Here is a 144,179-nt window from a genome sequence, read left to right on the forward strand (position 1 = left end):
TAAACTATCCTTGCATGCCTTAGTTGACTTGTTTAGTACTTGTTCTACATCCTACTTGCTAAATTACTCTCATACTTTAGTTGAACTTGTTGCCTCCTTTATTTGTTACATATTATCTCTTCATTGTTAATTATCATTATTTGAAGTTATTGTTGATTTCTATTATTTAAGACTCATTGTTGAAAATTATCTCTTTTATTGTGAGTTAGTATTATCTAATATCGTGGTTATACATTATTTCTCTCATTGTTGAAGTTATTTGGAGTTGAAGTTATGAAAGTCGTTAATATGTTGAGGCGATGTTGGCTATTGTTGAAACATCTATCTTATTGAGCATTTTTCATCCATTGTTGTTGTTGATATTCTTGTATACGTTGTGGTGGATCCATGGGCTATTGTTGTGAAAATATTTATATTATTGTTGTTGGTAAGTTTTTGTATATAGGCACTTGTGGTGCGAATAGTTATTGTGATATGATGCGCATGCGGCGGTATAAGGCTTGGGTTGATGTGCATGCGGCGGTATAAGATGAGACTTATGTGTGTGTCTCTTGTATGAGAACTACGTGAAGCCACGCGACATCATAAGGTGGGCTAAAGTGTGTGTAGCTATTTTGGAAAAACTGTTTTCCAAAACCTATTTTCAAATATAAGGCTCACGCGGCGGTATAAGGAAAGATTATGATTGAAATTGAGAAAAGTGGATACGATACAGTACTTCGGTGGTGATTCTTGATTATACGAGGCGGTACCTCAATTTTGATTTCACTATACACGAGGCGGTACCTTGTTGTGATTCTTGCTATTCGTTTCATGTTGCAAGGTGTTTTTGGTGGAAAATATATCTTGTTATGTCGTTCCTTATTTGTTCTAGAAGTTGTTGTCCGTACATGAACATTGTGGCACTTTAGTTGTTTCTTTTGTGTTATTTCTATTGTTGGTTTCTGGTACTAGCTCTTGCTATTATCTTTCCGTATTAGTTATTTTTTCACTTTTTATTTCACATCCATATTAAAATTTCATACTGTCTATTTTATATCCTAGTAGGTGTCTTGACTTGGACTCGTCACTACTCAACTGAGGTTAGACTCGACACTTACTGGGTACCGTTGTGATGTACTCATACTACAATTCTGCACATCTTTTTGTGCAGATCAAAGTACATTTGCTTGTGCCGGTCGTTAGAGGATTGTTGTAGCTGCTGTTTTGGAGACCTCAAGGTGTATCTGTTCCACGTCCGCAAGCCTCGGAGTCACCTTCCCTATTTTACTTCCTGTTGTATTTTCTTTCGGACAGTGATGTAGTAGTACTCTAGTTGTATTCTGTAGATCTTATGACTCGGTTCCACCGGTTTTGGGGTGTGTATTATGAGATTCTATTTTCGGAAGGTTTTATCTATTATTCAGTTATTTTTAATTACTTATTAATTTATATCTGTTCAGTTATCATTATTTGTTAGGCTTAGGAGTTGGAACTGTGACTGTCAAGACAACTAACAAATAAAGAGCTCATTAAAAGGCCTATAGTTCACATTAATGTTATTACAAAAGAATTCAGAAAATTCCCAAGTGTTTAAACATCCAGCTTAAGCTAGCCAATGCAAGAGATACACTATGAGCCAAACAAAGCAAAGTTTGAATGGTTCTTGTATTGAAATTTAAATCTTGAATGAAAACCCGTCAACCCATCATTACCAACTCCAAAACACCTCCTTTCCTACAAGTTATTCTTCTTTGATCAGCTTGCTGCTAATTTTTATGTACCCCTTCCATCTGAAAAATCTCAACTATAAACTGCTGAAGCAATCCATTCATAGCTACAAAACTCACTATCTGAGATTCTAACCAAGTTTTATCCACTTGCTGGAAGGTTGTCAGAAGATGGTACTATAACAATAAATTTTGTATTTTGGAAAATCAAAGACAAAAGGAAGTGTAGCAAATTATTGCATTTTATTGCCAAGTATCAATAAGTGCTACGATCTCTAGAATTTTTCTGAGTTCGATGAAAGTGTCATTTGATTCTTCTGTTCAACTGGTGAATTAAGGTTTATCCTATGTTTAATGAATTTGAAATCGAGGGACTAAAACATAACCCTCTAACTAATAAGTGGGAAATAATCATCTGAAGCCCAACTAGATAAACTAACCCAATAAAATTGATTTTTTACTTAAATATCCATATATATTTGAGTTGAAAATTTAATTTTTTGAATTTAGGATTTAAACCCAAATTCTATATGGATTAATTCAATAATAAATTTCTATAGGTACATCCATTGAATGTCATGACAACTGAGTAATTTACTTAGAAGCAAAGGTGAATTGCCAGTTGAATGAGTTCCTAGACAAAGCTCACAAAGATACTGATCTAGTTAAAGTCCTTGTGCCACCTATAAGAATTAGGCAAACTGAATTACCAAATAAACCAACGATGCCAATTGAAGCTACCATATTTGAATGTGGTGGCTTAGCTTTAGCAGTGCAGATGGTCCATACATTAGGTGATGGATTTTCCAGTTGCGTGTTCACCGAAAAATGGGCTAAGGTTAGTAGAATGGAGAAGGAAAATGCTAGAATCTTATAATTCCGTTCTGATTTGGCTGATGTATTCTCACCTAAGAATAACATTTTTTTAGATGATTAAGAAAGGTAGGCCTAGAAGATATGAGATGAAAATAGCTACTAGGATTTTCATGTTTGATGAATCTGCAATATCTAAGTTAAAGGAGAATAACTCCAAAATTAATAGGGATGCAAAATATGTTATCCTTTTCATCATGTATTGAATTACAAAATACATTTGCCCTTTTCATAATTGCGTGATCATCTTATCTAAAGCCCGTTAAAAAATATATAAGTAAAAAGACCTTTTCTTTTGGGTGACGATGAAATTTGAACATAGGACCTCTGCCTACTCTAGATCATGCTGAATTGTATGACAATCACGTCTAAAAGTTTAAGTTACTCACGGTAGTACACTTTTAATTACTTCATTATTGTCACGACCCTAGTTTTCCATCTTAGGATGTCGTTATGGCACTTATTTTCTAAGACTAGGTAAGCCTAACATATATTAAATAATCGCTGATACAACATAACTGAGCTAGCGTCAATCATACAATCTCACAATCGGCAGTACAAGTCATAAGCTTTTCAAAAAGTCACTAGAAATAACAATACATCAATGTCCCAGAATAATAGGAAATAATGGCAATAAAATACAACCGAAGGTGACTTCGGAGCCTGCGAACGTCAAGCAGGTATACCTTGAAGTCTCCAGCCGCGCAGACATAAGTCCCAAACCAACTCGAAAAATTTACAATCAATAGTGAATATAATAGAAGCACGAATAGCACCAAGAAATAAACGAGTAATAAAGAAACAGATGATAACTCAGTCTATATAATCGTTCCTAATGCACAATTTACAACAAAAATTATCCGAGGTACCACTCCTCGCAATCTCAAATCATAAGTCACAACTTTCAAATCTAACACATAAGGCACCTCGTGCCCACATTATTTCAAATTACTTTCGCACGGCAAAACCCACGTGCCACCATGTACACTGTATCCATGTCAAATGCTAATTAAAATGTTCAAGATATTTATTAATATACAATAAGGCATAATAACAACCCTGAATAAAGTAGGGAATCAAATAAGAAAATAAGTTTATTTTAAAAATTATTTGGGTGAAGAAAATAATATTTTCAAATAAAAAAAAGCATCGAATAAGTTATTGAATTAAATATAGAATTTGTTAAATTAAAACATAATAACAATTTTTTAAGTAAAGTAAAAACATGAAATAGGATAAGAAATTTAAGTTGAGAAATCAGTTAAAGTGAATGTCACGATCCCAAAACCAACCGTCGTGATGGCGCGTATCGTGGAACTAGGCAAGCCAACTACTCAACCAGATCACCAAGTAAAAACTTTGAAAATAAAATGGAAGTAGTTAATATTTAAGAAACCATTTAAAACCGAAATAAAACCACAACGTGATACAAATCTCTCCCAAAAGTCGGGGTGTCACCGAGTACATGAGCATCTATACAAGGATACAGTCTACTACAATGTCTGAGGAAATAAGAACTGAAATACAGATAAAGAAAATGAATGAGAGTCAAGGCCTGCGAATGCCATGCAACTACCTCGATAGTCTCCAAGATCCCGACTCCTCACTCAGCAGCCGCCGTAACCAGAAGTACCTGGATTTGCACATGAGGTACAAAGTGTAGCGTGAGTACAACCAACTCAGTAAGTAACAAGCCCAAACTATAGGCTGAAAGTAGTGACGAACTCAATCGGTACAGTTCAATACAGAAAATAAGAGTGCAGAAATGTAGACATGCTTTCAAGTTCGATAGATATCTTAAAACAGTAAAATAGATCAAATCTGAATGATATCAAAAATATAACTCCTCTACTTCTATCATGCAAATGCACATATTGTATGTGATGTACCATACTGACAGCCTCACTCTCAAATGCTCAATCACTCGGTACTGTATATGGCCCAAACGGCCCAAGAAAGATCCATCCCCGAATATATACACATCGATGACCATCAGTCACCCAGTACCGAGTAGGGAAAATCCAGCCCGTGGAGAAGATCTATATCCAGGTATATATAGTTCTTCGGACAAGATCCATGTCCATGGAAAATCCATCACTCAATAATGTCAACCGTGTTCACTAGGGGTGTGTGCAGACTCTGAAGGGACTCCTTCAACCCAAGCACTATAATAAATCAATATATCACCGCTGCGGCATGCAGCCCGATCCCATAACTATCACTCATAATCAGGCTCTCGGCCTCACTCAGTCATCAATCTCTCCAGTCTCACTCACGGGCTCACAATGCCATGAAAACTAGCCTGACACAATGATATGATGTATCAATAAATAACAACTGAGACTGAGATATGATATGAAATAAATGAATATGATTGAGAATGAAATATCATTGAAAACAATAAGATAACAACAAGAAACGACTACTATGGGTCCCAACAGTACCGGCATAAAGCCTAAACATGATATCTAGCATGATCGACAGCTCAATTACTTTATCACATGCTAAAAAACACGGATATCAACAAGATAGAACCATTATACAGTGCCATGGAGTCAACCAGGTCACAATTCTCATGGTGCACGCCCACACGCCCGTCACTTGGCAAGTGTGTCACCTCAATACCAACCACATAACACATAATACGGGGTTTCGAACCCTCATGACCAAGTTTGAAAGTGTTACTTACCTCAATCCGGGCTAAACTTTACTCCAAAATGCCCTTGCCCCTCAAATCGGTCTTCAAACGTCCCGAATCTAGCCACAACCAGTATAATACAATCAATATAGGCTAAAGGAATCAATTCCACAAAAAAAATACAAAATTATAGCAAAAATGGCTCAACCCCCCCCCCCCCCCCCCGGATCACGTCTCAAAATCCGACAAAAGTCACAAAACCTAAATTCTCGTTCACTCACGAGTCTAACCATACCAAATTCATCAAAATCCGACACCAAATGGCCATTAAATTCCCTAAAATTAATTCTCCAAATCTCTAGCCTCAAACTCCCAAATTTCTCCTCAAAAACTCACCAATTAGGTATAAAATCAGTGGAGAAACATAATTATTGAAGAAAAATAAACACAAGGAGCTTACCTCAAGAATATCCATGAAAATCCTCTCAAAACCTCCAAAATCCGAGCTCAAAAATGTTAGAAATGGCCAAAATTCTCGAAACCTCGCTTAAATGGGTTCTGCCCAGGCATTTCCGCACCTGCGGAGCCTGGGCTCGCACCTGCACGACTCGCTTTTGTGGAGGAAATTCTGCTTCTGCGGCAATCAGTTACCCCCATTTGCCTCCGCTTCTGTGACACATCACCCGCATCTGCGAACACCGCAGGTGCGTAAAAGCCATTGCACCTACGCTATTCTCCGCATCTATGCCCAAGGTTCGCTTATGAGCAAACCGCTTCTGCGCGCACATGTCCGTATCTACAGCCTCTGCCCAAAACATCCCTGGCCGCTTCTGCGGCCCCTTTTCTCGCTTCTGCGAGCTCACATCTGCGGTCCCTAATCTGCAGGTGCGATTACACCAGCAGTCCTCAAACTTCAGCACTTCTTCAACTTCAAACTTTGATCCGTTAACCGCCCGAAATCAACCCGAGGCCCCCGGGACCTCAACCAAACATACCAACAAGCCTTATAACCCAAAATGAACTTAGTCGAATCTTCGAATCACCTCAAACAACATCAAAAATACGAATTACACACAGATTCAAGCCTAATGAACTTCGAAATTCCCAAATTCTACAAATGACGCCAAAACCTATCAAATCACGTCCAATTGACCTCAAATTTTGCACACATGTCACAAATGAACCCCCAAACCTACTGAAACTTCCAGAAATCCAATCCGACCCGATATTAAAAAGTCCACTCCCGGTCAAACTTTCCTAAATTTTAATTTTGGCCAATTCAAGCCTAATTCTACTCCCGACCTCCAAATCACAATCCAGACACGCTCCTAAGTCCCCAGAATCACCCAATGGAGCTAACGGAACCATCAAAATTCCAATCCGAGGTCGCTTATACATAAGTCGACATCCGGTTGACTTTTTCAATTTAAGCTTTCAATTAAGAGACTATGTGTCTCAATTCACTCTGAATTCTCTCCGGACCCAAACCAACTAACCTGATAAGTCATAAAGCAATAGTGATGTACATAAATGAGAAGAAAATGAGGAATGGGGCTACAACTCTCGAAACTATTTGTCGGGTCGTTACAGTGAAATATGACAACTTTTAAGAATAGTAAAGTACCAAATGAAACGATGAGTTTTAACTTAAGAGTCACATAAGGTAAGCATGTTAATAATTGTTTTATTCAAAACCGTTAAGTTACCAACAACTCAGCAGGGTATGAGATAATGACTTTATGCAGTAAATTCATCTTGAAAATCAATTCACCAAGTAATCATGGAAGCACATATTGACACATTGAAGTAATACAACAATTCACATAGGATGTATGACTCACATAAAATATAACAACAACAGCAAGTACAACACACACAATCCATTGTGGCACTTAACCCGATCCCACAGTATCATCATTTATCAATATCATAATCCTCCCTTATTCCACCAAAGTATTAATAAGCAATATCAAGTATCACATCTATAAACCATTACGGCGCGCAACCCGATCCCACCGTATCATCATTTATCAATATCACAATCCTCCCTTAATTCATCCGTTGCGGCGTGCAACCCGATCTCACCGTATCATCATTTATCAATATCATAATCCTTCCTTATTCCACCTGTTACGGGGCGCAACCCGATCCACCTAATCATCATTTATCAATTTCATAATCCTCCCTTATTCCACCCGTTGCGGTGTGCAACCCAATCCACAAACAATTTCAATTAACAATTACAATAACTCAATTTACAAAAATCTCTATAATCAAAGGGTATGAGTGCACGGCAATAAAAGAACCATGCAATAATCAAGAAATGCAACAAATATTACAAGAAAAATAGCACGACAAGTAAAACACGTGACAACTAAGATGTGCAAGTAAAACAGTTCAGAAAAGTAGCAAATAAGTGCAGAGTCATGGAAGGGACTCAACAATTAAGAGGTAGTAAGATAGTAAGGAAGGCAATAACTTCAACTAAAGCATATGAGGGCAAAATAACAAGTAAGAGGTAGAACAAGTGCTAAATTGGGTCGTGACTCTGAATTACCAAATAGACCAACGATGCCAATTGAAGCTACCATGTTTGAATGTGGTGGCTTAGCTTTAGCAGTGCAGATTGTCCATACATTAGGTGATGGATTTTCCGGCTACGTGTTCACCGAGGAATGGGCTAAGGTTAGTAGAGCGGAGAAGGAAAATGCTAGAATCTTACAATTCTGTTCTGATTTAGCTGATGTATTCTCACCTAAGGATAACATTTTTTAGATGATTAAGAAAGGTAGGCCTAGAGGATATGAGATGAAAATTGCTATTAGGATTTTCATATTTGATGAATCTGCAATATCTAAGTTAAAGGAGAATGTGAACAACTCTTTGAGGTGTGAGCACCTAATTTTTGACTATATTTAAATTTTTACCACCTTCTACTATGTAAATATTTTTAGAAATTTAATATATATTTTTTTAGCTTTGTTATATTTTTTTTATATAGGGTAAGAATTAAAAATAATTTAAAAGGTCAAATTATTACTATTAGTATTATTTTTATTTTTTATCTTTATTTTAAAATAAAATAAATTAAAAAAACCAAAAAAATTAAATATTTTTTTTGATTTTCGGATGGGAATAAAATAATAAAAAAATTAAAAGTATGGAATAAAAAATTAAAAGTAAAAGTAGGTGAAAATTATTTTTTTTAAAAAGTAAAAGAAAGTGAAAAATTAAAAAAATAAAAGTAAAAGAATGTGAAAATTTAAAAAAAATAAAAATTAAAAGAAAGATGAAATTAAAAAATAAAAGTAAAGGTATCTGAATTTTGTTTTAAAAAAGGTAAAAGAAAGTAGAAATTTAAAAAAAAGAAAAGTAAAATAAGTGAAAAATAAAAAACAAGTAAAGTAAAAAAAGCGGGAAATTAAAAAATAAAAGTAAATGAAAGTGGGAAATTATTTTTTTTAAAAGAAGAAAAATGGGAAGTGGAAATTCTTTTTAATTAAAAAATAATAAAATAATAAATCTGAAAAAATTCAGAATTTTTTTCCTATAAATAGAAGAGAAATGTGAGGAGAAAAGAGAAGAAGGAAGGAAAAAATAGAGGAGAGAATTGAAAAAAAAATAAAATTCTTCTTCTGTTCTAAGTGAATTTATACTTATTTCATTATTGCTTTCAAAAATTCAAGCGATTCATCACCCTGTTTAAGATCCAAAAATACCTCAAATTCAAGCCTAAAAATACCTTGTGAAGCTTCATTGATAGTCACCTCTCTCACGCCAAAAACCAGCAGCCTCACGAGATACAGTCGAGTTTCAGTCCGGGCTCAAATTTTAGAAGGTTCGTCGCTAGATTTTCTGCTCATCTGCCGATTTGCTCGGCTCAAAATTTTTTTTGCATAAATCAAGTTTTGAAGGAAATTTTTTGCTTAAAGGTTCATTGCTTATCCTCCCTTTGTTAATTATTCTATTGTTTTGTGTGATGTTCTTATAGAGGTTCATGTGATAATTTTTTGTGTTATTTTATTTATACACATGATCATGTTGTAGTTTCTTTTTACATGTTTCAAGCGATTTGTCAACATATTATTTGAATAGGATTTCATCTTAATGAGATTTGCTATTTAAAATTAAGAATGAAGATCTTGCCATATTAATGGGCCATACGTTGGAGTTCAAGTAAGTGAACCAGAAATGAGTTACCACATTTAATAGGAAATAAAGAATTAGACATGGGTTGGATTGAGTATAAATCTGTCAGGCCCAATAATTTTATCACTATACCAATAATTATCTCATTCTTCCATAATGGATAAATATCTCCTAATTTCAAAGATAGAGTAGTAAGTTGTAAATATTTCTAAGTGTGGATAACTTTTCAATACTTTAAATAACTGATATATTTTCTGACTTCCAAATAATTTCCTATCCATAAACTCTTGGTCTTACAATAATTTCAAATTAGTTTAGGAAAATAATACAAGTGCGCGTTCACATACCTTTACCAATCAACTTCGAATAATAATAAATATGTTATTGATTGTGTACACGTACACGTGACATGATTCTTGACGCCAAACAAAAATGAGTACATGTAGGCGTGACTTATTTCAAGATAATTTTTATAAATCTAATCAAGCAATAAAAGCGGACATAGGTAAAACATGAGAACCAATAAAACACAGGTTATCCAAAAATAATATAAGCCAAATATAGTCAATAAAGTGACCGTGCTAGAACCACGGGACTCGAGGAATGCCTTACACCTTCTCCCCGGTCAACAGAATTCCTTATCCGGACTTTGTTTTCACAGACCAATAATAATAGAGTCAAACCTTCCTTTGACTAAGGATTCAAATAAATGATGACTTGGAATACCCAAAAAATCAATTCCAAGTAGCGACTCTGTAAATAAAATAATCCCTACTTAAATTTGTCACTTTAATTGAAAAAACTTTTTAACCCACAACAATCCATAATACATATATCTTTTGGGGCAAAAAGAGGTGTGACATCTCTGATGACTATGCTGGGGACAAGAACCCAGAACCTCTGGTTCAGGATTCAGAATTCGAGCTTGTAATATGATCTATACTTGGCTTTCTTGATTGTTGATATTACTGTGTTTGTGGGCCTAATGTGCTAACTGCCGATAATTTACCGCTTTGATATTATTTGAACTATATAAACTGCCTTCTTACACCTCCTTTCTGAGTCTTCTGAATTTATGGGGCACACGTGCGCGTGGCCCACTTTTCTGTTAGAGGTCATACCAAATAGAACGAGGCTGGATCAGTAACTAGGCCGGGTAGACTTTCGTGCTCTCGGTACATTTTCCCTACCTCGACTTGAGTTTTCCGCTTGGGTAAGCCAGGTCTAAAACACTCCGCCCAGGATTTTAAACCTACAATAACATATCCTCATGCCGGATCCCTAGTAGGAACGTTTGTTTGCATCATGTGCATTTGACTTTGGGGACTCAACACAGGGGTTGGGTCCGTCTAGGACAGATGTACCTGAAAATTACAAGACTATCCTGATGCATCTTATGTGCTACATGTACATTATGTTTGATTCAGTTTGTTCATGTTGACCGGCTTCTAAAAAATAAAAATAATAATTGAGAGAAAACCAGAAGGAAGAAAAAAGGAGAAAAAATTTACCCGTTTTTTTTAAAGAAAAATTTCGGTATTTGAAAATTCAAAAACCTTGTCAAAAGTTTACCCCAAAATGATTATTACAAAATAAGAATGAAATTTTCCACAAAAAAAAAAGAGAGAGAGAGAGAGAGAAGGTGTCATCCCATTCCTGAAATATTTACGAACTATGCGGGTCTGATTCTCACCGGATGTGAGATACGTAGGCAACCTTCATAGGGTTCGGTCCTAATATTGCAAAAATAACCAAAAGAAAGAAATGTGTCTAGTGTTTTCTTTTGTTTTGTCCAAATAAGCCGACCCAACTTCGGTTAATCCCGAGCCGTTTCTGTCAGAATAGCCTTAGAACATCTTCAAAATTGTCAAAGGGTTGTACTGGTAAGAACGGACGTGTATGTCAATTGGCATCACTTTTACCATAATGTCCTTCCCTTGGTCCTAAAGTTTTCCTTAGAAGTATGAAGGGACATAGTTGCAAAAATAGCCACCCTCTCTTTGACTTTTTTTATATTATTATTATTATTTTTAAATTAGGTTATTTACAAAAGATTATTTTACAAAAAGAGTGCATTGGTTTTGTCTTTTGAACTAGTGTCAACCCTTACCTTAACCACCCACAGGTACAAAATGAGCATTGTTCAGAATGCACATTTGAAGGTTGTAGACGAAGCTCCACTTCAGCTTCAGATGTAGTGGTATGACTTGCAGAAAGATGGTCAGAAATGGGTCACCAAGCACCTAGGAGCCCTCACAGATATTATGAAAGTTAAACCACAGAACGATTTGAGTGAGGGACTAGTGACTTTTTGGGACCTCGTTCACAATGTCTTTCGCTTCTCCGATTTTGAGCTTACTCCCACTTTAGAAGAGATAACTGGATATTCTGAGTTAGGCAGGGATTTGAAAAACCAGAAGCTCATATTCCCGAGGGCTCTCTCTGTACACCGATTCATCGATCTTCTGAACATCAGTAAGCAAATCAGAAAGACCAAAGTAGTCGAAGGGTGTTGTTCTTTCTACTTCCCGTACTCCAAGTTTGGGCAGTCAAATAGGTTTGAAATACATGAAAAGGGCCTTAACAATAAGCAGAACAAGGACACATGGCAGATTCATCGTCGCTTCACCTTCATGGTGGCATTTCTGGGAATTATGGTCTTCCCAAATGAGGAGCTAACGATTGATATCTGCATAGCCAGAGTTGTACAAGTCCTCACTACCAAAGAACATCACACTCTTTCCCCGATCATTCTACCAGAAATTTATCGGGCGTTGACTTTGTGTATGTTTGGGGAAAAATTCTTCAAAGGGTGCAATATTTTTTTGCAAATGTGGTTGATTGAGCATCTCTGACATCACCCCAAGTTCATGAGCTATGGTCCGATCACGGACAATTTTATTGAGAGCTACAAAGAAAGAGTAAAAGATTACAACTCTCCAGAAGGGGTGGAAGCCTGGATATCCCACCTAAGATCTTTAAACGCAAGTCAAATTTAGTGGACTTTATGATGGCTCCCGGTAAGAGAGGTGATACACATATCGGCCTTAAGAAGTTATTTGTTGCTGTTGGGTTTGAGAAGTGTCCAGCCGTATGTGCCATAGAGAATTCTTAAACAACTAGGAAGGTACCAAATAGTGCCTGAGGATGAAGATTTGAGTGTGCAAGTAATTGAGCTATACCCCGAAGCCCCACTCCCCGAGGTTTTAATCCAGCAAATTTGGAATGGTTGTCGCTACTTGAAAGATGATACCCAGGTACCAGATACTGTGAAAGGTGAGGTAGATCCGGGTTATTCTAGGTGGTTTGAAAAGAGGTCATGCGTAAATGATGAACCAGATCCCGAGCCCGAAAGGCCCGCAAAAAGGCCGCATGTTCAAGCCTTTAATGATAAGATCCACGAACGGTTAGCTTGGGGTGAAAATGAAAAGGGATACCAAGCAACTATCCATACTTTGGAAGAAAAGCTGAGGAACCTCCATTTTGATAAAGACTTGCAAGCACAAGAATCTGAAGGGGAAAAGAAGAGTCTGATTCGCAAAATTGAAGCCATTCGTGTCCAACTTCAACAGATGAATAAAGCCTCCAAGGTACCGGTCAGAAGTTGGAAAGACCAAAAAATCATTGCCAATTTGATGGGAAAGGTGCAAGATTATGATGCCATCTTGGCAATAATTGAAAAGGCATTGGACAAAGCCAAGGAAAAAATTATACAGTTAAATGATGAGGCCAAATCTAGAAAGGAACGCCAAGCAACAGAATTTGAGGAAGAGAGGGCTCAGTTCAAAAGAGAGAGGGTCCATTGGGTACGTTTGGAAGCTAAATTTCAGGAAGAATTGAAAGAAATGATAAGGTACAATAGAGATTGCCAACATGCAAATTTTGATAGGGAGAGGGCTCAGGTGACACTCGAGCAGGCTAGACTTCGGGCTCAGTTGGAGTCAGCTTTAGATCGTGAGGGACATATAAGAGAGGTAGCCACTACTCGCCAGCAGCAGTTACAAGATCGAGACCAGAACTTTCAGTACTTCAGAGAGCAAGTCCATGATTTGGCTGTTTATACCGCTCAAAGCTATGTGAATTGCTAAGGGATGAATTATGAGAAGTTTTTGGATCATGCACCTACCTTTTCCCGTCATCTTACAGCAGAGTTAGAGAGGATGTACCATACATTAAGAGGGGTTAGCCAGGGCAAGCGCCACCATGAGCAGATGTTCCAGTTGTTGAAAACAAAGATTGTGGAGTTTGAAACATCGTCGTAGTTGTTAAGACTTTTCAAACCTAAAAATATTTTAGTTTGAGTCATCGTTGAGTTATTTTTAATCATTGTATTTTATTCTTGTTAGAGTCTGTTAATTCATTTTTGATGTAATTTCCTTTCTATCATTGTATTTGGAATTGATTTGAAAATAAATAAAAAATGAAAAAATCAAGACTATTACTATTTTTCCTGAACTACGTAATGATCTGATTCATGTGACAACATGATACGTAGGCAACCCCCAAAAGGTTCGATCAAAATATTTTTTAACGATTCTAAGGGATAAAAATGAGGCGCGAGTAACAAGAAAAAAAATGGAGAGAAGAAAATAAGAGCGTCAATAAAAAACACCTGGTAAGCCGGAATGAAACATGAAGCCTTCTAAAAACATGTTAGAAATGGTGATGATGTTAGGAGCATGGCATATTACGTATGATTCATATCAATAAAATTTCTAATCCTAACACATTTGTTGCCTCTTATAAAGTAAGCTTAAGGTGGTTGGTTTGTGGTGAAACTGGCAACACATCATTACTCCACTAGATCAAAGGGAGCAGTAGTAAAGGATAACAGTGATGAAATCGAGTTGGTCAGTAACAATCCCCAGGGTCAGTCAGTTGAGCAAGAGTCAGAGGAAATAAGAAAATTGAGACAACAACTGTCTGATATATATCAAGCTTGGGTTTCCGGTCAGCCTCCACCCTAGGGTCCCTCAGAGGGAACTTCCATCGTACCCTGTCTACTCAACCACCGCTCCATGCAGTGAGCGATCACATTCTACCACCAGGGTATATGCCAAACTACAGCCTCCAAGCTTCCCCTGGTACCTCTAATGTGTGATCTCCAGTCGCACCGGTCAGGAACACTCCTCTCGTCGTGTCTGGCGCACCGGTATATGCAATCCCGCCACCACCTCCTGTTACGAGGCCAAACAACAAGCCACCATCTCATGCTTATGATGGCCAATACTACTCTCCAAATATGACTTTCAAGGTCTCGGCTCCACACAATCTGACTCCTCAATACGAGTCACCAGTGGAAAATGAAAAGCCTGCCAAGTCGGTTGAGCCGGATGAAATGGCCAGGAAAATAAAAAGTCTTGAATAGAACATAAAGAACATACAAGGACTAGATGGTCACAAAAGTGTTTCGTTCATTGATTTATGCATGTTCCCTCACATCCATTTGCCACCAGGGTTCAAGAACCCAAAATTCGAGAAGTATGATGGACATGGCGACCCTATCGCCCACTTGAAAAGATACTGCAACCAGCTGAGGGGTGCAGGTGGAAAAGAAGAATTGTTGATGGCTTATTTTGGGGAAAGTCTTGTGGGGGTAGCCTCCGAATGGTTCATTGACCAAGATATCTCTCACTGGCATGTCTGGGATGACATGGCCCGAGCCTTCATCAAACAATTCCAATACAACATTGATATTGCACCGGATCGCAATTCCCTGTCCAATATGAAGAAAAAGCCGACTAAAAGCTTTAGGGAATATGCCATAAAGTGGAGGGAGCAAGTTGCTAGGGTTAAGCCACCCATGGATAACTACGAGTTGATCACTATTTTTCTGGAGGCTCAAGAGCCTGATTACTTTCAGAACATGATGTCTGCGATGGGTAGACCATTTGCAGAAGCAATTGAGATAGGGGAGATGGTCAAAAATGGCCTCAAGAGTGGCAGAATTGTAAGTCAAGCTGCTCTCAAAGCCACCACCCAAGCTATCCAAAATGGGTCGGGAAGTTTGGCAAATAGAAAGAAGAGAGATAAAGGGTCCATGATGACTTCAGGATCTAGGGAAGTTCAAAGAGGGGCATCGCACCCTTATGTGCAAGTTCAGCATGGGCAATCCAGCTACCCTCAACATTACTACCCCCCGCCAATTCCTCAGTACTCTGTGGGCCCGCCACAGTATACAGTGTTTAATGCTCAATCCTATGCTCGGCCTCCCAATCAACAGGTACGAGCACCAGCTCCAAAATTCCCCCGACCTCAGCAGCAAAATTTTCGGGCACCCTATAATACTCGTCCTAGGCAGGATTATGGTCGAGAGCTGAGGCTGGTGGAAAAATTTACTCTATTGGCTGAATCATACTCTAGTCTGTTCCAAAAATTAAAACAGATGGGCGTGATTGGACCCATCGCTCCCCACCATATACATCCCGATTCACATGGATTTCAAGTAAATGCTAGATGTGAATATCATTTAGGTGCTCCGGGGCATAGCACTGATGACTGTTGGACCCTGAAAAGAGCCATAGAAAGACTCATTGCTGAAAAATTGATTGTAGTCACGAATGCGAGGACCCTCCTAATGTGACCAATAACCCGTTGCCAATACACAATGATGTTCATTTTGTGGGAATGATTGGCCGAGATCAAGAATACAAGCCAATTGGTCAAGCAGAAATGACAACGGGAACGATTCAAGAGAGAACCAAAATGGAAGTAAGTCCAAGACAAGATGTGTCGTTGATTGTGAAAGGCTAGAAAAGGCAACTTTATTTGTTCCCAATGTCTCAAGGTTGGAAGTTCGCTCTAATGTTCCAAGTCCAAGGTTGTATGTCCTTGGAGGCCACCTCATCATAAGGCAGAATCAGGGTGGTACGAGCGGTATAACAGAGCCGATCATAATCAAGCCTGCCATACAACCCCGTGTGACAAACACGAAAACCATTCCCTGGAACTGCAACAAAATTGTGATGACAAAAGCAAGGAAATCATAGAAGAAATGGGGGAAACTGGAGGTTTGACTCGATCCGGGAGGTGTTACTCTCCAGAAGAATTGAGAAAGGCCAAGCAAATCAGAGAAGGCCAAATGCCAATAAATAAACCAGTCACTGAAGAAGAGGCGGAAGAGTTTTTGAAAAAGATAAAAGTTCAGGATTACTCAATCATTGACCAGTTGAGAAAGACTCCTGCTCAAATCTCTCTGTTATCTCTGCTCATACACTCAGAAGAGCATGCCCGTGTACTAATCAAGATCCTGAACGAGGCACATGTCTTAGAGAAGACCACCGTAAATCAGTTAGAGAAGGTGGCCAATAGAGTTTTCGAGGTGAACAGAATCTCCTTTACTGATGATGAACTTCCAGAGGAGGGAGCCGGGCACAATAGGGCTTTGCACCTGATTGTCAAATATGAGGGGCATTATGTAAAGCGGGTCATGATTGATGGAGGCTCGAGTGTAGATGTATGCCATCTCTCTACCTTGCAAAGCATGAAGATCAATACAAATAGAATCCGACCCAGCAATATTCGCATCCGGGCTTTTGATGGCTCAACGAGATATACCATTGGGGAGATCAACCTCACCATGATGATTGGGCCGGTCGATTTTGAAATTGTCTTCTAAGTAGTGGACATGGAAACTTCTTATAACTTTCTTCTTGGAAGGCCATGGATCCATACGGCTCGAGCTCTGACATCCACCTTGTATCAGATGCTCAAGTTCAAACATGGTAGGCAAGAGATTATTGTTCACGGAGAAGACGAATTATCTATTTATAAAGATTCATTAATTATGTGTATTAAGGCCAAGGAAGGATGCGAGTCCATTGTCTATCAGGCTTTCGAAGTGGTTGTTGTGGACCACGTTGAGGAAGGAAAGCCCATTCTGCATCCTCGTCTTTCTGCCACATCTGTAATGGTGGCTGCACTTATGCTGAGACAAGGTTATGAGCCAGGAAAAGGCTTGGGAGCATCATTGCAAGGAATTTCGGAACCCATCTCTCCCTTTAGCAACAAGGGTACTTTTGGCTTAGGTTTCAGGCCAACACAAGCAGATGAAGATAAAGCTAAGCACCGCAAAAAGCATGGTTGGGTCTTGCAGTAGCCCATCCCTTATATTTTGTACACTTTTGTTAAGCCACGGCTCCAAGAGGGACAAAATTCCTCGGCACAGGCAAACATTGATGAAATTTGCCATGACCTCATTCTGAAGTGAATATGATCTAGGCTGGTGAAGGCACTAGTTGTGCCGATGTGCAACTAATTGGCCCAGACACCATGCTCAGTAACTGGGAAGCAACTCCTCTCCCCATAAGGAAAGAGTCTTGGTAGTTTGCTTTTGCAGCTTCTTTTTATAATTTGGGTTACTTTCAGGGTTGTAATCCAAACATATCAGTATGATTATTCTGTTTTGATGTTAACCCTTCTATCCTTTCAAATTCAATGAAATGTAGTTCAATTTCGTATTGTGTCTTTTCCTTTTCCTAAATCTTGTCATTTTGTTTCCATTTCAATTTTGTTAATGCCGGCTATAATAACATGACATGCATGCGGAATTCACGCCCAGATCTTAAAAAGCTGTCTAATTTTGAAATAATACATCAAGAGGTCAAATATGATGAAAATGAGGTTGTTGAGAAAATAAAAAGAGAGTTGGAACAATTTGAAAACAAGCCTAGGCCCAACCTCATTGAAACTGAGCCAGTTAATATCGGAGGTCATGAAGAAGTCAGAGAAACAAAGATAAGCATTCACGCTGAACAAGAAACTAGAGATGCCTTGATTCAAATTTTATTTGAATACAAAGATGTGTTTGTTTGGTCTTATGATGATATACCGGGTTTAAGTGCCGATTTAGTGGTTCATAAGCTTCCCACGTATCCTGATTTTCCACCAGTCTAACAGAAGCAGCAAAAATTTAAAACGGACATGAGTGATAAAATCAAAGAGGAAATAATGAAGCAACTGAGCGCCAATGTAGTTAGAGCCGTACGATACACCACCTGGGTGGCAAATTTTGTGCCTATGCCAAAGAAGGATGGAAAAACCAGAGTCTGTGTTGACTACAGGGACCTGAACAAAGCAAGTCCAAAGGATAATTTTTCCTTACCAAACATCCACATACTTGTAGATAACTGTGCTAAGCATGAGATACAATCGTTTGTGGATTTCTATGCCAGATACCACCATATTCTAATGGATGAGGATGATGTAAAAAAGTCCGCTTTCACCACTCCATGGGGTACCTATTGTTACAGGATTATGCCATTCGGTTTAAAGAATGTGTGGGCAACATACATGAGGGCCATGACCACCATTTTTCAGGACATGATGCACAAATAGATTGAAGTATATGTTGATGATGTCATCATAAAATCAAATACACAGGCTGATCACGTGCACGATTTGAAAATGTTTTTCGAGCGGCTTCGAAGGTATGACCTTAAGCTCAATCCATCCAAGTGTGCATTTGGGGTGCCATCTGGGAAACTCCTCGGTTTTATAGTCAGCCAGAGAGGCATTGAATTGGATCCATCTAAGATAAAGTCCATTCGAGATTTGCCACCCCCGAAGAACTAAACTGAAGTCATGAGTTTGCTCGGGAGATTATACTACATCAGTAGGTTCATTGCTCAGCTCACAAATACATGTGAGCCCATCTTTAAGTTGCTGAAAAGAGATGCTTCTATCAAGCGGACGGACGATTTCCAAAAAGCTTTTGACAGGATCAAAGATTATCTGTCAAAACCCTTGTACTGGTCCCACCAGAACCTGGTAGGCCTTTGTTTTTATATCTATCGGTGATGGATAATTCCTTTGGATACGTTCTGGGGCAACATGATGCAACAGGTAAAAAGGAACATGCAATCTATTATTTGAGCAAGAAGTTCACCAATTATGAGGTTAAGTATACCCTTTTAGAAAGAACATGTTATGCTTTGACTTGGGTCGCTCGGAAGCTGAGGCATTATCTCCTGGCCTACACTACTTACCTCATATCCAGAATGGATCCTTTAAAGTACATCTTTCAAAAGCCAATGCCCACTGGAAGGCTCACAAAATGGTAGATTTTGCTCACAGAGTTCGACATCATCTATGTCACTCGCACCGCAATGAAAGCACATGCTTTGGCAGATCATTTGGTAGAGAATCCAGTTGATGATGATTATAAGCCATTAAGCACATACTTCCCAGATGAAGAGGTTAACTCAATAAAGGAAGTAGTTTCAGATGACATCCATATATGGAAAATGTATTTTAATGGGGCTGTCAATATCAAAGGAGTTGGGATCGGGGCAATCCTTATCTCACCTATTAGACAACATTACCCTGCAACGACCCGACTTTGTTTCTTCTGTACCAATAATACAGTGGAATATGAGGCTTGTATAATGGGTCTAAAAACGGCCCTTGATCTAAATGTGCATGAACTATTGGTTATGGGAGATTCCGACTTGCTTATCAGGCAAGCCAAAGGTGAATGGGATACTCGAGACATCAAGCTTATTCCATACAGACAATGTGTACAAGACCTGAGCAAGAGATTCAAATCCATCGAATTCAGGTACATTCCAAGGTTTCACAATGAGCTAACCGACGCCTTGGCTACCTTAGCCTCGATGCTCCCTTATCCAGGCAATACCCATATTGATCCACTGCAAATCCAAATTCAGAATCAACACGGCTACTGCAATACTATTGAGACAGAACCAGATGGTGAACTTTGATACCATGACATAAAATGATTCCTGAAAATAAGGGAATACCCAGAGCATGCCAAGGAAGATCAAAAAAGAACTATAAGGCGGCTCATCGGCGGTTTCTTCCTGAATGGGAAACTTTTGTACAAAAGGACCCCAGATTTGAAGTTATTGAGATGCATAGATGCCACAGAAGCTGAGCGAATCATGAGTGAAGTGCATTCGGGGGTATGCGGACCTCACATGAATGGATATGTTTTGGCGAAGAAGATTCTGCGGGCAGGGTATTATTGGCTTACTATGGAGCGAGATTGCTTTAGTTTCGTTCGCAAGTGTCACCAATGCCAGATTCATGGTGACTTGATTCACTCGCCTCCTTCGGAGTTGCATCCCATGTCCTCTCCTTTGCCTTTCGTTGCTTGGGGAATGGATGTTATTGGGCAAATCGAGCCAAAGGCTTCGAATGGGCATAGATTCATTCTGGTCGCCATTGATTACTTCACCAAGTGGGTGGAGGCAGTTACTTTCAAGGCAGTCACCAAGAAAGCAGTGGTAGATTTTGTTCATTCCAACATCATCTGTCGCTTTGGTATCCCAGAGACCATTATCACTGACAATGCAGCCAATCTAAATAGTCATCTGATGAAGGAGGTATGCGAGCAATTTAAAATTGTGCATCGCCATTCTACACCCTACCGGCCTAAATCTAATGGAGCCGTTGAAGCAGCTAACAAGAATATCAAGAAGATCCTTAGGAAGATGATCCAAGGGTCTAGGAAATGGCATGAAAAGTTGCCTTTTGCTCTTTTGGGATACTGCACGACTGCTCGCACATCTGTCGGTGCAACTCCTTATTTGTTGGTTTATGGAACTGAAGTTGTAATACCGGCTGAAGTTGAAATTCCCTCTCTCCGAATTATTGTGGAATCAGAGATTGAAGACATCGAGTGGGGTCAAGACCATATTAGAATAACTAATGATGATTGATAAAAAATGACTAGCAGCAGTGTGTTTTGGCCAGTTATACCAGCAAAGAATAATACGCGCTTATACTAAGAAAGTGCGCCCGAGGCACTTTGAGGTAGGCCAGCTCATTTTAAAATGCATCCTTTCGCACCAGGTAGAAGCTAAAGGAAAGTTCGCCCCAAACTGGCAAGAACCCTACATCATCAAGAAAGTGTTACCAAAAGGGGCTTTGCACTTGGTAGATGAAGAAGAACTGGTACCAGACATGATAATTAACGCAGATTCAGTCAAAAGATATTATGTTTGATACATACCCACTGAAGAACTTCCATGCATCGATTTTCTCAGATCGAGATAATGAAAGCTATCTTTGTTCACTATAGTGTCACCCTTTTATTAAACCTTTTAAGCCATATTTGTCTTCTTGGGTTTCCCTCCTTTTAGAACCCGTGTACTTGTAAAAAAATAATTAAAAAAAATCTTCTGAGTCATTGAACTACGTTCGACTTAATTCTGAAAGGATACGTAGGCAGCCTCTCTCTGGGGTTCAGTCACACCAAAATAATAATCCACATTCTCCCAAAAGTTAAAACTGGGGCAGATGTTACAATGGTTCGGCGATGGTTTCGCCTGAAAGGTCCCAAAGTTGTAATTCAATCCAAATTCTTTTTACCCAAATCCTTTTCAAGTCCTTCCTATAAATCAATGAGAATGTTCAAGAATTGGAGGATACAATCATTTGGATCTGATGCAACCAAAATGAGAGAAATAAAATGAGAGAGTCTTATTGGTGAAAACCCTCACGGGCACCATAGGGCGATGACGAGCAGAGAAAATGAAAATGAGAGAGTCTTGTAGTGAAAACTCACAAAGAGCACTATAAGGCGATGGTGAAAAAATAAATGAGAGAGGCCAGTTAGCGAAAACCCACAAAGGGCGCTACTAGCCGAATGAGGGTCTTTGATACTACGATATGAGCACAGCTAAGACAGTTTCAAGATGAACATTTGCAACAGATTTTTGAGAATTACACAGCTCAGACGGATCAAGCGTCTAGTCCAAAATGCATGTCATGATTCATTGAAGTCGGCACATACCTCCAGATAAGTCTCCCTATTCCCCTCCCCCAAAAGGGGCACCTTTTGTTTAGACACAATTCCTTTTTTTTCTTTCTCACTTTCAATTGCTTTTCTATTTTAACCCATAATTTTTCTTTGATTCAATTTTCGGTCTAATCTTGCGTCAAAAGCAAAGAAAAGAAATGGTTGCGAAATTGACTACAGTTTCCCTGTAATACCAAGCATAATTTGGGGCATATACGGTATTGATGAAGGCACGAATCTATCTGTGATCTCTTTTGATAAGACGAACAAAGCGTCTCAAAGAAAATGAAAAGGTCGCCTAAGCAAGACTTGCTTCGTGGGGAAAGTTGATAAGCACTATAGACACGAACTGGTACTAGTTGCAAGACAACTAAGTTCTATTTTAAAGGAAATTTGCCTTGCCTTAGGGACAAGGGTTAGTGGTACTATGGACATCCGTATATGAAACAGTCGGGGGCAACATCGGAGAGCCAAAGTCTCCAGGAAGCTATACAGAGTATCCAAGCATCTCAGTACCATACTGGAAGAATCAGTTCTTCTACAACAGTGACCGTGACTTCAAGATACTTAGGGTATCAAGGCCGCAAACCAACCACCACTTTGAAAACTCACAGTTTTTCTTTATTTAAAGCAGGAACAAAGCAATGCAGAATGACGATTCTCAAAGGACGAATATCACCAAAGGTAAGTCCCTCAAAATCTGCATTTTATTTTATTTTTCAGCATGCATCACTATTGTCTATACCTCTCATTTTCATAGCTTAACCCAGGTAGAACCTTTTCGCCTAGGGGGATCCAGCTCATAGTTCCGGGTAAAAGTACTCTTCGTTCAGGTTGTTTTATGTAGCTTAACCCAGGTAGAACCTTTTCGCCTAGAAGGATCCAGCTCATAGTTCCGGGTAGAAGTACTCTTCGCTCAGGTTGTTTTATGTAGCTTAACCCAGGCAGAACCTTTTCGTCTAGGGAAATCCAGCTCATAGTTTCGGGTAGAAGTACTTTTTGCCCAGGCTTGTTTTTCGTAGCTTAACCCAGGTAGAACCTTTTCGCCTAGGGGGATCCAGCTCATATTTCCAGGTAGAAGTACCCTTCCCCCAGGCTTGTGTTTCTTAGCTTAACCCAGGTAGAACCTTTTTGCCTAAGGGGATCCTGCTCATAGTTTCGAGTAGAAGTACTCTTCGCTCAGGTTTTTTTACGTAGCTTAACCCAGGTAGAACCTTTTCGCCTAGGGTGATCCAACTCATAGTTCCGGGTAGAAGTACTCTTCGCTCATGCTTGTTTTTCTTAGCTTAACCCAGTTAGAACCTTTTTGCCTAGGGGGATCCTGCTCATAGTTTCGGGTAGAAGTACTCTTTGCTCAGGTTGTTTTACATAGCTTAACCCAGGTAGAAACTTTTCGCCTAGGGTGATCCAGCTCATAGTTCCGGATAGAAGTACTCTTCGCTCAGGTTGTTTTACGTAGCTATCTTTTCGCCTAGGGGGATCCAGCTCATAGTTCCGGGTAGAAGTACTCTTTGACCATGCTTGTTTTTCTTAGGTTAACCCAGGTAGAACCGTTTCGCCTAGGGGGATCCAGCTCATAGTTTCGGGTAGAAGTACTCTTCGCTCAGGTTGTTTTACGTAGCTTAACCCAGGTAGAACCTTTTCGCCTAGGGTGATCCAGCTCATAGTTCCGGGTAGAAGTACTATTCGCTCAGACTTGTTTTTCTTAGCTTAACCCAGGTAGAACCTTTTTGCCTAGGGGGATCCTGCTCATAGTTCCGGGTAAAAATACTCTTCACTCAGGTTGTTTTATGTAGCTTAACCCAGGTAGAACCTTTTTGCCTAGGGTGATTCAGCTCATAGTTCCGGGTAGAAGTACTCTTCGCTCAGGTTGTTTTACGTAGCTTAACCCAGGTAGAATCTTTTTGCCTAGGGGGATCCAACTCATAGTTCTGGGTAGAAGTACTCTTCGCCCAGGCTTGTTTTTCTTAGCTTAACCTAGGTAGAACTTTTTTGCCTAGGGGGATCCAGCTCATAGTTTCCGAGTAGAAGTACTCTTCGCCCAGGGTATTTTTCGTAGCTTAACCCAGGTAGAACCTTTTCGCCTAGGGGGATCCAGATCATAGTTTTCAGGTAGAAGTACTCTTCGCTCAGGATGTTTACGTAGCTTAACCCAGGTAGAACCTTTTCGCCTAGGGGGATCCAGCTCATAGTTTCGGGTAGAAGTACTCTCCGCTCAGGTTGTTTTACGTAGCTTAATCCAGGTAGAAACTTTTCGCCTAGTGAGATCCAGCTCATATTCCGGGTAGAAGTAATTTTCTCCCATGCTCTCTTTTCGCAATTTAACCCAGGTAGAATCTTTTCGCCCAGGGGATTCATTTTCATTTCAGTAATATAGGGCACCAACCCCTGGTTACATTTCTTTTCCGTAACACAGGGTGACATTCCCAGTTACATTTCCTTTTAGTAATACAGGGTACAACCCCTGATTACATTCTTTTTCCGTAATACAGGGTGCCATCCCCTTGTTACATTTACTTACCAGTATCAGGGTACACCAATCCCTAGTCGCTTTTCCAATATAGGGTCTCTACTCCTTAGTTTCTTTCATTTTAGACATAGGGTCTCCATTCCCTAGTCTTTATTATTTTTTGGGTACACCATTCCCGACCTTTTATTATTTTCAATAAAGAACTAGTTTAGAATTTTATTACAATAACTCAAGAAATTTTTCTAGTGCAAACTGGGGCAGAAAATATTTGTTCGTTTTTTTGTTTTGGTGTCTGAGTAGGTTTTACCTCGAGGCACAAGGTTCAAGATGGCCAAAAGAAGAAGTCTCAATTCAGAATAAAAGAAAAGAAAAAATAGGTGAATCCAAAATACAAAAGCAGTTGAAAAGATATGGAATGCTCAAGACATGACTGAAGCCACGAGCATTGGAGTCACATTTTGATTAGAAGAAGCTATAGAACAATGAACTAGCACCTACAGCTAGTGAGTATCAAGGTTTAGATCAGAGTCTGCATGAAGGACTAGTCAAGACTCAAGATCAAGTTTCAGAAGACTCATAGATAGGAATCTTATAATAGTAGGATCGTGGACCGGAGCCTCAACGGAACCTCACTCGACTCCTTAACTCATCATTCCACCATTCTCCTTGAACTACACGTGACCTGATTCCCCTATAACCCGGGATATGTAGGCAGTCTAAAACCAGGACTCGGTTACACCCTATCTTTTATTTCTTTTCCTTTTGAATAATGGTTTGGTCAAATATTAGTCACATGGCTCACCTAGTCTTTGCCTGAAAACTCTTCATGCTTCCAAGCAAAGAGGGGCAGCTGTGAGCGCCTAATTTTTAACTTTATTTGAATTTTTACCACCTTCTACTATGTAAATATTTTTAGAAATTTAATATATATTTTTTTAGCTTTGTTATATTTTTTTAATATAGGGTAAGAATTAAAAATAATTTAAAAGGTCAAATTATTATTATTAGTATTATTTTTATTTTTATCTTTATTTAAAAATAAAATAAATTATAAAAAAACCGAAAAAAATAATTTTTTTTTTTTTTAATTTTTGGATGGGGATAAAATAATAGAAAAATTAAATGTATGGAATAAAATATTAAAAGTAAAAGTAGAGGAAAATTGTTTTTAAAAAAAAAAGTAAAAGAAATTGAAAATTTAAAAAAATGAAAAATAAAAGAGAGATGAAATTAAAAAATAAAAGTAAAGGTAGCTGAAATTTTTTAAAAATAAAGTAAAAGAAAGTAAAAATTCAAAAAAAGAAAAGTAAAATAAGTGGAAAATAAAGAAAAGTAAAGTAAAAAAAGTGGGAAATTAAAAAATAAAAGTAAAGGAAAGTGAAAAATTATTTTTTTTAAAAAAAATAAGAAAAATGGGAAGTGGGAATTCTTTTTAATTAAAAAATAATAAAATAATAAAATAATAAAATAATAAAAAAATAAATCTGAAAAAATTCTGAATTTTTTTTCCTATAAATAGAAGAGAAATGTGAGGAGAAAAGAGAATAAGAAAGGAAAAAATAAATGAGAGAATTGAAAAAAAATTCTTCTTCTGCGCTAAGTGAATTTATACTCGTTTCATTATTTCTTTCGAAAATTCAAGCAATTCATCACCCTGTTTAAGACCCAAAAATGCCTCAAATTCAAGCCTAAAAATACCTTGTGAAGCTTCATTGATAGTCACCTCTCTCGCGCCAAAAATCAGCAGCCTCACGAGGTATAGTCGAGTTTCGGTCCGGGCTCGAATTTTAGAAGCTTCGTCGCTAGATAATCTGCTCATTTGCCGATTTGCCCTTGGTTTGGTGTATTTGCTCGGCTCAGAATTATTTTTGCATTAATCAAGTTCTAAAGTAAATTTTTTGCTTAAAGGTTCATTGCTTATCCTAAATTTTTTGCTTAAAGGTTCATTGCTTATCCTAAATTTTTTGCTTAAAGGTTCATTGCTTATCCTCCCTTTGTTAATTATTTCATTATTTTGTGTATTGTTCTTATAGAGGTTCATGTGAAAAATTTTTGTATTATTTTATTTATACACATTATCATGTTGTAGTTTCTTTTTACATGTTTCAAGCGATTTGTCAACATATTATTTGAATAGGATTTCATCTTAATGAGATTTGCTATTTAGAATTAAGAATGAAGATCTTTGCCATATTAATGGGCCATGCGTTGGAGTTCAAGTAAGTGAACCAGAAATGAGTTACCACATTTAATAGGAAAGAAAGAATTAGACATGGGTTGGATTGAGTATAAATCTGTCAGGCCCAATAATTTTATCACTAGACTAATAATTAGCTCATTCTTCCATAATGGATATATAAATATCTCCTAATTTCAAAGATAGAGTAGTAAGTTATAAATATTTCTAAGTGTGGATGACTTTTCAATATTTTAAATAACTAATATATTTTCCGACTTCCAAATAATTTATTATCCATAAACTCTTGCTCTTACAATAATTTCAAATTAGTTTAGGAAAATAATACAAGTGCGCGTTCACATGACTTTACCAATCAACTTCAAATAATAATAAATGTGTTATTGATTGTGTACACGTACACGAGACATGATTCTTGACGCCAAATAAAAATGAGTACACGTACGCATGACTTATTTCAAGATAATTTTTATAAAAAGCGGACATAGGTAAAACATGAGAACCAATAAAACATAGGTTATCCAAAAATAATATAAGCCAAATATAGTCAATAAAGCGACCATGCTAGAATCACGGGACTTGGGGAATGCCTTACACCTTCTCCCCGGTCAACAAAATTCCTTACACGGACTTTATTTTTGCAGACCAATAATAATAGAGTCAAACCTTCCTTTGACTAGGGATTCAAATAACTTGTGACTTGGAATACCCAAAAAATCAATTACAAGTGGCAACTCTATAAATAAAATAATCCCTACTCAAATTTGTCACTTTAATTGAAAAAATTCTTTAACCCACAACAACGCGTAACACATATCTTTTGGGGCAAAAAGATATGTGACATGAGTTATTCGTCAAGAGTTGAAGTTGTGACTGCACTCATTTGGATATGCCTTATGCGAGTAGTGCGGCTAAGGCAGGGTCACACAATAGGCCGTCCATGATACAATTTGCCATTAATTTTCGTGGAAGAGCAGCTCCAAAACTAATAGGTATGCAAAATATGTCATCCTTTTCATTATGTATTGAAATGCAAAATATGTTTACCCTCTTCATAATTGTGTGATCATCTTGTCTTAAGTCCGTTAATAAGGGTGCACGTAAAAAGATCTTTTTCTTTTGGGTGACGATGAAATTTCAACATGGGACCATTGCCTACTCTAGATCATACATAATTGTATGACAATAACGTTTACAAGTTTTAGTTACTCAGGAGAGTGCACCTTTAATTACATCATTATATTATTTCCTATCACTGTCAAGTACTCCTTATTCTAAAATGATTACCAAACCGCTACCTGCACAAACCCAAAAAGTACATTAAATTTACATTGTAAAAGGTTTATCCTTTAACTATGGCTAATTATTATTGCGATTTTTACCATAACTTTTCCCTTAATCATGAAAAATTAACATGATTTGATGCTTGCACAAGGTCCAGTTACATTTTCTTTGCAAGGAGTCAATAACAATTAATCTAATCTTTCTACCCCTGACCCTACGTAAACACGGAATGCTTCGTGCATCGGGCTGCCCTTTTTATTTCTTCCCTAAGAACATTTGTGATGACTACCAAATTAAACTGTGTAATAATAAACCACATAGTGATTAGGAAGCACAACCTAACATCTACATATTTTGCATAATTTTATAATTCATGTCTTTGCTTTGTTCATGCAGGGGAAGATCAGAACTTTTTAGGGAACTTCTACCTCAACATTCCTATCAAATGTATACCTTCTCATACCAACCAAGATTTGGAATTACATGAGATTGTGATCTTAATTAGGGATGCAAAGAACAAAATTCTATCTGATCTTGCAAACGCTTCAAACCAAGATGATGTAAACTAAAAGTCCACCAAACTGTTTAGAGAACCTAGTTCTCTATCAGTTCTCATAGAACACATACAACAGTAAGTAAATAACACAATAATATTTTATGTGAAAAGCTCCCAACTCACGGGATTAAAAAGTACGACCTACACTCGTAGGATTTCAACTTCACTAACCGAGCAACTTTAGATTACAACTTATTGTAACCTAGGAATTAAACTTTTAATCCCTCACCTACTTGCAATAACTATTTTGCAAGCCTCTTTGTAATAACTCTATTACAAAGCTAACCACTTTGACTAACTCTAGACAAACACAAACACAAACACAAACACAAGGTTTATGGTTTACAAAGATATCCCACGAGATAATTCAAATTAAGTTGAGTAGGAGTTACAAGTGAATAATATTAACAAAGATACAACAATACTAGGGACACACGATGTACTCAATGCTAGGATCCGGTCATTCGTTATGTTGCTGCTTTGTTCTTCAATGCCTCAGAGTAAATGAAGGCGGCTGCACACTCGAGAGTATAATATCTTCTAGGGTTTGCAAGTGTGTGCAATCCCTTGCCTCATGTTGGTAATATATACGTGAGGTCACAGAGATGATATAAGCAAGTGTCTGGTACACAGCATGCTTCAACAGTGACTGTTGCACTGTTGCGCCTGCAGTACAACATCTTTAACAGTTGTACAGAGTTGACTTGTACTGTGACCGGAGGAACTGATATCTATATATTTCCTCTACCGTTTTCTTAATTGATTTCATTGGAACTTGTGCCAGACATTTGACTTGTTGTCCTGAGTACGGAGAGGCTTTGTATCAGGTTCCCTATCTAGTTTTCATATGAAGTTTGTTAAATCATCAAAATAAAAAGGCACATAACTTATCAATTTCACCCTTTTTGATGATGACAAAATTAGAATTAAAATTCCTCCTGAGGACCAAATCTCTATATTGTTTCCCATGCATAATAGCCATATTCCCCCTGAGAACCTACTTTTCCCTTTCAATTTTCTTCCCCTTTTGGCATCATAAAAAGAATTTTTCAAGTAAACGTAAAAAGAAGTCCAGCAAAGTTAAGTTATGCTACTTGTATATACACAACATAGCTAAGAACATGACACAAGAGTATAACATGCATAGAAAAAGAACTAAGATGTTCATTAATTTTAAAGAGAAGAAAAACAAGTAGTAGTACTATTATTACAAACTACCCATAAAATAAACAGCTAAAGTATCACAGTCATAGGGACAAGATATCAAAACAGGATACTGGAGAATAGAACAGGGACTGACAAACTGGACACTGACAAGGGGATAATTTAGGGGGCATTGGAAGAGGGAGGGAAGGACGAAGGGGCAAGAGCCTTGAGGAGACCATCCACTCGAACATTAGCAGTCCTCTGCTCATTAATCAACTGCTTTTTCAGGTTATCAACATGTTTCCTTATCTCTGCATTCTCAGCCGTCAAGCGAGCAACTTCTGTACTGTAACACCCCGAAAAATTTTGAAGTACTTAAGCGCTATTAAAAATGTTGATATGCGCTAATTATATTATTTTATATATAGACAAGGACTATTATATGAATAATATCAATTAATCATGATAATATATGTATGATGTGCATTAAGAATGGTTTATAGTCTAAGAAGAGCCCCAAGGCTAAATCAAGTTAAAAAATTTATGATGGGATAAAGTTTCAAGTGAGTTCGCACACGATTCTACTTCAAACGTATGTTGCTACTAAACTATAACTACATAGGAGATGATATATATATATCAAATTAAAGCTCTTTGAGTCTAGTTTCCAAATCTTCAAACCGTTTGTCATTTTGGCACACCTACTAGAAGTTATGGCTAAATTACCAAAGGCTGGAAAATGCGATTCTGTGACCAATTATGCGATCGCAGAACCATTATGCGATCGCAGAAGTGGTTATGCCACCACAAAATGGTCGAAGAATGGACCAGTACACATCAATTTTTGGCACCGATTTTGCGGCGCATTTTGCGACCCGCATAGCCATTCTGCGGTCCATTATATGACTTGCAGACCTGCTTTCGGAGGGTTAATTTTTTTATTTTTATAACCCGACCCCATTTTGATAAATAGGCTTTGGGATTTATTTTGGGGCAATTATCTGAGGTTTTTAGAGAGAAGTGAGAGTGTTCTAGAGAGAGGAAGTAGATGAAGTATTTTGTTCATCAAGATCTTGTCCAAATTTTGAAATCCAATATGAAAATCTCACAAGTTCTTCATCTAAGAGGTAAGGTTCCATACTCTAGTTTTTAAATTTCAAATTTGGGTAGAAGATGGTTGATTATGAGTATGATTCTTGGGTATGAGAGTATTATTTATACATGTATGTACTGATAAGGTTTGTGGAAAGATTGTTGAGCTCAAATAAGTAAAGATTGGGTTGTAGAATGAAGGAAATCTTATAGAAGAACCTTGTATTCAAATTTGCACACCTAGTGTTTGATAAAATACTCAAATGAGCTTAAACCATGAATATCTTCCTAATTTGTGTTCAATTTTGTTATGTCTAAAAATAGATTGGAATTGCTACAATTTCCGGAACGTTGTAGTAATTTAAGGAAAGCTCAAAGCAAGGTATGTTGGCTAAACTTCTTTACTAGAATTGAATTCCATGATATTCTTGTAAGTCCCGAGTTATCCTTTATAAATTAACTATTCCGAATAAGTTTTGTGTTGAAAGGTATATATTCAAAATGTATTCCGGATGATCTTATCATATGATATTATCCTTCGGGAATGTGTTCAAAGCATGAGTTGGATATAAAAATGTTATGACTCCAAGTAGTATTTCAACGGAAGGCTATTATGCCAAATTGTGTAAGAAGTCTCGATGTGCCTAAGACTCTTAATTGCTTATAGGTGCACTAAAAGTCGTGATTATAGATTCTTTGTTGTCGATAATCTGTAAAGATGCTTGAAAGTGAAAGTAGTAGGTTGGTGTTTATGATGATGAGCCTTGAAAGTAATGAAGTGAAAGTATGGAATATGAGATACGGCCACCGTGCTCTGAATGAAGAATAATATGTATGGCAAAAAGGAGCCAATAAAATAATGATGTTGTAAGCAGTTGAAAGTACTAATGAAGTGATAGTATGAACATGAAATGTGGTCGTTTGCCTAAATAAGAATTACGAGGTGTTGTATGTCCCAATGGTTTCGACTATAGTTGTATGCTTCTAAAATAATGTATGTAAATGACTTCGATATTAAGTCCTCAAGAATCATGAACTTAGCTAATGACCTCAAGATGTCAAGTGAGTGAATAACGAGATGAAAGGGAGATGTCCTATGCTAAAATGATGATGAACCTTAAGAAAAGAAATTGGGCTCATGTGCCATTGAAATTGACTTATTGATTCACCATGCATGTGCTAATGTAATGAGCTATGTTTCTCCATGATAAGCATGAACATGAAGTGTTCCAATGATCCGAGAACTTACGACCTTAATGTAATGTTAAACATGTCGTGTTGAGTTTATATATGGTTATGTGCATAATGATGTGTATGAACCCTATGGATGGGCTATGAAATGCACAGGTGTATAATATGTGAATCATGTGAACCGTCTATGAAACGCACAGGTGTATTATGTAAGTAAACACTGTGAACGGTCTATAAAATGCACAGGTGTATTGTGTAAGTAAACACTGTGAACGGTCTATGAAACACATATGTGTGTTGTGTAAGTAAATACTGTGAACGGTCTATGAAACACACAGGTGCATTATATGGTATATGTGAATCCTATGAATGGTCTATGAATCACATAAGTGTTTAATATGATATGTGAACACTAAGGACGGTCTATGAAATGTATAGGTGTAAGATAAGAGAGGGATATGGACGGTCTAGTGAGACGCATTGTAAACGCAGACATTACGTGCCATTTTCATTGGCCTTGTTTGTACATGTCATTTCAATTATTTTATATTATATATTTCACGCATAGTTTATATGGCTCAGTTAATCCTAAACGAAGTTTAAAATAATGTAAGCATAACGAGACTTGAAATGTGAATCTATGGGATATTTCGTAGTTCTTGATGTACTTCATATGACTCTTATTTGAATTACCATGATATGCATATGTTGTTCTGTTTGCCTTACATGCGAGTATTATTCCACATGTACTCACGTCCCTTTTACCGGGGGCGCTGCATCGTTTAAATAGATATAGGTATACTTCTACAGGATGATATGGATCTTTGGTAGAGATCTTCTGCGCATCAGATTATGGTGAGCCCGCTACAATTTCAGTGGGCATTCGAGTCTAGTTGATTTTATGTACTTAGGTATCTATTGTCATAGAAGCTCAATGTACATTGTGGGTCATGTACTTAAGTTTTGAGTTTCGTTATGTATTTATGTTCACAGATATTTATGAAGCTATGTACCCATCATGAGAGAAAAAGAAAAGAAAAAAACATATGGGTCATTGAACCAAATGTATTCAATATAAAAGTCATGATCTAATTATGTTTTGATAAATCACGCATGAGTTATGATGAGAGGTTGATGTAACGTAGGCTTGCTCGGCTGGGTTCACTCGGTTGAGCGCCGGTTGCGTTCCTCGACTTCGAGACTTGACATGCACCCTGAGCACTGTTAGAACCAAGTTTCGCGCTGGCTTGACTGAGCTTTCCCTCAAGAATGGCATTCTGGGCCTTTAGCCTCCTTATCTCCTCGTTAGCAGTACTCTAAGCATCAATGAACAGCTAAACTGTAAAACTGGTGCCAACTCCCCCTTTCCTATCAATACACTCGCATTCCTCTAAGGTACTCATGGAGAACATTTGCTTCCGAGTTCCCACGGCTGCTCTCCCCAAGGGGACTTTAAAATGTTCAAAAACATTGTGAGCAAGAACCCATATGGCAACACATGGCTCCAATCCTTGAAGTATACCACCTTCTTCATGTGTTCAATCAGGATCCCGGGCAGATTGATAGCAGTGTATCCGTCCAATGCCTCTAAATGAACCAGGTCCTCTATCGATGTAATGGATCGTCTTTCAGCTCGAGGTAGCTGCACCTTGTTCATCTCAAACATGAGTTGGTTCCCCTATTAAAAATGTTGTTTTTTGTTTTCGTTTTATTGATAGAAGAGATGTAATATTTATAAATGCCGATAAAAACCTACATTTAAATTGAACCAAATAAACTCGAAATGAATTGAAAGGCAATCGACCCATCAGATTGAATCAAACAAAGCATAATGTCAATGCACAAAGCATAATGTAATCTCAAAATTCTGAATCCACCTATCATCCATATGGTACATGTCATTTTCAAATTCTGAATCCGCCTATATTTTTAATGTTAGTGCACAAAGCATAAGCTCATAGATTTATAGTAGTTTTCTGTAATCTCAAAATTTATACAGTAAATTTTATTTTAGAAGGATTAAAGAAGCAATTTCCAATGAAAGACAGAAAATCAAATAATTCGACACTTGTATTTCGAACTCTGTCATTCTTTTTAAACATCAGACTAACAAAAGTTCAGAATGTAAACAAAAAAGAAAAAAATTGAAAAGCACATGACAGTCAATTTTTGGCAGCAACTAGAACTTCATACTTCCCTCGGAGTTTGAAGTGCGGACTGTCTAACAAAACAGACATGTTATACTTCACTGGGAGTTGGAAGTGTGACTGCAAGTCAACTAACAAACAAAGAGCATATTAAAAGGCCTCTACATAGTAAATATATTGCAAAAGAATTCAGAAAATTTCCAAGTATTTAATTTCCAGCTTAAGCTAGTCAAATCAAGAGATACACTATGATCCAAACCAAGCAAAGTTTGAATGGTTCTTGTATTAAAATTGAAATCTTGAATGAAAAACTCATTAAACCATCATTACCAACTCCAAAACACCTCCATTCCTATAAGCTATCCTTCTTTGATCAGCGTGCTCCTAATTTTGTTGTACCCCTTCTTTACTTCTACCCTCCTGTTCCAACTAAAAAATTCGAGCTACAAAGTGCTAAAGCAGTTCATGCACAACTACAAAATTCAATATCTGAGATTCTAACAAAGTTTAATCCACTTGTTGGACGGTTGTCAGAAGATGGTAATCTATATCTATATATAATATAAAAGAGGGAAATTGAGAGTTGATGTGGCATGTTTCATAGGTAAGAATCTCTATTTATCTATTTTCTCAAAATTTTGGACTTTTTCCTTATTTTAAATACAAATTCCTTATTTATCTTCTCTAATTATTATTACTTTATTCCTTTTCTTGCCGTACTAATTTATTCTTTTTCCTTAAACCGTTTACAACTTGATTGGTAACGTTTAGTCATTCTTCAACTTCTCGCACCTCTTTGAATTCCAGACTATTTGCACCTCTTTGTATTCCTTCTTTCGAATATATTCTTCTTCCTCTTCAATATCTTCTAGAACCAGAACATGGGAATTCCATTGTGGAGAAACTCCAAGTTCCTGAGTATTTATGAAAACGTATATTAATTGTTCATAGAAAAAATAACTATAGTCATATGGTGTTTTACACCCATGAGCGTTGCTACAATCACATCTCAACCATATTGGAATTTGGAACTCCAAGTAGAAGCGACTTGCAATATAATGTTACATTATTTAGTGGAAACCTTTAAAAACTCTACTTGCACGATAGAGCAAAGTGCTTGGAGCTTTGTGGTTTACGGTGAGAATAATAATTTTTTTATAATTTTTCATTTATCTATCTTAAAAGTCTCTTTTTTCTCTCTTCCTTCGGTATAACTTCGATCTTTAGTCCTTGAATTCTGATTGCTTCTATGTTTCGGACATTACATGTTGAAGTTGCTTGTAACTCCTACACCTCACTAACATATCTTCACCAAATGAAATATGTTTCTCTCTAGAATTTACCACATGCAAGATATCTACTTTTTTTATAATTCGGGTATATTTAGACGGCTAAAATTACTTCATGTTCATTGTTTATTTGCCCCTTTTGATTTTTTGTTCTTTGATTTCTTCTGTTTTCAATTTTAAGCAACTTTCTTTTTTAATTATTTGAGTTATAAGCTTGGTTACTGGAGATTGATTAATTATCGTAGGGATGTTGAGTAGGAAATTGTCTCATCCTATAGAAAAACACAAATCCATTATCATATCTGGGAAGCCTAGCTAGCATCAAAAGGTGGAAACAAATGTACATAATAGGTCCTTCCTAAAATTGAGAGCATGTATATATGTGAATTTGAGGGAATAGGAGAAGATAGAGGAGGTGAATTTATGGTAGGGATTTTGATATACCGCCTATCGTGTGATTTCGGTTACTAATTCTAGAATTAATAAGCCTTTATTTCTTTTGTCTAGATTAATAAACCTTTATCAGTCCATGATAGTCATAATGATTATAATCAAATTGTAGCTGATGCAGAGTTATTATTTTCAGTTATTTTTGAAATTAATTAGGTGAAAAGTTGATTAATTGCATTTGAAGACTTTTCGAAAATTAATAATTAGATAAATGAAGAAATGAAGGGAAAGGTCAAAAAAAGGAGAAAAAAGATAATTGAGTTTCTTGGCCAAAAACACATGCCACGTCAGCATTTCCCAGTTTATATATATATATATATATATATATATATATATATATATATATATATATATATATATATATATATATATAGATCTGTGTTTTAAAAGGCGTTTTTGGGGCGAGGCGTACCAAAAACGCCCCGGGGCGATGGTGTGGGGCGAAAGTCTCAAGGGGCGTACGCCCCGCAATTTAGGGCGTACGCCCGGGCGTTCGGGGCGCGTTTTTTTAGTAAGGAGTAAGCCCCAGAAACTTTTTCAAATTAAAACAAAATTTGATGAATTAGTCCTTCATATAATACCCAAATTCTCAAAAGTCGGTTTGGTAATTACTCAAAAGGTTTAAAAAGGAACTCAAAAGTATTAAATTTAAAAGTAAAGACTTTTTTTATTGATTTAAGCCTTAATTCATGGTTTTCCCAAATTTTTATCTTATCCGCTAGTCTGCTAATGTCTCCCAAAAGTAACGAATGTTTAATTTTTTTTACAAATACAAAGATAACTATATTCTTCTTCATAGCAGCAAATTCAAGGTTCAAATTGCAGGTTAATCATCCTTTTTGTTCCTCCATATAGAAAACTTTATTCTTTTAGACTCAAATTACTTGTGCTTGTAAGTAACGTATAATAGATTATTTTGATTAGTTTTTTGTGGGGATAGAGCACACATATATATAGTTTTCTTCAATTTTTATGCAATTTTACCTGTTTATAAATATTAACTGTCATTATATTATTTTATAAAATATTAAAAATTAAATATCTATGGGGCTTACGCCCCGCTGAGGCATATGTAAAATGCCCTGTCTTACGCACACGCCTTTTAAAACACTGATATAGATATAGATATAGATATAGATATAGATATAGATATAGATATACTAGAAGGTTTGGTTTCGGTTCTTGAAAATTTATGTCAACACTATTAATTGGTCTTGAGGGAAAATTCAAACTGTTGTTTTGTCTTTTTTATGGGTTTGAGATTTAGTCCCAATGAAAAAGAGTGAAATTTGTTCAAATAGTCTTTAATCCGGATAAACTCATACTTAATTTATATGTAGTGACCTCAGCATTTTAAAAGGGTAGTTTGATTACGAGTTTATATATTATACTATATAGTTTTGATGACAAAAAAAACTGAGTTGAATATTAGCACCAATAATTACTCAAATATAGGGAGAGCTTCAAACATAAAATCATGTTATAAATCTGCTGAAATGCTTTGATTTCTTTAGAGAAAGACACTCTTACATAAACTAAATATTTTATATAGTTCATTATGTTCTATTTTTACTATCTTGTTGTATTCAGTAGAAGTTTGATTTGTTAGAAATGATTTGCAAATCTCTATTTGTACACAATTTCTTTTAATGGGTTTCGTAGACTTAATTTGTGATGAATGATCATAGATTGGTTGAAAATTGGGCTTGATATATAACAAGAATAAAAATTTTAGATGACATTTATATTTGGCTGTGAGGAATATTGTGGAACTAGAAAAGCTTCTCACTTGTTGGACTATTACATTGGTAATGAAAAGTTTAAATTCATTTATATAAAATTATAAGTGTACAGCCAATAATATTATTTTTATCTTATTTGTATAGTAATTGGCAGTTGTAAGATGAAATTTACGTAATTTTGGTTTTAATTTTGCCTTTTCATCGCACAATACTCCTTAAATCATTCTTAATTAGGTAAAATTCAAATAAACTGCATTCTAATTCCTTTGGTAGAAGCAAATTAAATGCTTTAGATGTCTAATTCCTTTCATTTTACTTATTTATGATAACAAAGTCTTCTGTATTTTTGGTTCCAGTATGTCTATAGTTTTTATATTTGTAAGATAAAATATTTTTATAATCGCGCAAAGCGCGGACAAAATCACTAGTATAACAATAAATTTTGTGTTTTGAAAAATCAAAAGACAAAAGAAAGTGTAACAAATTGTAGCATTTCATTGCCAAATATCAATAAGTGCTATTATCTCTAGAATTATACAAAGTTCGACGAAAGTATCATTTCATTCGTCTGTTCAACTATTGAATTAAGGTTGATCTTGAGTTTGATGACCCTCTAACTAATTAATAAGAGAGAAATAATCGTATGAAGTTCAACTAGATGAACTAGCCTAATAAAATTGGACTTTTACTTAAATATTCATATATATTTGAGCTGAAAATTTAATTTTCTGAATTTAGGATTTAAACCCAATTCTATATGGACTAATTCAGTCATTTTTAAATGTCTACAGGTACTTCCATAGAATGTCATGACCAAGGAGTAATTTACTTAGCCTAGACAAAGCCCACAAAGATACTGATCTTGTTAAAGTATTTGTGACACCAATAAGAATCAGGCTAGCTGAATGTAATACCTTATATTTTATTAATAATGGTATATAAGTCTTTAACTAAAGTTTTAAAAAAATAATAATAGGAGAATGGGCTAAAGCCCATTAGAAGAAGAAGCGTAAAAAGGGGAAAAGGGACGTACGTAAAGGTACTTAGGCCTCTATGTTAGAACACACAAATTCACATTCTAAACAAAGAAGAAGAAGAAGAAGAAGAAGAAGAAGAAGAAGAAGAAGAAGAAGAAGAAGAAGAAGAAGAAGAAGAAGAAGAAGAAGAAGAAGAAGAAGAAGAAGAAGAAGAAGAAGAAGAAGAAGAAGAAGAAGAAGAAGAAGAAGAAGAAGAAGAAGAAGAAGAATAAGAAGAAGAAGAGGAATCTGAGAAGGAACATGACAAGTTTGTCATCTTTGGTAGGAGATATCTCATATGGGCTCTTTTCTTCTGGTAATTCTTTTTATCTCAGTTCATAAATTTAAAGGGTTTTTACAAGGTATAAGAAATTTAATACCAATAAGAGTTATTCTGGGCAAATTATGTAATTAAAAGTTGGTCAATGTTACTGTAGGATAAATTCACTTGGAAAAAAAGAAGGAATATTATGGACAGTAATGTTATTTCAGTTTCAATTTATGCACACGATTAAGGAAATTGAACAGTACAAAGAATAAAACATATAAATACCTTTTTATTTAAAAGATTTTGGACTAATTTAAATTACTCATAGCTGTCACGACCCCAAATTCCCTCCGTAGAATGTCGTGATGGCACCTAATGTCTAAGACTAGGTAAGCCTATCAATGCGGAATAATAATAAATATCTGAAATAAATAAACTATAATTCAAACAATTTCAACTCCCAAAATCCGGTAAAAATAAGTCACAAGCTTCTAAGAATTTATTCTCTATAATATATTAGAGTCTAAAGCAAATAAGGAAGACAACATAGTAAGATAGAAGGGGACTCCGGAGTCTGCGGACGCTGGAAGATATACTTCGAATTCTCCTCGTACAGCTAGTTTACTGATGCGTGGTCTGATAAGATGTACCTGGATCTGCACAAAAAGATGTGCAGAAGCGTAGTATGAGTACACCATAACGATACCCAATAAGTGCCAAGCCTAACCTCGGTAGAGTAGTGACGAGGTCATGTGAGGCCCTACTGGAATATAATAATGGAATAGTAAAATGTTTAACAATATAGTAAAATAAAATGACACTAGAAATGAATCAAATAGTATGTCACATTTAATGACACCAAATAATTGTAAATAATATCTCGTGGAATCAAAACAGAACTTCCTTCAACTTTATGAAAATCACAACAATTAATCGAAGGCAACTATGGCCATAAATCAATATTAACAAGGGCACTACCGAGTTACCGTCTCGTAGTCCCAAATTCTAAATAATTTCACAATATCTCATTTTCTTATATCACCGCGGGAGCCTTCACGATTTATTTGAAGAAAATATTTTTCCCGAAATAGCATCCCGCGTTTTAGCCACCCTTATCACACCGCATGACTTCTAGTAGCCCCTCCTACTAGCCACGCGTATCAAGCCACCCTTAACTCACCGCATGCATTTCAACACTCATACCTTATACCACCGCATGCGTATCAATATCACAATATATCACAATTTACACATCAAGTGCCCAATATTTAAATTTTTCCACAAAAAAAATCAACAACAATATTTTTTCAATAATAAAGAGCTCACGGCTCATGCCAGAATAATCCAAAAACAAATTCTTACGAAAATATTCAAGAATAAATAATTCAGGAAAAATAATATTTCAAATTTTTAATACGTTGCTTCAATATCAAATTTAAAAATATCAAATACTTCATATTAATAATATTTAATTTAAAAAAAATCAACCTTAAAATAATGCACAGTATAAAAAAAACCAAGTTTCAATTAAACAGGTAAAATAATTAGCAGAAAAAGGCAAACAAATTTAAAATATATATATATCACAGATCAATGATGAAGAATATAACAAGATAAAATAATTTAATAAATGCGCAACAATGATCTACACAATTTAAAATTATAATCTTTCACATTTAGCCCGTGTACACACTCGTCACCTCGTGTACATGACTTTCAACATATTTTAATAATCACATAAATATCAATTCTAGGGAAAATTTCCCCCACACAAGGTTAGACAAGTCACTTACCTCGACTTGCTCCAATTTAACCAAGTATTATGGTTTTTTCTCAAATTTTCCGACTCCGATCGACTCATATCTAGTCATAATTAATTCGATACAGTCAACAAAAAATTATAGTAATCAATTTCATAAGAAAATATTACATTTTCATTAAAATTCGAAATTAGCTCAAAATTTGCTCGTGGGGCCCACATCTCGGAATCCGGTGAAACTTACAAAATCCGACAACCCATTCAATTACGAGTCCACCCATACCAATTTTACCAAAATTCGATAACAACTCGACCTCCAAATCTTAAATTTTTATTTTTGAAAGATTTTGCAAAAATCTTGATTTTTCTTCCATAAATTTACGGATTCATGATGTAAATGAGTATGGAATCATGAAATATAATCAATATAGGATAAAGAACACTTACCCCAATGTTTTCCTGTGAAAATAGTCCAAAAATCGCCCAAGAACCGTGCTCCAAAAATCCAAAACGAAATGAATGAAATGACCATTTTTGGTCCTTAAGTTTCTGGCAATCCGTCACTAAATGTCCATTTTCCATCACTAAAAGTCCATTTTTCGTCACTAAAAGTCCACCAGAAATTACTCTATCAGCCTTCCTTCAATTGATCATAACTTTATGTACAAATGTCCAAATGATAAATGGTTTAAATCTTTGGAAACTAGAATCAACCGACTACAACTTTCATGTTTTGCAACTTTTCTGATTCCTTATGAATTGCAAGATATAAGCTTCCAAAGTCGGCTCTATGCATCAGAATTTCTGGCGAAACTGCTCTACCAGCTTTCATTCAATCCATCATAACTTTCTGTACAAATGTCCAAATAATGAATGGTTTAACTTTCTGGATACTAGAAACAAACGACTATAACTTTCATGTTTTGATAATTTTCCGATTCCTTATGAATTACGAGATATAAGCTTCCAAACTTGGCTCCTCTGCAAGTTTCTAGCAACCTTCTTTGTCCGAAATCCATTCCGTTTACCTTCCGAATTCCACCCGAAACCTTCGGGACCTTAACCAATTATTCCAACATGTCCCAAAATACAATATGAACTTAGTCGAGGCTTCAAATCACATCAAACAATATCAAAACGACTAATCGCACCTCAAATCAAAATCGATGAACTTTGAACTTTCAATTTCTACAAACAACACCGGAACCTATCAAATCCAGTCCAATTGACCTCAAATTTTGCACGCAAGTCATAAATAACATAACGGAGCTATGAAAATTTTCAGAATCGGATTTCGATCCCAATATCAAAAAGCCAACCCCTCGGTCAAACTTCCCAAAAATTCAACTTCCGTCATTTCAAGCCTAATTCCACTACGGACTTCCAAATAAAATTCTGATCACGCTCCTAAGTCCAAAATTACCATACGGAGCTGTTGGAATCATCAAAATTCTATTCTGGGGTCATTTGCACAAAATTCGACATCCGGTCACTATTTGAACTTAGACTTTTAATTTTTAATCAAAATTCCATATCTTGGGCTAGGGACCTCGGAATTTGGTTCCGGGCATACGCCCAAGTCCCAATTCACGATACGGACCTACCGGAACTATCAAAATACTAATTCGAGTCCGTTTGCTCAAAATATTGACCAAAGTCAACCTAGTTGAGTTTTAAACCTCTAATTCACATTTTAATCCATTTTTCACTTGAAAACTTTTCGGAAAATTTTTACGGACTGCACACGCAAGTCTAGTAATGGTAAATAGTGCTTAGATCACATAATTAATCATTAAATTTAAAGATGATATTTTGGGTCATCACATTCTCCACCTCTAAAACAAACGTTCGTCCTCGAACGGAGTTAGAAAAAGTATCTAAGCTGGTGAATAAGTGTGGATAACAGCTGCGTAAATCATGCTCGACCTCCCAAGTTGCCTCCTCGACCGGATGACCCCTCCACTGAACCTTTACGGAAGCAATGTTCTTTGACCTCAGCTTTCGAACTTGCCTATCTAAAATAGCCACAGGTTCCTCAACATAAGATAGATCCTTGTCCAACTGAAGTCTAACACATAAGACGGATCGCCGTGATATTTCCAAAGCATAGAAACATGGAATACCGGATGAACCACAAAAAGACTAGGTGGTAGTGCAAGTCTGTAAGCCACCTCTCCAACTCTCTCAAGAATCTCAAAAGGCTCAATATACCTAGGGCTCAACTTTCTCTTCTTCCCGAACCTCATCACACCCTTCATAGGCGAAACCCGGAGCAATACCCGCTAACCAACCATGAATGCAACATTACGAACCTTCCGATCCACATAACTTTTCTGTCTAGATTGGGCTTTACGAAGTCGATCCTGAATCAACTTAACCTTTTCCAGGGCATCCTGAACCAAGTCTGTACCCAAAAGTCTAGCCTCGCCTGGTTCGAACCAACCCACTGGAGACCGGCCCCGCCTACCATACAAGGCCTCATACGGAGCCATTTGAATGCTTGACTGGTAACTGTTGTTGTAAGTAAACTCCGCAAGTGGTAAGAACTGATCCCAAGCACCCCCAAAATCTATCACACACGCACGAAGCATATCCTCTAGTATCTGAATAGTGCGTTCGCACTGCCCGTCCGTCTGAGGGTGAAATGTTGTACTCAACTCCACACGAGTACCCAACTCACGATGTACTGCCCTCCAAAACCGTGAGGTAAACTGTGTATCTCGGTCAGAGATGATAGATGTTGGTACACTGTGAAGTCTGACAATCTCGTGAATATATACCTGAGCTAGCTGCTCTGAAGAGTAAGTAGTAATCACAGGAATGAAATGAGCTGACTTGGTCAATCTATCCACAATCACCCAAACTGCATCGAACTTCCTACGAGTCCGTGGGAGCCCAACAATGAAATCCATAGTGATCCGCTCCCATTTCCATTGTGGAATTTCTAACTTCTGAAGCAATCCACCTGGTCGTTGATACTCATATTTCACCTGGTGACAATTTAGGCACCGAGCTACATATTCCACTATATCTTTCTTCATCCGCCTCCACCAATAGTGTTGTCTCAAGTCTTGATACATCTTTGCAGCACCCGGATGAATGGAGTACCGTGAACTGTGAGCCTCCTAAAAAATCAAGTCGCGCAAACCATCTACATTTGGCCCACATAGCCTGCCCTACATCCGTAATACATCTTTATCTCCAATAGTGATTTCCTTGGCATCGCCATACTGAATTGTGTCCTTAAGGACAAGTAGATGGGGGTCATCATACTGCGTTCCCTGATACGGTCGTAAAGAGAAGACTATGAAACCACTCAAGCCAAAACTCGTCTCGTCTCGGAAACATCCAATCTGACAAACTGGTTGGCCAAGGCCTAAACATCCAAGGTCAAAGGCCTCTCTGCTACTGGTAAATATGCTAAGCTGCCCACACTCTCCGCCTTACGACTCAAGGCATTGGCTACTACATTGGCCTTCCCAAGATTATAGAGAATGGTGATATCATAATCCTTAAGCAACTCCAACCGTCTCCGCTGCCGCAAATTAAGATCCTTCTGTTTAAACATATGTTGTAGACTTTGGTGATCGGTGTAGACCTCGCAATGGACACCATACAAATAATGCCCCCAGATCTTTAAGGCATGAACAATAGCTGCTAACTCAAGGTTGTGTACAATATAATTCTTCTCATGTACATTTAACTGTCTGGACGCGTAGGCAATCACCCTACTGTCTTGCATCAACACTGCGCCGAGGTCAATATGCGACGCATCACAATACGCAATATAAGACCCTGGACATGTAGGTAATACCAACATTGGGGCTGTAGTCAAAGCTGTCTTGAGCTTTTGGAAGTTCTCCTTACATTCTTCGGTCCATCTGAACAGAGCACCCTTCTAGGCCAATCTGGTCTTCATAGTTGTTCATAATCAATTACATAATCGTCAATTAACTTCATGTTAACAAAAATCTCATTTCAAACTTTCACAATACTGATAACGAGACACGAGGCATGAAGACCTCAAAATTATTTACCCAAAATAATGAGTCATATTTAATGTCACCTGGGCGGGAACCTATCTTGTAAGTTAAAACTCAATAATTACAACACAAATTTGGCAAGTATGCACAGAGGATTTCATATAAGTATTTTCAAATAAGCCTAACAGGCATGAATCCCTATTAGTACTATAGTACAAATTAAAATTCACAAGGGAGAACTTAAACACAAGAATTTTCCTCACAAGGATCTCGTCCTTATATAACTTCCATCGCAGCTCGTAGCCCGGTTTAAATATATCAGTTTATATTAAATGCGAGGATCTCATCCTCAATTCTGAATCACAAGTAATATGCACATCGTGCCAATCAAAACTTTTCATTTGCTCCTTCTAAATAATTTCCGTTAAATAAAATCACAACACATAATGAACCCCACACTGGTAGGGCATATAATTCATAATTTGCAATTAATTATTCAGAATTTATATCAAAACTTACCGAAATGAGTAACATAAAGCCACCTTTATCCTCACAACTCTTATTAGTGACCAACATGGAGTGATAGGCGTAGTTATCTCCATAGAATCTCCCAACAAGAGTAAACATATAAGTAGATTATAGAATTACGAAGCTCACTCATAAGTGGAGCACTATAGAAGGACTCGTTTCGATACTGAGAACCGAATCAAGTTAAGAAAATTATTCCTTTATATTATATCAAGGTCATATCTGTAACGACCCCAACTGATGTAGCGACCTCCGCCATACCATAAAAATATATTAACGGCTGGGTCTCCACCTCTACGACGCCTTCTACCCACATGTCCTCCACCCCTAACTAGTCATGTGGGTGGTGTAGTAACTTCAATGGGGCACGTAGCCTGAGTGCTTTGATGAAATATGTCTCTCCCAAGTTTGGGACAATTTTCTCATGATATGCCTAGTATCACCGTATTCATAACAACCCATTTGTGGGTTTGGCTGCTCATATTGAGTCTGTGCCAGACAACTGGAATAACCATTGTAGGAACTCATGTCGGTGGTGCATTAAAAGAACTTACTGGAGCACCCCGAGTAATCTGATGTGCGGACTGGGCTGGCCGACTGCCCGAGCCCCCGCCATAATAATTTATACTTGCAGAGTAGAATCCACTGAATCCCCCAGAACCTTCAAATGTCTTGGTCTCCTTAGTTTCCTTTTTCCTCACCCCGAACACGTTCTAATATCTTAGCAAGTTGTACAACTAGGAGAAATGAAGTATCAGCTTGTAGCTTCCGAGTCGTACAAAATTTTATGATCATAATTGAGTTCTTTAATGAGTCTGTGGACTCGCCCTCTGGCTGTAGGAAGCAAAGTAGGAGTATGACGGGCTAACTTATTGAACTTGATGGCATATTCTGACACCGTCAATGGTGTCCTGGCGCAACCGTTCAAACCCTATGCGCCATGCATTACGGAGAGACTGGGAAACAAACTCTTTCAAAAGCGTTTCTGAGAATTGAGCCAAGTGGGCAGTGTTGCATTGGCTGGTCTTCCCTCTTCATAGGCTTGCCACGAACACTGGTGGAGAATTATCTCTCCCAAGGCAAATTTCTTCTTTTGTTATGCTGACTCAACACTGTTGAGCTGACCAATTTCTTAACATACTCTTCGATTCTTCTTTGGGGTAACCCTTACCCCTATTTATACACAACGATCACAAAAGTAGAGCTCCATACAGACAAATCTTTAACCACATAGTCCAGACTCTCGTCAACAAGTGTACTTCCTCCGAAGCACCCCAAAATCTGCAACAGTGATGTCCACGCTGAGTAGACCTTCTACAAATTTAGAGTTGTTTCTATAACTCCTTTGGTATTGAAGTATAGGATTATTAAAGAGGCGGACATACCGCAAGTCCCAACGTTATCCTCTACAAAATCTCAGGCCTTAGACATGTGTAAATTTTAGGGAACCTTTCAGTACCACATATATACATTTCAGGCCAAAACTGATATAACACATGACCCCGCAATCCACCCATTGGTAGTGGACTCCCCCCACTCGGCGCGAAGTCATAGGTCACAACGTCCGACGATCCACAATAATAACCTTCACAGCTTGTATAAATCAACCAGACGCCAACGTCTGTTGCACCCCCGCATGATTCACTAGGTGATCTCTCAATACGCCCGCATTTTCAATCGGAACAACATGTTGAGGCAATGTTTGAGCATCTCTGGCTCCCTCGTAGTCCATCTGCGGCATCACAAACCATTGACGCATAACTGATACCAGGTGCGCAATGTCATACATGAGTGGATACAAAGGAATATAAGATATATATTTCAAACTAAATCAATGTCGCACGATAAGGAATCAAAGAAGTGAATATTTCCTAACAGTTTCATAGCTTCTCGAAGATAAATACAGACGTCTCCGTACCTATCCGCAAGACTCTACTAAACCTGCTTGTGACTCATAACACCTATGAACCTAGAGCTCTGATACCAACTTGTCACGACCCCAAATTTCCTCCGTAAGATGTCGTGATGGCACCTAGTCTCTAAGACTAGGTAAGCCTATCAATGCGGAATAATAATAAATATCTCAAATAAATAAACTACAATTCAAACAATTTCAACTCCCAAAACATGGTAAAAATAAGTCACAAGCTTCTAAGAATTTATTCTCTATGTCTCTATACATTAGAGTCTAAAGCAAATAAGGAAGACAACATAGTAAGATAGAAGGGGACTCCGGAGTCTGCGGACGCTGGCAGATATACCTCTAAGTCTCCTCGTACAGCTAGTTTACTGATGCGTGATCTGATAAGATGTACCTGGATCTGCACAAAAAGATGTGCAGAAGCGTAGTATAAGTATACCACAGCGGTACCCAGTAAGTGCCAAGCCTAACCTCGGTAGAGTAGTGACGAGGTCAGGTGAGGCCCTACTGGAATATAATAATGGAATGATAAAATGTTTAACAATATAGTAAAATAAAATGACACTGGAAATGAATCAAATAGTATGTCACATTTAATGACACCAAATAATTGCAAATAATATCTCGTGGAATCAAAACTGAACTTCCTTCAACTTTATGAAAATCACAACAATTAATCGAAGGCAACTATGGCCATAAATCAATATTAACAACGACACTACCGAGGTACCGCCTCGTAGTCCCAAATTATAAATAATTTCACAATATCTCATTTCCTTATATCACTGCGGGAGCCTTCACGATTTATTTGACGAAAATATTTTTCCCGAAACAGCATCTCGCATTTTAGCCACCCTTATCACACTGCATGACTTCTAGTAGTCCCCTCCTACTAGCAACGCGTATCAAGACACCCTTATCTCACCGCATGCGTTTCAACACCCATACCTTATACCACCGCATGCGTATCAATATCACAATATACTACAATTTAAACCTCAAGTGTCCAATATTTAAATTTTTCCACAAAATAAATCAACAACAATATTTTTCAATAATAAAGAGCTCACGGCTCATGCCAGAATAATCCAAAAAAAAAAATCTTACGAAAATATTCAAGAATAAATAATTCAGAAAAATAACATTTCAAATTTTTAATACGTTGCTTCAATATCAAATTTAAAAATATCAAATACTTCATATTAATAATATTTAATTTAAAGAAAATCAACCTTCAAATAATGCACAGTATAAAAGAAACCAAGTTTCAATTAAACGGGTAAAACAATTAGCAGAAAAAGGCAAATAAATTTAAAATATATATATATCACAGATCAATGATTAAGAATATAACAAGATAAAATAATTTAATAAATGCGCAATAATGATCTACACAATTTAAAAATATAATCTTTCACATTTAGCCCGTGTACACACTCATCACCTCGTGTACATGACTTTCAACACATTTCAATAAACACATTAATATCAATTCTAGGGAAAATTTCCCTCACACAAGGTTAGACAAGTCACTTACTTCGACTTGCTCCAATTTAACCAAGTATTATATTTTTTCCTCAACTTTTCGACTCCGATCGACTCGTATCTAGTCATAATTAATTCGATACAGTCAACAAAAATTATAGTAATCAATTTCATAAGAAAATATTACATTTTCATTAAAATCCGAAATTAGCTCAAAATTTGCTCGTGGGGCTCACATCTCGGAATCCGGCGAAACTTACAAAATCCGATAACCCATTCAATTACGAGTCCACCCATACCAATTTTACCAAAATCCGATAACAACTCGGCCTCCAAATCTTACATTTTCGTTTTTTGAAGATTTTGCAAAAAGCTTGATTTTTCTTCCATAAATTCACGGATTCATGATGTAAATGAGTATGGAATCATGAAATATAATCAATATATGATAAGGAACACTTATCCTAATATTTTTCCTTGAAAATCGCCCAAGAACCGTGCTCCAAAAATCCAAAACGAAATGAATGAAATGACCATTTTTGGTCCTTAAGTTTCTGTCAATCTGTCACTAAAAGTCCACCAGAAACTGCTCTACCAGTCTTCCTTCAATTGATCATAACTTTATGTATAAATGTCCAAATAATAAATGATTTAACTCTTTGAAAACTAAAATCAACCTACTACAACTTTCATGTTTTGCAACTTTTCTGATTCCTTATGAATTGCGAGATATAAGCTTCCAAAGTCGGCTCCATGTATCAGAATTTCTGGCGAAACTGCTCTACCAGCCTTCTTTCAATCCATCATAACTTTCTGTACAAATGTCCAAATAATGAATGGTTTAACTTTCAGAAAACTAGAAACAAACGACTACAACTTTCATGTTTTGACAATTTTCCGATTCCTTATGAATTACGAGATATAAGCTTCCAAATTTGGCTCCACACACCAGAAATTTCGCCCAAATTTCCAACAACCTTCTTTGTCCGAAATCCATTCCGTTTACCTTCCGAATTCCACCCGAGACCTTTGGGACCTTAACCAATTATTCCAACATGTCCCAAAATACAATACGAACTTAGTCGAGGGTTCAAACCACATCAAACAACATCAAAATGACTAATCGCACCTCAAATCAAAATCTATGAACTTTAAACTTTCAATTTCTACATACAACACCGGAACCTATCAAATCCAGTCCAATTGACCTCAAATTTTGCACACAAGTCATAAATGACATAACGGAGCTATGAAAATTTTCAGAATCGAATTTCGACCCCGATATCAAAAAGTCAACCCATCAGTCAAACTTCCCAAAAATTCAACTTTCGGCATTTCAAGCCTAATTCCACTACGGACTTCCAAATAAAATTCCGATCACGCTCCTAAGTCCAAAATCACCATACGGAACTGTTGGAATCATCAAAATTCTATTCCGGGGTCATTTGCACAAAATTCGACATCCGGTCACTATTTGAACTTAAACTTTTAATTTTTAATCAAAATTCCATATCTCGGGCTAGGGACTTCGGAATATTATTCTGGGCATACGCCCAAGTCCCAATTCACGATACGGACCTATCGGAACTGTTAAAATACTAATCTGAGTCCGTTTTCTCAAAATGTTGACCAAAGTCAACCTAGTTGAGTTTTAAACCTCTAATTCACATTTTAATCCATTTTCACCTGAAAACTTTCCAGAAAATTTTTACGGGCTGCACACGCAAGTCGAGTAATGGTAAATAGTTCTTAGATCACATAATTAATTATTAAATTTAAAGATGACATTTTGGGTCATCATAATAGCATGGGTAACTATAATTCGGTTAATTTATGATAAAATATAAAACTCGGAGGATTGGGTATTCTAAATTAGTGATGGATTTAGACTAAATGAGGTAATTAATACGAGTCGGTGTTGATATAATTATAGATTGATTGGAGGAAGTTGTACGAATTGCTCGAGGTGAAGCATTTGGTATTCCGCACGAGTACTGTGAGTAGTAATCTTACCGTAATTTATGTTTTTATAACTTACATGATTTACACATGATTTTTAATATGAATATATTACCGATTATTTTAAGTTGCATATGGGACAAGTCTTTTACTCGATATGATACCGAAATAGTTATTTGAGATGATTACCGTTGTTTTAAATATTCTTGTTGTCACTAGATATGTTTTACCGTTACTTGAATTTACAGTTATTGAAATGAAATTACATGATTTGATAAGAACCAAAATGCCCTATATTGTTTTAAAATATTTTCTTATGAGTATAAACGGATTACATAGACAAGTATAAATGGGAGTAGACTTTGAAGGATCTCGTAGCTAACGGCGGGTTCGTTAGACCTGGTGCACCTTGTAATTACCGATTACCGTTATAGCCATCGCTAGTGGGAAGATAGAACTAGCATACCGTTACTGATTTCCCTCGAGTAGGGACTACCGTTATATTTGACTTCTTACGAAGAAGTCCACAGTTATACCGATTACATGATCCATTTATTGAAACCTCTCAAACATGAATATTGATATTACACAGTATTTTACCGAGCTTATTACCGAATTGTCAATTGATTTATATTACATAAAAAATATGATAAGACTGATTATTGTTTATTGTTTCTGAAAGGGCATTCTTATGATATTTTCTGTTTAATATATATACTAACATGTTTTCTAACTTGTCCCCAATAAAAACGGTTGTGGTTAAGTATTTTTATTCATTGAGCTAGCGACTCATTCCCCGTTAATTTTTCTTATAAAGACAGCAGTTGATGCAGGCGAGGAATTCGTTAATTAGAGCGCACAGGTTGATAGTTTTTGGTGAGCCTCGAACTTATTCGCGTGGGCGGAGATTTTATTTATTGTTATGATCTTTTCTTTGAACTCTTAGAGTCGCTCCATAGTCATCCTTTTAGTGTCGTGAGTATTCATTTGTTGATATGGACTAGTTACTAGTATTATACTTTCTTTCCGTATTTTTAGAGTTGGGTTTGGTTTTATTATGTTGAGGAGGTTGGTAATATTGGTGGAAACCCGTTTGTGGTTAGTTGATGAAGATTATGACTGATTTAGGTGAATATTAGTTGGTTGTTACTTTTTTATGAGACAGGAAAGTTTTTGGAATAGTCCAAAAATAGGGGAACCGCTGTTCGATTTTCTGTAAAATACCGATGAGGCTTACTTGGGGGAACTTGCTCCTAAGTGCCGGTCATGATCCTAAATTGGGTCGTGACAAAGTTGGTATCAGAGTTTAGGCTTTAAGTCCCGAGTCATGGAGCAATGTTTAGTAGAGTCTTGTTCATGGGTATGTAGGCGCCCATACTTATGATCTTGAGGCTACTGAACATCTAGGAATGTTTTTCCTTCTTTAATTCTTTTATCGTGCGTTGAGATAACTTGAGATTGACTTTGGAATATTTCTTTCGCAGATGGCTAGGACACGCACACCCTCATCTGCTGGACGTGGTGCTACCCGGGGTGGCGGTCAAGTTGGCATTCATCAAACTAGAAGACAGGCTGCCCCTCAACTAGCTGCTATGCCAGATCAAGTGCAAGGGCAGGGAGTTCAGGATGCTCCACCACCAGTGCCAACTGTTGTGCCTACTGTTGCCTTGCCTGCAGACGCAGTGGCAAGGTTATTGAATGTGTTAGAGGCATTGGCACCTACTCAGGGTGGAAGTTCAGCTCCTCAGGCTACTTTACAGACACAAGCACCTACACAGACTCAGACTATCGGGAAAAAGGAAGTATCCCTACAAGAGTTCCTGAAATTGAAATCACCAAAATTCACAGGTTCTGATAATTCAGCAGATCCTCAAAGTTTCTTGGATGGGATACTCAAGGCATTACGTGCTCTAGGATGTTCTATTGAGAGAGTCATGGAGCTCACAGCATACAAACTAGAGGATATGGCCAACACATGGTATGAAACTGTATTGCTAGGAAGGCCAGCAGGAGCAGCACCACTGACATGGGACGAATTCACTAAATTATTCATGAATTATTTTCTTCCGGAAAGCCTCATGCAAAAATATGATAGACTTTGAGAGATTGGTTCAGACTCCAGATATGGATGTGTCAACATATAACACCAAGTTTTGTAAGCTGGCTAGATATGCCCCTTACTTAGTGCCTACCGAAGAATCTCGAGTTCAGAGGTTTGTTGATGGATTGGTTGGTCGTCTATACACTGCAGTGGCCCCAAAAATGAGGACTTTATCCTACTCTGATGCAATCGACCTTGCTAGAAAGATTGAAACCAAGGGACGTGAGGAGCATGCAACTAGTGATTTACGTAAGAAGGCCAAGACAGGAGGGTCTTTCAATGGCGGTTTTAGTGCAAATCGAAGAGCAGGAAATCAGGGACAACAATAACAACAGGGTTCTCAGACAGGGACACACTTGTCTTCACAGTCCACATACAGACCACATTACAGATAAGGTAATAGGGGACCATCATCTTCTGGACATCATAATTCTGGGCAGATATATGTCACTACTCCAGTCTGCCAGACCTGTGGTAGATCACATTTGGGCCAATGTCGTGTTCTAACTGGAGAGTGCTTTCGGTCTGGCCAGTTGGGGCATCACTTGAGGGATTTCCCTCAGCCTCTGAGAAATTTCAACCAGGCTTCTATTCAGTTAGCTACACCTATTCATACTACTCGTAATACTTCAGGTGCTATAGGTATAGGAAATAGAGGTCGAGGTACTGGAGATCGTGCTACTGTGAATCAAGGACAAGGGAATGCTGGTAGAGGTCAGGCGAGAGGTTTTGCATTTACTAGACAGGATGCTCAGGCCTCGAATGTTGTGGTTACAGGTAATCCTTCTGTCTATTCATTTGATGCACTTGCATTGATTAATCTGGGATCTACTCACTCCTATATGTCCTCATACTTTGCTTTGAGGTTTAGTAGACAACCTGAGCTATTGAATGACCCTTTTCTAGTTGCTACTCCTGTTGGAGTGTCTCTATTAGCTAAATACGTGTATCGTGCTTGTCAGATTGGGGTTGAGGGTAGAGATACTATAGCTGACCTTATTGTACTTGATATGATTGACTTTGACATGCTGATGGGAATGGATTGGTTATCTTCCTGCTATGCTATCGTCGATTGTCATGCAAAGATAGTCAAGTTTGAGATACCAAACGAACCAAGTTTTGTTCTAAAAGGGGGTCAGATTCCAGAGAATTGCAAATTTGTATCTTTTATGATGGCTCAACGACTGTTGAAGAAAGATTTTTGGGTCTCATAGCTATTGTAAATGACACAAGAAAGGAAACAGCTAGTATAGAAAATGTACCAGTAATGAGAGAATTTTCTGATGTATTTCCTGAGGATTTACCAGTATTGCCTCCAGTACGAGAAATAGAGTTTGGTATTGATTTGCCACCTGACACACAACCCATATCAATACCACCATATCGGATGACACCAGCAGAGTTGAAGGAGCTAAAACAATAACTGCAGGATTTGTTAGATAACAGTTTTATCAGACCGAGTATATCTCCATGGGGTGCACCAGTACTGTTTGTAAAGAAGAAAGATTGATCCTTGAGAATGTGCATTGACTACAGGCAGTTGAACAAGATAACAATACGTAATAAATATCATTTGCCTCGCATAGATGACATGTTTGATCAGTTACAAGGAGCTGCCCACTTTTCAAAGATTGACCTCTGTTCTGGTTATCATCAACTTAGAATCAAAGATGAAGATATTTCTAAGACTTCTTTCATAACTCGATACAGGAACTATGAGTTTCTTGTGATGCCTTTCGGACTGACTAATGCTCCAGCTGCATTCATGGATTTAATGAATAGGTTGTTCAAGCCGTTTCTGGATAGATTTGTAATAATATTTATCGATGATATCTTGATATATTCCCGTAGCCAAGGAGAACACGAGAATCATCTTAGGATTGCGTTGCAGACATTGCAAGAGCATCGACTTTATGCTAAGTTCTCGAAGTGTGAATTTTGGCTAGACTCGGTAGCATTTCTGAGGCATGTTGTATCCAAATATGGAATTATGGTAGATCCTAAGAAGACAGAACCTGCGCAGAAATGGCCCATGCCTACTTCTCCTACAGAGATTTGCAGCTTTTTAGGCTTAGCAAGCTATTACAAGCGTTTTGTGCAGGATTTCTCCAGAATAGCAGTGCCACTGACCAAGCTAACGCAAAAAAATGCAAAGTTTCAATGGACAGAGGAATGTGAGCAGAGCTTTCAGAAACTCAAAACGTGTCTGACAACTGCACCAATATTAGCCTTACCATCAGGTTCTGGAGGATTTACAGTACTCTGTGACACCTTGAGTGTGGTATTAGGATGTGTTCTCATGTAAAATGGTCGTGTTATAGCTTATGCTTCGAGACAATTGAAAAAGCACGAGCAAAACTATCCTACACATGATTTGGAGATGGCTGCAGTGGTATTTGCTCTAAAAATTTGGAGGCATTACCTATACGGCGAAACTTGTGAGATTTATACTGACCATAAAAGTCTAAAGTATATCTTTTAGCAGAGAGATCTAAATCTTCGACAATGTCGGTGGATGGAATTACTCAAGGACTATGACTGTTCTATTTTGTATCATCCTGGAAAAGCCAATGTGGTGGTTGATGCATTGAGTAGAAAATCTATGGGGAGTTTGGCACATATAGCTCCTACAAAGAGACTTTTGGCCAAGGATATTCAGAGACTAGAAGGTACAGGTATTAGATTTAGTGTCGGAAATTCAGAGGCATTGTTGGCTTGTGCTCACACTAAGTCTTCATTAGTTGAACGCATTAAGGCCACCCAGTATGAGGATGAGCGATTATGCAAATACAGAGATGAGGCCTTAGCTGGTAAAAGAAAGGATATGATTGTTGAAAGTGATGGTGTGCTTCGAATGGGTGACAGGCTATGTGTAGCAGACGTAGATGGGTTAAGACATGCTATTCTTGAAGAAGCCCATAAGTCTAAATACACTATACATCCTGGATCCACAATAATGTATCATGACCTAAAGCAATTCTATTGGTGGGAAGGTATGAAGAAACATGTTGCTAACTTTGTTTCTAGTTGTTTGACTTGTCAGCAGGTCAAGGCTGAGCATCAGCGACCCGCAAGACTGTTACAACAAATTGAGATTTCAGAGTGGAAATGGGAAAGAATTACTATGGATTTTGTCACCGGGCTACCACGAACCCTTAGAAGTTACGACTCTATATGGGCGATTGTAGATCGACTGACGAAATCAGCACACTTTTTGCTAGGGAAGACTACATATGGTGGAGTGAGGTATGCACACATATTTATGAACGAAATTGTCCGACTTCACGGAGTTCCAATATCCATCATCTCTGATAGAGGATCACAATTTACCTCACACTTTTGGAAATCTTTTCAAGAAGCATTGGGTACACGAGTAGATCTTAGTACTGCACTTCATCTACAGACAGACGGGCAGTCTGAATGTACTATACAAATCTTGAGGATATGTTGAGAGCTTGCATTCTTGAGTTTGGAGGTAGTTGGGACGCTTATCTACCTTTAGCTGAGTTTGCTTACAACAATAGCTTCCAGTCAAGTATTCAAATAGCACCGTACGAAGCATTGTATGGTAGAAGATGTTGTTCTCCTATCTGATGGTTTGAAGCTGGTGAGACTAACTTATTGGGACCTGATCTAGTACAAAAAGCTATGGACAAGGTCCAGTTGATCAGACAGAGATTGCTTGCATCTCAAAGTAGACAAAAGTCTTATGCTGGTAAGAGAAGAAGAGATTTAGCATTCACAATTGGTGACAAAGTGTTCCTACAAGTCTCCCCTATGAAAGTTGTGATGCGGTTTGGGAAAAGAGGCAAGTTGAGCCCCAGGTTTATAGGACCGTATGAGATACTAGACCGAGTGGGAGTTGTGGCTTATCGTTTGGCACTTCCTCCTGAGTTATCCTTTATTCATCCAGTGTTTCATGTCTCAATGCTAAGGAAATGTATATCAGACTCATCTCAGATGCTTGAAGCACCTACTATACCGCTTGATGAGAAGTTGTCTTACGAGGAGGAACCGATGGCTATTGTTGATACGCAAGTAAGAAAGCTACGGTCAAAAGAAATTGAGTTCGTAAAAGTCTTATGGCGAAATCATACACTTGAAGAAGCTACATGGGAAGTAGAAAAAGATATGCAAGCGAAGTACCCCCATTTGTTTCAGTCTACAGGTACGTACTTGAGTTAAATTCGGGGACGGAATTTTATAAGGTGGGGATGATGTAATACCCTATATTTTATTAATAAGGGCATATAAGTCTTTAACTAAAGTTTTAAAAAAATAATAGGAGAATGGGCTAAAGCCCATTAGAAGGAGAAACGTGAAAAGGGGAAAAGGGACGCAGAAAAGCTGCTGCTAAACAACAGAGAAGAAACAAAAAAAACCATAGAGTAGGAAACAAAAGGAGAAGAAGAAGAAAGAGGTTGGAACCAAACCTTGAGAAACCTTAATTACGCACTAGTTCTTAGGGGTAATACTCGAATATCTCATCTGGATTCTTTTCTTCTGGTAATTCTTTTTATCTCAGTTCCTATATTTGAAGGGCTTCACAAGGTATAAGAAATTTAATACCAATAAGAGTTATTCTGGGAAAATTATGCAATTGGAAGTTGGTCAATGTTACTATAGGATAAATTCACTTGAAAAAAAGAAGGAATATTATGGACAGTAATATTATTTCAGTTTCAATTTATGCACACGATTAAGGAAATAGAACAGTACAGAGAATAAACCATATAAATACCTTTTTATTTAAAATATTTTGGACTAATTTAAATTACTCATAGCATGGGTAAATATAATTCGGCGAATTGATGATAAAATATAAAACTAGGAGGATTGGGTATTCTAAATTAGTGATGAATTTAGCCTAAATGAGACAATTAATACGAGATCGGCGTTGATATGATTATAGATTGATTGGAGGAAGTTTTACGAATTGCTCGAGGTGAAGCATTTGGTATTCGGCACAAGTACTGTGAGTAGTAATCTTACCGTAATTTGTATTTTCATAACTTGCATGATTTACACATGATTTTTAATGTGAATATGTTACCGATTATTTTGAGTTGCATATGGGACAAGTCTTTTACTCGATATGATACCAAAATAGTTATTTGAGATGATTACCATTGTGTTAAATATTTCTGTTGTCACTAGATATGCTTTACCGTTACTTGAATTACGGTTATCGAAATGAAATTACATGATTTGATAACAACCGAAATGCCCTATATTGTTTTAAAATATTTTTTAATGAGTATATATAGATTACAGAGACAAGTATAAATGGAAGTAGACTTTGAAGGATCCCGTAGCTAACGGTGGATTCGTTAGACCTGGTGCACCTTGTAATTACCGATTACCGTTATAGTCCTCGCTAGTGGGAAGGTAGAACTAGCATACCGTTACTGATTTCCTTCAAGTAGGAACTACCGTTATATTTGACTTCTTATGAAGAAGTTCACAGTTACACTGATTACATGATCCATTCATTGAAACCTCCCAAACATGAATATTGATATTACACAGTATTTTACCGAGCTTATTACTAAATTGTCAATTGATTTATATTACATGAAAAACATGATGAGACTGATTATTGTTTATTGTTTCTGAAAGGGAATTCTTATGATATTTTCTGTTTAATATATACACTAATATATTTTCTAACTTGTCCCCAATAAAAACTGTTGTGGTTAAGTATTATTACTCATTGAGCTAGCGACTCATTCCCCGCTAATTTTCTTTTACAGAGACAGCAGTTGACGCATGCGAGGATTTCGTTAATTAGAGCGCACAGGTTGATAGTTTTTGGTGAGCCTCGCGTTTATTCGCGTGGGCGGAGATTTTATTTATTGTTATGATCTTTTCTTTGAACTCTTAGAGTCGCTCCATAGTCATACTTTTAGTGTCGTGAGTATTCATTTGTTGATATGGACTAGTTACTAGTATTATACTTTCGTTCCGTATTTTTAGAGTTGGTTTTGGTTTTATTATGTTGAGGAGGTTGGTAATATTGCTGGAAACCCGTTTGTGGTTAGTTGATGAAGATTGTGACTGATTTTGGTGAATATTGGTTAGTTGTTACTTGTTTATAAGACAGGAAAGTTTTTGGAATAGTCCAAAAATAGGGAAAACTCTGTCCGATTTTCTGTAAAATACCGATGAGGCTTACTTGGGGCACTTGGTCCTAAGTGCCGATCATGATTCTAAATTGGGTCGTGACACTGAATTATCAAATAGGCCAACGATGCCAATTGAAGCTACCATGTTTGAATGTGATGACTTAGCTTTAGCAGTGCAGATGGTCCATACATTAGGTGATGGATTTTCCGGCTACGTGTTCACCGAAGAATGGGCTAAGGTTAGTAGAATGGAAAAGGAAAATGCTAGAATCTTACAATTCCGTTCTGATTTGGCTGATGTATTATCACCTAAGGATAACATTTTTTTAGATGATTAAGAAAGGTAGGCCTAGAGGATATTAGATGAAAATTGCTATTAGGATTTTCATGTTTGATGAATCTGCAATATCTAAGTTAAAGGAGAATGTGAACAAGTCTTTAAGTTATTCGTCAAGAGTTGAAGTTCTGACTGCACTCATTTGGAGAAGCCTTATACGACTAGTGCGGCTGAGGTAATGTCATAATAGGTCGTCCATATTACAATTTGCCATTAATTTATGTGGAAGAACAACTCCAAAATTAATAGGGATGCAAAATATGTTATCCTTTTCTTTTGCCATTAATTTATGTGGAAGAACAACTCCAAAATTAATAGGGATGCAAAATATGTTATCCTTTTCATCATGTATTGAATTGCAAAATACATTTGCCCTTTTTATAATTGCGTGATCATCTTGTCTAAAGCTCGTTAAAAATATATAAGTAAAAAGACCTTTTCTTTTGGGTGACGATGAAATTTGAACATAGGACCTCTGCCTACTCTAGATCATACTGAATTGTATGACAATCACGTCTAAAAGTTTAAGTTACTCACGGTAGTACACTTTTAATTACTTCATTATTGTCACGACCCTAGTTTCCCATCTTAGGATGTCGTGATGGCACTTATTCTCTAAGATTAGGTAAGCCTAACATATATTAAATAATAGCTGATACAACATAACTAAGCCAACGTCAATCATACAATCTCACAATCAGCAGTACAAGTCATAATTTTTTCAAAGAGTCACTGGAAATAACAATACATCAATGTCCAAGAATAATAGGAAATAATGGAAATAAAATACAACCGAAGGTGACTTCGGAGCCTGCGAATATCAAGCAGGTATACCTTGAAATCTCCAGCCGCGCAGACATAAGTCCCAAACCAACTCGAAAAATTTACAATCAACAGTGAATATAATAGAAGCACAAATAGCACCAAGAGATAAACGAGTAATAAAGAAACAGACGATAACTCAATCAATACAATCGTTCCTAATGCACAATTTACAACAAAAATTACCCGAGGTACCACTCCTCGCAATCTCAAATCATAAGTCACAACTTTCAAATCTAACACATATGGCACCTCGTGCCCACATCTTCTCAAATCACTTTTACACGGCAAAACCCACGTGCCACCATGTACATTGTATCCATGTCAAATGCTAATTAAAATATTCAAGAGATTTATTAATATACAATAAGGCATAATAACAACCCTGAATAAAGTAGGGAATCAAATGAGAAAATAAGTTTATTTTAAAAATTATTTGGGTGAAGAAAATAACATTTTTAGATATAAAAAATATCGGATAAGCTACTGAATTAAATATAAAATTTGTTAAAATAAAACATAATAAAGATTTTTTAAGTAAAGTAAAAAATGAAATAGGATAAGAAATTTAAGTTGAGAAATCAATTAAAGTGAATGTCACGATCCCAAAACCAACCGTCATGATAGCGCCTATTGTGGAACTAGACAAGCCAACTACTCAACCAGATCACCAAGTAAATACTTTGAAAATAAAAAGGAAGCAGTTAATATTTAAGAAACCATTTAAAACCGAAATAAAACCACAACGTGATACAAATCTCTCCCAAAAATCGGGGTGTCACCGAGTGCATGAGCATCTATACAAGGATACAGTCTACTACAATGTCTGAGGAAATAAGAACTGAAATACAGATAAAGAAAATGAATGAGAGTCAAGGCCAGCGAATGCCATGCAACTGCCTCGATAGTCTCCAAGATCCCGACATCTCACTCAGCAGCCGTCGTAACCAGAAGTACCTGGATTTGCACATGAGGTGCAAGGTGTAGCGTGAGTACAACCAACTCAGTAAGTAACAAGCCCAAACTGTAGGCTGAAAGTAGTGACGAACTCAATCGGCATAGTTCAATGCAGAAAATAAGAGTGCATAAATGTAGACATGCTTTCAAGTTCGATAGATATCTTAAAACAGCAAAATAGATCAAATTTGAATGATATGAAAAATATAACTCCTCTACTTCTATCACGCCAATGCACATGTTGTATGTGATGTACCATGCTGACAGCCTCATGTGCTCACACTCTCAAATGCTCAATCACTTGGTACTGTATATGGCCCAAAATGGCCCAAGGAAGATCCATCCTCGGAATATATATATCACTGACCATCAGTCACCCAGTACCGAGTAGGGCAAATCCAGCCCGTGGAGAAGATCCATCTCCAGGTATATAATACTTCGGACAAGATCCATGTCCAGGGAAGATTCATCACTCAATAATATCAACTGCGCTCACTAGGGGTGTCAGTAGGGTTGTATTTTGTCCCGGGCCCGGGCCTTAGTGGGCCTAACGGGCCGGGCCTCGCGGTCCCGGGCTTCGTGGTCCCGGGCTCTGGCGGTCCCGGGCCTGGCGGTCCCGGTCTTCGTGGGCCTAATGGGTGGAACCGGCCCGTGACGGGCCTAAGCCCACATGGTCCTGTGCTTAACGGGCCGGGCTCGTGGGCTTCGCGGGCCTAGCGGGTTTTTTTTTTTTTTTTAAAGACAATTTCTTGTAGTATCATGGCTATATTAATATGTAGTATATATGTATATCTAATTATTAAAGTGCTTGACGAAAAAGAAAATAACAAAACAATAGTAAAACACTAAATTGTCATGCATAAATATCACTTCTTGATATTATATTGTATCTTATGTATATATATTCTCTTATATATTTTCTTTTAGTATATATATTGTATCTTATGTATATATTGTAGCTTATAAATATATTTTCTTGTAGTATATATATTGTATATTATGTATATATTGTAGCATAATATATTTTCTTGTAGTATATTATATTGTATCTTATGTATATATATTCTCTTATATATTTTCTTGTAGTATATATATTGTATATTATGTATATATTGTAGCATAATATATTTTCTTGTAGTATATTATATTGTATCTTATGTATATATATTCTCTTATATATTTTCTTGTAGTATATATATTGTATATTATGTATATATTGTAGCATAATATATTTTCTTGTAGTATATATATTGTATCTTATGTATATATATTCTCTTATATATTTTCTTGTAGTATATATATTGTATATTATGTATATATTGTAGCTTATAAATATATTTTCTTGTAGTATATATATTGTATATTATGTATATATTGTAGCATAATATATTTGCTTGTAGTATATTATATTGTATCTTATGTATATATATTCTCTTATATATTTGCTTGTAGTATATTATATTGTATCTTATGTATATATATTCTCTTATATATTTTCTTGTAGTATATATATTGTATCTTATGTATATATTGTAGCTTATAAATATATTTTCTTGTAGTATATATATTGTATATTATGTATATATTGTAGCATAATATATTTTCTTGTAGTATATATATTGTATATTATGTATATATTGTAGCATAATATATTTGCTTGTAGTATATTATATTGTATCTTATGTATATATATTCTCTTATATATTTGCTTGTAGTATATTATATTGTATCTTATGTATATATATTCTCTTATATATTTTCTTGTAGTATATATATTGTATATTATGTATATATTGTAGCATAATATATTTTCTTGTAGTATATATATTGTATCTTATGTATATATATTCTCTTATATATTTTCTTGTAGTATATATATTGTATATTATGTATATATTGTAGCTTATAAATATATTTTCTTGTAGTATATATATTGTATATTATGTATATATTGTAGCATAATATATTTGCTTGTAGTATATTATATTGTATCTTATGTATATATATTCTCTTATATATTTGCTTGTAGTATATTATATTGTATCTTATGTATATATATTCTCTTATATATTTTCTTGTAGTATATATATTGTATCTTATGTATATATTGTAGCTTATAAATATATTTTCTTGTAGTATATATATTGTATATTATGTATATATTGTAGCATAATATATTTTCTTGTAGTATATTATATTGTATCTTATGTATATATATTCTCTTATATATTTTCTTGTAGTATATATATTGTATATTATGTATATATTGTAGCATAATATATTTTCTTGTAGTATATTATATTGTATCTTATGTATATATATTCTCTTATATATTTTCTTGTAGTATATATATTGTATCTTATGTATATATTGTATCTTATAAATATATTTTCTTGTAGTATATATATTGTATATTATGTATATATTGTAGCATATAAATAATTCTAAGTATAGACAAAGAAATATTGCGAAAAGAAGCTCATGGGTAGAAGCAATAAATTTTATTACCAAAAAATGACATATCTTTCTTAGTCATCCTTCCCCCAATGGAATGAGCACAACAAGGTACTAATACCACCATTAGAAGGAAAAAAACTAAGGAAGATGTGCCAAAATACAAGTTACATATTATTCTATGTATTATCTCTAACAAATCTCATAAATCCTTCAAGGTTCGGAGGAGGTTGCGTTGGTGGTGGTGGAAAAGAAGCTTGTTCATCACCACTTCCGGGCGAAGCCGAATCCTCCGTAAGTTCCGCTATCATTTCTTCATAAGCTTCATCTATCGCCGGTTGTGCTTCTGCAATTCCAAAGTTTCTTCTTTCCGAGCGGATCCAATCTCTAAACAATACTGATTTTTCCAAGCTATCCCTCATAGACGCTCTATGATCACCTATTTGCAGTCTTGCTTGACTGAAAGCGCTCTCTGATGCAACAGTTGAAGCTTGAATTGATAAAATATCCCGAGCCATCCTTGCAAGAACAGGAAAATGTTTTTCCCTTGCCTTCCACCATTCCAAAAGATCAAAAGAGCCGTCTGGATTCTCCTTTTCAAGTCCCTGAGACAAATAAACTTGAAGCTCATTTAGATGTGAAGTTTCATCATAATTTTCACCTTGAGACCCCTGAACTCCGTCCAAGATTTAAGAGCTTTTAAGCCCGCAACTCTTTTAGAGGATTGTGAGCTAGACGAAGTAGGGGTTGGAATAGTTGGCCTAGCATGCTCTAAGGCAAGTTGATAAGCATTATAAACTGTTTGAGCGTTAATCTTAATTGAAGCTTTTGCATCTGCAAGTGTCGCAATTTCCTCATTTGAAAGATCTAAAGCCTTATAAATATTTGAATACCAAAAATGAGGACCTCCCAATTTCATTGTAGGATTTAGCATTGCAGCAAGACCATAAATAGGAGGGATAGGAAAAAAATATTTTTTAAACTTTTGTTTCATTTCATTTATAGCAAGTTCATAAATATCCCCACCCTCACTAAATTCAACAAACAAATCAGATAGTGCTGCAATATAAACTAAACAGTTTGAAATAGTCGGATAATATTGCCCAGAAAATGCATTTGTTGCAATTTGAAAATGTTCTAAAAAATCTAAAAGAATTTTAACATTAGTCCAATCTTGAGTGGTAAGCATTTCATCATCATCTTCACCACCTACCCGAGAATTAAACGTTGCATTAATTGGGTTTCTATATTCATATGCTACTACTAAACTTTCGTACATACAATTCCATCTAGTCGGGCAAGGTTTAGGAACCTTTCTTTCTCTAAGGCCATATTCATCACATTTTTTAAAATACTCTCTAAGTCTACTTCTACGGTTTGAATAAAAAAGCCAATTAAGAGCCATTCTAACCTTTTCAATTTCTATGTTTAATATTCGCATACCATCACCGACAATTAAATGATAAATATGACAAATACATCTAACATGGAAAATATTAGTAAATGCAGGATTTAGTGTTGTTGTAAGCATGCCTATAGCACTGGTGTTACTAGAAGCATTATCCATTGAAATTGCCATTATTTTATCGCTAAAGCAAAAATATCTACAAATATCTGCAACAGTGTTAGCTATAAATTTACCTGTGTGACGCGAATTAATTATTCTATATGCAATTATGCGTTTTTGCATTATCCATTCTTCATCTATCCAATGACTTGTAACAGTTAGGTAATCACAATCATTACCACTTCTACCAATATCAGTAGTAATAGAAATCCGATTAGGTATATGAGTAAATAAATAACGCAAATATTGTTCATATTCATGTTTGAATTTATAAATATCACTCTTAACTGTTGCGCGAGGCCAACCTTTATAAGTAGGATTAAACACTCTTCTAATATAATGAACCCAATTAGGATTAGAAGCAAAAGTATAAGGTAAGCACATAACAGTAATCATCTTTGCTAATTCTTCACGATCTCTATTTGGATCGTAATATAAAATACCTCCAGTGACAGTGTTAATTCCTGGTTGAACTAGATTTGAACCTGTACTAGGGTTAATCGCAGAATCTACACTTGTCCCCTCTAGATGCGCTTTCATTTGAAAAAATCTAGCCTTATCTCTAGGGTGTGTTTTTATGTGCCTAGTCAAACTACCTGTGCCGCTACGGTCTCCTACATATTTATGCGACATTAATTTCCCACAAGTTTTACACTTAGCCTTATTTTTTTCTCTTACTTGAGTAAAAAAATTCCAAACTAATGATGTTTCTAAGCGTTTAGCAGGTTCTCTATTAAAAGTAGGAGTTTCTACAGGTGGGTCGACCGGTGCATCACTTGGGTTATTAAGAGGACTAGTAGGTGTATCATCTAAATCCGGTGCTTGAGTTTCATCATCATCCTCATTTTCCTCATTATTTTCTAAGATGGTTTCATTAGGATAAAGAGCATTCATAATTTCATCATCTAATCTATCACCTGGTGCAACATTATGATAAAATTCACTATCGGTAAATTGAAAACAAGGGTGATCACTATCAAGAATTACGGAAGGAGGAGGACGTCTAGGTTGGCGACTACTTTCAACTTGCTTATCTTTTCTAGGTCGGGGAGCCGGGGGAAGGGTAGTTGGTTGGCCACTACTTTCACCGGTTTTATCTTTTCCTTTACCAAACATTTTTTTCAAAGTAAATGCCATATTAATTATAATTATGCAAACTAAACCACACAAAAATATATTATAAAAACGTAAGAGTTGAAACGAGTTTACCGGATTGCCGAACAACTTCTTGAAAATTGAAAATCGTTGAACACTTGAAAACTTCAATTCAACAACTTCACAATTTTTCACGAAATTTCAACAATAAATTAAGTAATTGTAGTAGAGAGATTGAGAGAGATTGAGAGATATTGAGAGATATTGATGAATTGGTGAATAAAAATGAAAGAATGAGGGGGTATTTATAGTTGAGAAATGGGGAAAAGTGTAATTATATAAAGTTTGGGGTTAAAATAAAGTTTGGGGGCCAAATGGCCATTTTTTTAACTTAAAAAACGGTCATATTTTCAGCCCAAACGGCTAGATTTTAAATATGGCCGTTTGATTTTTTTTTTTTTTTTTTTTTTTTTTTTAAAATAGCCGTTGGGCCCGCCAGGCCCGCCAGGACCGGCCCAGGCCCGCCTGCCGGTCCCGGGCCAAACGGTCCCGGGCTCGTGGGCTCAACCATGGAGACCAGCCCGTGACGGGCTCAGAGGCCCACCAAGACCGGCCCACCCAGGACCGGCCCACCAGGCCCACCAGGCCCGTTAGGACCGCGGGCCCGGTCCGGTCCGGTTCAGGCCCGGCCCACCGAGCAGCATTAGGGGTGTGTGCAGACTCCGAACGGGCTCCTTCAGCCCAAGCACTATCATAAATCAATATATCACCGCTGCAGCGTGCAACCCGATCCCATAACTGTCACTCATAATCAGGCTCTCGGCCTCACTCAGTCATCAATCTCTCCAGTCTCACTCACGGGCTCACAATGCCATGAAAACTAGCCCGAAACAATGATATGATGTGTCAATAAATAACAACTGAGACTGTGATATGATATGAAATAAATGAATATGACTGAGAATGAAATATCAATGAAAACAATAAGATAACAACAAGAAACGGCCATTATGGGTCCCCAACAGTACCAGCATAAAGTCTAAACATTATATCTAGCATGATCGACAGCTCAATTTCTTTATCACATGCTAAAAAACACGGATATCAACAAGATAGAACCACTATACAGTGCCATTGAGTCAACCAGGTCACAAATATCATGGCGCACGCCCACACGCCCGTCACTTGGCAAGTGCGTCACCTCAATACCAACCACATAACACATAATACGGGGTTTTGAACCCTCATGACCAAGTTTGAAAGTGATACCTCAATCCGGGCTAAACTTTACTCCAAAATGCCCTTGCCCCTCAAATCGTTCTCCAAACGTCCCGAATCTAGCCACAACCAGTACAATACAATCAATATAGGCTAAATGAATCAATTCCATATGAAAAATATGAAATTATAGCCAAAATCCAAAAATTGGCTCAACCCCCCCCCCCCCTGGGGGCCCACGTCTCAAAATCCAACAAAAGTCACAAAATCCGAATTCTCATTCACTCACGAGTCTAACCATACCAAATTCATCAAAATCTGACACCAAATGGCCATTTAATTCCCTAAAATCAATTCTCCAAATCCCTAGCCTCAAACCCCCAAATTTCTCCTCAAAAACTCACCAACTAGGTGTAAAATCAGTGGAGAAACATAATTATTGAAGAAAAATAAACACAAGGAGCATACCTCAAGAATATCCATGAAAATCCTCTCAAAACCTCCAAAATCCGAGCTCACAAATGTTAGAAATGGCCAAAATTCTCGAAACCTCGCTTAAATGGGTTCTGCCCAGGCATTTCCACACCTGGGAAGCTTGGGCTCGCACCTGCATGACTCGCTTTTGCGAAGGAAATTCTACTTTTGCGGCAATCAGTTACCCCCATCTGCCTCCGATTTTGCGACACATCACCTGCATCTGCGCACACCGCAGGTGCGTAAAAGCCATTGCACCTACGCCATTCTCCGCATCTACGCCCAAGGTTCGCTTATGCGCAAACCGCTTCTGCGCACATGTATGCATCTGCAGCCTCTGCCCAAAACATCTATGGCCGCTTCTGCGGCCCCTTTTCTCGCTTCTGCGAGCTCACATCTATGGTCCCCAATCCGTAGGTGCGATTACACCAGCAGTCCTCAAACTTCAACACTTCTTCAACTTCAAACTTTGATCTGTTAACCGCCCGAAATCAACCCGAGGCCCCCGGGACCTCAACCAAATATACCAACAAGTCTTATAACCCAAAATGAACTTAGTCGAATCTTTGAATCACCTCAAACAACATCAAAAACACGAATTACACACGGATTCAAGCCTAACGAACTTTGAAATTTCCAAATTCTACAAACGACGCTGAAACCTATCAAATCACGTCCAATTGACCTCAAATTTTGCACACATGTCACAAATGACCCCCGAACCTACTGAAACTTCCAGAAATCCAATCCGACCCGATATTAAAAAGTCCACTCCCGGTCAAACTTTCCTAAATTTTAATTTTGGCCAATTCAAACCTAATTCTACTCCCGACCTCCAAATCACAATCCGGACACGCTCCTAAGTCCAGAATCACCCAATGGAGCTAACGGAACCATCAAAATTTCAATCCGAGGTCGCTTACACATAAGTCGATATCCGGTTGACTTTTTCAACTTAAGCTTTCAATTAAGAGACTATGTGTCTCAATTCACTCTGAATTCTCTCCGGACCTAAACCAACTAACCCGATAAGTCATAAAGCAATAGTGAAGTACATAAATGAGAAGAAAAGGAGGAATGGGGCTACAACTCTCAAAACTATCGGTCGGGTCGTTACAGTGAAATATGACAACTTTTAAGAATAGTAAAGTACCAAATGAAACGATGAGTTTTAACTTAAGAGTCACATAAGGTAAGCATCTTAATAATTATTTTATTCAAATCCGTTAAGTTACCAACAACTCAGCAGGGTATGAGATAATGACTCTACGCAGTAAATTCATCTTGAAACTCAATTCACTAAGTAATCATGGAAGCACATATTGACACATTGAAGTAATACAACAATTCATGTAGGATGCATGACTCACATAAAATATAACAACAACAGCAAGTACAACACACACAATCCATTGTGGCACGTAACTCGATCCCACAGTATCATCATTTATCAATATCATAATCCTCCCTTATTCCACCAAAGTATTAATAAGCAATATCAAGTATCACGTCTATAAACCATTACGGCGCACAATCCAATCCCACTGTATCATCATTTATCAATATCACAATCCTCCCTTAATTCACCCGCTGCGGCGTGCAACCCGATCCCACCGTATTATCATTTATCAATATCATAATCCTTCCTTATTCCACCTGTTACGGGGCGCAACCCAATCCACCTAATCATCATTTATCAATTTCATAATCCTCCCTTATTCCACCCGTTGCGATGTGCAATCCAATCCATAAACAATTTCAATTAACAATTACAATAACAATAACAATCCAATAACTCAATTTACAAGAATCTCTATAATCAAAGGGTATAAGTGCACGGCAATAAAAGAACCACGTAATAATCAAGAAATGCAACAAATATTACAAGAAAAATAGCACGACAAGTAAAACACATGACAACTAAGATGTGCAAGTAAAACAGTTCAGGAAAGTAGCAAATAAGTGCAGAGTCATGGAAGGGACTCAACAATTAAGAGGTAGCAAGATAGTAAGGAAGGCAATAACTTCAACTAAAGCATGTGAGGGCAAAATAACAAGTAAGAGGTAGAACAAGTGCTAACAATGTCAAATAGAGCATGTAAGAGTAGATTAACAATGAGAGATATAGCATGTCATGACAATTCAATTAAAATCGTGGAAAGAATCTAGATAACCTAAACCGGTAAAATATCACATATAGCATGTGTACCCACTCGTCACCTTGTATGCACGGCTTTCACAATACACAAATAGCATAATCAACATGAATCCTAAGGGGTAGTTTTCTCCACACAAATTTAGACAAGATACTTACCTCAAAGAAGTCAAATCAATTCTCTAAAATGACCCTCTCATGTGAAACACCCTCCGGGCGGCTCAATTCTAACCAAAATAAGTTAATATCATAAATAAATACCACAGGAAATAATTCTGGATAATAAAGCTTCTTTTTTAAAGAAAATTAAAAAGTCAACCCAAAAATTAAACCTCGGGCCGGCACCTCGAAACCCAACAAAATTCACAAAATGTGAATACTCATTCCAATACGAGTCCAACCATACTAAAATTAGCAATTCCGACATCAAATCGGCCTTCAAATTCTCATTTTACATTTTCGAAAGTTTATACAAAATACTCATTTTCACCCATTCAAATCACTAATTTAATGTTAAAAATAAAGATGGAATGACGAAATATAATCAAATCCGGATAAACAACACTTACCCCAATCCAACACTTGAAAATCCCCTCAACAATCACACAAATACGAGCTCTCTAACTCAAAAGGCGATAAAATATCCAAAGCCCTCGAAATAGAGTACTTTTATTCAGCCCAGGCTTTGCACGTCGTGATCGTGGAAATAAGCATGCGACCGCAAAGAAGAAATAGCACTGCCCCCACAAAAACACAACATGATTATGAAACCAGCGGCGCGAACGCGATGCACCTAAACTTCCAGCATACGCGGTCGCCAAAGGGCTATGTGAACGCAATGAATAGGAGTTTGGCCTTCCCAGCATGGTCGCCCACTACGCGACCGCGGAAACACTATCGCGAACGTGATGAGTCAACAGCCATTGATCCGCGATCGCGGACCTATCCATGCGAACGCAAAGAAGAAAAAGGTGGTAAGTCACCAAATACACTACGCGATCGCGGCTAACACTTCGCAATAGCGAAGAAGGTTATCAAACACTAACTATCAGCAACTCCAAAACAAGGAGAATTCACCCGTAACCCATCTGAAACACACCCGAGGCCCCCGGGACTCCATCGAAACATATCAACAAGTTCCATAACATAACACGGACCTGCTCAAGGCCTCAAATGACATCAAACAACATCAAAACTACGAATCGTGATTATGAACTTTCAACTTCTACAACTCACGCTGAATCGTATCATATCAACCCGGAATGACGTCAAATTTTACATGCAAGTTCCAAATGACACAACATAGCTATACCAACTCTCGGAATCAAAATCCGAACCCGATATCAACAAAGTCAACTCCCGGTCAAACCTCTCAACTTTCCAAACCTTCAACCTTCAACCTTCAAATATTTTGCCAAAATATCAAGTTAACCTACAGACCTCCAAATCCAAATTTGGACGCACGCCTAAGTCCAAAATCACCATACGGAGCTATTGGAATCATCGAAATACCACTCCGGAGTTGTACACACAAAAGTCAAACTCCGATCAATTCTTACCACTTAAGCTCCTAAAGCAAGAATCTTCCTTCCAAATCAATCCCAAATCATCGAAAAATCGAACTCAACAACACACATGAGTCATAATACATGATATGAAGCTACTCGAGACCTTAAACCACCGAACGGGATTCTAATTCTCAAAACGACCGGTCAGGTTATTGCATTCTCCCCCTCTTAAACAAACGTTCGTCCTCGAATGTACCAAGAACCTTTCTGAAGTCATCAAATCACTAAATGAACTCACCTTACATATACTTGTGGGTGATTCCATGTCACCCCAATCCACATAGGCCCGACAACACCATCTCAACTGAAGGTTATTCCTTACACCCACACTGATAAACCTTAAAACCAGATTTCTCACCATCCGATCAATTCCCAAAGACCTAATTCCCACGTCCACACATGGTATCAGCCTCAACCAGCTGCAACAACTCATGCCTACACCCACAAGGTACAACCATACAACGTAACACATCACACATATGTCCATAACAACATTTCTGACCACCATAGCTGCCCATAATCAAATCCAGCACCGACAATTAATCCCTTATCACAAACCTTCACAATACTGACAATTATGCAAAAAACATGAAGATCCCATAACCATCTACCCAAATCATCAAGTCACATCTCATACCACCTGGGCACACACCTCACAAGCTAAAACCTAATAAGCACATCATGAATATGACTGAATATGTGAAGAGAAACACATGAGAGAACTATCAAACAAGCCCGACAAGTACAATTCCCTATCGGTATCATACTACGAATCAATTCTACAAAGGAGAATTAAATCATATGAACTACTCACAAGGATCTCATCCTAATATAACCCCACTGCATGTATGTATCCCGGTTCAAGCATATCAAACCACATGAAAATGCGAGGATCCCATTCTCAGCACTAAATCACAAGTAGAATACATATAATACTTTCTGCTACTTCAATTCCGCGGAACAAAATCATAACACGTAACGAACTCCCCATATTGGTAGAGCATATAAATCATCAATCGTAATCAAACCATCCAGAAATCACATCAAAACCTACCATAATGAGTAGGAGAAAGTCACTTCTAGTTTCATAGTTCTCAATAGTGAACAAAACAAAATGATAGACACGGGCTACCACTATATAATCTTCCAACAGGGGTAAACACATAAGTAGAGTATAAAATCATAAAACCTGCCCATATGGATCAAGGTAGGAGGACTCACCCCAATTGGCGGAATCGAATCAAAATAAGAATGACGTTACTCTATAATAAGTCAAAATTGTGCCAGTAACGACACCATCTGGTGAAGCGGTCTCATCCCTACCATGGTAAGCATATCAACGAGACGGGCCTCCCCCTCTAAAACACCCCCTACCAGCATGTCATCCGCCTCTAGATGGTTGTGCACGTGGAGTAGCAACTGGAATGGAGCCTGTAGCTTGAGTGCTCTGATGATATCTACCCCTCCCAATTTTGGGACAATCTCTAATGATGTGCCTAGTATCACCACACTTATAATAACCCTTATGCGGGCGTGGTTGCTCGTAATGAGTCAGTGCCGAATAACTGGAATAACTGTTGTAGGAACCCCATGCCGGTGGTGCACTAAAAATGAATGCCCCACAGGAGTACCCTAACTAACTAGGGCACCACGAGTAGTCTGAAGTGCAAACTGGATTGGCCGACTGGACGACAGCCCGAGCCTCCACCATGATGGGCCATCGCTAAAGAGTAGAATCCACTGAACCCTCCTGAACCTCGAGACCTCTTGGTCTCCTTATCCTTCCTCTCCTCACCACGAATACGCTCTAATATCCTGGCAATCTCCACCACCTACTGAAATGGAGTATCAGTCTGTAACTTCCGAGTCATGCTGAATCTAAGATAATAATTGAGTCCCTCAACAAATCTGCGGACTTGCTCCCTGATTGTAGGAACCAAAGTAGGTGCATGATGGGATAACTCACTGAACCTGACGGCATACTCTGACACTGTCATGGTGCCTTGACGCAACTACGCAAACTCTATGCACCACGTATCCGGAGGGTCTGGGGAATAAACTCCCTCAAGAACATCTTTGAAAATGAGCCTAAGAGGGTGGTGCTGCATCGGTTGGTCTACCCTCCCCATAAACATGCCACCACTAATATGCTGCCCCCAACAGTTGAAATGTAGTAAAAGCAACTCCGCTCACCTCCACAATGCCCATGGTGCGAGGAATACGGTGACACTTCTCTAGAAAGCCATGTCGGTACACAACGATCCCAAAACCAAAGTTCAATGCAGAAGATCCTAGCACAAACCACGTAGCCCAGAAGCTTATAAACCACTGTATTTCCTCTAAAGCACCTCGTAATACTGCAACCGAGATACCCACTCTGAAGAGACCTTTTGTGAGTCTGAAGTTGTTTCTCTAACCTCTTTGTTGCTGAAGTGTAGAATTATTAATGACGCAGAAGTACCGCAAGTCCCAGCATTAGCCCATATAAATCTCAGATTTTAATCATATACAGGTTCCGGGGAACCCTTCAATACCATATATACATCGCAGTCCAGAACTGATATAACACATGACCCTGCAATCTGATCGTCGATAGTGGACTCCCCCACTTGGCGCAAAGTCGTAGGACACAACATCCGATAATCTCCCATACTAACCTTCATAGCTTGTACAACACCAATCATGAGATACCTCAAATCATCTACTAAGCACATATCCATCCTTGTGACAGTCAAACTCGCTTCTTCCAGTGCCTTGAATGATAATATGTACCTTTCACTGAGTAGAAATCTCATACGAACCACATAGTCTCTAATACCACCCATTATCCTCAAATCATCATCCACCTCATGACCCTACCACGATCGCGATGATTAGGAAACCAATTAAATCTTCCCAAGTTCGTACTTATCAGCCAGATGCCAGAACCCATTGTACCCCCACGTGAACAACTGACTGGTCTCTCAATACATTCGCATCTTTAGTCTGGACGACACATTGAGACAATGTTTGAGCATCCATGTCTCCCCCATAGCCCATCCACAGCATCACGAACCATCGGCGCATAGCTGATACCCGAGTGCGCAATATCATACTCGAGTGGATGCAAATGAATATAAGATATATGCTTCAAGCTGAATCAACGCCGTACAATAAGACATAAAGGAAGTGGAATTTCCTAATAGTTCTGTAGCCTCTCGAAGATAAGTACATGCGTCTTCGTACCGATCTGCAAAACTCTACTAAACCTGCTTATGACTCGTAGCACCTATGAACCTAGAGCTCTGATACCAACTTATCACGACCCCAGTTTTTCACCTTAGGATGTCGTGATGGCACATAGACTTTAAGACTAGGTAAGCCTAACATGTGCTAATTATTAGTGAAATTTAACTATTTAACTGCAATATATTAAATAATAGCCGATATGACATAACTGAGCCAACGTCAATCATACAATCCCAAAATCGGTAGTACAAGTCATAAGCTTTTTAAAGAGTCACTAGAGATAACAATACATCACTGTCCCGGAATAATAGAAAATAATGGAAATAAAATACAACAGAGTCTGTGAACGTCAAGCAGTGACTTCGGAGTCTACGAACGTCAAGCATGTATACCTTGAAGTTTCCAGCCGCACAGACATAAGTCCCAAACCAAATCGTTCATAAGTACCTGGATCTGCACAAAAATGTACAGAAATATAGCATGAGTACACCACAACGGTATCCAGTAAGTATCAAGCCTAACCTCGGTAGACTAGTGACGAGACCAGGCAAGACACCTACCATACATGTAAATATATGCAGGACATAACTTTAAGCTAATAATGTAAATAACATCAATGTAAGACCAACAGCAGAAGGATCACAAATTTACAGTCAACTGTGAAAATAATAGAAGAATGAATAGCACCAAGAAATAAACGAGTAATAAAGAAACAAATGACAACTCAGTCAATCCAATCGTTCCTAATGCACAATTTACAACAAATATTACCTGAGGTACCACTCTTCGTAATCTCAAATCATAAGTCATAACTTTCAAATCTTACATGCATGGCACCTTGTGCCCACATTTTTCAAATCACTTTCGCACGGCAAAACCCATGTACCACCATGTACATTGTATCCATGTCAAATGCTAATTAAAATATTCAAGAGATTTATTTATATACGATAAGGCATAATAATAACCTTGAATAAAGTAGGGAATCAAATGAGAAAATGAGTTCATTTTAGAAATTATTTGGGTGAAGAAATAACATTTTCACATAAAATAAAGCATTGGATAAACTGCTGAATTAAATATAGAATTTGTTAAATTAAAACATAATAACGATTTTTTAAGTAAAGTAAAAACATCAGATATGATAAGGAGTTTAAGTTGAGAAATCAATAAAAGTGAAATATTAACTATTAAGAATAGTAAAGTACCGAATGAAACGACGAGTTTTAACTTAAGAGTCACATAAGGTAAGCGTGTTAATAATTCTTTTATTTAAAATTGTTATGTTACCAAAAACTTAGCAGGGTATGAGATAATGACTTTGCGCAGTAAATTCATCTTGAAAATCAATTCACCAAGTAATCACGGAAGCACATATTGACACATTGAAGTAATACAACAATTCACGTAAGATGCATGACTCAGACAAGACATAACAACAACAAGTACAACACACACAATCCGCTGTGGCGCACAACCCGATCCCACTGTATCATCATTTATCAATATCATAATCTTCCCTTATTACACTATAGTATCAATAAGCAATATCAAGTATCACGTCTACAAACCGTTGCGGCGTGCAATCCGATCTCACTGTATCATCATTTATCAATATCACAATCCTCCCTTATTTTACCAGTTTGTGGCGTGCAACCCGATACCACCAAACCATCATTTATCAATATGATAATCTTCCCTTATTCCACCCATTACGGCGCGCAATCCGATCCCACCATATCATCATTTATCAATATAATAATCCTCCCTTATTCCACCCGTTACGACGTGCAACCCGATCCACAAATAATTTCAATTAACAATAACAATCCAATAACTCAATTTACAAGAATCTCTACAATCAAAGGGTATGAGTGCAGGGCAATAAAAAACCACGTAATAACCAAAGGAATGCAACAAATATTTCGAGAAAAATAATAGGACAAATAAAGCACGTGACAACTAAGATGTGCAAGTAAAATAGTTAAGGCAAGTAGCAAATAAGTACGGAGTCGTGGAAGGGACTCAACAACTAAGAGGTAAAAAGATAGTAAGGAAGGCAATAACTTCAACTAAAGCATGTGAGGACAAAATAACAAGTAAGAGGTAGAACAAGTGTTAACAACGTCAAATAAAGCATGTAAGAGTAGATTAGCAGTGAGAGATATAACATGTCATGACAATTCAATTAAAGGCATTGAAAGAGTCTAGGTAACCTAAACCGGTCAAATACCACATATATCTCGTGTACCCATTTGTCACGCGTGCACGACTTTCACAATACACAAAGATACTTACCTCAAAGAAGCCAAATCAATATTCAAAAATAACCCTCTCGTGACACCCTCCGGACGGCTCAAATCTAGCCAAAATAACTTAATATCATAAATAAAAACCATAGGAACAATTCTAAATAATAAAGCTTCGATCTTTAAAGAAGGACTTGCACATGGTGTTCATTAACCTAGAGAAAGCATATGACAAATCCCAAGAGAGGTGCTCCGGTGATGCTTGGAGGATAAAGGGGTTCCAGTAGCCTACATTAGGGTGATTAAGGACAAGTATGATCAATCTAAGACCTGGGTTAGGGTAGCCGGAGAAGACTCGGAACACTTTCCGATTATGATGGGGTTGAACCAGGGATTAGCTCTTAGTCTATTCCTATTTTCCTTGCAGATAGACTCTTTAACAAGACACATTCAAGATAAGGTGCCATGGTGTATGTTATTTGCGGATGACATAGTTTTAATTGATAAGACGCGGGGTGGTGTTAATGAAAGGCTGGAGGTTTAGAGGCAGACCCTAGAATCTAAGGGTTTCAAGTTGAGCACGACCAAGATAGAATACATGAAGTGCAAGTTCAGCAACGGTACCTAGGAAGGGGATATGAAGGTGAGGCTTGACGCGCAAGTCATCCCCAAGAGAGGTAGTTTCAAATATCTTGGATCTATAATACAAGGTAACAGGGAGATTGATAAAGATGTCACGCATCGTATCGGAGTTGGATGGATTAAGTGGAGGCTCGCTTCTGGTGTCTTTTGTGATAAGAATGTGCTGAGACTTAAAGGTATGTTCTACAAGGTTGTAGTTAGACCAACTTTGTTGTATGGAGCAGAGTGTTAGCCAGTCAAGAACTCTCATATCCAAAAGCTAAAAGTAGCTGAGATGAGGATGTTGAGGTGGATGTGTGGGTATACCCGGTTGGATAAGATTAGGAATAAAGTTATTCGGGAAAAGGTGGAAGTAGCCCCTGTGGAGGATAAGATGCGGGAGGTGAGGTTGAGATGGTTCGGGCATGTTTAGAGGAGAAGTATAGAAGCCCCAGTTAGAAGGTGCGAACGATTAGCCTTAGTGGGCAGCAGGAGGGGTAGAGGTAGGCCTAAGAAGTCTTGGAGAGAGGTTATTAGGCGGGACATTGTCACGACCCCAAATTCACCCTCCGTAGGATGTCCAGATGGCACCTAGTCTCTAAGATTAGGTAAGCCTAACAATTTTTGCGGAAATACATAAAATAAAACTGAAGCCAAATCCTCAACTCCAATCCAATAAAATTGCAATTCAATAATTTCAACTCCCAAAATCCGGTAGAAATAAGTCACAAGCTTCTAAGAATTTATTCTTAGTGTCTCAATACATCAGAGTCTAAAGAGAAATTAGGAAGACAACATAATAAGGATAGATGGGGACTCCGAGTCTGCGGACGCTGGCAGATGTACCTTAAAGTCTCTATGTACAACTAGTTCACTGATATCTGGTCTGATAAGAAGTACCTGGATCTGTACAAAAAGATGTGCAGAAGCGTAGTACGAGTACACCACAACGGTACCCAGTAAGTGCCAAGCCTAACCTCGGTAGAGTAGTGACGAGGTCAAGTCAGGCCCTACGGGAAATAATAATAAATAAGGCAGAAATTTATAATAGGGTAATGAAGTGACTGATAAATAAACGAAATTTAAAGAAAGATAACAACACAACAATTAGAGGTAAACAACAGAGGCGCTCCCGAGGTACCGCCTCGTAGTCCCAAAAGTAAATCTGCAGTACAGGGGCGCTCCTGAGGTACCGTCTCGTAGTCCCAAAAGTAAATATGCAATACAGGGGATCTCCCAAGGAACCGCCTCTTAATCCCAAAAGTAAATATGCAGTACATGGGGATCTCCCGAGGAACCGCCTTGTAGTCCCAAAAGTAAATATGCAGTATAGGGGGATCTCCCGAGGAACCGCCTCGTAGTCCCAAAAGTAAATATGCAGTATAGGGGGATCTCCCGAGGAACCGCCTTGTAGTCCCAAAAGTAAATATGTAGTACAGGAGAATCTCCCGTGGAACCGCTTTGTAGTACCAAAAGTAAATATGCAGTACATGGGGATCTCCCGAGAAATCGCCTCGTAGTCCTAAAAGTAAATATGCAGTATATGGGGGATCTTCGGAGGAACCGCCTCGTAGTCCAAAAAAATAAATATGCAACAGGTAGTCAGAGGAACAACAAATTTTCAGCAAGAAATCTTACAGTTAAAGATTTAAATCAAATCAAAGAAAGCAGGTAATTCAGCTAAGCATGTTGCACATATTGCACGTAAGAGTTAAAGCACGTAGATAAGTGATACTGGGCTAAACATGATCACTACATATGCTAAGGCAACTCAGTTAAAGAATTTAAAAGAAGACTACTCAGCAAGAACCGATATTTTTAAATTTTAGCCCGTGTACGCACTCGTCACCTCGTGTACACGGCGCTCACATATCACAAAATGTTATAACAGTATCAAATCCTAAGGGGATTTCCCCCACACAGGATTAGACAAGCCACTTACCTCGAACCGGGTAATTCTTTACTTCGCTATGCCTTTGCCTCGCGAATTGGACTCTAAAAGCCTCGTATCTAGTCATAATTAATTCAATTCAATCAATACAAATTATTTGAATTAATTCCATATGAAAATACTAATTTTCCAATAAAATTCTCATTTTCTCCCATTAAAATCACTAATTTAATGTTCAAAACAAAGATGGAATCACAAAATATAATCAAATCCGGATAAAGTATACTTACCCCAATCAAACACGTGAAAATCCCCTCCAAAATTGCCTAAATCCGAGCTCTCTAATTCAAAAAGTGATAAAATATCCAAAGCCCTCGAAATCGAGTACTTATATTCTGCCCAGGCATTTGCACATCGTAATCGCGGAAATAAGCATGTGATCGCGAAGAAGAAATAGCATTGTCCCTACAAAAACACTACGTGATCGCAAAATCAGGGGCGCGAACACGATGCACCAAAACTTCCAGCCTACGCGGTCGCCAAAGGGCCACGCGAGCGCGATGAATAAGAGCTTGGCCTTCCCAGCATGGTCGCCCACAACGCGACCGCGGACACACTGTCGTGAATGCGATGAATCAACATCCACTGATCCGAGATCTCGGACCTATCCATGCGAACGCGAAGAAGAAAAATGTGGCAAGTCACCAAATACACTATGTGACCACGACAAACACTTCACGATCGCGAAGAAGGTTATCAAACACCATCTATTAGCAACTCCAAAACAAGGAAAATTGACCCGTAACCCATTCGAAACACAATCGAGGCCTCCGGGACCCCGTCGAAATATACCAATAAGTTTCATAACATAACGTGGACCTGCTCGAGGCCTCAAATCACTTCAAACAACATCAAAACTATAAATCGCGCCTCAAATCGAACTTAATGAACTTATGAACTTCCAACTTCTACAACTCGCGCTGAATCATATCATATCAACCCGGAATGACGTCAAATTTTGCATGCAAGTTTCAAATAACACAACAGAGCTATACTAACTCCCGGAATCGGAATCCAAACCAGATATCAATAAAGTCAACTCCTGGTCAAACCTCCCAACCTTTCAAACCTTCAACCTCGCAATTTTCGCCAAAATGCATCAAGTCAACCTACGGACCTCCAAATCTAAATCCGTACGCACGCCTAAGTTCAAAATCACCATACGGAAATCATCAAAATACCATTCCGGAGTTGTCTACACAAAAGTCAAACTCCGGTCAACTCTTACCGCTTAAGCTCCTAAAGCAAGAATCATCCTTCCAAATCAATCCCGAATCATCCGAAAATCAAACTCGACCACACACGCTAGTCATAATACATGATACGAAGCTACTCGAGACCTTAAGCAACCAAACGAGACGCTAATTCTCAAAATGACCGATCGGATCGTTATAATTATATTATGTCCTACCACTGTCAAGTTCTCCTTATTCTAAAATACTTACCGAAACCGCTACCTGCACAAAACAAAAAAGGGCCTGATATTTACTTTGCAAAAGGTTTATCATTTAACTATGGCTAATTATTACTATGTATTTTTACCTTAATATATCCCTTAATCCTGGCAAATTAACATGATTCAATGCTTGCACTAGGTCCGGTTACATTTTGTTTGCAGGGGTCAATAACAATTAATCTAATCTATTTCTTACCTAAGAACATTTGTGTTGGTTACCAAATTAAATGTAATAATAAACCACATAGTGTTATATTGATCACGAAACACATCCTACCATCTACATATTTTGCATAATTCTATAGTTCATGTCTTTGCTTTCTGAATGCAGGGGAAGATCAGTACTTTTTTGGGAACTTCTACCTTAACATTCCAATCAAATGTATACCTTCTCATACCAACCAAGATATGGAATTGCATGAGATTGTAAGCTTAATTAGGGATGCAAAGAACAAAATTCTATCTAATATATCAAATGCTTCACAAGAAGAGATTTTCTCATTGTTGATCGAGTCCTTGAATCAAATAAGAGAACGGTATAAGGACGATGAAATTGACCTTTATCCAACTTCAAACTTGTGTAGATTTCCTCTAAGGATGTGTTTGGTAGGAAGGAAAATATTTTTCGGAAAATATTTTCTAATTTTTTCATGTTTGGCTGGTTTATATATTTTAAAAAATATTTTTCTCATGAACTTACTTTCCTCTAGTTGGAGAAAAAAAATATTTTCCAAATCTCTTTTTCAACTTTCTTCACCTTATTCCTCGTCACCATCAACCCCCACCAATCCAATCCCACCCACCTCACTCCCCAAACCACCACCCCTACCCACCCCCACCCCACTACACCCCCCCCCCCACACACACACACACACACACACACCCACCGACATCTTTCATTTCAGCAAAACGAATAAATTTTTTTATTATTATTTCAACAAAATGAGTACTTTCTTTTTATGATATAGAAAAAATTATTTTCTTTCATTTAAACAAAACGAGTACTTTCTTTTCATGATTTAAAAAAGTAGTTTCTTTTATTTCAACAAACTAAGTATTTTCTTTTTCTGAAATAGAAAAAATATTGTTTCCAACAAAATAAGTACTTTCTTTCAAGATGTAGGAAAAATATTTTCTTTTATTTCAACAAAACGAGTACTTTCTTTTCATGATATAGAAAAGTAGTTGCTTTCATTTCAACAAACTAAGTACTTTATTTTCCTAAAATAGAAAAAGTATTTTTTTTCCAAAAAAATAAGTACTTTCTTTCAAGATGTAGAAAAAGTATTTTCTTTCATTTCAACAAAACGAGTATTTTTTTTCATGATGTAAAAAAGTATTTTCTTTTATTTCAACAAGCTAAGTATTTTCTTCCTGAAATAGAAAAAGTATTTTTTTTTTCAACAAAACGAGTACTTTCTTTTCAAGATGTAGAAAAAGTATTTCTTTCATTTTTAAAAAAGTGTACTTTTTTTTTCATAACGTAAAAAAAAATTTCTTTAATTTCAACAAACTAATTATTTTTTTCGTGAAATAGAAAACATATTTTTTTCCAACAAAACGAGTAATTTCTTTTCAAGATTTAGAAAATATATTTCTTTCATTTTTAAAAAAGTGTACTTTCTTTTCATAATGTATAAAAAAAATTAATTTCAACAAACTAAGTATTTTCTTCCTGAAATAGAAAAAGTATTTTTTTCCGGCAAAACGAGTACTTTCTTTTCAAGATGTAAAAAAAGTATTTCTTTCATTTAAAAAAAGTGTACTTTCTTTTCATAATGTAGAAAAAAATTCTTTAATTTCAACAAACAATATTTTCTTCCTGAAATAGAAAATATTTTTTTCCCCAACAAAACGAGTACTTTCTTTTCATGATGTAGAAAAAGTATTTTTTTTTATTTTTAAAAAGAGTATTTTCTTTTCATGATATAAAAAAGGTATTTTCTTTCCAACAAACTAAGTATTTTCTTTTCATGATGTAGAAAAAAAAATTATTTCATTCAACAAAATGAGTAATTTCTTTTCATGTTATAGAAAAGCAACAAAATAAAGTATTTTCTTTATCGATCTCAAATCTCAACATTGTTCTTGTGTAAAAAACTAAAGTATCACATTAGTTCCTTTAGGTTTGTGTGAATTGAAAAGAATAATTAAATTATTGAAGAAAATAGAGTCGAGGGAGGATGCGGAGGAGTACAGGAAACATGAGAATTTTGGGGAAGGTGGGTTGAGGAGAGTAGCATAAAAAATTATTTTCCTAAAAATATTTTTTACTCTCTAACCAAAAACTAGAAACTATTTTCCGGAAAAAAAATTCACTCACCAACCAAACATGAAAAAATAAGTGATAAAACCACTCATTTTTCAGAAATACGTTTTCTAGGAAAACATTTTCCATGGAAAATATTTTCCTTCCAACCAAACACACCCTAAATGAGTCTGATTTTGGCTGGGCAAAACCAGCTTGGGTGAGCAGAGTAAATGTGCCATTTCAGATGTTCTTTTTGATGGATTCAAAAACTGGAATTGAAGCTAGAGTTTGCTTGAATGAAGATGATATGATTAAGCTTGAAATTGATGCTGATATTGTGGAGTTCAGTTCTGTGCCAAAGTAGTGATTCAATTTAATGAATTAGTTCAACGTGTATCAGGTGAACTTGGATTTTCTTTGGTTTATGTTTTGTGTTTCAAACTTCTTGTCGGTTTTCTTGTTTTAGATTATCAGTATGTTTTTATTTCAGTCTTCTTGTTGTTAAAGGCCTCTTGTGTTTCCGTATATTTGTCATTTAATTTTTATATACTCACGGTGCAAAACGAATTTTACGCTATTAAGTCATTAAAATATAATTATTAGTAACTGTTCATAAAAAACAAGATTAGTAGGCACATAATTAACTAAATAAGTTGGACTATAACAATAATTAACGTAAGAAAAATTTACTAGAATACACTTTAATTATTAAGGCATCACAGGCAAGAGAAAACACTAATTACAAAAGAACTAATCTAGAATCACAAATTGTTCGTGGTTTTCACACGTTTTAGTTGTTGAGATCGGTGTTTTAAAAGACGTTTTCGGGGCGAGCTCCGGGGCAATGGTATGAGGCGAAAGTCTCAAAAGGCGTACGCCCAGCAATTCGGGGCGTACGACCAGCAATTCGGGGCGTACGCCCCGACGTTTGAGGCGCGTTTTTTTAGTGAGGAATAAGCCCCATAAACTTTTTCAAATTAAAACAAAATTTATTGAATAAGTCTTTCATATAATACCCAAATTCTCAAAAGCCAGTTTGGTAATTACTCAAAATGTTTAAAAAGGAACTCAAAAGTATTAAATTTAAAAGTCAAGACTTTTTTTATTGATTGAATCCCTAATTCATGGTATTTTCCAATTCTTTATCTTGTCCACTAGCTTGCTAATATCTCCCAAAAGCAACGAATATTTAATTTTTTTTACAAATACAAAGAGAACTCAATTCTCCTTCGTAGCAGTAAGTTCAAAGTTCAAATTATAGGCTAATCATAATTTTTGTTTCTCCATGTAGAAAACTTTATTCTTTTAGACTCAAGTTACTTGTGATTGTAAATAGTGTATAATAGATTGTTTTGACTAGTTTCGCGCGCGATATTATAAGTAGCGTATAATAGTTTATTTTGATTTATTTTTATGGGGATGGAGCACACATATATATAGTTTTCTTCAATTTTTATGTAATTTTACCTGTTTATAAATATTTATTGTCATTATATTATTTTATAAAATATTAAAAATTAAATACTTATAGGGCTTACGCCTCGTTAAGGCATATGTAAAACGCCTTGCCTTACGCCCACGCCTTTTAAAACACTAGTAGAGATCAAGATGGCGATGACAAAAAATTAATCTAATTTGGATTCAATTATTTGTCAAAGAGATTGATTAGCAGCATTACGAAAATTTTTAAAGCATAAGCAACAGCTTAAAATGATCTATTTATGCGGAATCAAAATTTAAAGGTATGGTTTCTGAACTTATTGTCAACCTTATAGCTTGTCTTAATTGCATAGTTCGCGATTAAACATTTATATATTTAAATATATTTTTTAATATAAATACTGAATCTAAGCAAAAACTACTTAATTCATCTTAATTGATATCTATTACTCTAGTTTCGCTGCTACCTTCCAAAGAAAACCAGAAGGGAAAAGTCCAAAATATCCCTCTACTTTTGAATATTGTCTATATCTAACCTGCGTTATATTATTTGGCCAAAATTTATCCTATCGTTATATTATCTGGCCAAATTTACCCCTACCATCAGCAAACTTTTAAAAATTACCCATCAATCCGTCTGGTGACTCAGAAGCTCCCAAATTATTTTAATTAAGTCACTTATGCTTATTTTTGATCCACTATTTTTGAAATAATTGACATTTACCTACTTTCTCACTTGAAAAAATAAATTAAGAGAAAGAAGTATTAAAATAATACAACGGTTAGTAAACAAATTATAGTAAATTGGAGAATCTAAATTAGGTATCTTGTCTAAATTCTAAAAGTATTTACAATACCCCAACTTTAATAAATTTGTTGCACCAAAGGTATGGAGACTTTGCAAGTGTTCGTCATAGAAGTTGAAGTTCCTTGGAGATTTTACATTATCGAATTCAACGTTGCTTTAATCAAATGGATATGCATTGTGCACTATTAAGTTAGTCGATCGAACTTTAATCATACAATAACATAATATATTCAAATATACATGCAGAGGCGGATTTATGTGGAAGGGATAGGGTACATGCACCCATGCTCCCCTCCCTAGGCTATGTATAAACAGTACCAATTTTAAAATTATCTATATAAATATGTTTGTGGCCACCCATGTTAAATTGATTATCATAGATCCCCGGTAAGTTGGTTCCCCTGTGGTCCCCCAAGTCAAGGGTTCGATTCCTAGTCTTTATACGTTTTTTTAATTAAGTTTTTTTAATATTTAAAAGTCCCTTCTGGCTAAAATATAAGAACACATCCCAAATTTTGAGGGAGAATTTGGATATAATCTATCAAATCCCTAAAAATAAAATACAGTGTCTCTCTCTTTTTAATTAAGTTTTTTAAAAATATTTAAAAGTCCCTTTTGGCTAAAAAGTAAGAACATATCCCACGTTTTGAGGGGAAATTTGGGTATAATCGATCAAATCCCTATAAATAAAATACAGTGTCTCCCTCTCAACTCTCTCTCTCTATTGGCTCTATATGACGGTGGAATGTGGATTCTTCAAGAAAGTAGCAATTTCTTCTCCATCATGTTCCTTAAAAATTCTCAGGTATGTAACTACTCTCTCTTTCCTTAAAGTTTGAAGTCTTGAATTTTGATAGTTTATTGAATTTGTGCACATATTGTGTTTGAGAAAATGCTTGGCCGAGTCAAAAATTAAAATCCATGGGAAAAAGAATTTATGCGAAGGAATTTTGGCTTCTGTTACTTGGGACCTTTGTCCAAGTTTCAGTTTTATTTTTAGTTATACGTATCATTGAATTGGTAAATAAAATTTATTTTAGTTACCAAAAAACAAATTGAACAAGGAACTGCATGTACTATCTTAAAGATAATGGTGCACTCATGTTCTCAAAATTCTGGATATGCCTCTGTATACATGTGCATACATGATGAGCAACTATATATAATACACAACTAATAGATCCACTGGATTCTACTGTATGTATATGGTTGAAGAATAAATAAAATTTTAAACTAATTCCAAACTTATTATCACAAGAAGAGAAGTGGGTGTAGTGGTAATTAAAAATATCCATGAATTTGTATTGTCTAGTACCTTTAGCATTCATATCAATAGTAATTTTTGAAAGTAGTGGAGCAAGAATAACAACAAGTGATTTGAATAAAAGAACAACAACAATAACTCAGTATAATCCCACTATTGGGTCTGGGGAGGGTAGTGTGTACGCAGACCTTACCCCTACCCTGGGGTAGAGAGGCTATTTTTGATAGACTCTCGGCTCCCTCCCTCCAAGAACTCTCCACCTTGCTCTTGGGGTGACTCGAACTCACAACCTCTTGGTTGGAAGTGGAGGGTGTTCACCACTAGAACAACCCATTCTTGTCGATTTAAATAAAAGAAATTGGGAGATTTTGGATTACCTAACAAATCAAGGGGTAATTTTTAAAAGTTTATTGATGGTATGAGTAAATTTGATCGGATGGTATAACGATAGCGATATATTTGGCCGGATAACACGAAGGATGTTAAATATAGATAATATCTGAATATATAGGCTATATTTTGCCCTTTTCCCAAAGCAGAAACGTGCCGTAGAGTTTGATGTCGATGAAAAATCAATAAAAATTGACCATTCAGTACGTAAGACCTGGGACCATCATCAAGAAACAACACATAAAGAGGTGTATGTTTCAAGTTTTCAACTGAAGTTACACATCTACTGCTATTCTAATAAATGTCTGACATTTAAATACTTCTTACTTGTAGGTAAAGGAAAAAAAAAAAACAGAATGAGAAGAGATGAAGAAACAGAAGTAAGATCCATTTCCATTTTCTTTGGTGTATGGTAACCTGTCAAATCAAGTGCGTCATCATATAAGTTGTTGACGTATGATTTACGTCTTTTTAGGAAAAATGACCAAATATACCTTTCTACTTTCATATATTGTATGCATTACCGTTATACTATCGGGCCAAATTTATCCCTACAATCAGCAAACTTTTAAAAATACCTCTTGATCTGTTAAGTAATCCAAAATCTCCTAATTTTTTTTTATTTAAATCATGTGTTGTTCTTCTTGCTCCATTATTTTCAAAAATTACTATTGATATGAATGTTAAAGTTATTAGACTATACAAATTATTCATAATTTTTTTAAATTACCAATGCACTCATTTCTCTTCTTGTAATAAATAAAATTGGTTTAGAATTTTATTTATTGTTCAATCATATACACACCATAGAATTTAGTGGGTGTGTATTATATGCAGCTGATCATTATGTATGTACATGAATATTCAAATATATTTTATCATTATTTGGTTAGCATAGAGTTTAATCGACTAACTTAAAAGTGCACAATATGTAGGCATTTAATTAAAGCAAAGTTGAATTAGACAATGTGTAGGAATTAAAGCAAAGTTGAGTAATTTCAACTTCAATCACTAATACTTGCAAAGTCTCCATACATTTGGTGCAACAAATTCATTAAAATTGGGATGTTGTAAATACTTTTAGAATTTAGAAAAGTTACCTAATTTAGATTTTTTAATTTACTATACTTTGTTTATTCAGTTGTATTATGTAATATTTTTTTCTCTTATTTAAATGTCAATTATTTCAAAAATAGTGGACCAAGAAAAACAACAAGTGATTTAAATAAAAAAAATTTGGGAGATTTTGGATGACTTAATAGATCAAGGGCTATTTTTTAAAGTTTGCTGATTATAGGGGTAAATTTAGCCCGATAGTATAACGGTAGGAGCAAATTTGGCCCGATCGTATAACAAAGGTTAAATATAGACAATATATAAAAGTAGAGGGGTATATTTGGCCCTTTTCTCTCTTTTTATTCTAGACTAGATAAATGACCTTTTTAGATTTCTTATGTATAAAAGACAGATCTCTTACGTGTAAAAGTAAATTTCTCATTGTAAAAAAAAAAAAGGTAGAGTCATAAAATTAAAAAGAGGAATGTTCACAAACCACTATTGTTTAATGATTATTAACTTCATATAGCTACCATATACATAGTTACTTCCTATAGCTATTATTTAGTTGTTACGCGACTGTATTCGCTGTATGCGCGCTACTGTATTCATGAATACAGTAGCATTTTTTGCTTAAAAAGTAGGGGAGTCCGGCTATGTGACTGTATTTGTTGTATTCGCACTATTTTTTTTATGAATATAGTAGTGAAATTCACCTAAATAATAGGAGAGTCCGTCTATTTAATAATGAAAAGACAATCAATTAGCGTGTATCACTCCTAATTTAACTCAACAAAATCAATTCTACATAAATTTCGTTGCTATGCGAATGTATTCGCTCTATTCGCGCTACTGTATTCATGAATACAGTAATAGGGGAGTCCAGTTTGTGTGACTGTATTCGTTGTATTCACGCTACTGTATTTATGAATGAAGTAGCGGAATTCACCTAAAAATAGGTAAGTCTGACTGTTTAATAATGGAAAGAGGATCAATTAGCGTATATCACTCCTAATTTAACTCAACAAAATCAATTCTACATAAATTTCACTGCTACTGTGTTGTATTCCATGTATTTATGCAACTGTATTTATAAATACAGTGATGTAATCAAGAAATATGGTGTGCACCGTTCTATTCAATTCGATTGTAAATATTATATTTAATTCACAAATATTCATTATTCACAATTATACATTGTATTTAATTTACCATATTCAATTCGACTGTATTCAAACAACAAAAAATCGCAAAACACAGTGATATTCAGTTGTATTAAAAAAATATAGACCTTCGGAATACATAAATACATGCGAAAAAATAATGTATTTATACAAAAATATAATATATTTGAGAGTATTTGTACATAATACAATATATTTGTATCACTGTATGTGACTAAAAAAGCAAAGAAGAGAAGAAAGTTCGTCAGAGATGACTTTTTTGGCCAAGCAAAATACTGTATACATTGTATTAAAACTAAAAATAGAGACGAACAAAAATTCGGCCCTCAAATCTTCTCCGACGTAGCCATGGGCAGATCAGTTCGCCTAAGAGGATGAGCCAATAGTAGATGATAACGCCGACGGTTCTGACGGAGACTATCAAAATTGAGTGCAACAAATGGGCGTGTAACTCTCTTCGGAGTTGTTGAATCAATCACTGAAGACGAAATTTGATGTTTCTTCCTCAAAACCTAACAATGGCGAAAATTAAAAAAAAAAGAGTTAAGAGAAAAAGAAGAATAGCAGAGTAATTTGGCGTGAACTAGCCAAAAGCTTTACCAATTACCACGAACTTTTGGAGCAAAAACGTTGAGGATCAATTCTGAGAAATTTGTTCCTACAATCTTGCTGAGAGAGAGAGATCGTGGAGATAAAGAAGAAAAATCTTGATGTGATTTGAGAGAGCACGTGTGATAACTGAAAGACAAAGAGAGAGGAAACATAAATATCGTATTTCACGCCTATATGGTAGTGTATACAATAAATATCTATTTTGTTATAAAATATAAAAGGTAACTATAGATAATAATATTTTAAAATAGTTTTGATTTATAATAAATACGGCATAATAGTTTGTTATAAGAGGTAAAATTTTCAATTAAAAATAAGTTTGTAAAAATTCACAAAATCAATTGACCCATTAAGTGGACTTAATAAAGATATAAGTTAAATTCATCAATGCTAACGGTAGAACTCATATTCTTGAGTAGTTATAATCAGATTTAAAATTTAACTTTAATGAATTTGACATTTATGATTTTTTAGTACTGAACTCATAGTAATTTTAAAATTAAGAGTTTTAATCTAATATTTGCTGCAACTTTAATATATTTTCATATACAAACTTATATTTTATTTTGACATTATTAAATTTGGTTAAACTCGGTATCGAAACGTGGATCCCTCTATTGGTCATTGTTGATCCACTACAACAACCTTTATTTTTCTTTTAATAATAATAGGAAAGAAAAAAAAAAAAAGGTCCTTTTCAATCGGAGCACGTTCTACTTTTATAAGCAATGTTTCTCGGGTGTAGTATGTGAAAATGTCCAAATTTACCTATCTACTTTTAAATATTATTTATGTCCGGTCAAATTTATCCCTATCGTTATACTATCGGTCAAATTTATTCATACCATTAACAAATTTTTAAAAATTATCCCTCAATCTGGTAGGGATAAATTTGATAGGATAAAATAATGGTAGAGGTATATTTGACCGAATAGTATCACGAAGGTGAGGCGTAGATAATATTCAAAAGTGAAGGGGCAAATTTCAATAGTATAATGATTTTATTGACCTTTACTGCCCATTTTACACTTAGTCATGGGCTTAAGGGCATAATTCCAAAAAGATAGACCATGTGCCCATCTTGATTTTTTTTCCGCTAATCATCTTGATTATTTCAAATATCTCTGCGGCTGAGGTTGGTTTAATTATTTCGTTTAATTAATCTTGTCTAATTCTTTTGTCTAAGCAATCTAGTTTTTAAATCAATGTATTAATATGTTTTCATGGTGTTAAGGAATGGAAAGACAAGAAATATTTCCCTAGGGGGATCGGTCTTTGACGTTTGAATGATTAACCACTTCTCATAGTTGCTATTTTCTGTTAAAAATACTATGAACCCTCAATAATTTTATTGAAAATAGCTGCAAGTCTTTTCAAAATTTGTGAGTGTTTTAAATATTTTGGACCAACGTAAAGTTCAAATGTATACTGACTAAACATCAATCAATTTAGAGGGTCTCAATCTATTTTACCGTTTGCGAAATGTCAAACTACTGAAGTTTAAAATACTGATGTTAAAAAAAAAGTTAAATTTTACTGGTCACTCAAAACGTATAAGACGACAGACAATGATGAGTTCAAAGACGGACAAACTTGCAAAATTAACGTTTGGACATTTATGGCTGGCTCTTGTTTCTTGCCCTTTCTTAATAGGAGAATTAATAAAAAATATTTAGTAGCTTAGGTTAATGTCTTTGACTTTTTGATCAGCATAAAAAAAGCCAAACTTCTCTTAATCAAGCCTATCGGTGACTGTCCCGCCGAATGTAAGCAAACACAATCACATTTCAATCCCCTTTAGACGGGATAGGCTCTGCTCCAATAACCTAGCACCAGTATTTGTTACTAGTCCTCTCGATGAATGCCACGTGGACAAAAGAACTTTTAAAGGCTAAATTCGTTTTTCCATTAAATGAGTGATAACTTTTTTAACCAATAAATAACAAACTAAAGAAATGTGTACTGTCCACTCTTGCATTTTTTATTTTTCCCATCTCTCTCGGCTCCACCATATTTCCACTGCAAACAAAAATTGCACTTCTCCGTAGAATCTCCAAATAGACCCCAATCAATATATTTTAAACGGAAAAGGGCCTAAAATACCCCTTTACTATATGAAATAGGACATGATAACTCTCCGTTAAAAGTTGGTCTCTATTCTGCCCTTACCGTCAACAAATGAGCTCGTATATGCCCTCCATCACTAACGAAAGACTCATAAAGCCACGTGGAATATATGTGAGGGTAAGTTAGACCTAATTCGAATTGTACAGAGGCATATATGAGTCAGTTATAATAGTCATTTCTCGAACACTTCACAACTCCATATCAGTTTACTTAGACACCTATTTGATAACACCAAACTAATTATCACAGCAAATAAACTAAGTCATAGACACAAACATTCAAATGAACGGCAATGACTTCATTAAATCATAGTAGCTTAAAGGGGTCGAATCTAACAAAAGACAACAAAAGACAATGTCGGAATGTTCTAGTAGCTCAAAGGGGTCGAATAACAGGTGTCATTGCGGACTTGCTGCCAATTATTTCATGGCATAGACTCCTTTAAATGTTGGAAGAAGTTTTTTCAAGTGCCCGAAACATGAGGTAAGTAAATTTTTTGATGGGTTCTTTTAATTATTCTTATTTGCTTGTAAATTTGTTTTATTTATTTTTGATTTTTAGGATGAAAAATATTCCTATTGGGAATGGTAAGATGAAGAGCTTCCTGCTAGAGTTTTAAATCTCATATGCAGTTTAAAGAAGGAAAATGAAGCTCTAAACCGTGAAAGAAATGCTCTCCAAAGAAAAATTTGATCTTGAAAATGTTATGATGCTCGTCGATCATGGAGGAATAGAAGCCTTGGAATTGGAAAGAAATATTCTAATGAAGAAAGTGACCGATTTAGAGTACTCAGTTATGCTTGATGCTAAATTTCGAAAGAAGATGTGGATTTTCATGTGTGTGATATTGGGATATTTTGTTATGTTCTTTGGATCCGTGGAAAATGATATGTAATGTTAGTGTTATTGTGGCTTATTGTTGTCTTTTATTATGTAATGAAACATTATGTTTTTGTACAATGATTTAATAAAGTCATTGTCGTTCATTTGTTGTGTCTATGACTGAGTTTATTTGCTATGATAATTAGTTTGGTGTTGTCAAATAGGTGTCTAAGTAAACTGATATGGAGTTGTGAAGTGTTTGAGAAATAACTATTATAACTGACTCATTTATGCCCCTGTACAATTCGAACTAGGTCTAACTTGCCCTCACATATATTCCACGTGGCTTTATGAGTCTCCCGTTAATGATGGAGGGAATATACGAGCCCATTTGTTGACGGCAAGGGCAGAATAAATACCAACTTTTAACGAAGAGCTAGCCTGTCTTATTTCATATAGTAATTTTAAATACCAAAAAAAATCAGCTCATTCTCATCAGATTTAAGGAAAAACAAATGGGTGTATTCTTTAAGCTCCAGTAAATTGAAATTTCTTGAATTTTAGGTGAAAACACTAACCGAAAAACATTAGTAATATGAAAAAAAGAAAATGCAATTTTGATTGTTCCTGAACAGAGCGAGAGTGAAGCTCTTCTTTTTTTTCTTTTTAAGGATTTTGAAAAGCGATGCATGTATGTTCCATTATTGAAGAAAAAGAAAGCTAGGTGCTGGCTCACCTGGGTGGCGATGGAGAAGAGTGAAGTAGGTATAGAAATATAATTACTCTACTTTTGTGGTTAAAAAATATTACTCAGTTAATAAACTAAATAAAAATTGTTACTAAATGAATCTAGCCTTTAAAAGTTCTTTATCCAATGGAGCTGTGCCGATCCCTTTTAAACATACATTCTTTTAATACTAGGTGTCTTCAAAAGATTACGAATTGAAACTACGAACATTAAAGTACCAATCTTTCAGCATATAACTAGACTAGATATAGACTATAGGGAAAAAATAAATAGATATAGACTTTTTATTTCCAAAAAGATAAATGTACATACTTTTTTTGGTACGAATGTACATACTTACTTATACAAACAATATTCTAGTTACTATTGCTTTTTGGCACTCAAGGGCATTGCATAACGATCCATCAAGACGGTGAAATCATAAGAAAATCGAGTTTATATTCCACTATAAAAAAAAATTGGTGATTTATCTAGTGAGTGTTGGTACCTGGTGGAATCATTACGGTGCTCACAAGATGACTTGACTACAATAATATTTTACCAACCAGATAAACATGACACACATATATCCTCGAAACATTATTTTTACTAAAGCATAATTAATTGTCAACTTAATATATAACTTAATCATGATAAATTAGTACGATCAGATATTAACACTCCTTTTTAATCTCTATCTCCGGACTATACAAACAATATGTGAAGTTATCAATTCTTAAAAATGTTTCAAAAATTATAACTAAAGAAAGAACGGTTTGATATTATAAAAAAACAATATTATATAAATCGATATTGTTAAAGGAAATCTAAAAACCATTGATTATTGATTAATTAAAAGAAAGGGAAAATGTAAAGGTAGAAAACAAATGGGAAACTCTTACTAGTAGAAGAAGGAACAAAGAGAAAGTTAAAAATGGCCTTTCACAGGCCTACCAAAATGCCAAAGGCCAAAACACATGTTCCAAATTCTCAGATCCCAATACCCCACCCCTTAACCCTCTGGCAATAACCCCTTTTGACATTTCTTCTGCAAAACCATTCAAAGAAACACTCTGCTCTTAGGAAATCTCTCTCTCTAGACCTTTAGTAAGAACAGAAACAGCATTATATATAGTAGGAGTAATAGTGGTGAATAATGCAGAAAGCTGAAAAAGACCTCTCTTTTCTTCATCTCCAATTGTCTTTTGTTCTTTGACTTTTATTTTGTTACTATTAGAATATCTGTCGTGTTCGTATCTACAACTAAATGTATCAAGTCAACGTAACTTGTCCAAAAAAGTACTTATTAAGTTGTTACTATTGTATGTAACAATTCTTGAGACAGTTCTTTTTGAGGTTTTGCTGTTACTTGGCTTAATCTAAAGGGGGCATTATTGTGAGCTGAAATGGGGACTCGTTATTCTCTCATGTTTGTGGCATTACACGGAAGAAGAAGATGTGGAATGGCAAATCTACCCTTTTGTTTGTCAAGAAAGAGGTACTACTGTCCTTTCCAAAATACAAGGTCATTCTTGGGTTTTCAGAGATGAAGGAAGAGGACAATGTAGATGTATGTCTCTCTGTGAGATCTCTCATTTCTTCTCATTAGGTGGTTAGACGGCAGACAGGATGGAGCCAGGCATTTATTTATTATATTAAGTTTTTTTTTAAAGATTTTTCTTTAATCTTATATATTTTGATTATGGAAAAACGGGGAAGTGTTATACTATAATCTTGGTACTGGATATTTGTTCCCTTATTTCTTTTTCTGAATCAATAACATTTTTAACGGGACATAAAGGAGGTAAAGGAGCTAAAGATTCATCAATTATCATAGAGTAATCAAGAACCTGCTGACCTGAAAAGAGAAAGAATAGGGGAAAAAATACAAAGAATTTTTTTGTCAATTTTTTCTTATGGGGCACAGCGAAATGAAATACGTATATGTTTTTCATTATATTCACAAATGATGTACTAGCGGCCGCCTAGCTACACATTGATTTTTATGACTATTGATGTATTTTGAGAATTTTCCCTATTCTCACAGATATAAAATACATACTTCAGGTTTAATTCTTGGCCGATAGGCATTTTTTTTACCCCCTCCCCCCTCTGGATTGGTACTTTTTTAAAAAAAAATTATTTGGAGGGTGGGTTGGTGGATAATATCAAATATGTGTGATTAGTTGATTGAAGTTTGTGTTTTTTGTTTGGAAGCGGAGGATTGACGTAATTGGTAAAATTGTTGCCATGTAATCCGTCATATAATCAGGAGGTCACGGGTAGAATCCGTGAAAATAGCCTCCTGCAAAAATGCAAGATAAGACTGCGTACAATATACCTCTGTGATCTGGCCCTTTCCAGGATCCCGCGCATAACGGGAGCTTATTACATTAGGCTGCCCTTTTAATTGATTGAAGTTTGTGTTTTTTGTTTTATTTTCTTTGGTTCCCAACAGTTGAGGCATCTATATTTGCTTCAGGAACCTCCAGAATTAGGATTCCCTTTCTATTAATGGCAGTTGAAAATGAATTTTAAGTTTCAAATAATTTACTTGCTGATTCTGGAATGTATTCAGGTTTCATTCTTTTTATGAGGGACAGAAGCTTGGTCTTTAAAAATAGTAAGGTGACTTGTCCCAACATTTCTAAATAAGATGTATAAGCAGCTTTAGAAGTGTATATAATCTGACTGACTGCAAAATTATGCCGCTTTGCTCTACAAGTTTCTAACTTAGTCCCATTCTCTTCTTAATTAACAACTTGGAAACCACGGATGAATATAATGGTGAGTCGGATAAGATCCTTTACACTAGAGATCCCGGATTTGAAGTACTAGGAACATTGAAGTTCCTAGGAATTACTCGGGCCAGTGGTTTTGCATCTCTCTTTTGTAAACAGAAATTTATGTATCTTTGTAAAATTCGAGACTGCAAAATCTAATTTCTGATATTGTTATATTGATTTGGCTTCGAAATGTTCACTAACACTTAGTTTGTCAACTTTACAAATTTGTAAAAAGCAATTCTCTTCTTGGAACTTGCTGAGAATGGTAGAAGTGTAGAACCCATTTCACTCTCGTAGCTGAGCATCTAATTTTGTCCGTTGTGAAGAGCGTGAATCGAGAAAAAATGACCAGCTCCTTTTTGCTTAAAGCAAGTGAAGCGGAATTTTAAAAAATACATTAAAATAAATATTGCATAGACAACACATATAACTGCAAGCAAATGTTCAATACTTTAATGTAAAAACTAAAGAGTTGCATCAATGAAGGTACAAAATCAGCATCATATTCTTCTACAAGATTGTCAAATTCTTGGATTTCACTATCATTATTATATTGCTCATCATCTTCTTCTTCTTCTTCGTCAACTAGAGAAAAAATAGCTGCTTCTTTTCCCTTCCTCTGTGAGTTTGAAGTTGAAATACTCCCCCTCAAACCATAGATCCTCTCTCCAATTCTACGTGCCTTCGCAACATCACCCCAAGTGACATTAGAAGTTTTCTCAAATACTTCTTCATCTGCATGATCTTCCGGGACTCCAGTTAGCCCTTCATTAGCATCATCGATATTATCCAAACTAATTGGATCAATTATATTGCGAGCGTTGTAACGTCGCCTCAATGTTCTATTGTACTTAATGAAGACTAGATCATTGAAACGCTTCAAGGTTAGTTTATTCCTCTTTTTGGTATGAATCTGCAAATAATAAGTAATTAATAAGATTAGGACAATTAAGATATAATTTAATTATCTCAATATACTAAATCTTTCTTCTTAGTTCTTACATGTTCAAACACACTCTAATTCCTTTCACATTCGGATGAGCTACAAGTTAGACTTAGAACTTTGATGGTAAACTTTCTTAATTCTGGAGTGGAGTGGCCATATTGCTTCCACTATTGAACTGTAGAAGTAGAAAAAATATTCAAAATATAATATTTATAAAAAAAATAACTTATTAACTATAAAGCAACATATAAGCACTCGCTCACCTGGTGACTTCGTCTTTCTTTGTGTAGTAGCCATATTTTTATCCAAAAAGTTGTTCAGCATTCCTATAAGTACTAAATTGTACTGTTATTTTATCTTGCTTGGATTCTTCAGGTATCAACTTCTCAATACATTCAATGTATCAATTCCACAATTCTGCATCTCCTATAATCCTCTTTTCATTGTCGTAAAATAGTTTCGGGTTCAAAACAAGTCTAGTTGTATGCAAAGGGCGATGAAACTGATCTGTCCACCTTTTATCTATGATCTCAAAGACTCTTTTATATTTTTTTATCACTAAACGAGTCTCGATAAACTCATTTGCCCTATCCATTACTTCGTAAAGGTATCCCTTGGTGGTCTTTGCTCTCCATCCGCCAAACGAAGCACTTTAACTAAAGGACCACCAATCTTCAATTCATAAACCACATTATTCCAGAATGTATTAGAAAGCATAATATATGCAGATTCTCTCCCTCGAGCTTCCCTTCCATAAGCAATGTTAGTATACTCATCAGAAATAAAAAACTTCTTCAAAATGCTTTTTTGCTCATATATCCTATTCAAAGTCAAGAAAGTGGTAGCAAATCTTGACTTTGTAGGTTTCACCAAGTTTTTTTTGTTTAGTGAATCTCTTCATCATATTCAATAACAAAGGCCTTTGAACAAGATAGTAATGTACTCTAATTGACTGATTAAAGACTCTACTGAAGGGTCTTTACTTGAAAATATCACTGAAGATCAATTTAATGCAATGTGCTATATATGGAGTCTAATAAATATACGAGTACGCTGTAGACATCAAATAACCAACTTTAACATTTTCACTAGTGTTGTACGTGACAACTTGAACAATATTTTATGTTCCAATAGAGTCTATTGTACTCTTGAACAAGGAGTACATTTTAAAAGAATCAATAGAAGAGTTGCTTGCATCAACACACTCAAGAAACAAGCTTCCCTTAGGAGAATTCACCAAGATATTGATGATCATTTTTCCATTTCTTGTCGTCCACTTATCTATCATAATGGAACAACCAAACTTGTTCCATTCTACTTTGTGCTCCTCCACAATTTTGTTAATCTCTTCTATCTCTTTTTTAGATAGACATCTAATTTCATGATAAGTTGGAGGCTTCATTCCTGGACCATATTGGTCTACAACCTCAGTAAAAGCAGAAAAAGTGTCAGTATAATTAACACAATTAAAAGGAAGACTTGCATCATACAACCACCGCGCAAACATTGCAACTGCACGATCCTTCAAAATTGTTTTGGCATCAATTTGACGATTGCCACTTTTTTCCTGCCATATCTCCTATTTTTTGTGGGGAAATAACAATTCATATGACCTTTAGTCTTACCGGTAGATCCACAACTTGAATACAATATTTGTATTCTTTCCCGCTTTTGTGATTTTAACGGAAGCGATAAACCATCGTTACCTTCTTCTATTTCATCATGATCATCATCAAGATTATGTACTTGTTCATGATGTTGTTTGTGGGGAAATAACAATTCATATGACCTTTAGTCTTACCGGTAGATCCACAACTTGAATACAATATTTGTATTCTTTCCCGCTTTTGTGATTTTAACGGAAGCGATAAACCATCGTTACCTTCTTCTATTTCATCATGATCATCATCAAGATTATGTACTTGTTCATGATGCATTTAAGTCTTTAAATCTTTTTTAAGGTATTGATAGATAGTTGTGTCTAAATAGTCCTAATCTCGTATATAGTAGGAGTAGAATATGTCCTAGTCTCATATGTAGTAGGAGTGGAATATGTATTATGTATAGAGCTCATTGTATCATTGTTAATGAATAAATTTTTCTCTCGTGTATTCTCACATGGTATCAAAGCTTCAATGAGAAACTTATTATTGTGCGTCATTACAGCGACATTCGGGAAGAAAGATCTCATCGCCGTGTAATTTTTCGGAAACTTCGTCTTGTTTCTAAGGTTCATCACTTCTATAATGGTACTGTGCATATACTAGTACCACCATCAGATCCGAAATGCTTGTGCGACCAAACTCTAGAAATTCCAGTCCCATCGGAACAGAAAAGTCAGTCACTGTGTATCTTTCCAGTTAACGACTTAAGATTGATTTGCGTTATCTCCCCATCGGTAAGTGTTATGCGAAAATCAACACTACCATCTTATTCGAAAAGTAATGCGATAAAAACCCAGTCATTCATTCCGATAGAAAGTCACTTGCGCGCCTCTACGCGCCGCCATAACTAGGGTTCCTACGAGCTACAATAACTTTTCCGACGTGTGCGAGCCATTCCGGCTACTGTTTGATAAAACTTCTTCAGGACAACTTACTCATCCAGTGATTTCGAGTCTACCCATATAAATTATATCAAATTCTGATAACTTTTACTTTTTTCAGCGTAAACAATGATTTCCGGCGTGAACAGTAATTTCCAAAAAAGTTTATGTTTTCTAGTGGTATTTTAAAGCCTATTTTTTAGTGTGAAATTTGGCTTAGTCTCACTATTTTTGATTTTTTCCGGCGACTTTTTGGCCAGCTTCTGTCTATCAGAAACCACCTGGTTTTGTTGCTCAGGGAAAGTCTAGTGGTCTTATATGTCGAATGATCAACTTGCAAATATTTTCACTAAGTCCCTCACTGGTCCTCGTATTAGTTACATATGTAATAAGCTCAGTACATATGATTTGTATACATTGACTTGAGGAGAGTGTTAGATAGTTATATGTAAATAGTCCTAGTCTCATATGTAGTAGGAGTAGAATATGTCCTAATTTCATATGTAGTAGGAGTAGAATATGTCCTAGTCTCATATGTAGTAGGAGTAGAATATGTATTATATATAGAGCTCATTGTATTATTTTAATAAATAGATTTTTATCTCGTGCATTGTCACAGGTATGCTTTCAATTCTTTTTTCACATACAGCGGAACTTTAGGACAAGATACGATGTTTGGATCACCACCGATGAGATAAAAATTTTAACGATAAATTTCTCCATTAGAAATCTTGTCACAAAAAAGACATAATTTCTATCTTGTTGGTCTCGCTAACTCTTTCAAAATAAGCCCAAGTCGGGTCTTTCCTATCTTCTTTTGGTACCATTAAAAGAATAAATGAATAAAACAAAAAATGACAGTAAGAACTAAGAACAAAGGCTGAAGAACTGAAGAAAAAAAATTGGGCAGTATTTTGCTGCAATTTTAAGGACTAAAACAAGAAGAAGAAGAAGGAGGAGGAGGAGGAGGAGGAGGAGGAAAAAGAAATCACATACCTTGGCTTGAACTTGAAAAGTGTTGAAAATAGGAACCCTAGTCGCTGCTTTGCTCTGCTGCTCAATGATGTTTTGAAAAAAGACGCAGCTTTCTTATCTTTAACGTTGACAGTTACTTAAAATACTAAAGCACTCGTTACTGTTGCTTCTCGCTTCAATCGTGCTTCTCGTTTTTTGGAAGAAGTGCACGCTTCAACTCACCTGTTACACTTCACAACATAGAAGCGACCATGTGCCCGCCTCACTCCGCATTTTCACAATACTATTTTGTCCCGCATTGTCCAAAGGGATAAATCAAACTCAGTTATTAGCACTTGATTTTTTATACTTGATCAGTTGTAAATCAGTCGATATTCATTGTTTCCTCTTTTATTTTGTATATTTTATGTAATACACTGCAAATTGAGCTGAATAAAGAATCTCTAGCATCCCGAAATATTTGAAATGACTTGTCTAGAAAGAGTACGTTAGGTTAACTTGGAATATTGTTGCAATTTCTACTGGATTAAGGACCCATTTGTCCACATATTTGTTGTTCCTTTTTTGATTTTTTTCCCTTTAAAATGTGTTTGTCTATGAAATTTTGCAAGTATTTGGGAATTTTTCGAAAATGAGTTTTTAAAAATCAAAAAGTGATTTTGACCACTTTTTTAAAATTTTTAGAAAAAACTTTTTGTACACTCACTAAACTGAAATATTTTTTAAAGTGAAATGCATTGTCCAAACATAATTTCAAATTTCAAATATCATTTTTCAACTTAATTTCAAATATTATTATTTTAAAAAAATATATAATTTGTATGTCCAAAAATGCTGTTCATTTGTATAAGCAACCATTTCTTTAAAGTGATAGTTTTTGATATTATTAATAAATAATAATTTAAAGTCAAAGAATCCTTTGTGGGTCTTTTTCTTTCTCACTTCTTTGTCTTTTATAAAAGACAAAGTGTCTCTCATCGATTGTGAAAAGTTTCTTTCTTCTCTTTATATTGAGTTGTTCTTTATTGGGCTGATAAAGGTCTAGCAAAAGGGAGTGGCCTTGCGCACATGAGAAGTTGGGTCTGAAGGTTAAATAAATTGATTTGCCCCCTGAGCGCGAGATATACCTGAGGTCCAATCCAAATCTGGTTTTGCTAAAACTATTTTTATATTTTTTAGCTTACCAAAAAAGTATCCAAATACATACATTACAAGAATAGGACCAGATTCGCTCTAGCCTTGAATTCTTGTAACAACCCATTAAGTTTTGTAACCCCCATTAATCCATTACTTCCCCTTCTTATAACAGCTCCAGAAGCTCACCTATATAAGGGGTTGTTTTGAGAAGCTTTCCAACGTTGAAAAATACCTTTTTCCTATCTTCTTCTTCAGTCTCTCGGCAATTGTATATGCAAACTCAAAACTTCCAACTATGAGTGCACGTATTTGGAAGTATTATAAAATCTTGGAGAGCGACCGTTCTTAATGATTTTGTACCATTTCAGGACAAAATCGCTTTCAAATCAGTGGCTTGCCACGACACATCATTTGTTCGATAAGTTATTTTTATTCTCCTTCTTGTTCTTGGTTAGTGTTATCAGCTATTTTTCTAACATGTTTCATCAGGACAAAACCATCTGCTGCTTTTTTTGCTTGTTTACAATGTCTAAAAGTCATTGTTTATAATGTCTAGAAGTCATTGCTTATACAATTACACTTTCATCCTCGATCTTGTTTTGTAGTGCATAACGCTTCATTGTTTGCACTTGCATCCTCAATCCTGTTTTCTAATCCATACGAGTTCTGTCCCAGTGTGTGATAATGACTTGCCTAAAAAGTTGAGATGTGAGTCAAGATTCTGTTGTACCTAGTTCACTTATACTGGACTTGTTAATTATTGTGCCAATAATGACGCTAAACTCTTATTTTCTGTTGATATCAGTTGGCAATCTTAAAGCAGTAGTTTTCTTTTTTTTTTCTTCTCCTTCTCTACACTTGCTTAACTGCAGGGGTGGATTCATGCTGAAAGATATGAGTTCGGCAAAATATGGTGGATTTGGGCTTTTGGCCATATCTAGTATATATGTTAGAAATTCGTTAAAAATATACAAAAAGTAAATTCTAAACTCAGCTACTAGCACCTTTTAAACTCAGCTACTTATACTTAGAGATTACTGTCCTAGAATCTAGAAACTATAAACTTCAAATCTTGGATCTATGTCTATTCAACTCAAAATGACAAATGTATAGTTCTAGAGAGTATTCCCTAGTTGTCCCAAGTTGCACTGTTTAATTTTGACATCACAAAGCAGTAGACTAGTTTTTTTTTCTATTCTAAAGTGCTGCTAAAATTCATATAAGAGAAACATAGATTTGTGACGGATTTATAAAGATTTTATTTTTGGGATCTTTACACAAATAATTGGTCGTATTTATTATTTAATTTTTCTAGTCATATACAAAAATTATACATTGTTGTGAACTCAATAAGTGACTCGGTGAAGGACATGTTTGGAGATTTGAAAAATTATGTATGGGACCCATTTTGAGCGTAGGAAGGTGCTCATTGCGTGAAGTGCAACATGAGAGAATTAGTTATAAATACAGTAGAAAGCGTAGTATATTTTATGCTGAAGTTGTCAAGTGTTAGCTCTATTTTCTCATCTTTGTTCATCTATACTTTTCATCCTCAATTCTGAGTAAGTCTATTTCTCATCACCTTTCTTCTTAGTTTGCTATTGCTTTATCCTTACTATCATTAGCATTGTAATTCCAATTAATGTTAAGTTTATAAAATCAGTTGGTTTGGGTGAAATATTTTGGTTTGTTACATTAGTGCTTTCATCCATCGAACTCCATCGAAGATAATGTTTTTACAGGCAACTCGGAGAATTGGATTTTTCGGGCCGAGTTATACTTCACTTACCTTGGCTTCTCCAAGAAGGACTGACTGCCTCTTCCTTCCTTCTACCTGGAAGGCGATGCCCTGGCATGGTTCAATTGGTTGTTTCGCAACAATCAATTCTATGATTGGGACCATTTCAAGGAAACATTTCTTCTGCATTTTCCAAAACGAACCTTTGCTAATTTACAATGTAGTTCAACTTTCTATGAGCTTGAATCTGCTTCCAGACCAGACAACAAGACGAAACAAGAATTTTTTGTAATGTCTACTAGAGTTTTACCTAATGCAATGGCTGATAGGCCTTTGGTTATAGCAGCAAACTCCAAAATCGATCCTTCTTATTCTTTCGGTTTATTCACAAAACTTCAAGTACCTGATATATGTAATCCCATCTCTAGTTTAACTGATAGAGAGAAGTGTGCACCATATGAAAACAAGGGGTTCGACAAAATTTCCCACCATGACGAACCTGCTCTGCCCTGCCATTTTACATGCGATGAATCACTCTTCGTTCCTCTTGTTGGACAAGATCAGCTTGTGCCCTGTGAGATTGCTCAATTTCCTTTTACTAAGAATTTATGCGCTAAATCTAACAAGCTTTTGGCTGCACGAGCCCTTCTTTTTGAGATGCAACCTGATTTAGAGGATAAAAAATTTGAGGAGTCGTTCGATGAAATGTTAAATAGTTGTTGCCCACCATCATTTGCGAAGGCGCAATCAGATGCCCCAATTAAAATGATCCATGAAGATGCTATATGTCCTAAAAGCTGTGAAGTCCAATTGTTTGCTAAAAGTCCTCAAAGAGATATGCTAGTGAAGTATGTTACTGCACCTTCTTTTGATCACGACCCTACTAAACAGCAAATTGAATTTGAGACTTTTGAAGACATGTATATTGGTGAATTTCTCTGGGAGCTTGAGACTATTGAGGACCTATATCTTGATAATTCTTTTAAGGAGAATGAGGACGACATTCCAACAAGTTACATGCCTTCGGATAAAATGCTATCTGATGATGGGCATATGGAATCTACTGGGGGATTCAATGATCACCATATTTTGAATCGATTTCCATTTGATCGTGGTGCTAATTTCTTATATGTCACCATAACATTAACTGTAACAAATCTTTATGTATGGGATCCAGAACTTAGTTCTGAGTTCATGGATCTAACATGTGGTACAGAAAATGAGGAGGTACATACATTGTTTGAAGAAATTAGAAACAAAAGGAGTTGCTTATTTGCAAAGTTGTATGATTGGGTGACTGTGGGTGGAGTCGAAACGGGTGTCGAATGCAGTTGTAATTTTCAAAATTCTTGTACATCATACAAGCTACTAGGCGAGTCTAAAGCACATTCCTTTTTGTATTCCTTTGATGGTGCTCCTACTCACCTTGAGGAACAGTCCATAATGTGGTGTCACCGTGAGATTGCTTATCTAATTGTTGTAATGCATTGGATACTAATGGAGCTCATTCATTATGAAGAGGTCATCACTCGCTATAGCCCCGTATACAAAATTTTAATGTTGCTTTCCTGCTGGGTTGGAGTTCCTAATTCTAAAGTTCTAAAGTTGCATCAACCTAGTAAGATTTTGGCTATGTTTGCTGGTAAAAAAGGATGGAAGAGCAAAGCGCCAGCACATTTATTAAAGCTTGACAAAGGACTGCATTGTCTCAACTTAATGGAAGAGTCTAAGTTCGAACATGACAATGCATGTTATGTCCTCATTTTATATATTGCATGGTCGATCAAGTCAATTAGTTTATGCTGGAAACTATATATATGAAGCTGCAGAATTCATGGATATGTACTTACTGGTTGTTGGGGTTAACATGAAGCCATTTAGAGGGCTTGTCAAGGTGGGGTTCCAAACCATCATATATATTTCGCAATATTATTCATCTTCCACAGTATATTTGGTTGTTTATCTCAAGTTTGCTAGTCTTCCCTTTGATCCCGGTATACATGATATCACTATAACATATTCTATCAACCTAAATATGTTTACAAATAGTAATAATTTTTCTACTTATGATCCAATAGCTACACTATGGGGTAATTAGATTTATAGTGAAGAGAAGTTAGCATCATGTGTTGTTTGTATTGTTTCAATGTCTAAGGACGCAGGACTACTTGGGCAGGTTATTACGAGCCAACGCTTCGACTTTTACCCGTATGATCCAGGAATCCAGGTTCTGCTACCTAACACCTATGATCTTGTATGTAGGAAGGAGGTTGTTGCCAATGTTTTGCTTGGTGGTATTTGTACATATTATTCTGTTAAGTTGCTACCTCGAACCAAAGATCTAAGTGCAACTGCTATAAATATTGTTGAGGCCTCTGAAGAAGCTGGATGGATGAAACCAAATCATCGTTACATAAACAAAAAGGGTGCAACATTCATTCAATCATTTTATCCCTAGTGTCAGATGGCGAGATCTATTTTCCATGGCTATAATCACAGTGAGGAAGCTAAAATTTCGTGAAATGCCTTACCCAATTTAACAATAGGGATGGGAAAAAGAGTTGTTCAAATTGAGATTAGACTAATTTATGTTGCCCTTTCCTGTGCATTTCTTTGCACTGATGCAAGAGTAATGAGCCACTACGTTAAGCTTGTTGCTGATGCTTTTTTGGGTACCTTAAGGTGTGACATAAGATTGCTTTCATTGATGGCAGATGTTGATTTACGTCACTATATTATTACGCCTCGTACCAGATGCGAAGATGTTGCTGTGAATTACTCATTTGCCGTTGACAGTGTCAAGCGGATATTGCTGCAATTTCTGCTTTACTCGAACCTTGCGGACAAGGTTCTATTTGAGACGGTAAGTATTGTTGTGAACTCAATAAGTGACTCGGCGAAGGACATATTTGGAGAATTGGAAATTATGTATGAGACCCATTTTGAGCGTAGGCAAGTGCTCACTGCGTGAAGTGCAACGTGAAATAATTAGTTATAAATACAGTAGAATGCGTAGTGCATTTTATGCTGAAGTTGTCAAGTGTTAGCTCTATTTTCTCATCTCTATTCTTCTATACTTTTCATCCACAATTCTGAGTTAGTATATTTTTCATCACCTTTCTTCTTAGTTTTCTATTGCACTATCCTTAATACCAGAACCTAAATGTGGTTCTTTTTGTCAAGTAGGACGGAAATAAGTGTAAAAAAAAAGAGTGACATATCTATGTATAACCGCTCTTTTAAAGAGCACTATACATTAACGGACATTTTGGACGTTAAGGTATAACGCTCTTTAAAAAAGCGTTACACATATAACGCTTTTAATAACAGCGTTACAGATGTATAGCGCTTTTTTAAAGAGCGTTATACCTGTTTTGTGAGCCCACCAATAAGTCTCATGCCATAACAATAATTTAAATGGGTATAGCGCCCTTTAATGAGCGCTATACCTAAAAATAAAAATAAAAATCAGCCCAAAAGATGTGCCATAATCACAGCCTTTTCCTGAGGATCCATAGCAAGTGTCTCAAAAGTACTGGGATGTTTAAAGGGTACCGATCCCCAAGGATGGCCTCTGGAATCAATTGAACCCCCACGTGAATTCGTGTACAACAACCGATCTTGGTTTTTCCTTCGAATTTCATTTGCTTTTTCCATGACAAAATCCAGATAAGAGCCCAACACCACTGCTTTGTCTTTCTTCTTGGCACGTAGGAGGAAACCCCTTTTCTCTTCTGGGAGAGGACGCCATGAAAATGTCTGGGCCTGCCTTGGGATGACGACGTGTTCCCACAGGACTTTAACAGTACCATTGAATGTGTCAATGAGAGAATCGTTATTGGAAAGCCCAAAAGTGATGGCGCTGGAATTGAGTCCCCTTGTGAGACTGAGGCGATTCCCAGTGATGGAGGCAGAGCTGCTCAGGTAGAGTTGAACGGTGTTGTAAAGCTCATTGGTATTAACGCCGTCGATCTCCGTTATGTCATAGTAGTAATGGGCAAAGAACCAGTTGCAGATGCGATGGATGAATTTGAGGGACGCAAAACAGACTTTTGCTGGGAAAACTGTTTGAAAGCCCATACCCCCATCATTGATGCCAACGTTGTCCACAACTCTGTCATTTATACATGCACATCGACTCATGACCTAGTGACGTTATATATATATATATATATATATATATATAGCATTTTTTAAAGAGCAGTTATATCTTAACGTTTAAAATGACCGTTAATATATAGTGCTCTTTAAAAGAAATATTTAAAGAGCGTTATATCTTAACGTTCAAAACGTCCGTTAATGTATAGTGCTTTTTAAAAGAATGTTATACATAGATAAGTCACTCTTTTTTTTTACACTTATTTCCATCCTACTTGGTAAAAAGAACTACATTTAGGTTCTAGACTCTCATTAGCAGTTGCATTGTAATTCCAATTAATGTTGAAATAATACAATCAGTTGGTTTGGATGAAATATTTTAGTTTGTTACATATATCGATTATACATATATAATACATGAGGGACGAATGGCCTTGCAATTAGCTAGCCAATTACTTTAGCCCAAAAGTATTTCAATACACTAACCAAACTTTTCATATTATGGCGCTAGTATTTATGTAACCAAAACAAATTCATGTAAAGGAATAAGTCAGATAAAAATATCTCGATTCAAAGTTCGATATTACATATAGAGATCGAATATGAATTTTAACATATGTTATATTCCTGGATATACTGGAACAAAAACTGGCTATTAGCTTTAGATTATATATTAAGCATATATCATATAAAATGTGACAAATAGAGTAGGCGCCAAACTGTTTACCCTTCAAATCGGATAACAATTGAATTTATACGTGGTTTTAAGGATTCATGATACAACTTGGTACGAATTAAGAGAATAGATTAATATTGAAATTGACGATAAAAGGAATAAATGCAAACCACACGAATCGAACAGCCTTGGCCCTCGAGTTCGATCACCCTTGAACCAATAGATGTTTCAACAGATGTATGAACAGAGTAACAAGATGATAAAAGCTAGAAAATGATAGTATATTGCTTTATGTTGCGTAATGTGATCCCTTTTACAAATGATCAGACCTCCTTTATATAGTAGGACAGTTCTACTCTTGATACAATAATATATGAGGTAAGAAATCTCATGATTAGCTAATTAATTGGCCTATCCTTGATACGTGCCGAGATTTCTGTCGTGATCTACAACCGATCGCGGATATTTCTTCCTTCCGTTATTCGGTTTGGAAAATTTCCCTTGATCTCGCCCGATCTCGATTTTGTTTGGTCCCAGGGTCTCAAACTTAACAGTATAACCTCGCACCTCGGTTCGATATAATTCGAGGTTGAACCTTAACCTATCATATTTCTGTCTCGATTAGTCACACAAGGGGCGAGCACGGTTTTGACCGTATACAGATAGTTCCCTTGTTTCTCAGAGAGAAGATGATGAGAAACGATATGAACTTTCGAATCTCGTCTCGATGGGCCATGATGTAAGCGACAAACGGTTAGTGGGACACCCGACTATGACGTTGTTACACCCCATGATTTTGTATGTGAAAGTACATCGTAAGTCAATTGATGTAAGCTTGAAAATGGGATCTTCTTTGAAAGTATATAAAGTGATTTACTAATGTTACGTCCCATTTTCTCAAGCCTTTAAGAGTTATCATTCGGGAGAAAATATTTCTAAGTGGACATGTTGTTACATCCCGTACTTCAGACGTCACTATCATTATAGGATTATCTAAAGTACGCTCAAAAATGACGAAATCCTTCTACTAGAATAAGAAAGGTTTACCGAAGTCTTAAGTTAGTTAAGATGAATATGAGACTTTCTAATTATGATTTTAATGAGTTTAAATTCATTATATGACTATATATGATATTTGGATATGGAATATAAAGTTTGGAAAAAATCGGATTTAAGTTGCGGAAAAATCGAGTTAAGTTTGGAAAATTCGCGAGACTGCGCAGGAGGCCCCTATGGGACCCACTTGGTCGGAGCCAGATCTTTACTTATTCTTATCTCGTTTTAGGGATGAGCTTTGCTCATTTTTCGTTCTCCTTTCAGACTCACACTCTCCAAACCCTCCCAAACAGGCTCCCCAAAGGCTCCAAACAAATTCCAAAGGAATACACCATAATCAAACATCAAAAGTTAGTCTAAGTAAAGAAGGGAGTCTATATGGTGTCGTGATGTGATTAAGGGTGATTGTAAGATAAAGGAAGCTTTGGTTTGAGTTTTTTCAGATTCTTTAAGGTATGTATAACACCCTATTTCTTGTAATTAATCTTATCTATGTGTTGGTTAAGTTATTGGATGAAGATTACAAGATAACACTTGAAAGGGAAAGAGTTGTTGTTATCTTTTGTTGGGTTGTTTTAAGGCTATATATATATGTTGTTATGGCTGAAATTTCAAGTTGTATCTATGCGCCTAAGGTATATAAATCATGTTCTTGGTTGTGCTTAAGGTTAATCATGTGTTGTTTGAGTTAAAATCTTCAAGATAGTAATTGATATGGCATAAGGAATCGTTATCTTTTTTGTGGGATGGGTTGAGGCTATATATATGGTTGCTTGTGGCTGAAAATTATTATAAATAGTTTGATTATGGTGTGGCTTCTATTGTTAAGCTTATCTATGTGCTAATTAAGTGAATTGAAGAAGATAACATGAAAAACAAGAGGTTGACGATAAAGGTTAAGGTGCTAGGCGTGTGGACTATTTTTGAAGATTATTCTTATGATGTTTTGGGATGAAAATGATATGGTAAGCATAAGTATGATGTTATACAAGTTGTAGGCAGATTCATGGAAAAGGAATTGGATTGAATTATATTTTGTTAATTGTAAATCGAGCTTGCCGCTCAAAATGGTTGTTGAAGTAATTAGAGAGTTTATTTTGAATTATATTATTGTTGTTTGGGTTGTTTGGTGACTTTTAGTAACTTATGGGATGTACTAAAAACAGGGGAGGTGCTGTTCATTTTTTTTTGTGTGTAGAATATTAGTTTTGAAATATGAGAGTTACAATGCTTATATGATGACGACTAAGTCGGTTTACTAATTGTAGACGTAAGAAGATCATATTGAGCTTGGTTGATGATTGGAGAGAATATTGTAAAGGTATGTAAAGGCTAAACCTTTTCTTCATTTTGGCATGATTTCGTAACTACATATGTTTGATAACGAGACATAAAGAGAAGTTCACATTCATGAATTTATTCACATTATACTAGTTTCAGAAGTTACAGTATTCTCCCTTATCGGGACTTTATATTCAGTTAAGTATTATTTTCTTCCAGTCGGGACTTCATATTCAGTTTAGTATTGTCTTCTTTTAGCCAAGAGAGCATAGAGTATATATATACACAGTATTACAGTATTTTCACCACCATCGAGCTATAATCGATGGGCAGGCCCCTATTAGGCAACCTCTGATCAGATGGTAAGTTATATACCGAGCCTACTGTGGCCGAGCGCCTATGAGCGAGCCCAGAATGGCCGAGATACAGAGCCTAGTATGGTCGAGCGCCTATGAGCAAGCCTACTACGGCAGAGCAGTTACACATACCGAGCCTTATATGGTCGGCCAGCTATTTTACTTACTATATTGAGAGAGATGAGTCAGTATCCACAGGTAAGCATATCTTCAAATTATATTTGACTCCCAAGTACTTTCAGTTATTATATTATCAATTCAGTTTCAGATTTTAGTTATCTTGTTGCCTTACATACTCGGTACATTATTTCGTACTGAAGTCCATTTTGCTGGAGACACTGCATTTCATGCCTGCATGTACTAATAGACAACTGGATATACCTTCCTAGTACACAAAGTCAAACATCAGCTTGGTTGGTAAGCTCCACTTCCTCGGAGTTACCAGGTCGATACCTTGGAATCAATTTTATATATACAAGTTTGATGAGTAGGTCGAGGCCATGTCCCGACCATGATACAATTCAATTATTTCTAGAGGCTTGTAGACGAGTCTTGTACATTTTTTATATCAGTATTGTGGCTTTACCACCCCTATGTAGATGTTTAATTTATTATTGCTGGTTGTACACGTAATTTTTAGATGATTTAGAATATGGCCTCATCGTCCTAAGTTGTGGGTTACCCTCCAGAGTTCATAGTTATAGAGTGGTACGCTCGGGCCGAGTATGGCACCGGGTGCCGGCCACGCCTCTTCAGATTTGCGACGTGACAGACATAAGCGACAAACGGGTACCGAAACGTTCTGTCGGCCCAGTTACCAAGGCATTAAATACTTGTTTGTTGCTGGTCGGCCACTATGGGTTCTGAACCGTCATCATCAAGCTATAAATACCCTAACTTTCATCTAATCCAACTTTACGTTCAAAGCTCCTCCTATTCTTGTTCTTCAAAAATCACTTTTCTCTCCAATATTTGCACCCAAATTTCTTGAACTTTTAGCAAATCGCTAAACATACCTTCATAATTTCCCTTTCTTCTGTTCTACAATGGGGAAAACTTCTAAGACTGTCCCGCAAAAGGAGGTTGCCTCTTCATCATGACCCGCCGGCGATGGGGCTGCGGCAGAACCACACTCTAAGGAGTTCGTTCCTGCGGGCTGCCCGACCGTTGCTGATTTTAAGATTGAAAAAACTTCCTCGATACCGGGTCGATATAAGCCGGTCTCGTGGTACATATGTACGATCACCAATGATCTCCTCACCAAGGTTAAAGAAGATTGTAACTGGGCCAATAAACATATGGTGGTGCCTTCGCCTGAGGAGTCAATCACTACCGACGTGGAGGGTTTCTTAAGTGTTTACGCTTACCCTTTCACGTTGGGTCCCTTAGACCCAATAATTGTTGCTTTTTGCAAGAGGTACGACGTGACTCTTTGCCAGATTCACCTATCATTCTGGAGAATAGGGATTCTCTTTTGATTCTTTGTAAACAAAATCGAGGGGTGTTCTTTCACCCTCGATCATCTTATGCCCCTCTACAGTTCCCGACTCTATCAAGGGGGTTGATCAAACTTTCTCACCGGGTTAGTAGGGCTTTCTTCTCGAGTATAGACGAGGCTCGAGACTGAGGTTGGATGGGCCGATTTGTTTGAATAAAGACTTCGGACCTCATCCTTGCCGAGGACATGCCATTTCTCGAGAAATGAAACATAAAATGTAAGTAGTACTTTGCCTTGAAGATATAATCTTTATTGTTTTCCCTCTTATGTCCTTTCTTATCGATGTTTTTGGTGTTGCAAATATGGCCTAGATGCCAGACGTATTTCCTCAACTCAAGGAATGGGTCGAGAGCCTTGTATCACAGAGGCCATATTCCGAGCATGCTTGGATGGAATTATCGAAGGGTCGATGGGAGGCTCGTAATCATGGTAAGTTATCTTTCCTGATGTAATAATGTTTGATTTCCTCCTTTCGTTGTCTAATTCTTATCTATTTTCTCTTGCAGGTCTCCCCAAGGACGTTGCTATGAGGCCTCCATCCGGTGATGAGGATGTGCCTCTTGAGTCCCCTGCTCCGAGGCAGGGTGATGAAAAGAAGAGAAGAAGGGCTCCGAGTTCCCCGAACTCGGAGAAGAAAAAACCAAAGAGGAGGTTGGTGCGTAAAGCTAAGGAAAGTACCAGCTCCCTCCCATCGGACTCGATCCACCAACTGACGGATGAGTCTGAAGAAGAAGAAGAAGATAACTTCGAGCTAGTGACTCGGGTGCGGACCGCATTGCCCCGAACTGAGGAGGCTGTTGAGAAGGCATTGGCTAGTACCTGCGAACCAGAACGGGGTGCGACTGCTTTGTCCTAGACTAGGGAGGTCGAGAGATAGACCGAGGCTGACACTTCTCGGGCAATAGGACGGTACCACAAGGGACAAGCTTGGGGTGATCGACCTTACCGGGTCCCCTCAGATCTCAAACGCCATGATACGTGAGGCCGGTATGCTAGAAGGTCATTCTCATGAGGGGCCGCAAGGGGTGACTGATATCCACAGTTTCTTGGATAGATTAAAGTCTGCTGCCTCAAAAGATGTCACCGGACTTGGTGACTTAACGGTGCTAAGGAAGGTACCATTATCGGGTGCTAGTGGGCCTTCATCGAGCTCAATGCTGGTGGATCGGTTCTCGGCCCCGAGTGTTAACCCTGACCGCAGGCGGTCGATAGTTTTATTTGTCCCAGGGGATGCCCAGGTTTTCTCTACCCCGTGGGAATTTCTAGCTACCTTAGTTGCTTGGTGACCAAAGAGGACCAAGCCATGATAGACATGGTGGAAATGCCTTGCCTATTTAATGAGGCCCAACACGATTTGAATCGGGTAACTTCAAATGTTACTTCATTATTTATTTTAAATTTGAACTTGTAAATACTCCTAACACCTTTATTTATGCTTGCAGTCCTCGGTATTTCACCATGAGGCTTTTCTCCGAATTTGGGAGGAGTTAACTCGTCACGAGGCTAAGGTTCGGGAGCTCACCGAGAAGAGATACTTATAAGCTTCTGAGTGAGAAGCTTCAGACCGAGTTAGAAGCAGCTCAAAATGAGCATACTGAGTGGGCCGAGCAGGTAAATCGAGTACTTGAAGATAGTGATGACGAACTGGACTCAGTGGCTAACGATCCGATCCTGCAGGTTCGATAAAGTCTTGAAAAAATTGGACAACTCCAGGCGCAGGTAGACACGATACAAACTGAGGTCGATGAGATCAAGAAAAATATGGACCTCATAACCTCGCAAAAGGAAGTTGTCCAAGCACAATTAGCGTCGGTCGAGGCTAAGCTTTAGGCTGCAAAGGAGAAGACCTCGGTGTAGGCCAAGTGGATCGAGGAGCTCCAATATGAGCTTGAAAGCCTGGCCACGGAGCTCAAGGCGGCCAAATCTGAGGTGGTCGTGGTCAATATCAAGGCCGATGCTAAAGTGTCCTAATTCAAGGTTGACGTTGAGGCTATTCAAGCACAGGCCAAGAGCATAGTGGATCATGCAAGGTGGGAAGCTCAAAGGGAATCCCTCGAGGGAGTTCATGCTTAGGGTTTTGACATACTGGCAGAAAACGAGAATGCCAAGGTAGAAGAAGACAGGGACTAGAAGTTGGCTTTTCTCGAGGAATGCTCCGAGAGCTTATCTGAGTCAGAAGGTGGGGGAGACCCCGAGGATAAACACTCTACCTCCGATGAGGATCAAGCCACTTAGGTCTTTAGATGTTTTATGTTTTGCTTCTTGCATCTTTTTAGGCCGTTTTGGCCATTGTACATTTATATATTGGGCTATTCTGGCCTTTGTAAAAAGACTATATACATAAGGCTTTCTTTTCCTTTGGCTTTCAAATTTTCCCTTTGCTTATTTACTTGTATTCATTTGGGCCGGAACGCCTTAACATAAAATAATTTAGGCTATGTCCGAAAGTTAGAACAAACCTTGTCTTTGCTTTACTTTGTTTTAAGGTGTCTTGGGGGGTTCGGTGTTATCGAAACCTTTTCCCCAAGTAGGTAGCCGATATTGTAGTTTGCCAAGGGTAGCCTTTAGAACCGGTTGTGAATTTTTTTTTTCCGGAGGCCTAACTTTTGTTACGAGTTTCGGATGTCTCTAGGCCGTGTTAATTCGGCCGATAACCTTTTATTTCGGGAGATGCCCATTGGACTTGTTTTCCCGAGCTATCCGGGCTTGCCTAAGATAACAGTCCCCGATTAGGGTGGCCGTGGCCTTTTAATTCTGTGTCCAGAGCTTATGGGATCATCGACGCATCATCCGTAAAGAGGGTTCAGATTCCCGAGGACGTCCCCGAGTATACCAACAACTCTCTTTCGACCTCGGGTATTAAGGCCGGCGTGAAGTCAGCCACGAAGTCAGCCAAAATTTGAGACATAATAGCTGTTCGGGGTCGATATTCAATATCGTACCCACTGATCTCTACGGCCCACTTGGCCAATCGCCCCGACAACTCGGGTTTATGTATTATATTTCGCAATGGGTAAGTTGTCACAACACATATAGGGTGACATTAAATGTACTATTTCAGTTTCCTAGAGGCGCTAAACAAAGCGGGCGCCAATTTTTCTAGGTGGGGATATCTAGTTTTGGATTCACCCAAGGTCCGGCTAATATAATAAATCAGAAATTGCGTACCTTGTTCTTCCCGAACTAGGACTCCACTTATCGCTATCTCCGATACTGCCAGATATAAGTACAGTTGTTCGTCTGCCCTCAGCGTGTGAATCAGAGGCGGGCTCGCCAAGTATCGTTTAAGCTCTTCCAAGGCCCGTTGGCATTTCGGAGACCATGTGAAGTTATTTTTATTTTTCATGAACGAGAAAAATCGACGACTCTTATCGGAGGACCTCGAGATGAATCACCCCAGGTCGGCATGCGCCCGGTTAGCCTCTGCACGATCTTCACGATGTCTACTACCGTGATATCCTCAATAGCTTTAATCTTGTTAGGGTTGATCTCAATTCCTCGGTTGGATACCATGAATCCAAGAAATTTACATGACCTGACTCCGAAAGCGTATTTTTCGGATTCAACTTCATGTTGTACATCTTTAATATAGTGAAGGTTTCATGCAAATGCTTCTAATGGTCCTCTGCTCGCAGGGACTTAACTAACATATTATCAATGTAAAATTTCATAGATTTCCCTATTTGTTCTTCGAACATCCGGTTTACTAGGCATTGGTAAATGGCACCAGCATTTTTTAATCTGAATGGCATTGCGTTATAGCAGTATGTGCCATACTTAGTGATGAACGAGGTTTTTTCCTGATCATCTGGGTTCATTTGAATTTGGTTGTACCTGGAATAAGCATAGAGAAAACTAAGGATCTCGTGGCCGGCCGTGGCATCGATCATGCGATCGATGTTAGGCAAAGGAAAAGAGTCCTCGGGGGCATGCTTTATTTAAATCCTTGTAATCCACATACATTCTTAGTTTGTTTCCTTTCTTTGGGACTACTACTACGTTTGATAGCCATTCGGGGTATTTGAGTTCCCGGATGTACCCTATTTTAAGAAGCTTAGTTACCTCGTCTTTGATGAAGGCATGCTTGATCTCGGACTGGGGTCTCCTTTTCTACTTCACTGGATGGAATTTTGGGTCCAAGCTCAGTTTATAGGTGGTGATCTTAGGTGGGATACCTGTCATGTCGAGACAGGACCAAGCAAACCAATCTATGTTAGCTATAAGAAATTGAATGAGTTTTTTTCTAAGCTCGGGAGTTAACCTCATGCCCAGGTATACCTTTCGATTAGGCAAATGTTCGATCAGTATGACCTGCTCCAACTCTTCGACTGTTGATTTGGTAGCGTCAGAATCATCGGGGACTATGAAGGAACGAGGAACCCCATAATCTTCGTCTTCGTTAGTCCCCTACTTTTCTAGTTGGGTCGATGCCGGCGTCTGTGATTGCTAGTTGGTTTCCTGTTTTGCTTTTGAATCTGACTCCTTTGTCGATGGGAGTGTTTATATTGGAATCACTTCATCAACGACAAATATTTCCTTCATAGCGGACTGCTCCCGTAGATTGTTTTGATACCCTCTAGTGTTGGGAATTTTAACACCAGGTGCAGGGTTGAAGGCACAACCCTCATGTTGTGGATCCACGGTCTCCCAAACAGGGCGTTATATCTCATGTCCCCTGACTACGTTTACTGGCAACGTTATTTCCCCCTTAGTAGTTCCACAAGCCATGTCGAATCCGTTTAGTACTCGGGCCGCGGTCACGATTTGGTCTTGTAAGCCGAGATGCTCTACGACCCTTGATCGAATGATATTGGCCGAGCTACCTGGATCAATTAACTTAAGTTTTATTCATGAGTGCAGATATTAACAGTGCATCATTATGGGGCTGTATGATTCCTTCCGCATCCTCATCTTTGAAAGACAAAGTTCCTTCTGGTATGTAGTCCCGAGTTCGTTTCTCCCTCGTGATCGACACCTTGGTGCATTTTAGAATCGGTCCTTGGGGAACATCGACCCCTACAATAATCATATGAATGATGTGTTGATGTTATTCTTGCTTGTTATGTTTATTGGAATCCTTATTTCTAAAATGATTCTTGGCTGGATCACTCAGAAACTCCCGAAGGTGCCCGTCGTTGAATAACCGGGCTACTTTTTCTCTCAACTATCGACAATATTCCGTTCTGTGGCCATGGGTGCCATGATATTTGCATATTTGGTTGAGATTTCTTTGGGCTGGATCAATCTGCAAAGGTCAAGGCCATTTGGTATCTTTGATACGTCCGATAGCTGATACGATGGCGACTGAATCAACATTAAAGTTATATTCAGACAATCGTGGTGCTTCTTTAGGTCCGATAGGCCTGTCGAATCCATTCTTGCTCATGAGCCCTCGAGAGCTCTAACCTCGGTCATTTCTCCTTTCATTTAGTACAGGATTTCGCCTAGATCCTCTTCTCATATGATCTCCATTATACGGCCGGTACCGATCCCTGTTCAACCTCATTTCTCGATCAATGTCCCTCTTGATTCTATCAACGGGCCTGAGAGGATAAACGGACCAGGAAGGAGCCCCAAGTTGGTCGTCTTCGACCCTGATCTTTGATTGATATCGATTATGCGCATCAGCCCAAGTAACAGCCGGGTATTCTATCAAATTATGCTTCAACTGTTGCGAAGCCACTAAGCTTCGTACATTGAGTCCTTGGGTGAAAGCTTGAATAGCCCAATCATCGGCGACCTGTGGCATATCCATTCGTTCCATTTGGAATCGAGACACGAATTCTCTGAGCATTTCGTTGTCCTTCTGCCTTACCTTGAAAAGGTCCGATTTCCTAGTTTCGACCTTGATGGCCCCAGCATGCGCCTTTACAAAGGAATCTGTAATCATAACAAATGAATCAATAGAATTAGGTGGTAAATTATGGTCCCATATCATAGCTCCCTTTGACAGGGTCTCCTCGAATTTCTTTAGTAAGACAGATTCGATCTCGTCATTTTCTAGATCATTTCTTTTAATAGCACATGTGTAAGAGGTGGCATGCTCGTTCGGGTCTGTCGTTCTATTGTATTTAGGAATCTCGGGTATGCGAAACTTCTTGGGAATCGGTTTGGGAGTCGCGCTCGAGGGAAAGGGTTTTTGCACGAACTTTTTGGAATCCAGACCCTTCAATATGGTGGTGCCCCCGGGATTTGATCGACCCTGGAGTTGTAAGTTTCCACCTTCTTGTCATTTGCCTTGATCTTCTTTTCCTCCTGACTCAAATCGTTTTGTTAGTTCTTAGAGCATCTTCATGATTGCAGGATCGGCCCCCGATTCATTCCCATTCGATTTTCTTGAAACTGATTCGACCCTATGGGCAACTGCCTGGGACGGCTTGGGCTCGATCCTGCTTGGTGGGTGAATCTGGTTTTGGAGCTGGGCTATCGCTGCTTGTTGAGCCTGCAATATTTCAAAGATCACCCGAAGGCTGATCCCGCCCTCTTTACCACCATGTGTGCTTTGAGCGGCTGATCGAACATCGCTACGGATGTTGCTCTCGGGATCGACAGCCAAATTTGTATTGATGGCTACATGCGAGCTGACGTCGATTGGACCTACAACCGGAACTCCATCGAGGCCAACTAGAGGTATGTCGTTCCCTGGTGCTATGTTATCATTTTTGTCGTGGTGACCGAAATCATTGTCCACGTGTACGGGTGCTGACTGAGAGTTCGACATGTTGATCCTGGAATCAAAGATACTTAAAAGAACAAATGTAAAATAGTGTGTGTTATGAAAACTTGTACCATGTAATTACTATTGTCCTTAGCCCCATGGTAGGCACCAAACTGTTTACCCTTTAAATCGGATAACGATTGAATTTATATGTGGTTTTAAGGATACATGATACAACTTGGTACGAATTAAGAGAATAGATTAATATTGAAATTGACGATAAAAGAATAAATGCAAATCACACAAATCGAACAGCCTTGGCCCTCGAGTTCGATCACCCTTGAACTAATAGATGTTTCAACTGATGTATGAATAGAGTAACAAGACGATAAAAGCTAGAAAATGATAGTATATTACTTTATGTTGTGTAATGTGATCCCTTTTACAAATGATCGGGCCCCATTTATATAGTAGGGGAGTTCTACTCTTGATACAATTTTATTTGAGGTAAGAAATCTCATGATTAGCTAATTAATTGGCATATCCTTGATACGTGCTGAGATTTCTGCCGTGATCTACAACCGATCGCGAATATTTCGTCCTTCTGTTATTCGGTTTGACAAATTTCCCTCGATCTCGATTTTGTTTGGTCCCGGGGTCTCGAACTTAACGGTATAACCTCGCACCTCGATTCGATATAATTCGAGGTCGAACTTAACTTATCATATTCCCGTCTGGATTAGTCACACAAGGGGCGAGCCTGATTTTGACGGTCCACAACTATATAACTAAGCGTGTGAGAAATGAGAACTGCACAGCAATATCTCTTACTCAACTTAAATTTCCCGGGTATTCTTTTAGACAGCTTAACTTTCCACTACATGAAAGGATAAGAGTAAAATATAAACATGACTCGTTTACTAAAACAAAAGGAAGGAATACTTTTAATGTACTATCTATAAAGATGTTCCGCAAAGTTAAGGTGGGCATGAAGTCATGAACTATGAAGTATTTTAATCAAGTTAGGGTGGTAATCATGTATTAAGCCAAAATAAAGTACTATCAAAACTCAACTTTGGCAAATTACTCCTAGGATAATCTCTTAGCGGCCATTAGGGGTGTACATGGATCGGATTGATTCGTATTTTTTAATTACCAAACCAAATCAATAGTGTCGGATTTTTAAATCTATAAACCAAATCAAACCAATAAGTTGAGTTTTTCAATCTCGATTTTTCTAGGATTTTTCGGTTTTTTTTCCCGAATTTTCGGGTTCCTTTTCCTGTAAAGTCTTCATAGCACAAAATATGTAACTTGTGCTCCAAATATTTCTTTAGTCCTAGTAGGATACAACTATATAATGTATTTTTCATTAAAATAACACAATAATATGAGATGAGTTATAGCATTGTACTAAAATATTTAATAACAAAGATAATAAAATCACATAAAGAAAATATTACTAATTAATACGCCATAATAAAAATTAACATAATCTAAAAATACTATATAGGTCATGCTAAAATAAGTACAGCTAATAAGTACTATTAATTAGACAACTAAGTACTAAAGAAAAAGATAAACTAGGTTATGCATTTTCATTACAAACCAATGCAAAACTTAAAAATAAATATCCAACACTATTGTCATTCCTAGTATTGAATTGAATTTCCTTTATTAGCATTAGTAGTGATTTGATTTTTATTTGACTTACTACCTTTATGGGCTATAAGATTTATTGGTCCATTCAAGAATGTTAAATCCAAATTTTAAATAATACGTTTAAAGATAAACAAATTTAAGAAATATTTATAAATTATATTACAATAAATATTTGTATGTATAACATATTTTTAAAAATTATATAAATATAATGTCGGGTTGGTTTGGTTTCGGTTTGACTTTTTTTAGTTAAAACCAAACCAAACCAATTATGGTCGGGTTTTTTCTTCCAACACAAAACCAAGTCAAATCAAACCACAATTGAATTTTTTTCTTGATTTGACTCAGATTATCGATTTAGTGCGATTTATCGATTTTCTTTGTACACCCAAAACTGACATTACCGATAAACCGTGGACCCCGGATTATTTATTTTTTTTTTTTACAAATATAGTAAACAAGGGTTAGTTTTATTTCACCTCAGATTTTTTCTTTTTCTTCGGTCCCTAGATTTTTTCTTTTTCTCCAGTCCCTATATCTTTTTCGGAGAGACATTTCTGGCATTCTTATATAAACTGCCCTCAGTTCAGCAGATACCCAGATCTGAAAATTTTCGGAAGGCGTCTTGATAAACGTCGTTTCCTGTTCCATTCTCCTTCTACACTTTCTCTTTTTGAATTTCTTTAAAAAAGACAACTGTGAAAATGAGAGAGTGCATTTCAATCCACATTGGCCAGGCCGGTATTCAGGTCGGAAATGCATGCTGGGAACTTTACTGCCTCGAACATGGCATTCAGGTATTTTTATAGATCTGTTTAAATTCAAGTATATGAATTGAAAATTGTTTATATATGTGTGCACATTTTAGATCCATTGTGAAATTTAGTTTTACATATATTATTATTTTTTATTTTTAATATGCGTATTCTGGCGGTTAGAACTATTTGAAGACGCTGTTTTTTTTTTATTAGATCTAGGTTGAATCAGAATAGATATTCATGAAAAGTATGATATCATCTTATAGATCTAGTTGAATAAAAATTGTGCGCATATGTGTGAATATTTTGGTTTCATTTGCATTCTTATCGCTATTATTCTTTCTGCAAATTGGTACATTACTACCCATTAATCTGTCATTGTGAAATTGATTTTTGTAATTTTTTGTTATGCGTTTGGTAACCTGTTATCACGTGCATTGTTATCTCCCTAAATCTATTGGAATTGAAAATGGCGGTTATAAATCTAGTTGCTTTTGAACAGATTGGAATGGAATTCATTTTTTTTTTCTTATAGATCCACTGGAAATTGCAAATTCTCTGAATATTTCTTTACATTTTAGAACTAATTCAGTTTCTTATTTCTTTATGTCCTATGTGCTGGTTACAGATAGGTTGATATATCAATTGGTATTTAAAAGAGCCAGAAATATGTAATTTCTTTTTGTGAAATTATCCTCAATCTTGTCGAATGCTAGGGGGTAATTTGTGTTTTTTTCGAAGTTTAAAAACCTTTATTACATTTATTTCAAATGTATTTTCTATATAATTACTGATAATGTACGATGTATCATTTGGTTTGCGAACATATACAATCCACTGTACTGCAAACAGTTGGAATATATATTGAAGTATTGTGTAGATTCAATTTAATTCTCTGCATTCTATAGTGCCTATGTACATCTTTTTGTTTTGAAGTCCTGTTTATTCTGCATCACTGAAAATCTTGTTTTTCACTTCTCCCATAGCCTGATGGCCAGATGCCGGGTGACAAGACTATTGGAGGTGGTGATGATGCATTCAACACCTTCTTCAGTGAAACTGGAGCTGGAAAGCATGTTCCACGTGCTGTTTTTGTAGATCTTGAGCCTACTGTCATTGATGAAGTCAGGACGGGAACATACAGACAGCTCTTTCACCCCGAGCAGCTCATCAGTGGCAAAGAGGATGCAGCCAACAACTTTGCCCGTGGCCACTACACAAGTAAACATTATTCCTTGACGCAATGTTTCCTATTTTTTTTAGCTCAATAATGTGCTGGTAGTTATCTTTTTGTCTTGTTTGCAGTTGGGAAAGAAATAGTTGATCTTTGTTTGGATCGCATTAGGAAGCTTGCAGACAACTGTACTGGCCTTCAAGGTTTTCTGGTTTTCAATGCTGTCGGTGGTGGCACTGGTTCTGGCCTTGGATCACTTCTACTGGAACGTCTCTCAGTTGACTATGGCAAGAAATCAAAACTTGGATTCACAATTTATCCCTCACCACAGGTCTCAACATCTGTTGTGGAGCCTTACAACAGTGTGCTTTCAACTCACTCGCTGCTTGAGCATACGGATGTTGCAATCCTTCTTGACAATGAGGCCATTTATGACATTTGCAGGCGCTCACTGGACATTGAGCGCCCCACTTACACCAACCTTAACCGCCTTATTTCACAGGTAATTGAGTGCATATCATTCTGGGCTGTATTGTACATACTATATTCTTCTTCAATCGTAGATAGTAATTTCTGTGCTTCCAATGCAGGTCATTTCTTCTCTGACTGCTTCTTTGAGGTTCGATGGAGCCTTGAACGTTGATGTGAATGAATTCCAGACCAATCTTGTACCCTATCCCAGAATCCACTTTATGCTTTCCTCCTATGCTCCAGTCATTTCAGCTGAGAAGGCTTACCATGAGCAGCTCTCAGTTGCGGAGATCACAAACAGTGCCTTTGAACCCTCTTCTATGATGGTTAAGTGTGACCCTCGCCACGGCAAGTACATGGCTTGCTGCCTGATGTTCCGTGGTGATGTTGTGCCAAAGGATGTCAACGCTGCTGTGGCCACCATCAAGACCAAGCGCACTATCCAATTTGTTGACTGGTGCCCAACTGGATTCAAGTGTGGTATCAACTACCAACCACCAACTGTTGTCCCTGGAGGCGACCTTGCCAAGGTGCAAAGAGCTGTGTGCATGATCTCTAACTCAACCAGTGTTGCTGAGGTCTTCTCGCGCATTGATCACAAGTTTGATCTGATGTACGCCAAGCGTGCTTTTGTGCACTGGTATGTGGGTGAGGGTATGGAGGAAGGTGAGTTCAGTGAAGCACGTGAGGACCTTGCTGCTCTGGAAAAGGATTATGAGGAGGTTGGTGCTGAAGTTGACGATGAAGAAGGGGGTGATGAAGGAGATGAGTACTGAGTGACTATTCTGGTCTAATGTGTTTGTTTTTGTGTTGTTTGGTTGATGGTTGATGGTTTTCTATTGCGCTCCTAGCAATTAGTATTTCCTATTGTGTCTTCTAAACTGTAGTATGCTGTTGTTGAAGTCAAAATATGTTCGTTTGACTGGTTACTTTACATTTCGTGCATGGTCTATATGATTTCCTATGGCTGCTTTTGTGATTCCTGATGAAATTGTCAAGTCAACCAATTTTATCTGTTCCTTTTAAATTCTTGTGCTGCTGTTGGGTCCCTTTTCCATCTTAAAAAAAGAGACATACTTCAGTTAAAACATTTTAATTAGCACATAGCTAAACTGAAAGTTAGTCTTTCCTTGTAGTAGTAGTAAGTAGTAGTGGTAGTAGCTAAATTTGGTGAAGCGTATTGAAGATTTTTAGAATTTAAAACCTAGTATTGATTGGATTTCTTTGTTGGGCCATGATATACTTCTAATCGTAGAAAAGAAGTCTCAAGCTTTGACTTCAGCCAGCAACTTAACAATAAAAAAGTTTGTACTACTATTTTGTAGCCGAAAGAAAGAAGTAAAATACAACAAGCATGAGTACAAAAGAAAGAAAATTACGTAGACTTACTCTAGTTGGTCTATATATTTGTAGTAGTTGTTGCCAATATCGTGTGAACATTGAAAAATTGGGTTTCTTGAAGCAAATCATGAAGCAAAAATTGAGGTGGAAGTATTATTTAATTACCATGATTGACTCATAAGTATGCATGTAAAAAGTAATTTTATAGGATCACTTTTTATTGGTTTGGTGTAATGTAAACAGTAAGTAAGGAATCAGTATTTTACTACTCTCTCCATTTCATTATATATATATATATATATATATATATATATATATATATATATATATATATATATATATGTGTGTGTGTGTGTGTGTGTGTGTGTATTTACCCGGAAAATGGTACAATTGAATTTGTTTGCGATTTCTAGACAAATGAATCAATTTGATCCCATAAGATAATAAATCAGTCAATTTGGATACAAGATACTTAGCTCAAATGTAGATAAAACGATAGATATGGAGAGCCCGGGGATAGAGTTTCCGGGCACGATGATTATAAGAACAACAAGCTAGAGACAGAAAAATAGTATCAAGACGCTGTATTAGAAGAATTCTTTGATGTCCAGAAAAATCGTCCTTTACAATGATAGTTGACCCTATTATTTATAGCTCAGTGGGCGTAATGGTCAGGCCCACCACTAATGACAATTATTGGAATGTGATAATGAAAACATAATGGTAAACATAAATGCCCGAATTCCTATAATGAGCCGTTACTCTTTAATGCTATGGAATATTCTTCATTAAATGCTGTCAGGCGCAACAAGCTTAATGCCTTTATGGACTTGCCTTTCTCGGTGACACATGGGGTAGATATGCCCGGTTTTCTATCCTCCCGGCTTTGATTCTACGTGTCCCCTTCTTTGGTAGTCACGTATTGTAACATATTTTACCCAATACAAACAGTCCCCCTACTTTTCGGTGACATAACTTTGTGTTACTGGAAAGTTGGTGAGAATCTTCTTTTGGCGGTAATTACTATAATTCCTTTTGAAGGTTACTAACGGTTGATTAGACGCCTGTCCTCCCGCATTTAATGCCTATAACATGCGTCCTCCCATGATTTAGCATAGGGGTGTTCAAAACCGAACCGAAACCGAAGCTTAATGGTTTATTGGTATCGGGTTAACGGTTTAACGGACGGGGAACAGATTAAAATTTTTTTATTAACGGCTTATCGGTTTGGGGGCGGATTATTCAATTTTCTTAACGGATAATCCGTTAACCCGTTAAGAATATATATATTAAATATCAAAAACCCTTCCACTTCTTCCACTTCTTCCAGCTATTAGCTAAGCTTATTCTCCCACCCTACAACAAGATTGTTTAAGCTGCTATCTATGGTTCACCTCTGCTTTTGTTTTTTTAAACTAATGCATGTTGTTTATGTTTAATAGAAGAACAACAGTGTTGTGCCACAACTTTTATCCCACATTATTGATGATAGTACTGTCTTGAATTATGTTCTGGGGAAAGAGCACATTTGCGTTTCCTGTAAAATGTTTAATGCTTATAATCCATCCCTATTTCTATACATAACTGCCTTTTGCTTGGTGTTGTTTGTATGGTTAATGATATAGTGTGAAATGCTTGGTTGAGAGTTTAAGTTAGAAATTTGAAGTTGTTGTTTGAACTTTGAACCTGCAGAAATTCAAGCACTGTTAGGCGTTAGCTGCAGGCCAAACATTTATGTGTAGTCTGCTCACTTATGGATTAGTCATTTTGAAATATGTATTCTGGACTGATGTAATGTAGTCTGCTTTGGGATTTAATGGTAGGCATTAACAGAAATATATGTCTGGACTCATATGTAGTCTGCTTTGGGATGTAATGTAGCCTACAATATATTCTGCTTTTTTCGCTCTACAACACACGACACACTACATCATTCTTATGTAGGCGTTAACAGACATGTATGTCTGGACTCAATGTGTAATTTTTTATTCTGAATTTGTATGCTAGGCAGTCAGCACATAATTAATGCACGCAATATAAATTGAATTAGGCCGATAAGCCGCCCGATAAGAGCTAAACCGATATCAATTCGCCCGACATCTTATCGGGTGGCTAGCGGATTAATACATTTAAAAGCCGATAACCGTTAAGCCAAATCGTTAAGAGTAATTAACCGCCCAATTCGCCCGATAAGCAGCCCTAATTTAGCATGCCTTTTGCCTGTTATCGAGGTAATTGGAGCCAAGTATTTTAGCCGTCTAAAATTTTTACCTATACGTATCAACTCCCTTTTCCTTTGGATTTTACCAGTTGCTTGAACATCCAACCTGTATCCCTGTTTTACATCTTTTCTCTAATGTTTTCCAAACACAAAACTTTTTTTTTTCTCTTCTCCAATGACTTCTTCATCTAAAAGCGCTGGTTCTTCGAAGAGCAAGATTAAGAACGAAGATTCTGTTCCTCCAATAGTAAGTTCCATAATCTCTAGAAGGCTCAGTACTTTGAAGGATTTGGAGGAGAAATTTCCCACTGATAACCCCCGTACATGGGCGGTTAGCAGGTATCCATCTTCCATTCACCTTTTCAGTATCCCTAATGTGAAGGAAGACCGCTGCTGCCCAAATTTGGACATCATCGCTCCCGACCTATCGGAGCGAGTGACCCTTCCCAGAGAGGGAAGCTTGATTCCGTGATAGAGGAATTTTGCACGTACCCTTTTACCTTGGGTACATTTTCTTTGAGTGGGAAGCTTGATTCCGTGAAAGAGGAATTTTGCCTCCTCTACCAGGTATGTTTGGCACAGGTAAACCTTTCTGTGTAGAGGACGGTTGCCTGCCTTCGCTTGTGCTTTAAAACCAGAAAAGAGATGACCCTGGCTCACATGATGAATCTGTACTCCCCCAAGATCTTCCGCAGGGGGATGATGAATCTTTGCAAACGTGGTCAGCATGCTTTGATTTCCAGCATGGATAATGACAATGACCGAGGGTGGATAGAACGGTTTGTTGCAGTTGCCTCCGGTGACATTATTCCAATAACGGACTCATCCTTTCTGGTTGCTTGGAACCGTTCCCGTAAGTTTTCTTTCAATATGTTCTCTCCTGCTAAATGCCTTTTTATGCACGCCTGTATTGATCTTTCAACTTCTGTATGTTATAGCGACCCGATGGGTCTCAGCGGTGGTAGAAGGCTTGGACCAGTGGGTTAAAAAGATATTGGATATCACCACGCCCGAAATCTGTTTGTGGAAAGAACTGTCCATCAAATACAGGTGGAAGGCCAAAAATCATTGTAACTATAATTTGCTTTGCTTCAGTTTTTGCATATGTGGAATTTGGCTGAATCTATTGACTTGTTTTTCAAATTAGGTCTACCCCCGGGCTCAGTCGAGATCCCTGAAGAGGATATTTTGGCCGACCCTGCTGATGCGGCGAGACTACTCTAGGAGGCGCTTGCTCGAACGGGTGCCTCCGGGTCTACTCCGGGGACAAATATTTCTTCACGGAGTCCCCGGCCAGAGAACAAGCAACCAAAAAGAAGGCATTCCTCTGCGGCTGGGAAGAAGAATAAGAGGGCAAAGGTTGATGCCCCTGAATCATTCCAGGTGGCGACGTTGGCCGGTCCTCTCTCCGGGCCGGTCATAGATACAATAGTGATTGATGGTGAAGAAGCTAGTAATGAGGGAGCTTCTCTTCATAGAAGACAACAACCCTTATCCTCTCAACAGGATGCTCAACATGTTGACGCAGTCACATCCGCCGAGGATGATGTCTCGGCACTTTGGGAAGTGTTTGTTTTGGTGGAAAATACCAACTCTCGTTCTCAGGCCCCAATTGCTTTGCCCGGTACTACGAGGCAGTGTACCAGGTTCTTGCCGTCCTTGGTTGGTGAGCACCCAACAACCAGTGCTGCCTTCAATGCAGATATTTCCCGTTCTTCTCCCTTACCAGCTTTATCACCCCCTTCTTCGGCACCAACTGCTGCTATATCATTTCCATCTTCATCTATGCTTCCACCAACAATATCACCTCCATCGGCCGCACCTGACCGTGCTGAGGGTGTTCCTTTCCCACAGTCCCCTATTTATGGGAATTTGGGAAAAAATTATGCTGCCCCTTCTGAAGATCCTCAGAGGAGGAGGAATGTTACCCTTTCAGTATCTACCGGGTGCAACCTTCTTTCCCGGCCGATGAAGCTTGAACATTATCTGAAGCCATTGGCTTTAAAGAAGGATTGGGAAAAGATTCAGACACTCTCGGGAGAGTGTTTGTTGAACAATGTCATGCATAATGCCGCAGCGGTATGTTTCTTTCTTCCTCTGCTATTTTTGAGCTTCTGAATGAATGCATTTTAAGCTTTACCTCTTCTTATCTCGCAGGCCAATTTTCTTGCTTTCGAGGGCCTACAAAGTTTAATCCGCGAGAAGGAAGAACTCTCTTCTGAACGGGATTAGCTTTTGGCAGAACGGGCACGGACTGTTCTTCACCTTTCGGAGCTGGAACCAGGGCCACCGAGGCCGATGTTTTGGAAGCCCTTTTGCAGCAAAGTGAGTAGGAAGTGGTAACCCTCAGCGAGGAAGTTGGGCCGCTGAGGGCCTGTTTTGATGAAGTCAAGGCTAAATGGGCTGAGGTTCAGAATGCCATTCTTGCTGCCGATGATCATGAGGCTGCTGCTGTTAAAAGGGTAACTAATTTAGAAGCAGCCTTGAATTTTAAGGCCGAAGAGCTTGCTGCCGCGGGGGCGAGACATGCCCGGTTGGAGGATAAGTATAAGAAAACTATCGAGCATAACAGGCTCTATAGTTCAATCGTCCATGATCTCGATGTCAGTCTCTGATTTGCCAGGTTCGCCCGGGATAATCTTTTTGCCGAGATCGCTCAACTCAAAGAAGAACTCAGGAGCCGAGAGGCTTCCCTTATTATTGAAAAAACTTACGCTATGTACAGCATGGGGAGAAAGACCTTGGAAAGAGCCAAAGCCGGCATTTTTGATATTGATGCCGAAATTGCTAAGGCACGCGAGCTTGAGTTGGCTGCAAAGAAAGGACTCCCAGCGCGGTCTGATGCTCTAGGTTCTTCTGATTCTGGTTCCGAGATTTCGGACACTGAAGAGAAATCGGAAGGCGATGATGCCGAAGATCAAGCTGGGGAAGATGTTGAGCCATCGGTTGAACCGGCTACTGCTCCTAGGGATATGGATGCTTCTCTTCCTCCCGATTCCAGTGATGTTGTAGCTTAGCTTTTTCTTTCCCTGTTTTGTATTTCTTTTGGCACATTCTTGTAAATGAAGACATATTTTTGCTCAAATGTTTGATCGAGTCTTACTTTTGCTTGAATGTCTGTGCATATTTTCCTGTATGTGGTCTCGGATGCATTTTCTTCGATGCACTTCTGTCTCCGAGAATTATTCCTTTTACCTGAGGGTTTCAATAAGTATTTGCGCAAGTTTGGTATCTGCGTCTTTTTCATATGTGGCTTCGGGTGTATTTTTTCACGATAGCATTTTGGTTCCGAGGATATATTCTTCTAGAACTAACCTTTTAATAGGAGGGGTTTTTTAAGTGTTTGCGCAAGTTTGGCTTCCGCATCTTTTTTATATGCGGCTTCGGGTATATTTTTTCCCAATAGCATTTTTGGTTCCGGGGATATATTCTTCGGAACTAACCCTTTAACATGAGGGTTTTTATAAGAGAGGGCCCTCTTATGTTTACTGTGCTCTTGAAGAAGACGTCTCTTGTTCATTATGGCACTAACATTTGAAGTACTTGTTTAACTTTCAAATGACAAAATTAGCTCATCGTGTAGGCAAGAAACAAGATAAAAGCAAAAGGATTTCATTTCATTCCTTCCGTTTTCATAGTTTACATAGGCATTTTGCTAAAAAGAAGTTGCCATGACTTGTGGCTATCTTGTATAACTTGTTTCTTCCGGGCTGGCTGTGCAGTCCCCGATCCCAATGATGCGTGGCATTCGGTGTTGCCTTGCCAGATTTTCATTCCCGATTGATGTGGCATTCAGTGTTGCCTTGCCAGATTTTTGTTCCCGGTTGACGTGGCATTCAGTGTTACCTTGCCGGATTTTTATTCCTGGTTGATGTGGCATTCAATGTTGCCTTGCCGGATTTTAGTTCTCGATTGACGTGACATTCAGTGTTGCCTTGTAATCATATCATTATTGTTCTAATGCGAAGAATGAGAATTGAAACATTGGAAGTCTTGTATCTTCGAAGGTCCCACCGATGAATTGCTCCGTCAACTCTTCGCTCGGTAACATATTTTGCTTTCCCCTTAGGAATTCATGCTATCGAGCGAAAGAATACCTAACAATCCTCTAGTATTTTATGCTCGTGAACGATCGTGTAACCTTTGTTTGGTAGCAAACTTAACTTCCCGATGGGAATTTGCTACCAAAGCAAAGATTACCTTATCGTCTCTGAGTGTAGACTTGTTTGTTTGCCTTGTCATCAAGGGTTTTATTACTGCTGTTTTTGTAGTATGTTTGTGGTCACTGCCTCGTTAAAAACCTTGCCTGAAAAAACCCAATTGGGATAAAAAGCAGAACGAAGGATAAAAGAGTGCAGCACATACTTTCTGTTTTGGCTGTTGTTTGTCAGCAGTAATATGTTTTGAGATGAGCCACGTTCCAGTTGCTGGGCAACTTGTCTCCGTTGCGGTTTTCCAACTCGTATGACCCTTTACCGGTGATAGATGAAACTCGGTAAGGGCTTTCCCATTTAGAGGCTAATTTGCCGGCGTTGAGTTCTTGGGTGTTCTGAGTCACCTTCCTCAAGACCAAGTCTCCTACGTTTAAAATAACGAAGGTTGGTTCTTTGATTGTAATACCGCTCCATCCTCTGCTTTTGGGCTGCCATTCTGACATGTGCCAAGTCCCTGCGTTCCTCGAGCAGTTCTAAGTTGATTACCATTGCCTCGTTATTTGACTCTTCGTCTGCCTGCAAATACCTTAAGGTTGGTTCCCCTACTTCCACCGGTATCAAAGCTTCTACGCCGTATACTAGGGAAAAAGTGGTTTCTCATGTGCTTGACTTGGCCGTTGTTCGGTAGGCCCATAGCACTCCAGGTAATTCTTTAGGCCAATTGCCTATTGCTACTTCCAACCTTTTCTTTAGGTTTTGCACAATTGTTTTGTTTGTTGACTCTGCATGGCCGTTTGCGCTCGGATGGTAGTGTGAAGAGGTAATCCTTTTTATCTTCAAATCTTTGAGGAATTTTGTGATTTTTGCGTCGATAAATTGTGGCCCGTTGTCACATGCAATCTCTTTCGGTATTCTGAACCTACAAATTATGTTTTCCCATAGGAAGTCGACCACTTCGCGTTCTCCGATCTTTTGATAAGGACCTGCTTCCACCCATTTGAAAAAATAGTCAGTTAAAATTAGAAGAAACTTTACCTTTCCAGGAGCCGGTAGTAGCGGGCCGACAATGTCCATTCCTCATTTCATGAATGGCCATGGCATAAAACTGAATGCAGGGGTTCCGCCGGTTGATGTACTAGTGGTGCGTGGAGTTGGCACTTATCACATTTTCGTACAAAATTTTTGGCATCTTGTTCCATATGGGGCCAGTAATACCCTGCTTGGACTAATTTCAGCACTAGAGAATCTGCGCCGAGTGGTTGCCGCATATCCCCTCATGGAATTCTCTCATGACGTAATTGGATTCTGATGCACCTAAGCACTAGGCTTTGAAAGGATTTTTGTACAATTGGCCTTTCTTAAAGCTATAGCGTGCGGCTTTGGCGCGTAATGCTCTCGATGTTTTGGGGTCTTCAGGCAACTTTCCATGCTCGAGGTAATTAATTATCTCGTTTCTCCAGTCGTAGACCAGACTAGTTGAATTTACCTCGCAGTAACCATATGTGTCCAAGGCTAAGTTCATCAGTTGTACTACCGTACCTGATTCCGGTCCTCGGATTTTTGTTTTTGAGCCCAGATTTGCCAATGCAACTGCTTTCGCGTTTTCTTACCTCGGGATGTAGGTTATTGACCACTCTCGGAATCATGATAATAAGGCCTGAACCTTTACCACATAGTATTGCATTCGCTCATCTTTGGTGTCAAAAATTCCGTAGACCTGGTTTACCACCAGCTGCGAATCACCTTTGATTTTGACGGCTTCGGAGTCGAGCCCCCGGCCCAATTTGAGCCCTGCAATCAAAGCTTCATACTCTGCTTCAATGTTAGTTAAAGGAATCGTTCTGATAGCTTGCCTTAAGGTTTCCCCCGAAGGTGTGATCAAGACTATCCCGAGCCCAGACCTTTTCACATTTGAAGCTCCATCCGTGAACAAGGTCCAGACTCACGATGTCGGTTCCGACCCCATTATTGCCTCTTTGGCAGCCAGGGGTAATAGTCCCGGGCTGAAATCGGCCACGAACTCAGCCAGGACTTGTGATTTAATCGCTGTCCTTGGCTTATACTCTATGTCAAATTTGCTCATTTGAACCGCCCATTTGGCCAATCTACCGGAGAGCACGGCTATCGGGTGGCATTGGAAGTAGGGCCTCAGCTTCCGAGCAGTGACCACGAGAGCTAAGGCCAGTTTTTCCAAATGTGGCTAGCGAGTTTCTGCTCTCGTTAAAAATTTTGCTAACATAATAATTGGGGGATTGAATGCCTTTATCCTCCCGGACTAAGACTGTGCTTATCGTAACTTCCGAGACCGCCAGGTAGACCAACAATATTTTCCCTTTTTTTGGCTTCGAGAGCAACGGAGGGCTTGGAAGGTATTCCTTTAATTCCTTCAAGGCTTGTTGACATTCCAACGTCCATTCAAAATTATTTTTCTTTTTGAGAAGTGTGAAGAAGCGATGACACTTTTCTGATGATCGGGAAATGAACCTGCCCAAAGCCGCTAATCTGCCTGTGAGTCTTTGTACTTCCTTTACATTGGATATTTGATCTAGGATGTCCTCTATTGCCTTGATTTTGCCGGGATTTACCTCAATTCCTCTCTGTGAGACCAGAAATCCTAAGAATTTACTTGATCCGACCCCGAATGCACAATTCTCCGGGTTAAGCTTCATATTATGTTCCCTTAGTGTGTCAAACGTTTCTTGTAGATGCCTCAGGTGGTTACTATATCCAGAGACTTAACGAGCATATCGTTTATATATACTTCCATTTTTCCTATTTGTTTTTTGAACATCTTATTTACGAGTCGTTGGTAAGTGACTCCGGCATTTTTTTTTAGTCCGAAGGGCATTATGTTGTAACAATACGTACCAAAATTTGTTATAAATGAAGTTTTTTCCCGGTCTTCCGGGTTCATTTTGATCTGATTGTACCCGGAATAGGCATCGAGGAAACTCATTAACTCGTGCCCGGCCGTAGCGTCGATCATTTGATCGATATTTGGCAATGGGAATGAGTCCTTTAGGCATGCCTTATTAAGATATTTATAATCTAAGTACATGCAGAATTTATTGTTCTTCTTAGGAACTATTACCACATTAACTAGCCAGTCCGGATATCTTACCTCTCAGATTGAACCAATCTTAAGTATACGGGTTACCTCTTCTCCGACGAATTTATTCCTTGCTTCTGCGATAAGGAACTTCTTTTGCCTTACCGGATGTATGCTCGGGTTCAAGCTTAACTTGTGCACGGCTATCTCCGTTGGGATTCTTGTCATATCCTCGTGTGACCATGCAAAACAATCAGTATTAATTTTAAGGAATTCAATAAAATCTGATATGAGCTCTGGGTGCAGTCCTGTTCCCAAATGAACTTCCTTTCTGGGAATTTTTCAAACAATGCAACTTGCTCCAGTTCTTCTGCCGTGGACTTCACTGCGTCCGTTTCATCCGATACTTGGAAATACCTTGGTACCTGATGTTGTTCCGACTCCTCTGTCTCCGAGGAAATTCCCTTTGGTTCGGGGGCAGAAGCCGGTTTCGGTAACTGCTATGCCACAGGTTCCTTTCCCTTACTGTGGGAAACTGAGATCACATTCATCTCTCTTGTTGCCGATTGATTACCTCTTATCTGCTTTATCCCCTCGGGTGTTGGGAATTTCAGCAGTTGGTGGTACGTCGAAGGCACAACTTTTATCTCGTGCAACCATGGCCTCCCTAAGATGATATAAAAGCCCATATCTGCATCTACTACTTCAAAGAGAGCTGTCTTTGTTATGCCCTCTGCATCCATAAGCAGTACAATTTCCCCTCGGATTGTCACGCTTGCGAGGTTGAATCCAGCAAGGAGTTTTGTTGCTGGGACAATGCTCCCGGTGAGTTTAGCTTGATCCAGAACTCTCCATTGTATGATATTGGTGGAACTTCTTGGATCTACTAAAACACGTTTAATTTTGAAATTTAACACATTTAAAGAAATTACCAGTGCGTCATTGTGCGGCAGTAGTAATCCGTCCACCTCTTCATCCGTAAACGCGATATCATCTTCTCAGAACCTCTTGCTATAGGTCATCGATACTTTTATCTTTTTTGCGGCTGAGAAGGTGATCCCATTAATTTCGTTCCCTCCAAAGATCATGTTGATCGTTTGGCATAGAGGTTCCTCTCCTGCTTTCGAGGTTTGCGTGTCTCCCCTGTCCCGGCCATAGTTTATTCTTGGCCCGGTCACTTAAAAATTCTCTGAGGTGACCGTTCTTTAACAACATTGCCACTTCTTCATGAAGATGCCGACAGTCCTCAGTACGGTGTCCATTAGTGCCATGGTATTCGCACCATAAATTTGTGTCCCTTTGGGGTGGGATTGGACCTCATCGGTCTTGGGAATCGCGCCTCTTTGATATCTCTCATGGCCGACACTAATTCCATCATACTGACGTTGAAATTATGTTCTGATAACTTTGGATAGGAAGGGCCTCGTGGCCCCGGGATCTCCCTATCCTGCAGCGGCCTGTTACTCCTCCCGCGATCGATTTTCCTGTCATTAATAAATTTGTCAACCGACTGTAGGGTAGAAATCGGCCCCTTGAAATTCGTCTATCTGAGTTGACATCGTCTTTTACTTTATCTTTGTTCTTTTCCCGTCCCTGTGTTGATGGCAGGAAGTCAACCTGATCGTCTTCGATCCTTATCTTAGACTCATACCGGTTATGGACATCCACCCAAGTTGTTGCTTAAAACTCGAGCAAACTCTCCTTCAGCTTCCGGGAAGCATCTGAACTCCTCGGGTTTAAGCCCTTAGTGAACGCTTCAGTTTCCCATTCATCCGGAACAGCCGGTTACAACATCCTTTCCTTCTGGAACCGGCTAACGAACCTTCGTAACAATTCGGACTCTCCCTACGTGATCCTGAATATGTCGGCCTTTCGGGCTTGTACCTTTCTGGCACCAGTATGGGCCTTGATGAATGAATTTGCGAGCATCTCGAAGGAATCTATGGAGTGCTCGGGCAGTAATTAGTACCACGTCAAGGCTCCCGTCGTGAGAGTCTCACCAAATTTCTTTAATAATACAGACTTAATTTCGTGAGGATCCAGATCGTTTACTTTTACCGCCGTTGTGTAGGTGGTGATGTGTTCCTGTGAATCTGAAGTTCCGTCGTATTTCAGCACTTCAGGCATTCTAAACCGCTTAGGGATTAGTTCCGGGGCTGCATTCGGTTTGTACGATAATTGAATATACTTCTTCGAGTTCGGACCCTTTAGTATCGGCGGTGCACCCGGGATCTGATCCATGCGGGCATTAACTTCCTTCATGAACCGCAAAAGTTCTTCCTTGAATGGGTCGTTGTCGCTATTGAGTCCAAATCTGCTCCCCCAGCCCCGTCGGGGCCAACTTCATCCCTAGGAGTATTGTTGTTGACTCTCTTCATTGTTTGGTTCGTAGGAACAACGGGAGGAACTAGATCTTGCCTTTTTGCATTATTTGAAGCTCCTGATAGCGCCTGTTTTAACTCTGTCATAACCTGATCCTGCCGCGTGAGGTGGCCTAGGATGATTGTATGTTGCTCTTGCAGGATCCTCACCGTGTCTGCTACGTGCCCCTAGTTAGCATCATCTGGAGTCGCTTCCCGTATTTGTGTGGGGTACCGCCCATCATACACCGGCATGGCATCTTCCCCCCTCATTGCGAGTGTCGCTGGTTGAGTCCTTAAAATGGTGGTGTTCCCCTTGAACCACAGGATTATGAGTGTTGTTAGTGGTATTGATTGCCATTCTTTGTGATTTTGCTAAGACAAGAACGATCAAAGCTTGTGAGTGAAAGAGGTAAAGATCAACTTAGCCACACAACTGTCTAGGCCCCACGGTGGGCGCTAAACTATTTACCCGAAAAATGGTACAGTTAATTTTGTTCATGGTTTCTAGACAAATGAATCAATTTGATCCCATAAGATAATTAATCAGTCAATTTGGATGCAAGATGCTTAGCTCAAATGTAGATAAAACGATAGATATGGAGAGCCCTATGACAGAGTTTTCGGGCACAATGATTATAAGAACAACAAGCTAGAGACAGAAAAATAGTATCAAGATGTTGTATTAGAAGAATTCTTTGATGTCTAGAAAAATCGTCCCTTACAATGATAGTCGAGCCTATTATTTATAGCTCAGTGGGCGTAATGGTCAGGCCCACCACTAATGACAATTATTGGAATGTGATAATGAAAATATAACGGTAAACGTAAATGCCCGAATTCCTGTAATGAGCCGTTACTCTTAATGCTGTGGAATATTCTTCATTAAATACTGCGAGGCGCAACAAGCTTAATGCCTTTATGGACTTGCCTTTCTCGGAGACACATGGGGTAGATGCACCCGATTTTCTGTCCTCCCGATTTTGATTCCACGTGTCCCCTTCTTTGGTGGCCACATATCGTAGCATATTTTACCCCATACAATATGTAAATTTGTTTCATTGGGAAGTGAGTTTAATGTAAAAGGGTGCACGTAAAATAGAACACATGAACACTATTTTATACAATACTTCCATATTATATAGTAGAATAGCAGTTACATTTGGGAACGTAACTTAGTCCCAACTCACTCCATAACCAGGTACTCCGTAAGTATCTTCATAATTAGGTAATTCTGTCTCATATGATATTTGACTAAGCGACATACTAATACAAATATTCATTGTACACATACTTAATTGAAGCAAATCATTGGTAAATTAAGAAGGATTAAAAGTAGAGGTGCATGGTCAAAGAGGAAGTAATATTAATTGCCTTCAGTAAGGGCCTGAGCTATTTAATTACAAAGAATTTTTTTTCTTTTTCTAAAACACTCAAATCCAAAAAATGCGTCTTTGGTTTTCAGAGACATCATCTTTGACAAAATTGTAGGTAAAAACATAAGAGTCGCTATTTTGCGGCATCCCGTGTGCGTTGTAATCATCTTTGACTGATGGCAATGAACAACCTTAAAATTTTGCTAATGTGAACGCATAGATAGTCTCTAAGGGTGGTTTGATTTGAAAAGTAATGAAAATTAATCTTGATATAAAATTCTGCATTTTTTATATTTGTATTGAGAAGTGTTTTTTTTTTTTTTTTTAATGTTATTACTACAATGTCCACATAACTAATGCGATGTTCAATAAGATTTTCATCGTGAACTATGCACATCAACCACTTTATTACTAATATTAACTTGACTTATGCTAGAATTTTATATAATAGTCTTACAAATAGAAACAAATATGCGTGTATTGATTGATAATAGATGAATGAGAGTATTTAGTAAGGAGAAAAATTCTCTTAAACTATACAATCTTGGTATAATGTCTTACTTTGGACAAATATAAGGAGGTCATTGGTCGCCCGCCAAATTTATGTGTATTATAATTGGTATTTTGGAACAAATTCAAGGGATTATGTACGTACGCGTTTTCTCTCCCAATTAATATACACACAAGTTGACTATGTGAAATTCGAACATGATTGAACTTACACCACAAGGGAGATAATAATATAGCTCATCTTCAAAGTGAATGGTAGAGTGTATATTTGTGAAAATATGTCTTTTGTTTTCTCCCAGTGAGACCCTCGGCTCCCTCCCTCCAAGAACTTCTCACCTTTCTCTTGGGGTGACTCGAACTCACAACCTCTTAGTTGGAAGTGGAGGATGCTCACCACTAGAGCAACACACTCTTGTCTCCCACTGGCTCTATAAAATTACATGACTTTTTTATTACAAGAAATAGTTTAGTAATTTCATGATACTTAGGTAAAATTGCGTAACTTTTTCATTTTACAAAACATATTATAGTGACTTTCGTGACACTTAAGAAAAATTGCGTGGCTTTTTCGATTTACAAAAAATAGTTTAATAATTTTGGTGCAATAAAATAAAAATTAAGCGACTTCCATAAAATTAACCTATGTTGTTAATTCCTAAGTACCAACTACTAACGACCATCCACTTTGTAGAGGTTAATTTATACGATATGCTGCATTGATCTTTTTATTTAAATAATAATTGTGCGACCTAATAATATCATTTTCAATTCGTTTGTCAAAAAAGAAACTTTTAGGATTGAGAAAATAGAGGAGCTAGTCGAGAAATTCCTGGAGAAGAAGATAGGGACGTGCTCATAAAACTAATATATTAAACTCTATTATCTATAGTCTTATCAGGATAGTGTTTTTTAAGTCCCTTTTAAACAAAGTGGGCAAGTGGCTATCATTTTTTGTGCAACAAGAAAAATGGCAACCCAGGAGAAAGGAAAAACTCGCCCTGCACAAATAGATATTTCAAATAAATGGAATTGGATGCTATATCAATCTCATATATAAAATTGATATTCACATATATTAAATATTATTGAATGACCTATAGATTCATCAGTAAGTTTAAGTGCGAAATTATTGAGAGCTAACATGTGTGATATAATCTTTTCTAAAGATTACCTTTTTAATTATATTTTGAGATGTTAATTTATTAAGTACCTCTCTTCAACATGCAAGAATCTCTTTTCTCTATTATTCGGTAATGAAATATCTTACTTTCTCAACACGTGGGTGTTTACATATATATTCCTAAAAATCCGTCTAATATTTGATAAGAATAAAGACACGTTCTTTTTCTTCCTTTCAATTATCTGTTCTTATCGTTATATACTGTTAGTCCTGTTGAAGGATACTATATTCTGCACCTTTATTTTTAACTTTTTTCTACGGTTTCAAATTTCAAAATACTATACTTATTTACAAATTGAATCCACTAAGTACTCCAACTCCGAAGCTCAAAATTTAAGTCAACTTTTTAGGTTTTAACGAGGCGAATTGAGGATTTAAAATTTATGGGATCTACAATGACCTCAAACTAATATGCATAAATGAGTTGACGATTAAAGATTTATAGAGATTTAATGAATTTCATGATACATATACATGGTCTGTGTATACATACGCGCTATACACAATAATATTTAATTGGATATTTATTACACCTCAGATTTGTGTATACACACGTGCTATATTTTTTTGCACTGGTTTCAGCTTTTGTGTTAAAATGAAACATAAGAAATAGAGTTGGAGGGCCAAAATGAAACAAGATTGAAATAGAGTGTCAAAATGAAAAAATGGAGCCAAGTTGAATGGGTTGAATATGTATTTGGCCTTATTATTATTATTGTTTGTTGCTTTATTTTTATTGTTCCTTGAGCAGAGACTCTATTTGAAACACTCTCTCTACCTGTATAAGGTAAAGGTAAGGTGTGCCTACACACTATCCTCCATATACCCCACTTACGGGTTGTACTGGGTTTGTTATTGTAGTTTTTGTTGAGTTCACATCTGATGGTAGGCTATAATCACGTGTTTTAGTCGCTTATTGCACTCTAATTCACTGCACTTTACTTATGTCGACCTTTAATTAGGCGTGTTTTGCACTTATTCTGTGTTTTATGCCCCGTGGGAGTGATTTCGAGCTATGTAGATGTTGTGGCATGAATTCATGCTATTTTGGAGCATTGAAGTCTGAGTAAAATCCCAAGGGTTAAGTTAGGATCGTGTTCGGGGATCAACGGATGATAATGCACTTTAAGAACGAAACGAAGAATCGAGCAGGCATACTGCGCATTGTTCAGTAAAATACACATAACATTTCGCTCATAAATCCGTTTGGGCTCCACAATATATCATTGGAAATCTATTTTAAAGGGCTACAACTTTCATGCTTTACGTTTTTCCAAATTCCCAGCTTACCACCCAGGTACGCGACCAAGTGCGCGATCGCGCACCTGGGCGCGCACTTGGTACAGAACAATGTACAAAATGCGCGAGCAGCTCTCCAAGTGCGCGACCGCGCATGTCCTATCCGGAAAAAGTCCTATTTTGCTAACAAAAGGGTAGTTTTGTCCGAAATTTATTTTGGGGGCGGATTAAATACCCCAAAATACTATTTTTTACACACTTTTGACATACCTTAGACCTAGGGAAGCTTAGGAGAAGAAGGAGAAGAAAGATCATAAGGATTTCATCCTTCATTCCTCACTCAAATCCGGATTTAGATTGTATTTATGTTTTCCTCTTTTTTTTGTTTCATTTGTGAAAAACTCCTCCATGTCTATGGAGTAGAACTATTTGGGTTTTGATGGATTTGGTGTATTGATAGTTATTTGTGGATTATAACTCTATGTTTATGTATTTGAATCGTTTTTGGAAGATTTAATTATTGCATCTATGTTCACTTGTTCTTGTAATCGAAGAGGCATAACTTGTGATATATTTGCATTATGTTGTTGGTTGAGTTCATAGATTCTTCTAAGTAATCGAAAGATGCTAGTTGAATCCTTGATTAAACCTAGTTAGGAGGATAATCAAAAGAGGTTCTCCTAAATACCAATCCATTACGAATTCTTGCATATCTTCACCGAGCTTAAATTGGTTCATATTGTGAGGTTGAGACTTAATCGAGAGAGGAGTTTCTACTAACCATTTGTACTGATAATTAAGTGAATTCGAGAGACTCAATTGAACATTAGAAGTGAATTATCTAGAGTTAGATCCCGAATAATTATCTTTCACCTATCCTATCAACCCATATTTTCTCTCATTGATAACTCCCTTGCTTACCTTTATTGCGATTGTCATTAGCCAATAGCTATATATTTTAGATTATTAATTATATAAACCTCAACTATTGATCCTCCTGAATAGCAATCTAGCTACAAACTACGAGAATACTGTTTAAATCCAATCCCTGTGGATACGATATTATACTATATTATCTTTGACTAGCGAACACAATTTAAGTGTGTGTTTTGCGCTCGTCAAATTTTAGAGTCGTTGCCGGGGAGTGGCAATCAATGGTGTTTGAAGTAGTTTGTAGTGCTAATTCAGGAATTAGCTTTTTATTCTTTTTTTTTTATTTTTTGTTTGTTTGGTTAACTTCTCTTCAAGATTTGTTTTGGTTGAAGAAATCTTGAAGAGCATATTCTTGTTATTGAACTCTAAATGATGTGATGATGGAGTACAACCAGCCTAAGAAAACGGTTGAAGAGTTAGCAGCTGAACACTATCAGCGGTCTGATATGTGTTTTAAATACGGTAGAAATCATCTATGGGTTGATTGTCAAGCAGGTAGGTATTCTTTATACAACCGGCCTAAGAAAACAGTTGAAGAGTTTGAAGCTGAACACTGTCAGCGGTCTGCTCTGTGTTTTAAATGCGGTGAAAATCACCTATGGGTTGATTGTCAAGCATGTAGGTATTCTTTATATGGTTCATCTTTTAAATACTCTCACTTTGTCTCTAGTCCGTACAGGTATGAGGATTCATATAGGCACAATTCTGACTCTGGTTGGGATGAATACCCTTATTATGACTGGAATGAAAGCGAAGTGAGACAACCACCTCAAGCAGAGAATGGTAGTTTAGAAGAGATTATATACTAGTTCATAAATAAGGTGAAAGAGAGATGTACACAAGACAATAAAGCCATTAATAAGTACACAAGAGACATTAACAACCTAACAATGCAAGTGAGTCAAATAATAAGTACACTTTCAGAAAGCTCGTTTCATTGTGATGGTGAATATATGAAAGAGATACCGTGTGAAATTGAGCCTACCCGAGAATGAACATCTACAGAGAGAGTTTTCCACTATGCAAGAGGATTCTTGTTCAACTGAGATAATTGAAGATGAGGCTTGGGTTGATTGTGCATCAATAAAAGAAGAGTTCAAATCCCCATCCACCTATCCACAACCACAATTTTTATTAGAAGAGAATAAAGAACAAATGGTCTTGGACGTACTAGAGGAATACTCACACGACCCTTCTTCTTCATTATCCTATTCTAACCTTGATCATATGGATTTTGTTTTTAGGGGATTTACAGGAATATGTAGGGATTGATCTTGTAAATGAATGCAGAAATAAATTACGGATAATCCTACAAGAACTCAGCTCAAAATGAGGCCAAGAAAGAAAGGAAAGAGTTTGGTCTTTCAAAAATCCCTAAAGGACTTTGTCCTGATGAGCTCCATAAAGAATCCCGAGGAGCGAAATCGAAAAATGCATTCAGAATTAGGGGTGGAGTTCACAAGTTCTTGGAAGCGAAAAAAGTCCTGGGGAGTTTTCTTTACCTCTTGCTTTTTATTTGTGTGTCATGGGGACATGCCACAATTTAAAGAGTGGAGTGGGGATGAAATTATGTAAATAACTGTTTGTTTTCATCTCCTGTGTGTGTTTTCGTTTCTTTTAATTGAAAATTTTAAAGTTGAAAAAAAGAAAAAAAAATATTTTTCAGTAGGTAGTATAATAATTCCTCCTTGGTTTTTTTTGTGCCGCGGTTCTTTTTAAGGGTTTTATTTGAACCGAGCGTAGTTATTCTTATTTTCTTTTTAGGAGTAGGAATTCTTGTGCTGCGATTTGAAATGAAAGCAATATCTCTTAACTGTATTATGCATCGAGAATCGTAAGTACTTTAGTTGTGACGCTTAGGCTCAGTTTTTGACTCTTGTATAAGCACCTTAAATTGTATGATCTTAACTTTGCTTAACTGTTTTTGACTAAAGTGTCTTGATGAGTCCGATCCTGAGTGAGTATGTGCCATGTGTGGGTGAGGTTTTGTATAGCACTCCTAAAAAAATTTTAAGTACTTAAGCGCTATTAAGAAAGTTGATGTGCGCTAATTATATTATTTTGTGTGCAGATGGAATCGTGTTAAGTAGAGTCCCTCTTATCAGTGTGTTGTCGTCCACACTTATATTAGGGAGGCTACAATGACATCTAGGGAGTTTCATTTTTTCATACTCTATATCGTGCATTTGTGCCTGAAGTGAGAGTACAGATTCTCGATCGTATTGATTTCCTGTTGAGGAAGATATTAAAGTGACGAGAATGAAGCTCAATGTTCAAGTTATAATACGAGATGTTTGGGGTAATAGCAAAAAATTATCAGATTTGTT

General features: G+C 37.3%; 2 protein-coding genes and 2 pseudogenes across 2 annotated transcripts; 3 read left to right on the plus strand and 1 right to left on the minus strand.

Annotated features, from left to right (window-relative positions):
- Window positions 1-1,613: 1,613 nt before the first annotated feature.
- Window positions 1,614-28,652, plus strand: LOC107762974 (epi-neemfruitin B 7-O-acetyltransferse L7AT-like; annotated as a pseudogene).
- Window positions 28,653-34,463: 5,811 nt separating this feature from the next.
- LOC107762973 (acetyl-CoA-benzylalcohol acetyltransferase-like) lies at window positions 34,464-83,608 on the plus strand (annotated as a pseudogene).
- Window positions 83,609-107,269: 23,661 nt separating this feature from the next.
- LOC107781963 (AAA-ATPase At5g57480-like) lies at window positions 107,270-107,944 on the minus strand. Its single transcript, XM_016602782.2, has one exon. The coding sequence runs from the start codon at window positions 107,942-107,944 to the stop codon at window positions 107,270-107,272; it is 675 nt and encodes a 224-aa protein (XP_016458268.2).
- A 13,769-nt stretch (window positions 107,945-121,713) lies between these two features.
- On the plus strand, window positions 121,714-124,423 carry LOC107781962 (tubulin alpha-3 chain). Its single transcript, NM_001325328.1, is given in 4 exon segments — window positions 121,714-121,883; window positions 122,831-123,065; window positions 123,150-123,520; window positions 123,609-124,423. Coding segments are annotated over 4 exon segments (1,356 nt in total). The 5' UTR covers window positions 121,714-121,790; the 3' UTR covers window positions 124,266-124,423.
- The last annotated feature ends 19,756 nt before the right edge of the window (window positions 124,424-144,179 follow it).

This window comes from Nicotiana tabacum, chromosome 15 (genome assembly GCF_000715075.1).
Source record: "Nicotiana tabacum cultivar K326 chromosome 15, ASM71507v2, whole genome shotgun sequence".
Lineage (NCBI taxonomy): Eukaryota > Viridiplantae > Streptophyta > Magnoliopsida > Solanales > Solanaceae > Nicotiana > Nicotiana tabacum.

Coding starts and splice junctions, on each gene's coding strand:
- LOC107781963 (XM_016602782.2), bottom strand. CDS start 107,944: ATGAGTCGATGTGCATGTATAAATGACAGAGTTGTGGACAACGTTGGC.